The sequence below is a fragment of the Calidris pugnax genome, unplaced genomic scaffold (assembly GCF_001431845.1).
Source record: "Calidris pugnax isolate Ruff unplaced genomic scaffold, ASM143184v1 scaffold211, whole genome shotgun sequence".
Taxonomy (NCBI): Eukaryota; Metazoa; Chordata; class Aves; order Charadriiformes; family Scolopacidae; genus Calidris; species Calidris pugnax.
Genome location: NW_015091083.1, coordinates 4,668,815 through 4,812,993, shown reverse-complemented (window position 1 = coordinate 4,812,993; position 144,179 = coordinate 4,668,815). Strand labels below are relative to the sequence as shown.

Genomic DNA, 144,179 nt, shown 5'->3' with positions numbered 1-144,179 from the left:
CCCTTCATCTGATCTTAGCCTTCTACTATTCTTCTATTAATCCTTTCCCAGGAACTTCATCATAGCCATGGATTTATTTTTCTATAAAATTCACTTTATTCTTCTGTTGATCCTGTTGTCTCACTCACTTCCTGTCTCTACATTATACTTCCCAGTCTTTTGGTTTTCCGCCTTGCACTTGACCTCTGTATTGTGCATACAATTGATTTTGCTTTTATCATCTTTTCTTAGGTTTATTATGATGTTTACTAAATATTTTCACTTTTCCAGCTTGGTGTTTTCAAAAATCTTGCATTATGCAGCCTGGTATTTTCTCTGTCGAACTGGCCAAGCTTCTTAAGATTTTACTAAATTTGGCCCATCCAGTCAGAACAAAGACCTGACCTTGTGCCTTCTGTTAGGAGCCAGTTACTGGTTCATCTGAATGTAAGAGCTTACATAATTCATTTCATTAGTAGCCCATCAGTCTAGCTCTTTTCTAAAGTTTCTCTCACATCTATTCTGTTGGGTTGGTACGATGCTTGAAACCCTGCAATGTACTTAGCCTTAAAGTTTTCCTTGAAAGCACCACTCCTTCACAAATACTTAGCATTTGCAGGTGCTTTCAGTCACAAAGTCACAACTGGGCTCTACGGTACTTATACTGCCAATGACTGCCAGTAGTAATGAGAGAGAAAAGAGAGCCGAGATGATAAAAGCTTAGACAAACTTTCTGCACATAGAATAGGTAAACTACTTACTTCTTTTAAGGTCAACAACAAAAAAGTTGACAGTAAAGGGATGAAACTAGGAAGATGGATACAAGTCTTCAAAAACAAGTGGACTGGCATGACCCTGGCAACGTCAAGCTCCGTACAGTAGCTCTTTCTCTATCATCTTGGATATCACTTATTTTAATAACACGTTTACTGATGAAAGTAAAGCTAATGTAGCATGAAGAGAAGGATGGAATAGAAGGCATCTTATTTGTCAATACATCACCACTGTCACCTGGCTTTGGTAATGAGGTGCAATATGAATGGCAGTCTGATTTTCAAAAACACCATGCACGTTTTCATCTGGAAGTGGGAGAGATCAGAACTATTGGAAAAAAGCTGTCATTGTTGCTTTTTTTCTCCCCTAACTTTTATACTTGTGGTCAATAACTTTATCCCTCCGAGATGAGCTTTAGAATCTATTAGAATAAAAGATTTATGTAGTAACATATCCAATTCTCATTATTCTACCATTATATTTATGTTGTTGAGTGCTTTCCTTATAATACATCTCATGCTAATATATCTGCTTTCATTTTTTCAGAAAATATAAACTTTCCAATTGTAAAGAAGAGTTTGAAAATAGACCCTTCCCATAATAAGAGAAAACAGACATGGCAATATTTTGCTTCATGTCTTGAGAGAAAAGGGATTTGATTCATGATTTTTGAAAATCTGAGGTCAGGAACAATTTCCAGATTGGTTTACTAAACCATAAAGAAATAATAATAATAATCAAAATCTTACGACAAAAGTTATTCTGTTGCTGCTACTGAAGACAGATTTACCTCCATTTCCCAAGGATTACCAATTTAATAGTCTTTAATAACCTGCAATTGTCAGACAAGCATGTTTTATTCCTTCACTTCAACAATAGCCCAAAAGTGCCAAAAACATTTGCATTTATCTTCAGTCGGTGAAGTAGATGGCAAGACCAGAAGGAGTTTTATCTAACAATAGCTCTGGTGCCTTACAATTGTCTTAAATATTTCAACAAAGAGATACCTCAGTGTATTTCCCTGGCTACCAATGAGTTATCAAAGGTCAATAACTTCAGCTTTAACAACAGACTGATCTCTAAAGCTTTTCTTGCAGTTGAGAGATTAAGGCAGAGTCTTATAAACATATTTATGAAATAAGAGCAAGGGACTTCAGCCTGGCAGTTTGGAACATAACACCATTCTGTATCTATATTATTTTTGGGATTAGAAACCATTAATTCCTAAAATTGTGCTGTGGAGCATAAGTGGCAACAGCTGCAGCTATCTGTTTGCTGTCTTTCCACATGGGCTATTTTCTGTGCAAGATATGCATGAAGAACACAAATAAATGGGGTGCTACCTCTTTAGACAGAGCCTGGCAATTTTAAAATAAAAAACTCAAAAGCATGAACCATGTTTACCTTAAGATGATGAACTTAGGTGTTAATAAAAATGGCATCTTAAGGCAAGTCCTTACACACTTCCTGTTTCTGTAATCCATTCTTCTTGCCTGCACAAACTAATAAAATGCCTCTTCTTATTATGTCACTACTGTACATGAAACATTTCATGCATAAAATATTAATCCCAGACACAGGTCTTTGAGAGAATGATTGTACTGGCTAAAGAAAGAGAGAGGTTTCTGAATATAGCTCCAGTAATGCTTTCCAATCCCAAAGCGAAATGGCAACTATATTCAAGCCAATGGCTTTTCAATGGCACAAAAAAACCAAATCTTTGGACAATTTAATGATGTGGGCAAGCTGATAGAGAGATTCAAAAATGAGACACACGATGTATCCCATTCTTATTTGGCCTATAAAGACAAGAAAAAAAACAAACCAACCAAACCAAAATACCTCCATTACTTGGGTTTTCTTTGTCCTTTACTTTTCACAAAACTTAACTTTTTAAAGAACTTATTTCAAAGTGAATCTGGGAGAAGTAAAAGTTTTGATTCCTGTCCACTGGGTGGGGGGCCGAGGGAGGATTGAGAAGGGATAGGAGAAAACAAAGGGAAAAAAGAAAAAAATTAACCTGACTGAACTTAGCCTTTAAGCCTTTGTAAGACTTTTATTGTTGAGAGTTGTCACTGCTTATTTCACAAGTTCAGAATCCCACACTGTTAGTAAACCACTCCCTCAACTATGTAATAAAATATCTCCGTGCAGCTATTTTAATGTCTGATCTTCCATTCCCTCTCCATAGTATAATGGACTGAATGTGAACCGTGTCCCATGCCAGGGCCCTGCTGCCCCTTGCGATCAGATCAGGAACTCGTCTGAAGCACGCTACTTTTCTCCTGTGGTCCACATTTCTTTGACAACTGAAGCCACAACACAGGGAGGGGGTAAGATTTAGTTATTTCTTGCCGTGATACTGAGTCAGAACTTGGCTGAGGTTTTATAGGAGCGGGGTAATTCCAGCTCCTTCAATTTAGTCCTAACCTCAGATCTACTGTTTGAGAAAGAGACTCATGAAAGTTTTCTGCCCTCCACAGGAAACCCATCCTCCAGAGTTAATTACGCAGGGCTTCGTCCAGACCACTTCTAAATGTCTTCCCTACTGGAACCTCATTTTCTTTTCTCGCAAGAGTATTTTACAGTTTAAGAGGCCTGAAAACTCATATAAAGAAAGCTTTTCAAAGAAGTAGACCATCTGCTGCCAGTGGGATAGCTCACCTGAGTAAAGGGTTATAGCATTAAGCATAATAGAGTTCAACACCAGAAAAATGTTTTTCAATAGGTATAACTTTACTAGCCTGCAATCATTCCTGATAATCCCTTTTCGGAGCATGCCAGGCAATTTTTCTCTTTCCTCGTTGCCTACAGTCGCCAAATCCTTCTGGATATTTTACTCTTTCTTCTTTATAAGTGATTCTCCCCATCTTCCCCTTTCCATCTCTATTATTCTCTACTTATTGACCTCTGAGGTGATACACTACAGTCCCAGGATGGTTTGTGGTGTAGTAGTTGTGGTCTCACCTCTGGACTGTGAAGTGGTGCTTTGCACACACAGGCCACAAAAGACCACATAATAAATAGAAATTAAAGGCTGCTCTGCAATACAAACAAACTTATGTTGAGAAAAGGCATGTGCTGCTGGAACAAAAATGACCAATTGTGCATGTGATTTCTTTGGTATTGGGTGGGAACAATGTTCAATTATAGGCTTTTCTTACAAAATAAATTGGAACTTCAATGGGGGTATCAACTAATTATCCCCTAGGAAAAGGGGTTTAATTTGGTGTTAATAGGGCTAAAGGAATATTTAGCTCTGTCATTTTTGTATGAAATGGTGCTAGAAGCCCTTTGGTATCAAAATGCTAAAAAGTGCTTAAGCAGTATTCATGGTCCCATACAGTAACCTTGCTACCTTTTCCCACTTGGAATGATGTACAGAAAATTGCCAAAGCTTCACCACAGGATTAATTACAGACTCATCACGGAATTCTAAAACCACAATACTTAGTCAGCTAAGCGAGAGCAGCTCTCTAATAGATTTAATCAACTGCTGGGTAAACTCTCAGACTAGTAGAAGATGTGACGTAAAAAGAGAGATCAATGGATTTGAGTAGGCTACAATGCCATTCACACGGCTTTCTTCTTGAGAAAAAAGGAAAAAAATACACAACTGCAGATCTATTATGTGCATTCTTCCAGAATATTTTAAATAAAGTGTTCAAATAGAATTAAAAACTATGTATTTAAAAGTGACAGAAGTCATGCTTACTTTATATTAAAGATTGAAAATAAGTAGTTTCTTAACCTACTAAAGGTGATCTTCCTTGCCAGAAGGACTCCTACCAGGAAACGTAAGGATAGCTTATCTGAAGGTTTTGTATCTGTTAGATACTATAAATGTCATTCCCTACTGTTGGCACCAGGCTAACATTTAGCTCCCAGTACACAGAACAGGGAGTGCCCTTTCCTAAATTTGTTTAAATGTCTAAAGCTATTACCTTGGTCTCTCACACATGTACTTTACTTTATAGCAAACACAAACAAGTGCACTTGCACAGCCAAACTCTCTTAAAACCAATTAAAAATAAACAGCATCTGAACAAACTTGCTGTCTATTAGCAAGTAGTTCAGTGCTTTGATAATCGCATCACAGAAGGGGTATTCAACAGAAATTCAATCACTCCAAAAATCAGTAGTATCCCAAAGGCCAGGCAGATATAGACAAAGCTGTTCCTGGAGCACTGAAAGGTTAATTTTCTCCCCCTCTCAACACCCACTCCCCTCCCTCAAGAAAGGGAGATAGAACCAGGCCATTTTCCCCTCTAACATGCTAAAGCTTTCAAATAGCTCCCAGGCATTTTAGAAGCAGTTGTACAGTGTTTGCTTGCCACTTTCAATTAAACATGGTACAGCAGTCTGATGTCACTAGGATCTACTAATAGGAAGAGTTTATTTAAAAGAGTGTTCAAATTCCAAAGAAAGAACTGTTCACAGAGGTCTGCATTTTCTGGGTAAATATTGAAGCAGTTTATAGAGACAAGAAAAGTGAGAACAATATAAAACATTACCTCCCCAGCCTTTGAACTCCCCCAACAATTGGTGAATCCAGATAATTTACTACATATGGCCAAAATGACTGACTTCTGGGATTCTATAAAATTGCTGCTAATTTTGTGCATCTCCTTAGAGGCAGTAGCTATCTGTAGAAGCAAAACTGTTAGAAATGTTTGAGCCTGTAGTAGATTCAGACACCACTGCATTTAACCAAGTTCCTTTCTCCATATGCTTTGGTTAAATGGTAATTTTTCTGGTTGGTCACTCTTCCATTTTAACATTGTGTTTGCAACTGCTTCAACACACAAAAGCCTGAGAAGAACAAAACTTGAAAAAAACCACCTTGTTCCTGGGTCTCTCAGGAGGCAGAGTGAGCAGCTTCAAGATGGCAAAGAAGGTCAGAGGAAAAGCCAGTAAGAGAGGGACAGACAGACATTCAAGGGCTGATTGGGAAACAGAATGGAAGGAAAGAGATAGTAGAAAGCGAATGAAAGGGCTCAATAATGAGAAAGGAGCAAGTGGGGAAAAAGCTTCTCAAGAGTTTGTGTTTTTTAAACCAAGGGCGCTATTAATTCTTTCCATGAGATATCTGAAGTCCAGTTTTATACAAACACTTTTTAAAATACCTGAAGGTACTCACTAGACTCAAATAACAGTTACTTTACAGAGCTGTTCCTTTAACTAGGTATTTATCAAGTCTCTCCATAATGTTTGGTCCCAGCATCCCATACCTTGATCTATTGGACTCGACTCCTTTGACTGGCAAGATGTCTCAGGATTAACTGCACTGAACTTTGGAGGCCAAAAATTATTTTGAATTTTGCAAATGCACAAGGCGTAGAAAACATTTGCATGAAAAGTGATAAAATAAAGGCTAGTAATCGCATTTATATAAAAGGGAAAAAGAAATATTGCACTCGGTTGTACTCAAAAGGCATAGGATTATCACAACAAAGTCACATCTCCCCATGTACACAGTTTGTTTACTTTTTGTGTATAACTCGGAGACAGAAAGAAAGGGGAATCAATCTCACTTTTATTGATTGTGCCTGCTTCTAATCAGGCTGCCTGCCTGTTTTTCACACATGAAGATACAGCCATGTTTGAGTAACAAACAAAGCAGTGAAATGCTGCTTCTTTAAAATTAAGATTCCCCCTGACTTTTTTTAATGTCATGGAAGTTTTTCTATTGCTGCCAGGCTTTATACATCGTTGACTTACAAAATCTCAGTTTTGATATTAGATTGACTTGACAGTGTCTCACATAATGAGTAAAATTTAAAAAGCAGCAATAGATTATACTCTTGGCATGCACACCCAAGCTTGACTAGAAGTTGGAGAGAGAGACGTGCCTCCCTTCCACGTAACTGTGGCCTCTCGGGGTGTTTAACATGTGGCTTTACTCAGAAAAGCCAGTAAGTGCACACTACTCACTGCATGTAGCTACTGTCATTTCTGCTTCTCAGAGGTAAAAATCCAGTGTCTTTTGCACTGATTTCTTGGTGACTTGCACAGAGGAAACTAAAGCCTGCAGAACTTTTAGACCTGGTAAGGACCAGAAAATAACTCAGCTGGGTTCTCAGATGCAGGAGGACAGGCCTGCAGTGCCTGAAAGGGAGCCTATCTGATCAAAGACTTTGAGAAACCATAGAAAACCAGAATCCAAGAATACATTTACCAAGTGTTTAATCAAATGACTTTTTTTTTTTTAAAATAAAAATATTGTGGCCGCTGAGCCTCAAGCCTTTTTCAGGTAAAGTGCTCTCATTTCCTAGAAAATTGCTTCCTATTTCACAGACACTCAAGAATTATTTCTCAGTTCTTCCACTAATAGTTTCAAATCCCAAATTTTAAATATAATATTCCAATATTTCCCCAAATACATATTTGTCTAAATACCAAGAAATTACAATAATAGATATGTTATGTAAACCTAGAAGAAGAGAATTCTGTGTATGACAGGACTAAACAGACTCAGTTCAAAAAGAAAAAAAAAAGGAAAAAAGAAGAAAAATTAGGAAGTAGAAAGATTTATAACAGCTTTTCTAAAGGTATTCATGGCCAGGTGCAAGTCAGCAAGAAACTGTTTACTCCATTGCATGAACTATAGCTGCTTCAGGATTGCAGCCCCGTCCTGTTCTGCCTCCATGAAAAGGACAACCTCCGAGGACCCTTGCTGCTTCTGTACACAACCTGGATAATCTCAAAAAGCCAAGAGGAGCACGCACACACTTTACAACTGACTGCGTGGATCTCAGAACTCTGACTGCAATAGCCATTTTCTGACATTCCCTATATGCAAGTATGCAGTTTTTGAATAACCAAAATATTCTTTGAAAATTATTACTTTTTTGTTACTAACAAGTAGATATTTTTCCATGGTAGAAACAGCAAAGTAAGATTAAGCTTCCTACCTTGACTGTATTTTTCTTGGATGCCCACATGCCTTCCCAGTCAATCCATGAACCAATTCTGAATTAGGCAAGAAGAGTTGGAACGACTTTTTTTCATCCTTCTACAAAAACTCTACAGCAGGTATGCACAGCCCTGAGCAATTGCATCACAGAAAATGAAGCTCAGCTGTGAACCCAATATATGGAGCTGACTGGGCCATCACACACCCAAACTGAAATTCTAGTGAGAATCACAGCTGATGCAGTTTAACAGTGAAATAATTGAAAATATAAAAATGAAACACTTTACCAATTGCAAAGACAATGTTTCTGAAAGTTTTATTTCCCCAAAGCTTTTATATTTTGATTTTTATCCTGATGTGTCTTTTGTGAGATCCAAACTCAACTTTAGATCAATTTTGATTTCTAGATGCCTTCCTATGCTGAACAGAATTCAACAAAATTAAGCTCATATACAGAATAGTTTGTGTGAAAATGGCTTGTTTCCATCAGCTGCATCAGAATGTTTGCTCCAGCTTTTACTCTGAGTTTGTATTACTTTTTTTTGGATAACTCCCAAGCTTCCTTTTCTCCAAAGATTAACACACCTCCAGTGAAATGATAGTATCCCAAAGGAGATAAGTTAATTACCTGCAATTCTGCTTTTTTTTTTTTTTTTTTTTTTTTTTTAGATTTCATTAATGAGCTCCTTTTTTTTCACTTACAGCTTCTTCAAACTAAAATAAAAGTATTAAAGTGGGTAGTTCTAGTCTTGATGTTTTGCTTCCAGAACTGATTTGGTGGGGGGTGTAGTGCTTCATCTGCCTTTCTTTTAGTATTAATTGTAGATAATCTACTGCGAAAAACTCTCACAATTTATCACAGTTTCAGCCTGTGGCATTTCCCTTTAGCCCAAGGATAAATCTTTCTAACTCTGGCAAATGTCAGGAATGCTCCTGTGATACAGGTGATCCTACAATAATAAAAATCAACAGCTAAAAGCAGACTTTATTGTAGATATTCATTATGATACTTATAGCCTGTTATAAATTTTCATCTCGTTCCTCTTTAACAAAGGCTATATATTGCGCTACTCTATATCACTGTGACCAAAACCAGAAGACCGTCTTGAGTTATGATATGCTATATACATAATCATTTTTACAGTAAAGCTAAATGCAGAAGTTATCACTGAAATCATATCTAAAGTGGGTGCTAATATTTTTATATCATGACAAGGATTTGTACCACAGCAAAGACAAAAGAAAATGAAAGTCTTTAATCATACTTAGATCATTAAATGTCAGAATACAACAGTCAACTAACTAAATGTTTGTAAAAATACCTCAGCAGTCTGTAACACACCTTGCCTTTGCCAGAATCAGAGCCACCACCTTGACACTGTCCCGCTAGCCACCAGCAGCACTGTCTTCTCAGTTTCACAGGTTACTCACAATGATTTTGTTGAAGTCAAGCATGGCCAGTTTTCCAAAATATAGTTTGTCTCTTGTCTGGAAGGTGCTGAACAAATCTTCAGCACACATGGATATCAGGAGGTCACACAGCATACACAGTGCAAGACTAACAAATACAGAAAATTAACCCTTCTCACCTTCCCCATATCTTGGTGCATTTATTTTTGTCTTCTGGTACTCTGTTTGCTGGGAAGAGATACAATTTCTTTTCATTTTCCTGAAAATTTCATTAAAATAGCTGCTCTAATGTGTTTCTTTGAGTTTCCTGCCCCCCACAAACAAATGAAAAATATCCAAAGCTTTCCCTTGGAAAAAGAAAGTGCTATTCCCAAACATGTTTCTCAGGACAATCGCCAATCACGTCAAACATTCTCCTGAAACCCAAGCAAGAATTACTTGTTATTTTGTTTTCCATTTTACATTCCTCAGAAAGCACTGCCTTTTTCTCTGCATCAAGGAAACTCTTATTTACAGTTGCAGCTCTGTTGATTTCTCTCATGACAATGTCAAGCAGTTTATATATGAGAGAAGTAGCTGAGCCCACTACTTTGTCACCAAGAACACAGACTATGGAAACAAAGCTTTGCATAGAAAAGCTTTCTTTGATTTCTGTCATCTTTGAGCCAGTGCTTAACCATCATCACATTTTTAGATGTGTCACTGGATACTTCTGAAGTAAAGAAATCAACTGCGTTCTCCCAGTTGTTGTGTGTGCAATGTGTTGTCTCCAGTCTGGAAAGCCACCCTGCCAGAACAACTCCAAAGGGAGTATGCAAATCCTTTTTAGTAACACTATTCACCATAAAACATCAAAACCCTATCTGAATACATCTGGGAGATGAACAATAATTTTGTTCTGGTCAGGCTAATCTCTAGTCTTTAGTATAAAATCACAGCTACATGAGTGAGATGAGAAATAAGAGTATCAAGGAGCAAAATGCACTTGAATGAAAACTTCCAGAAGCGCCTATATTCTACCATTAAAATCACCATTAAGAGACACACAGATTACAGGGACATTTCTTTTTTTTTTCGATAACATTATTTATCAGGATGCCACAATAACAATGCTAATTTTAGAACCATAGGTTGTACACTTCTTATTTCACAGCAAAAAAAGGGCACAAGAACACTGACTTCAGAAATCTTTCCAGTTCTGGAGTACCACCAGAAATTAGACAAACTGAAGATTGCTTAAAAGAACTACCTTTTTTCAGGGTGGTCAAATATTTCAGGAAGAGTTCCTTTAGAAACAGTGTGATTAAAACTGCAAATGTATTTCAGGATGTCAAATAACTTAACTTGCCAATTAAGACAAATGGCCATTGCACAAAACACACTGAATCTTCTGAGAATTCAGACACAAGATTTACTTCGTAGCACATATGACTTAAGCACCCTTCCAGGTTTGGTTTGTCTTTTTCCCAGAGCTTCGAGTTTGATGTCACCAGCAGAGCATCCTGAAATGCTGTTTGCTTTACCAGTCACTTCAACACTACAAATTCCCACCAAAGATATGCTTTCTTACTGGTTATACCATTGTCCCACCCCCAAAAAATCTTAACACTGAGGGCACTTGGAACTTCTTCGCTCTGTTGACATCACACAATTTGCCTTCATGGAAGGTGTACACACATCTATTGTGTAGCGACAACACATTAGATCTTCTCTGCTCCCACAACAGGCTTGTTTTGGATAAAGCAATTAGACCATCATCGGTCCATTCTGAGCACTAAGCCGAAAGCCCCTCCTGTTGATTCTCTCAATATGCCAAGTAGATATGGACAAAAAGTACAGATGGACTCCTTTACCAGCACATACCCTCTACCACCTTAGGAAACGGCATCTTGTGGTTAGAAAAAGCCAGTTTCAGTTCCCAGGATGGGCACCTGCTCTCTGCATCACCTCAGGGAAGTCAGTTCTAAAAATGGCCAATGACTCTGAAGTGTCACACCTGGCATTTCTTCAGTGCAGTTTTCAGACACCATTCATTTCATTCAGAAATACAGGTAAAGTCTCTAGCCTCTGGCCAGGAGAACGGGGGGCAGCTGCTACAGAAGAGGAAAGGTAGAAAGACCTGGGTGCCTCTAGTCAGGCCCTCCAAAACCGGTAGCTGTTTTGAGGCCTTGAATCTCTTTGTCATTCTCCTCAATCTATAAAATGGAGACAAGAACGTTTCCCTCCTGCCCAGGGATTGTGGATAAATACATTCCTGTTTGTGAGGCACTTAGATAAGATAGCTAAGGGAGCTATGTAAGTTGATAGATTCCTTGATCTTAAGGAACTGTACTCTTGAAAGAAGCAGCTTGACTGAGTTATAAACGTCCATATTATTCACAATATGAAACTGCCAAAAGATAAAAAACATTCTAATGATATTTGAGAGCAGGAACTCCCCTTCCCCCCCATACTTTGAGGACTCTGTCCCTTTGGAGATGGTATGCCTTTCAGTGAGGAGGATTCCCTATTGTTTTCTTCCCTATTCTTTATAATGTAAATGTAACCTCATTTATTTATTTATTTAGTCTCCGAGGCCTCCTTTCATCTGGCAAGATGGCAGGGGGAGGGGGTGTGGAGGGAAGAGGAGATGAAGGAGGGGGCTATTTAATAATGTCCTATTAATCGCAGTGCACTATCAGCAGGCTTTAACCCTGTTCCAATTCTTTGATTGCTTTTTAGGGATTAGAGCAAACTTCATTGTCATCCATTGCATTGCAAATGGGTAAATTTGAGTGATATGTACACAAAATATAGATAGGCAGATAGTGCATCGATATATGCACAGAGTATATACATGCATTTATATAGCTTGTACACACACACACACTCACACACATAAAAATAAGCTACATCTCCCTGTAAGCCATACGAGAAAAATAAAATCAAGGCACGGAGAAACTGAAAAAAACCTACATGTATCATTCACCTGATTTCAATTGTGACTCCCTTTGAACCTCGGCCAAATCATTTTGTACATTAAAAATTGGTCAGGGATGATAAGATTCCATTTTCATGGTTGGTAATGCAGAACCGGTGAAAGAATACAATTACAGACCCCTGAGTAAACTCTGCGAATGTCAACTTGATGTAAATGATCAAGTGTCGACAAAGGGCTGGCGGGAGGGGGGGGCAGGCAGAGACGGAGGGGAAAGAGAGAAGGAGAGGGAGAGACAGAAAAAGAGGCTCCAACTTCTTCAGCAGCCTCTCACCCAGTGACATGCCAGCACCTTCCAGGGCCCAGCCCTTCGGGACCCAGCCTTTCTGAGCCAACACGGTCCCCCGAGTCTCCCACAGCTGCCACCGCCGTTGCCCTGGGCTGGGACCTCCGCAGCCCTGCCGGGGTTGTGACACGAGTGACCTGCCCCTGCTTCCAGCAGGCCAACAAAAGCAAGCAGCCAGAAACAAAGAATTCCTGCAGAACAATAATACGCCTCCCCATCAATCCTGTGCGAGCCCAACACCCAGGGTTTGCATGGAGGGGCTGTCAGACCCCGACCCCTGCAATGGAGCGGCTGTGACTGCAGGTGCGAAAGCCCCCGGTGTCACCCCCGAGCCCTCCCGGCTGCCTTCCCACATCACCCCGTGGTTGCCTGGGCCCCAGGCAGCCCTGCTTGCTCCTTTCCGCCTTCCCCCTGAGCACCACGTTGATGCCATAGCAACTTCTTCTCTTTTTATATCGAGCTGACATAGGAATCTGAGGAAGCAGAGGTGCTCATCGCTCATTACAGAGATCAATGGTTCAAAAGCTCCCAGAGCACAATCTGTATACTTCTTACACCTCGCGATTCCCCAAGGAAGCAGATAAATACTTGCTTTTACAGGCAGGTAAACTGAGGCACCTGAAGGGACTTAACTGTGTTCCCAAACTGAGTCTTGTCCTGATTCCAGTGGGGATAGGGCTAATTCTGCCCAGGCTCTGGCTTGGACACAGGTATTCCAGCACATGAGCCATGCCTGGTCTATAGCCAAGCTGGCCGGGGAGGGGGCAGAAGTCATGGCTTGGAGCAGGCTGGGGTGTCCCAGGTCTGGTTGGTGAGCAGTGGTACCGTAACCGTGTTTGTACGTTCCTCTATTGGTGTTATCATTGTTTTCCTGTTCCCTTAACAGCTGTTCTGTTAAACTGCCTTTGTCTCAACCCATGAGTTTTGCCTTTTTCTTCCAATTCTCCCCCACAGCTGTGGGGGTATGAGAGAGAAGCTGCGCGTTTCTTCATTGCTGTCTGAGGCCAAACCATGACAGTCTTGAGGACTGAGAGTTGGGCACCTGTTTCTTCCAGCTTAGTGCTGATCACTAGCCCACATTGCTTCTTGGTGATAAGGAGAGTCCATGTTCAGGCCATGGCCAAATCTTACCTGGTCCCACACTGCAGTGAGAACAAGACTGCAGTGAACTTCTGGGAGGGGATCACATATCCAAAATCTTTTCCCACCCATGAGCTGAAAACAGGAGCAATATTTCCATTTATTTTAGAATTATCACCTAGCTGATTAAAGCAGTTATCAACTTCAGTTGTTCTTTACATGTCATTTGTTTCACATTTCCAACGTTTTTCCTGTGTACACTGCATACATTATTGAAACATTATTTTATTTATCCATCCCCCTGTGACAGAAATAGGTTCTCTGAAAGCAAATCTTGCCCTAATCAGTTTTGTTTGTCTTGGTTTCTCTCCTTAATATTTCCACTGCTCTTGGGCTAGTGAACAAGTAACACTAGTTTGCTTTTGTGGAGAACAAAAAGCACTGTGGGCTGATAAAGACAGGGTGCTAAATTAAAGGTTATTCCAAAACACATCATTGGTGGCTAGGAAACAATAGGCTTGTAAAACTTTTAGCAAGCTGGGTGGGAAAAGAAGATAACACGCTGAAGTTAGACAGGCTAGGGATTGTCTAGACCCCAGTACCCCTGCTTCCCATTGAGCTCTAACCTCAGCACAAACTCAGCCCGGTTCACAACTACCTCCAGAATTGGCCATCAAGAATATGAGACAGTGAAATAAGCAAGCCCCAGGGTGCCAATATATGGGCTTAGGTTTATATCTTATATAAAAATGGCATAATAGTATTGTCCATTCCTAGCCTGTATTCAATTCTTTTTACACACTAATACATCAGTAAAACCCGATACCCTACTAAAGCACTGTTACAGAAGCACTGTTTTAGTTTTTTTTTCTCCTTTTGAGTGCTGTGCATGCCATCCTAATTATAAGTGCAATAAAATTAAGCAACGGTATGCACATGATATCCTGCTAAAAGCAAGTAGCATAATCAAGTTTGATGCAAACATGACGCAACTTGCTTAGTTGGTAAGGGGTTTAAACTCTAGCTAACTACCTGTACTTTAAAATTAGCTCTGCTCAAAATATCTTGAGCGATATTATTAAAGAGGCAAGTGGCGTTCAGAACGTTAGCAAGACTGTTCTGGTTTTGAAGCACAGTTTCAAATAAAATGAATTTTAAACAGTTCAAAACGTTGCAATTTCTCACCTGCACATATGGCTTATGACAAATTTGAATACTGAGTGTTATCTGAATCTTAAACTCTGAACCAGTGTACACAAATACAGTCGGGGGGGTTGGGCACTGCAGTTAAATCTTATTGCTTCTCAGACTAAAATAATTTGAACGGTTATTATTTTTCTGTTTCCCTCTTTTGGTTCTACATTCGTGGTTCCCCTAAATGACACAAAATTATATATTGAATTTTTCTTCCCATGTCACAAAAAAAAAATAAACTGGACTGAACCCATTAACCAGGAGAGTTAAGTCAATGCACATCATCCTTTTGACAAACTTTACTGTGTGTTGCCAGTCCTTGCAGATCGTTATAGAAATTTAAATATAGTTTACCTTTACTGAATGTAAGAAAGTGAAAGCATTTTTTCTCTGTCCTACTCATATAATGAGAAATATCTCAGTTAACATGGATTAAATCTACATGCCATTCTTATAAAGTTTAGCACGATCTATTTCAGCAAATGCAGAAATGACCATTTTTATCTAACATTGCTGAAGCAGTCTAGATTTGACATAAAAAAGCCGCAGCTCTAATATTAGATTTAAATAGTGCAAATTACAGCACATGTTAAATAACTATTCTCTTGTGTATTTATAGCTTTGGGTTCTGAACTTGCTGTCTTGCATATTTTTCACACAGTCATTTTAAAAAGTTTCAGTCCCTTCACTGATATTTTATTATTAATAATGATTAACATATAGTTATTGTTGTCACACTGAAGACGATTCTGTGATTCTGTGATGATTTACAAATATTGTTTTGTTAATAGAAGTGGCGGAAAGTTTTACTTTGCCTAAGTTTACCTACTGCTACAGAAGGAGGAAAATTATTCATGTACTCACCCTGCAGGGAAGGTGTGCACCTACTATTGCTAGGAGACTACCAAGTAAGACCAGTGAGAAACAGTTGCATACACAAGAGAAAGTAACATGCAGTTCCTCTGGGTTGAAGCTTTAAATATATGGCAATACCTGGGGAATACAAAATTTTGTTTCTTTGGGTAAAGCCTGCCTGCAAGGTCACTGTACTTGTGGGTACTCTGACTTTAGGAGGGGTATAATAAATTTGAGATTTACTACAGCAATGAAAAATCTTGGTTTTCTCCTCATCCACATTTCCATTTGAGAGGAGCTTTTAAAATCTAAATTAAGTAATTAATTAGCAATTGTAAAATAGTTTTAAAATTATCCTAAAGAAGTAGCATTGTTATAGTTATAGAAGTGCATTTATGCATCAAGTTTTCAGTAGTTTATTTCCATATCCTGGAGCACTAAATACATGATCTTGCACTCTTCATATTGTAGAACAAGTTTCTCTAGCTGGCTGTAACAGGGGAGCAACTTTTGTATGCAGACCTTCAGGTGAATACAGGAGCAATATAATAAAGACTGAACAGATGGGTTACACATTAGCAAGAGAAGGACTAAGGAGAATCTCCATCTTCTCTTGGATGTGGGGGGAAACAGAATGACCAAGCATGAAGAAAAGGGTGAGGTATTTAGTGCCTTCTTTGCCTCAGTCTTAAATAGTCAGAGCAGCTGTTCTCTGGATACCCAACTCCCCTGACCTGGAAGACAGGGACAGGGAGCAGAATGAAGCCCTCATAATCCAAGGGGAAATGGTTAGTGACCTGCTATACCACTTAGACACACAAAAGTCTACGGGGCCGGATGGGATTCACCTGGGGGTTCTGAGGTTGCTGGCGGAAGTGCTTGCAAAGCCACTTCTCATCACTCATCACCAGTCCTGGCTAACCAGGGAGGTCCCAGTTGACTGGAGGCTAGCAAACGTGACACCCATCTACAAGAAGGGCTGGAAGGAGGATCTGGGGGACTACAGGCAGGTCCTGCTTGACTAACCTAATCTGAATAAATTTGAGATTTACTACAGCAATGAAAAATCTTGGTTTTCTCCTCATCCACATTTCCATTTGAGAGGAGCTTTTAAAATCTAAATTAAGTAATTAATTAGCAATTGTAAAATAGTTTTAAAATTATCCTAAAGAAGTAGCATTGTTATAGTTATAGAAGTGCATTTATGCATCAAGTTTTCAGTAGTTTATTTCCATATCCTGGAGCACTAAATACATGATCTTGCACTCTTCATATTGTAGAACAAGTTTCTCTAGCTGGCTGTAACAGGGGAGCAACTTTTGTATGCAGACCTTCAGGTGAATACAGGAGCAATATAATAAAGACTGAACAGATGGGTTACACATTAGCAAGAGAAGGACTAAGGAGAATCTCCGTCTTCTCTTGGATGTGGGGGGAAACAGAATGACCAAGCATGAAGAAAAGGGTGAGGTATTTAGTGCCTTCTTTGCCTCAGTCTTTAATAGTCAGAGCAGCTGTTCTCTGGGAGGTATTTAGTGCCTTCTTTGCCTCAGTCTTAAATAGTCAGAGCAGCTGTTCTCTGGATACCCAACTCCCCTGACCTGGAAGACAGGGACAGGGAGCAGAATGAAGCCCTCATAATCCAAGGGGAAATGGTTAGTGACCTGCTATACCACTTAGACACACAAAAGTCTACGGGGCCGGATGGGATTCACCTGGGGGTTCTGAGGTTGCTGGCGGAAGTGCTTGCCAAGCCACTTCTCATCACTCATCACCAGTCCTGGCTAACCAGGGAGGTCCCAGTTGACTGGAGGCTAGCAAACGTGACACCCATCTACAAGAAGGGCTGGAAGGAGGATCTGGGGGACTACAGGCAGGTCCTGCTTGACTAACCTAATCTGCTTCTATGACAAGGTGACCCACTTAGTGGATGAGGGAAAGGCTGGGGATGTTTTCTACCGAGACTTTTAGTAAAGCTTTTGATACCATTTCCTGCAGCAGTCTCCTGGAGAAACTGGCTGCTCATGGCTTGGATGGGATGCAGGAGCTGGAGCAGGGTGGCTCTGCCTGGGGAGCCCTGCTCTTCGCTGCCTTGCAGCTGTGGCAGTTCTGGGCCACTGCTGTAGTCCTGGTCCTGCTATTCAGTTTCTGCTGCTGGCTCAGGGAAAGGAGCCACCAGGCAGCAGCAGCAAGGAGGGCACTTCCAGCTAACACAGTTCAATAGGTAAAGCAAGAGCTTTACGCCTAAGCAAAGCAAAATAAAGAATTCATTCACTACTCCCCCAGTCTGCCCACCAGACCTGCCTTTCTGGGGAGCGTTCTGTCTACCTGGGGCTTGGGTTACTATGAAACTTCCTAGCCTTGTACAGCCTTCAGATTATTATCATAGAATCAGAGCATCCTAGAATATCTCAAGTTGGAAGGGACCCATAAGGATCATTGAGTTCACCTGCAAGGTCACTGTACTTGTGGGTACTCTGACTTTAGGAGGGGTATAATAAATTTGAGATTTACTACAGCAATGAAAAATCTTGGTTTTCTCCTCATCCACATTTCCATTTGAGAGGAGCTTTTAAAATCTAAATTAAGTAATTAATTAGCAATTGTAAAATAGTTTTAAAATTATCCTAAAGAAGTAGCATTGTTATAGTTATAGAAGTGCATTTATGCATCAAGTTTTCAGTAGTTTATTTCCATATCCTGGAGCACTAAATACATGATCTTGCACTCTTCATATTGTAGAACAAGTTTCTCTAGCTGGCTGTAACAGGGGAGCAACTTTTGTATGCAGACCTTCAGGTGAATACAGGAGCAATATAATAAAGACTGAACAGATGGGTTACACATTAGCAAGAGAAGGACTAAGGAGAATCTCCATCTTCTCTTGGATGTGGGGGGAAACAGAATGACCAAGCATGAAGAAAAGGGTGAGGTATTTAGTGCCTTCTTTGCCTCAGTCTTAAATAGTCAGAGCAGCTGTTCTCTGGATACCCAACTCCCCTGACCTGGAAGACAGGGACAGGGAGCAGAATGAAGCCCTCATAATCCAAGGGGAAATGGTTAGTGACCTGCTATACCACTTAGACACACAAAAGTCTACGGGGCCGGATGGGATTCACCTGGGGGTTCTGAGGTTGCTGGCGGAAGTGCTTGCCAAGCCACTTCTCATCACTCATCACCAGTCCTGGCTAACCAGGGAGGTCCCAGTTGACTGGAGGCTAGCAAACGTGACACCCATCTACAAGAAGGGCTGGAAGGAGGATCTGGGGGACTACAGGCAGGTCCTGCTTGACTAACCTAATCTGCTTCTATGACAAGGTGACCCACTTAGTGGATGAGGGAAAGGCTGGGGATGTTTTCTACCGAGACTTTTAGTAAAGCTTTTGATACCATTTCCTGCAGCAGTCTCCTGGAGAAACTGGCTGCTCATGGCTTGGATGGGATGCAGGAGCTGGAGCAGGGTGGCTCTGCCTGGGGAGCCCTGCTCTTCGCTGCCTTGCAGCTGTGGCAGTTCTGGGCCACTGCTGTAGTCCTGGTCCTGCTATTCAGTTTCTGCTGCTGGCTCAGGGAAAGGAGCCACCAGGCAGCAGCAGCAAGGAGGGCACTTCCAGCTAACACAGTTCAATAGGTAAAGCAAGAGCTTTACGCCTAAGCAAAGCAAAATAAAGAATTCATTCACTACTCCCCCAGTCTGCCCACCAGACCTGCCTTTCTGGGGAGCGTTCTGTCTACCTGGGGCTTGGGTTACTATGAAACTTCCTAGCCTTGTACAGCCTTCAGATTATTATCATAGAATCAGAGCATCCTAGAATATCTCAAGTTGGAAGGGACCCATAAGGATCATTGAGTTCAACTCTCTGCTCCTCACAGGGCTATGTCAAGTTAAAATATATGACTAAGAGCATTGTCCAGATGCTCCTTGAACTCTGACAGGCTTGGAGCCATGAGCACTTTGCTGGGGAGCCTCTTCCAGTGACTGACCACCCTCTTTGTGAAGAACATTTTCCTAATGTCCAATCTTAACTTGAATTAACATCTTTAGAAATGTTTGGTTTGTTACAGCACCTGACTAATACATCTTATTTTGGACAAAATAATACTTGCTTACTTCCCTAAGTTCCAGAGCAATAAAGAAGGATCCATCACAAACTTAGTCATGCAATGACTGCTCTAAACAGGTGCTACATACCACAAATGCCAAGAATCCTTTTCTCTTTTTTAATGGACCGTATTCACTTTAAATATTAGAAAGACAGAAAGAACCCAAACAGAAGAGTTATCATCAATTCTAAGACGAGTAACACATGAGCAGAAAGCTGTGAACACTGTACTGAGGTCATCACACATTGCAGTCATCAGGGCTGCAACATTTTGACCTCCTGACCAAACTTCGGGAATCATTCCCAGAACAGAGACTTTACCTTCATTGTGCCTATATATTTACAATAATAAAAAGTGAACAAAAATATTGAGCAGATGCAGATGGAGGTCAACACAGACATAAGAAAAATACACGGAAATTTGTAATACCAAAGTGTAATAACAAAAATAATAATTGAATAATATTTGAAAAATATAAATGAATAATAATTGAAAAAACCTCAATGGCCAAAACCAAGACAAATTTAAGATACGTAATTTCAAAGTCAAGAAGAGAAGGCTTGATACAGGATAGAAACAATCACCATTTCCTATATTTTCTAATATAGGTTATCTTTTTCTCTTGGTATCTGCCTTACTTTAGGAATACAGAAAACAATTAATCCAATACTGCATTTTTTTTAAATACAGTGTGTATTCAAACTGAGAAAATGTATCAGCATTTTTTAGTTTTTTAATCCTCTGTTAAGATTACTACTGATGTTACATTATCTTAATTTTAAATTAAGCTAATGTGATTTTCTTAAAAAGCCCTTTTTAGTGTGATTCAGAACCAGCCAGAATGGACGAGAGTACAGATTTTCAGACTGATTTTAATATTAGCATCCCTGCAATCTTATTTGGTAAACATGCATGAGCTCTCTCAATAAAAGTATCTCCCAGTAACTTCTAAACGCAATGAAAGGGCAGTATTCTGTCAACTACTGAAAACGGACTTAAATTAATGATTAATAACTTACTATTTACAGCTTGCAATATTTTTGCTTATTCAAAACCATTGTATTATCTAATGTAAAGTCACGAATATTAAAGCCTTTCATGTTTATGGCAGATTTCTCTGAGTATCACATACTAATTCCAAAAAAGCTTTAAAGCAGAACTGAGAAATACAGAGCCCCCAGAGTGGAAAAGGGTGGGTGAGGCCCACAATTTCTTACAACACGACTTGCAAGGCAGAGATGAATACCTTTGAATTATCCAGTAATAACACAAAAGGTCAAAGTAACTAGGAGAAGCTGTTTTATTGAAAATTTTATTCATTTTGTATAAAGATGGAAGAAATCTTAACTGCTACAAAAATGCAACCAAATTAGTGGTGGACTTGGCAGTGCTAGGTTAATGGTTGGACTAAATGATCTTAAGGGTCCTTTCCAACCAAAACAATTCTATGATTCTGTGATCCCACTGATCTTTTTTTATTAACAATTCTGGAGTCAGAGTCAGTTTTAAGTGGGCAATCATTCTAAATCTTTTTATACATGAATGGTGTACAGATATTATTTTTTTTCTAGGCAAAATACCACTATTAAGAAAACCTAGTAGATGAGTAGCAGATGAGCTGCATGGAAGGATACACAGAGGCCCTTTCCCACTACCCACAAGCTAGCAGCCTTGGTGCCCCAGGGTTTGGCTTCACTCTAGTGTGAACCCCTCAAAAGCAGTGCAATTCTGAAGTGCAGTACAAAATTTGAAGGAAGAAAGACTAGCAGAACAGTTGCTGTCACCTCTCAAATAAAGAGAATATAATGTATTTGACTTCGTACAAAAAGGCTGGCTTATTTGGAACACCTACAGTGATCCACACAGTGAAACATTTGTAATAGTCAAACACAGAGGCTTAAGGTGTTGGGAAAGGAAATGGTCCATGAAAGAGTGGCCTACAGAGTTAAATCCCTAAACTAGGCTCACCTTGCAGCCAATTTTGAAAACATATTTCAGGTCAGGAAATACTAGGGAACGAGTTTAAGTGAATGTCAAACCTGCTAACCCTTCTCCACAGAGGAGAAAAAGTAATTCATGAAATCAGCAAAGGATTAAGGCAATTCAGGTACCTCTACACAGCTGAAGAAAAGCAGGTCAGAGTGTGCCCTTGAGTGCTGGATCCCTGGTAGTCTTCACTGCTTGATGATTATCTCACCTTTGGGCTTTGTTTTAGACCATCAGTTCACTTTCCAGGAAGCAGCCATGTCCTGGCTCTGAGGATAATCCCCCACATAGACCACTCCCAAAGTTTTAGACCATCAGTTCACTTTCCAGGAAGCAGACATGTCCTGGCTCTGAGGATAATCCCCCAACAGACCACTCCCAAAAGGTGGTATGTATAAGACTATCTCAAGTTTGGCTTTACCTGCCCTACAAAGTCCTCAGGAACCATTCCAGCAGGCTTCATGCCTCAAAATCCTCTCCATACTGGTTAGTCCTGCCATTCCTCCTCCTCCACAGGCAGAGACCTCTTCTTGCTAGCCCACTACTCTCTTCTGAAGATACTCAAGAGAAAATAAATCATAGCTGCTCTCACTAGGGCTGGAGGTCAGTCCATATGTAAGCGAGTGCCCCCTCTCCAGACCAGAATGTTCCAGGCCTTTCTGAGTCTTCCTCAGTAAAAAGACCTTGGTTAACCTCTACTGCAGCTGTTTTAACAACCAAGCACTGCAATTAACAATGAAAGTTCATTACTTCCAGCCTGTGAAACGGGACAAATACACAGTCCACATCAGAAAGTTTCTACTCTCCAACTGAAGAAGACAAACGAGGATGGCTTTAAATTGCTCTCTTATCTTAAAAGGCCATTGCTTCTAAGGCTATGTCTTCACTCAAGACTTAATTAAAACTTTCTCAATTTTAATTATTTTTCTTGAGTCGCCCATGCACGCCCAGTAGCAAAGCCATACTGTAGCGTTACACCCAAATTGATATATGCCCTCGTTCAACAGACAGGTGCTACTGTTTTCCTAAGAAATCAGCACAGGTATTAAAAGGGTGAGAGGATTTCCCAGTTAGGCTCCACACCTTCAGATCAATTTCATTTTTTGGGTTCAAAACAGCCTTCAGGTGTCAGTGCAAAACCAGTCTTTTCTGTATAGTTCATTGGCAAAAGATGAGCAAAGATATGGTTGGAAGGAACTCTGGTGGTGATTTGTTAGTGATTTTGATTAAATTTAGTGTAGTCACATGGTCGCTGTTGCATTTTTATCCATGGATAATTATGGAGTCTGCTCATTTTATGAGATGTATTTTTAAGAGTTTATCAGTGGCTTGGGATGAGTGCTCTTTTGTTTAGTGATGTATAAATTTGAATAATAATAAATAACAAAGTGAAGGAGAATGAAGGAAGGGAGGAGACTGAAGTCTGGGAAGATGCCTCGCTATGCATGTCTGCTGCATTTGATCACAGCATGGATGATACAGCAGTGGGCATTACAGAAAGCCCTAATATAAATCAGATTAGATAAATATTAATTGCCATGACTAACTGTGCACTTTACTGGGGTGTATTGATGTTTTCAGTCAAAGGCTCATGTTATTAGCGTACATTTAAGGATCAGTCACTTCCCTTTATGCAGTTCTAATGTTTTGTCGAGCAAACACCAGAAAACAAGAGTGTGACAGTGCAGCGTGACGCTGCGTTACAGCAACATAGGAGTTCACTTCAGCTCTCCTCAGTCCTGCACTGTGTTAGCTCCACACTCCCCATGGGGCACCCTCATGCTGTCCCATGGGGCACCCCAAGCTACAGCCACCCTCCAGACTGACACTTCCCAGCAGAGTGTATGGGGTGGCTCATTATTGCAGATATACCATATCATCTCAATAACATCACAGCAGCTGAACACTGGGCATCCTATCCCTGCTGCACTAATCATGGTTTTGAGGAACTTTATGACTTTTTTTGCATTACTGGTAGCATTACCGAGGCACTTGCAAAGTTTTGGACTCGCCTTCTTCAAAAAGACAGACAGGACTTCATCTCTTGCATATTAAAAAAAGTCATCATAAAAAAATTGTTCCTATTCAGAATCAAACAACTGCATTCGCCACCAAGTTAAATTAGGGGGGAATTTGAGGTCAACCATCATTAAAATAACATTGACTTGGACAATTTTGATGTATTAAAAACTTCTTACTCATACAAAAATTCAAAGCAAAAAAAAAAGGCATGTAAAAGTGAAAAAAGTCTAAATGGATTAGTTAACATTTAAGAAACCACAAAGAACCTCCCCTCTTCTGTCAAAATGTCATTAAACCAAGACATTCCCGTGGAAAGCTTGATTTTGACAAAGCTGCATTTTCCTCTGGTAAAATGGGTAAGTTTTCTCATAATTAATACAAATCAGCCACAAGGTGCTCTTGTTTAGGTTACTGTGGTACATTTGAGATAAGTTTTCTTTCTTTTGTGACAAAGTGTGAGGCAAAGTGTTTTGCAACTGTGCTGTAGTATGGCTCAGCACCATTGAACTGTGCGGCAAGGGGTGCCTACCTCAGGCGTCTGTTTGGGGTCCCTGTTTTGTACCAGAGGAGCACAAACTGCGTGCCCGTGCTGTCACCTGTGGGTAGTTTGGCTGTCGGGGCTCACGGCTGGTGTGGGGTGGGTGTACAGCTGCGGCCAGCTTCCACTTTTTTATGTATAAACACGCAACACGCCACCCCACTTTGTGGCTGCGCTGGATGGCTTTAATATATGTTATGACAACACTCTATTGTGCTCAGCGTGATTGCTGCTCGCTCCGTACTGTAGGGCTGAATTTAGCTGGGTGATTACGCTGTAATATCACTGTGCTTGCAGTTGCCCAGTTGTGCCAGGCGTGGAAGGATTCGTGGAAGGAGGTGGTGCCGGGGCTTTGTGCGTTGCGTTGTGTTGCGTTGCCAAGGCTGGGCGAGGGTAGAGTGGAGGGTTCCTCGCCCGCCTTACGGGGATGTGCAGAATTAATAGTATGTAATGCTGAGCTTGGTGGTGGGTTTGCATTAGTGCTGTGTGCTCTCTGCTGCTTGTTTGTGGGGTATTAATGTCAAAATCCTCCGTGATCTACTGCCGTGTGGTTGTGGCGTAGCCTCCGATAAAATCGTGGCTTGGTTTCTTAATAATGCAGAATTTTAAGAGACAACAAAACGTATAGGAATTGTTCTATATTAAAAATGCAGCATAATTGTATAATTACAGTATTTGCATCATGCTAAACAGATTGGCTGGGTTATTTCAGATTCTTTAAAGTCGGGATGGCATCAGGCCTACAGTATTTCTAAACTGTTTTGCCCGTCTGCAGTTGTATAATGAAACACCACAAATTTTACCCAGCAATACTTGTGCTTTCTAAGTGCTGCATTATGAGCATAAAATTACCAAATGTACTGAACACACTTACCAACACTGAACTAAAATCCCTTATCTCTCACCCACAAATTAAGTCTCCACAGATCCTTTTTTACAATGCTGAAGTAATAAATACATATATCTTTATTTCTACAACCATTTTAAGAAATTAGAAGGAAACCCACACAGTAGTTTAGCAGTTAATTTACAACAGTACAGCCTCTTGAGTAAGTAGGTAAAACAAACACACATCATTTATTTCCCTCATTTGAAATCCCTGCTCCCCGACACACAGACAGACAGACTCATACACACAGATCACGACAGCCCAAATTGGACATCAGAGAAGAAACTAGAACTTCTTTGCTATCATCCGTGATTGCCCTGAGGGTTGAGGAGTGGCCAATTTACAGCATGAATATAGTCTGGGGATACATGAATCATGAATCATGTTTGATGTATGGAAAGGCACAGTCATTCTGAAAGGCTGCAAATGCAGTCATCTGCTTTTTAAGTGAAAAAAAAAAATGCTTGCAAAACAACAACAACAAAAACAGAGAGATGAAATACCTGGGAAATATTATTTAAAAGACACCATCTTTGCTTTTTTTTTTTTTTTTTTAATTGGGTTGGAAGGGGTTACTTCATTATGCAGCAAATTAGAAAATTCATAATTTATCATTGCACCCAGTCGAAATGCCACCCAACTGAGTCGCACCCCTGTGAAAACCATCACATAGTAACAAACTGTCAAAGCCTGCTGCAGCCGACGGGCAAAATTAATATGCAAATGTATGCAAGAAATTAAAAAGCAGAATTACCCAGGCAAATGAGGTAGCTATACTTGAATTGTTAGAATTATGAATAATTACTGCGAATTTTCTGCTCCTAATATAACTTGTTTTTTGATAAACAAAGACTTAATTATCGAGATGCGCTGGAGAATTTCCGTGGCGCTCATTAATCTTGCAAAAAAAACAAGTCCCTGGTGCCCAAACCGTAATGAAGAGCGCGTGCCCTGAATCTTCAGAAAGATCAGAGGCACCAGGGTGCCAGGGCTGGAGAAAAAAAATGACAGTGCCAATGTCCCCTCCTGTACCCTGGAGTGTCATAACGTCTTCCACTAACTATCAAAGGGACTTATTTATGCCAGCAGCTGAGCTATAAGTCCAATTTACGATGCCTTAAGCAGTGGTGAAATGATCTGTTGATGTGCTATGGAAATGCCATCTTGCAGTAGCTCGATTTGGTCCCAGTGATACCAACACGATGAGGACCCTCCGCTCCTCTGCTAATGGATGCAGCATGACAGACCATAATACACAAGAGGGACAATCTTTTAGGACCAGTCTCAATGGTCCTCCATTAATCTTGGTTCTGCAGCGCTGTGGTGTCCATGGGAACAAGGGCATTATCATAAGCACTGGTTTTAAATGTTCCCATTAGGGATTGCAATACAGAGGAGAGATGCATGGGGTGAGAGGGTTAGGGGAGACAGTCCACTATTAGTTTACTTTTTTTTATGACCTGGATTCGAAACATAATGGGTGGCTCAGAGAATTCTCTTTTCCTAAATAACATAAAGAAAACAACAAAGGAGGAAGCAGCTAAGTGTACAGCACGGCGCGGTGCCGCGTGTTCGTCTTCTCTGTTTTTACAGCTAGAAAATCAGCTTGGCCCTGGTGGGCTGAGATAATTTACCATGAGAAAGCAAAGGGAAAATAACCCCAGGTACTCTCAGCACAGACCAAATCGAACCCGCTGTGAGCTTATTATTACTTAAAAACTGGCATCTAAGTGGAAATGACTGACTCTCTGTCATTATCCCTATTACCACCATGATAAACCCAAGCAGATGATAAGGCAAAATTACAAAACATCAGTTCTGGAGCTCGGAGGCTACTTCAGAAGCTCAAGGCAGACTGCGTTTTCAAATGCTTACTTCTCTGCATTCAAGTCCCCAAATTTCTTGATGCCTTGACAGAACCATTTCACTGCATAGGCAAATTGTCACCTTTTAAACCAGGGCATCTGTCATTTTTATACAAGGGTCTACCACTCAGTCACTCTCGCTCTTAATCCTCCAATTTCTCTACACACACAGAGCAGCTAGAGTACCGTAACGTTTGAAATTTCACTCTCACAGCCTGCATTACACTCCGAAAGGGGAAGGATGGGGCGACAACTGCCTCATAACTGACAGAAAGGACATCCTGCCTGACCGCTGGGCTTTATTTTTTTAATCAGCAGGAGGAGCAGCTTGCCTGGGGAGGAACGGCACTTCAGAGGGAGTAGAGGGGAGCGAACAGAGAGCACAAAAAAGCACTTCCAAGATCTTCCATCTTCCTTTCACCCTTCACGTTACCATGGCCAAGAGAAGTGCATTTCCCCCACATATCCCCTCTGTCTCCTTCCCCAATCTCTCCCTGCAGAGGGGTGATGAGCACCATCAGCACGGACTGCTGCGGACCCTTCTCCAGCAGCTTCTCCCTGGTGCAACAGAGCTGGAGGGGACCCAGAAAGCAAAGCGGTGACTAGGTCTGAGCGTGTTACATCTGGCTTAGCAGGCTGATAATTCACTTCACCGGCTGTCTGGAAAAAAGGGGGTTATTATAAAAGGAGCAGTAATTGTGTCTGACATGGTTGCCTACCTCCATGCTGCTCAGCGAGCAGGACGGCTGCTAAAGTTCCTACTGATATAAACTTTCCTTTTCCTCCTAGGGATGGGGGAGTTTAATTTTCCGGTCCTGCTATTGCCAAGGCAAGTTTCCTACAAAGTGTTCACCAGTGACACGCAGTGGTGTCACAGCCCTCTTAATGACTTTTACCACACTGGTCTGAGTCATGCGCCTGCTGGGGCATCTCCCCGTGTCCCACAACCCAGTGGTGTGGTGCTGCCAAAGCAGCTGCCTTCCCCCTCATTCCAGAGCATGGGACAGGCAGCATCACACACTTGCCGGCACTAAAACCTGTTTCTCAGCTAATGGCCACAGTGTCAGTCTAAACATTTTATGGTGATGAAACCTGAGGAGGGATGATCCCCTATGGAATGAGCTTGTGAAAAAGCCTCCAAGAAACACAATTTCTTCAAGACGGGTTTCTTGTTTTACAAGAACACTTCAGTACAAATCAGCAGGTCTTTCCTCCACCTCCTTCACGTGCATGCATTTAATCATTTATAACAGAAGGAAAAGATGAGGTTTGAAATTACATTTCTTTTTATCTCAGAGTTGGGAAAACCCCTACAAAAACTGCTGAGCTTGTTGGGAGAGCCAATTTAACTGTCCAATAAGTTAGGAAACAGCTTCAGGAAAGAAAAACAATTTGCACATAGTGGAGCACTTGTGACAATGTGAAAATCTCCCTTACTGCACAGTTCATCCAGCAGCTGCAGGGGAACGGAGCTGGAGTGTTGGTTGGCCAACAGCTACTAAGACAAGAAACACAATAAATCCTAGTTGAGACTAGGCCTAATAATATTTTGCATTTGCGATTATTTATTACTTTTAGCCAAATTTTGCACAACAGAAAATGACACGAGGAGAGGTTTCAGTAATTCACTCAAAGTCACTGTCACAACAATTTTTTGGCCCTTTACTAGAGGCTCAAGCCTCAGGCTGACTCTGTCCCACACATCAATCCAATAAATGGGGAAGAGATCCAAGTATGCAAGATGGAAATAATTATTATCTGTGGCCAAAGACTGCATGGTTAGATTTCTCACAACCAGTCTTTGCTCTTAGTAACTGGAATCAGGATATAAGCATATCCTCTGCAAAGGCCTGGGACACCAGTTGCAAAGAGAACTCCCCTCCTCTTTCCCATAATTACCACATTGAAGCAACACACCCAGAAAAAGATCTACATAGATATATGTGTGTGTAGTCATATAAGTATATATGAATATATGTATGTATGTTCCTGACAGAAATGGATACATAAGGGAGGGTGGACATGGAAGATAGAAGAGGGTTTCTCAAATTGCTTGGGTCAAGTTTGCAAGCTCTTGCAACGGCAATTGGCTGACAAATGAGATGAATTACTTTCCAGTAGAAGAGACTGAGATCATGAGAAGGTAAGCAAAGATTTCAGGATTTCAGGTCCATATGAACATGTTACTACTTGGGTTTATGCAACTCCACACCTCTCTCAAAGAAACGTAAATGTTTTCAATCGAGGTCAGCACGCTACCATGGCAGAGCAGCACACACACCATGTGCACCTTTCTGACACAACAGTTGTTCAGCTTGCTTGAGAAATCCCAAAGGAGACTAACAATTTACTGTATTTAAATAACAAATAGTTTTGGGGTAGAAGAGCTGTGCTTCTAGTTGTCAGCTTGAGGGTCTTTACAGTGTTGAAAAGGGGAAAAAAAAAGACTTAGATTATTCCTAGTGACCCACATACCGCAAAACATCTGCTGACAACATGGTTGGCTTCCTGCCCAAGTTCAACTATGAGCTGTCACCAGCTGATCATCTTTGCCCTCACCATAATCTAGAGAGTCCACAGCAACCAGAGGCAATAGTCAGGGATGCAAAAACCAATCTGACCAGTTGAATTATGCACAAACTTGCATAAACTTGCATAAACACACATACCTCTAACATAAACCTGACCTTAGAAAAAAAAAAGTGCTACCATTAAATATAAACCTTCAAATTAAGATTCTTCAGGTTAGAAGTAAGAACTCACTTGTGTTTAGCATGATTCTTTGTGTTTGCAAAACCTGCGTTGTTTAAAATTTTAGGTCTTAGAGATATGCATGCACAATATGATTAGACAAAGCACTGGAAACAAATAAAAAGCCCCAAAAAATACCTTTTGTACTGTCAAGTTCCACCATTGTATCAAGTACAGTATTATTCTGTTTGTAGAGACAGAAACAATATTTCTAGAAGCATTTGTGTTACGTCCCTCTTTTTACATCTGAAATGGTGTTACCTTGTCATGCAAACACATTGATGTAACTTGACTGTCAACCTCCCCTTTCATTGTTTGTGGTTATTACTTTTTTTGTTATTATTTTTATTCAAGTCAGTAATTACTCCCAACTTCCAAGTTTCTTGTGCTTTCTTTGTTCCTGCATTTAGGTACTTATTCTCCTTTTTAAATGCATCTGACTGCTTAGAACACAGCCATAATCATACCTGATATTGTTCAAATTAATAGTCACTCATTTGTGATCATAAGGTTTTTTTGCACCTTTTATTACAGATGTAAGACACCTTACCATGCAATTCAAAAAGGCATACAGCAGTCTCTCATTTTAGTGTTACCAACAGAGAGTACTTGTTATTCTGTTGGGCTTTTTATTAGTATCAGTATGATTATTGTTTCTGCTCAGTAAAGGCCAAAGGATGCTGTGATTCAAGGGGAGGAGAAGGTGCTCAGTCACCTCTCATTAGAGTCTCTTCTGGCCCAGCGGAAAGCCTTGAAGATTCCCCTGAAATTCCTGAACAGATAGTGCCTGTGCCTGGGTGAGGGCTTGTTACACACAAACTGTTTGGATGATTTAAAATACAAGTATATAGAAATGTAACAGAAAAATCTAACAGCAAGCGACAGAAAACATGATCCCTTAGGTGCTGTAGCTGGAGGCTTTGTGACAGATGATGCTGCAAAATGGCTTCAAGATGGGATATTTACAAAATTGCTTTATGAGAATTTTACACTACTAATCACAAGGCTCTAATAATAAGTCTTCCTCTATTAATTGAAATCTAAGTACTAGCTCACTTTTTCAGATATTGTCGTTGTTAAAGTGTGTTGGAAACTTCTAATATTCCTTTTCCATTTCCAAGCCTGACTTCATATCTGACAGTTTCAGGATTGCCTTAGCCCTTCTGAATATACTGGATACAGCACTCATAATTTGATTAATTCTAATAATTTTTAGTCATTATTACTTTTTAACATATATTGGTATTGCAGATTAAATATTATTTATAGCTTTAATTTGTGTCCTGTTTGGATTGTACAATCACAGGGTAACTTGGCTATCATTATTATCATATTGTTTTATACTGCTCCTAAAATTAAAATCCATTCTTGTCTTTAAATGTTTTATTGTACTTGTCTGTCTTGTTTTGCATTGCATAGTCCGTGATTAATTCTGTTAGCCAAGTGCATATGGCCTGCTTGGCTATCATCCATTATCTTCATCATTGTTGCCTCAAAATGAGCACTTTATTATTACCTTTTTCATCTTTCCAATTACCAGATGTGCTTTTGCATTCCCATACTTTTCCTACTAGACTGAGATCTACATTAGAGTAAAAGTCCCAGCTCATTAGTCATTGAAGATTAAGTGAATTTTCCCTGGCTAAATACAGACAATCTGAGGGTCAGTTCCAGTGTTAGAGGAGTAGGTAACTTTTGAAAAACAGAACCAAGAATGGCTACTTCTTCCTCTAGAAAGAAAGCTTCATTTATATCAAAAAATTGGTAGTTTAGTAGAGGATCAGATTTAGATAGAAGGAAAATTCCCTCTGCAAATCCTGTAACAACATTTGGTTCAAGTATATTTCTGCAGTCTCGAACGTCTTATCCAAGTTGAAGTTTTCCCTTATCCACCTATCCTATAGCTGTAGTTTCCTGGAATGGCACACGCACCATCACACCACCCGCACACACCCCACCCCCCCAGAAAAAAAAAAAAAAAGAAACAAATACATAAAGGGTTGTGAAAAGAATTGAGTTAAATGTCTACAAAGGGCTGGCAGCATCATCTCTCACTGTGAAAACCCTCTTGCTAGGTTTCCATCCTAATTTTTCAGGCTCAGGCAACATAGTCTGGTTCAGCGTGCCAACACCTGAACACTTCTCTGACTGCATTCGAACTCCTAACCACGCAGTGTTCACTTTGCCACAAGGTTAGCTGAGCTAAATGTGGCCTACTCAATGACAAACTAAGGAAAATATTTTTTTTTCTTCATTTCATTTGTATAATTCGAAGAAAAATAGCTATCTATCCACCTAACACCTCACTCCAGTATTATTTCTCTCAGTGTCTTCAATACAGATGGGTTAATTTTTTTGGTTGATATTTTTATAGTCCCATTATTAAACATTAAACAAAATTACTATAGAAACATTTCATATAATGCCACAAACTCTTCCTATGGTATAAATATTTCTAAATGTCCATGAATTCTTTCTATATAAGACCCTCTGATTAAAAAAAAAAAAAAGAAAGGGAATATCTCTCTCTATGTCAAAACTTGGTACTGTAAATCTGTTTCTAGGCAAGAACCTACTCATTGCCCCACAAAGCAATGATGGAATCAGACCTGTGCATAACCTGAGGATACATAAGGGAAATGTTATATGATAGTAAGGGAGGGAGCTGGCAGACAAAAACATGCTAGCTTCTGTTTTCTGACCTAAGTATGCTGCTTTGGGCATTTTAGAAAAATCTGTTAATAATCACTGTGAAGGAGGAAGAAAACATTACAACAGAAAAAAATCCCATGAAGGGGTGGGAGAATGTAAGCTGAAATGTTCAGAAGTGACTAAGGTGACAAGTTTCAAATCTCCCCCAATACTCTGATTTTCATGGGACTTGCCTCTATTTCCCGAAGTTTGGGTGCCTCAAAAATGGCAAGCAGAGTACCAAAAAAGGAGGTCCTCTCTTCTGGTTCACCTTTGAAAGTTGCATAGTCCAGGAAGGTCAGAGGAACTGCTGAAGTGTTGCCACTTAGAAGGAAACTCACAGGGCCCTTTAGTGCTCTGGCATTTAGCCCAAGCTTTTACTAGTATTTTGGGGGACTTAATTGTTCAAGTAACACTTTATAATTAGCCCTTCTTGTGCTGACCACAGCCTCTGAAAAAATAGATTCTTTAAATTGTCCCTTTTTGAGTATTTCAGAATTGAGGCTCCCTTCTTCCCCTAAAGAAAAAGGTTTGCTCCTCAGGCAAATTCTTGTCCTTGATCTCTCTAGATCTGATGTTTATACCTTTATGCCTCTCTATAGCCTCTTACTCCAGGCATAGTGACATTTACTTCAACAGAGCTCTGCCCAAGTGTTGTGCCGTAGTGACATACCCAGACTTGGTTCTTCTGTGCCTGCAGAAGTAAAAGATGTCCCATATGTATCGAGATGACAGTGCAATGTGTTGAGAACTTTTACATATGAAGAGTCTTAAGATACCAGATCAAAAGAAATTGCAGAAGTGATAAATGTCATTTATACACTGGCAGATTAATATCATGGCAGTGTCTAGATTTTCATCTAAACATCACCAGGAAAAGTTTGACAAGTCTGGGATAGCACGGCATGGCTATTTCTCTCATTTGGGCTGATATTTGCTTGATCTGCTCATATCTTACTAAGTTTGCTCTGAGCAGAAGAGCAACTCTGCATCTTCCCTCCTGGCAAAAGATACACAAAATACCTTTTTATCTCAATGAACAGTTTGCATTCTTCTGCAGAAGTCAGAAACTTGCTATTGCTAAAATATCCTCTCTATCTTTTAGTAATGTGGTTGTATTAGCACTGGCAGATTGCCTTTGGTACTCCTTTGTTCTGAAGTTTTAGTAACGAAGTGTCTGGATACAAAACTTTGTCATATTATGTTTTGAAGGTTTTGTAGCAGCAGAAAGTGGTGTGCGTCTATGAGCATTTATAATGGAGAAAAGCTAAGTGATAAAGTGCACCTTTAACATAATGACAGTAATTCAGTCTCAGACAGTGAATGCTATTATACCCTCTTTTAAAGACTAAAATCAGTCAATTGAAATGACAATTATGATAATCCTCAGGTAATGAAGATTATTTTGAAACAAAAATCTTTTTTGGTGTGTGTGCCTGTGAATGTGTGTGTATTTACTGTACCTAAGTACAATGTCGATGCTATGCTTGGCTGGAAATTTTATACAAATATACCAGTATTTTCTAACCATTTTGCTGATTTCCGTTGATATTTAGTGTAAATCGATTTCTTTAAAAAAAAAAAAAAAAAATCTAAGTCCCTAAAAATAAGCTTTATATATGTTTCATCGAAATACTCTGAGCATATGGCTTGTAAAAACAGGCAACCTTACAAAAGCAGTTAGCTTGATCAGTCTCAGAATACGACAGGATAATTCCTCCCCAAAGCACCCACTGCCTTTACCCTGTGTTTTGTCTTCACTTTATAAAGGAAGCTACTTTGGGCTTCCAACAAACCACATGGATAGTTAATAGTGAGCAACAGTTCCAGCAAACGTTATTCTAACTGGGAGTCAGTCTATGATAGGTGGCCTGTCAGTTACCCGAGTTGAAAGAGAATGTACTGATCATCTGAACTTAGTTCTTACATCAGCTAAGATTTTCAAAGTCTAAGGGAGGCAGGCAGCTAATCCTACAAAACTACAACCAAAGTTATAATTTTTCTTGGATTCCTTTGAAAGACTCGTTCTGTTTTAACAAATCAAGGCACTCACAAACGTTGTACAGCAGAAGTAAAATGCCACAAAAGCCACAACAAAGACATGCACATAACAGGGGGTTCAAATGAAAAGGAAGTTACGGAAAAGATTTGCTGGGGCAAAGGGGGTGCTAAAGCAGGTAATAAGTACCAGATGACCATAGGCAACTTGCTTCCACAGCCTGACATGAATGTTACATAGAGCTCCTGCCCTATGAAACAGTTCCAACCTAAAATCCAGTAAATATTACTATTAAGATTACAAAACAAGTTGGAGATGGACACTTTAATCGAACAAGGAAAGTGCTTGTTAGCAAAATGTAGCTCTGCATTTTGTATATTACTGGCTGCGTCAGTTGCTCTTAGTCTCATAACAATACTCCTTACCCTAAAAATGCTTTTTAGGAAAATTGATATGTAACTATTGCTAAATGTGTTTTTTTCAAGATTTTCTACCTTCTATTGCTCAGTTGATTTCAAAGCAGAGAACTAATGATGAGTCTCACAGAAAATCCCCAAGAGCTTCCCTTTGGCCAGGTGGCAGTTTACCTGCAGTGTTTAGCAATCCTCCAGGATGCACTCCTTCTTTGTTGAGGGATGGTGATTAGAATCAGGTGAATTTGTATTTTGGTTGCAGCGCAACCCTAAAAGTGGTAGCTCACAATAATAAAGCTGGTTATTTCTGGTTAATAAAGATGGTTATTTCTTCTTAGACCTGACCTAGTTCTAATAATTTGCCATTCAAAAGATGCAGAACTTAGATCTTTGCAGGAAGTTGTTACAATTCACTGTGAACAGTAGCCTAAAAGGGTTGCCGTATGCAGTCAAATACATTGGCACAGTAGGGAAATGTGATCTTTTCTAAGGCTATTATTCTAATCATTTCATCTAGTCCCTTGTCCAAATATAATATGCACTGGCACAAAGTTAATTTAATTTTTTTTAATCCCTGCAACAGTACAAAAACCCATGACAAAGCAGGGTGTCAAACATGTGCTTTTAGGAAGTCCTTCATTGCCTGTTAATTGTACAATGCAATTGTGTCAAAGTGGTCTAGATGACATTGCTCTGCTCACTGTTTTGTGGCGATGTTTAATAGCTGGAAGGCCAAATGCAATAGCTGGCATTCACTTTCAATATGTTTAAGTTACTGAGTATGGTTTCACATATACACATTTCAGTCATGAATAGCTGACTGTAGTGTTCTGCACACTCTTGTTTTTTGGTTTTTTAAACTGTCTTGCCCCTGATCCTGCCAGCAAACTTCAGCCTGGCTCTGCATGACTCCCTGATGCAGTGGTGAGGACTTCAGCTGCAAAGCTTACCAGGGTGCCTTCTCAGGCTTGTATCCATTGCAGCATCGGGTCTCCACAACTAGCTAATGAAATTGTTGGGCAGCTTTTAAAAGCAGTATCTCAATCTTACAGGCCACACTCTGCCATGGTCTTGTGTCAGCAATCACACAAGAGAACTCAACTGGCTGTCCTCCTCCTCCTCCCTCCAGTGTTCGTGAAGAAAAGGAACAAAGAGTTAGTCTTTTTGCTGCTCCAGAAAGCTGCATTGTACCTGAAGGTCTGACATAAGAGATCCACAGGAGCAGACTGAATCACTTCTCTTTTTTCTTTCCATCCTTAGCTGGTGACTAATATTAATGCTGAGAGCCCCAGAGACATACACGTGCTCAGCAGTTGCTTCAGTGGGAGTCAGGCACTGAAAGTTACCAGCAATCCGGGCCCATGTGCTCACCCAGCATTTTGTCTTCGAGGCTCCTTGCAAATGTTAATTAATCCTCACAACATTCCTGAGAGGTATCCCTACCCCATTGTCCTGAAGGGAAAACTGAGGGAGATAATTAGAGCCTTGTAATGAAGTAAAGTCTGATGACCTGGAGCCCAATCTGCTATCTGGGTCAACAGACAGATTATGTCCTTGGACTGCCTAATTGTAGGCACCTAATTGTATTAACACACAAAAGCAGCAATTCACGCCATGGCAAAGAAATGATCACACTCCCCCAGCAGTCCTTCCCTCTTGGAAAATTACGTCACCCCAGGGCTCTGACTCATGATCCCTGTCAAATTTAGCTGTGGCAACTAAAGAAACTGCTGCCTGTACTTCTGTCACAGCTAAATCTGAACACCTCTACTCTGGAATGAGACAGCAAATATTCTCCCTTTATAAGGACAAAATACAGCATTGCACGTTATCTCGGAAAAACACTGAAAGCCCAGGACCAAAAGTGGGTAACACCTTACCTTCAGCATGTGCAAGGAGATGGAACAAGTCACTGCCCATTCCTGCCTCAGTTTCTCTCTTTATATTTGCTGTTGATAAAGTACAAACTTTCCCTAATTCATATACTTAAATTTTGTCTTCAATATTATGAAGCAATTGCTAGGACAGGACTCTAATGAGCAGCTAACTGTTCAACTCTGTCCTGATTTGGTGGACTGAACACTGGCTGATCACAAAGAGCAGCTTTGATATGCTAGTCTTGAAGTCAGTAAATTCTTTGGGAAAAAAAGGAAACACCACTATCATGCTTAAGACTTACTACTGCTAGAGGTGATCTAAATGATTTCAACTGAGATAACTGGATTGTAATTTAGAGATTCTGTCAGAGTTTATTTCTTTGCTGATATCTTTGACTAAAAAAACCTGGTTTTTCAATAGAAAAGCTATAGTATTTCCATGGCAAATGTAGGCAAATTTAAATTTTGAGCAAAAAAAAATGCTCTGAAATTGAATTCAACAGAAATTTGTATTTTGATTTTTTTTAATCATTTTGTTGTGTGTAGAAAAATTGAAATTGCCTGAAGGACTAAAATTCACCAAATACTTCTTATCAATAACTAAATGCATTCATCTATAGGGAATATTGGTTTCATTATTATACATTTAATGCTGGAAAAAAATCTTTTCAGCCTCAAGTGTTTAGGATTTGGGTTTTTTAATTATTTCCCTCTCTCCCGCCCCCCCAAATTACTGCTGTCCCACAGGTTAATGCCTATTTTACTGACTTTGAAACAACGTTTAGGCACACTCCAAAGCAAAATATAAAAAAAACAACAAACCAACCAAAAAACCAAAAACCAAAACTCAGGTGCTACTACCTGTCTCATATGCTGAAACGCAAAGCAATTGCATTTCATCAGAAATACATGCTTTCCCTCCCTCTATTACAGGCACTCCTCAGTATAAAAATTCTATTTGAAACTTTAGACAAGCACTACATTTTGTAGTCCTGAGATTTAACAGAGTAACACGATGAATTTCAGAAGCATCAGCATAAACATGAGTGCAGATTGCTGGGGTTTGTATGCAGCTACATCCATCCTTCAAACTTTTTTTTTTAACCTACCTTGTGGCTAATGACCCCAGGTGGGAATATGAGAGTATTGCATTTAAAAAGCAGAAAACTTAGAGACAGAAGCCAAATGTAGGTTTTATGCTGTTCTATATGCTCTGAAGAGACAAACCAAAATCAGAAACTTAATCAGAACACCTTCAATTTATTTTGCTAGAGTTGGACTCAGCCAAACAACAATTGCTTTTTGATTTTCCATCACAGACGTCTGACAAAAGCAAAATACAGCATTGGACACCGACTTCTAAAACCCTGTAGAGACTGAGCGTTCTGCGATTGATCTGTGCTCTTTAAGAGAGGGCTTTGCTTCATTGTTCAGCTTGACACCACAGCCCTGAAGGAGAAGACTGGAGAGCGACCCACACTCACTGCTCTAGAAGCAGCTCTCATCCCAGGGGCCAGCAATCACACCAGCCTCAGGGGGCCCCAGAGCCCCTAAAGAATACCAGCTCCTGCCAGCAAGCTCAAGGCCAATGTCTGCTAATGGCCAGCTTCACCTGCTTTTCTCCTGCTAAACTTTGCCTACCCAAGAAATTGTGGTTTTCAGGTTGCCCTAGACCAGCTGGCTCTTAGGCATTTGGAAATAACTCCCTGATTGAGAATCACCATTAAAGACAGTAAATTGATATTGTATTAAAAATAGTAATAAAAGCCACTTACATAATTTTGCATTTTCATACACTTAAAGAATGTCAATTTATCGATAAAAATAACAGTACACTTGCATCCAGCAGACTGAGCCAATAATAATGATGTATTTTACAATGTATGAACTTTGCCATGTGCTGTAGAGGTATCAAGAAATCAATACAACTAAATTGACAAGCTTGTCAATGATTGAAATTAATTTCCATTTTTCTGGTACTCCACTAAACTGAATTCCATAGTGTCATATTAATTAACATCCCACTCAGATGGTCTGTATAGCTGAAAAACAACTAGGTAATCTCTGGGCGCACTCAGGGAAAGGGTTGTATTATAAACAGATTAAGACAGTGGAAGGCATTCATATGTAGTCATAAACTGTTTACTTACTAAGTTAAATGCAAAGACTCTTTGACATTATCAAGGTTACAATTTCCAAAAGACACCAGCCATGCTGTATTTTGAGCTGGACCCTCAGGACCCAGTGTTCCTGGCAAATGTGTACCATATCTACGGCATTCCAGAAGATCTGGTTCTGTCTGAGCAGGCCATAAGACCCAGTAACTCATTTAGAAAAAAACTGCCACACTGACTAAACCAGGTAGTTGCGTCTTGCGGAACTCAGAGAATCCTAAAAACAGGAACAAAACTTAAACAGGGTCACAGGGGAAAGGCCTTCATACTTTCTGACTATAAACTTGCAAAATGCTTGATTTAACATTAAACAGACCTAAGATGAAGTTCAGAGGGCTGGACTGAAAGGGATAAGGACTTGCAGCTATGATATTTAGCTATCTTGTCTTTCTAGTCTGGTTTTGGGGGAGTCAGTCAACTTAATTTGAAAGACCCTTTGGTTTTGCCTTGTTTTCCAATTTACATTCCAGACAGCAAGGAGTATGGTTTTTTCAGAGTAAATATTTTGTTATTTGCAATTATGTTTCTGCAGCTGAAATCAAGCAGCTGGATCAGAGAGATCCTCTGGGATGGGTGCTAAGGGCCATGTTTTTCAACTTGGTCTTTTGGGCCATGCCCTTAATTGGAACTTAGTGTCCCATTAATGCTTGTGCCTCCTGGGATTTATATGACCATTTCAGAATTGCAGTTTCTGCCTAATGTACGGTTGAACAACAAAGAGTCCTTGTAGTCATATCCCAAAGGTCCCCCTATTAAATATACAGCAGTTCTCAATTAACCTGATGTTTAAAAACCACAATGGCTCTAAAGGCTATCTGCTTAGGAAAGTCCCTGGTCTAAACTGATATCATTTAATTGTCCCCTAATGCAATTCTGTCCATATGCAAAGACCAGCTTGCATGTGACGCTAATAGTTGACTTTGTGCTCTGCTGTGACCAGGCTAACAGATTTCTGTACCCACAAGTATCAGTTTCAAGGCACTAGGATACTGAAATTAACCTTGATTGTATCTCAGAGCTCACAGTATCTGCAAGTTTAAAGAGTAAGCACAATGAGTTCCTACGAAGTTTAAACCACTGCAGGAATAATATTTCACAGCTCTTTCTGTGAGATCAGGAGGGTGGATATGAAAAAAAGAAAATTATAAATTCACTGATCTCATCACCAGTGTGGAAGGATGGTGCTGACATGTTTTCATGCTCAGGAAAGTTAATTCCACCACCTTCCTGAAACACCTGTGACAAGCCAAATCTTAAAAACGAAGACAAATTATTTAACAACAAAGTCAACTTGCCAAGGTAAAATTAGGTTTCAAGTAAAGAAACCTATGTGAGCTGTTATTATTTTTATATGCTCAAAGAGGGATTTCCTGATCTTCCTAATACATTTGCTCCAACCTCAGTTTCAAAAAGGGCTGGTGACATAGCCACAAAGAAGTGTACTTAGTTGCTGGTTCTCTGAATTTGCTCAAATGGGTAGAGAGAAAATACTTAAGGTCTGCACAGGACCAGATATATATTTGCATGTGTCTAGCAGAGGAAATTAAAAGCTTTCCCTTGTTACTTACCTGAATTTCTGAGTTTTAGGCTCCTAGCATGCTCCTGGAATGCCTCTCTTGCTGGCGGATTCTCCAGGCTGATTCTCCAATTTTTCGATTGGAAAAATGTATCAGTGGAAAGAAAAATCTTGTTCCCTGCAAGGAGCAGTACAGAGCAATGTTTACAATGTTACGGGAGGGGGAAAAAAACCCCATAAAGAAAAACCAAAGACAAGAAAGCAAACAACAGGCTGTCCATGCTTCACCCACAACCTCATCATCACTGGCACCTGGGATTTCTCTTTCTAACCACAGCTGAAAAACCTCCTCTGAGTTTTCAAAGATCAAAGCAAAATTTTTAAAACTGTGAAAGTTTTAGTAAAACCAAAACAAACAAGAAATCCCCCTGAAAATTATCCTGTGGGAATACAATTAGTTTTCAGAAAGAAGGTTTTTTGCAAAAGAAAAACAACAACTACCAAGTACTCTGTCAAGGGAGAGACAGGCCTTGTGGCCAGGGCACTTTAATAAGTCTCTGGAGATCCCAGTTCAGAGCCATAGAATTCTTGTGTGAGCCCAATGCCAGAAACACCAGCTGCTAGAAGAACATGAAGATGAAAGTCTTTGATTTCCTTAAAAATATAAATTTAGCTCTTGTTATTAAAGTATAAGTTTGAAGATGTATGCTAAGGGAAGCAGATACTGGGGAGTGAGAGGGAGCAGAAATGACACCCATTCTGAGCTGTGATCTGGTACATTTCTATGAATAGATTAACTCTAAATTCACTCCCCTAAATAATTCCTTCCAGCCAATGGCTTTGGAGTTCTGATTTATCATCCCAAAGCTTTAACAAATGATAAGGCTAATGTGAGGTCCTTTTCCATAAATAAGGTCCAGCTGAGCACAGAGAGGTATAATTTGTTATAGAGAAGGAAAAACCTAGACTGACCATAGGGAATGGGAAGTTACTCATCACTAATGGCTAGAAAGTGCCTCTTAATGAGAAGGAGAGTCCAGGTAAAGGTTATCAGAGAAATTTCCTGGGATATCTCCAGAATCTCAAGAACGCTTTGATCTGGCTTTTAAACTGTTCTTTGAGTCCCTATCCAAAAACAAACTAAATGAAAACAACAACAACGCTACTAATATTCAGGAGTTAAGAAAGAAGGGAAGGTATGTGGGATCACTGGTGGTGTCTCCCCAGGGGACATCAGGGAATGGGAGGAGTGTATTTCTGCTCTCTTCTCACTCCATTTGGTTCCACCACCCTCTTTTTTTCCCTTTTTTCCCTTTTAGCCCCTCCTTCTGCTACAACTCATCTAACATTTTTTATCTGTTTACAGCTTGCTGATCCAATCCATCAACCTGACAAGAAGATACCTACCTCTTTTTGCTGAAAACTTTTTATTTTTCTGATTTTTTTACTTATTGAATCTCCTTCCCATGTAATCAAAAGAGGTGAAGAGCAGAGGCATATAGTCAGGAGGGGGGAAGGGATCTCTAAGTGTCAGCCATGGTAAACTGTTAGTCTGGCCTACAATGACACGCAAAACTATGCCTAACAGCTTATTGAAAGGAGGTTGGCTTGCTCCCCCTCTTGGGTCAGTGGCTTTGCTGTCAGTATGAGTCAATTATAACTCAGCAGAGAAATAGCTACTACTTTTTTTTTACTTTTTTTTTTTGTTGTTGTTCTTTCCTGGTCTAGTTTTTGTAGATAAGTGAGTTAAATTGACTAAGTGAAGCACCCAACAGGAGTCAGACCCATCACAAAGTAAACAACAGATGTGCAAAGCTGGGACTGGCTAAGACTCAGGGTACAGGAGGGTGAAGCTCCACTCCTTGACAATGATGATCTATCTGGTACACTGGCTCAGATGGTCCTGGAAAAGTGCCTTGGGACACTGAGAAATGAAATGACTCAAAGTTAACTCCAGAGAAAATTTTGATGAAGTTATAGCTCACCATTACCAAAAGAAGGAGGTCCCACTAAGCAAAGTAATTTGCTGAATAAGCAGGAAACAAATGATGGGGAAAAATTATGTTTTTAACTGTCTTAAAGAGATGACAGCCCAACAAAGTACTCAATAATTGCCAAGTTAGTCCACAGGGAAGGACCAAAGGGCATAGTTCAGTATGAAAGGAATAGGGGACGAAAAAGGCAAAAGTTGTTGGTTGTGGTTTACAACTTCACCTGGCACCTTGCATGTTCACCCACCTCTTATCTGAATGCCTGCAGCATTTCCATTAACTTCTCTGTGAGGTAGCTAAGGTTACCCGTGTCTTGCAGATGGAGAATGGAAACAAAAGAGTGCTCAAATAATTCATATTAAGTCCCAGAGAAAAAAAGGGTCTGCTTGGAATCTGAACCCAAAATTTACCAAGTTCGCTGGCGTTAACAAAGAAGGACAAGTTCCTTCTGGTTCTGAAGACACCAATGAAGGAGAAAAATGATAGAACTTACATCAAAAATCCACCTTTACCACACTCCTCACACAGAAGCCTTGATTATTCGATATGTGCTGTCTTCCTTCACAATGTTTGTATTATTAAACAAAATTTGTATTGTTAAAGATTTTAAATAAAGCAACTTCAGTAAGTACACTGAGAAAGCAGCAAATGCACTTAAAGCAGAAAGCTGCCTTTATCATTATAATAATAGCATGGAAGAGCTTTATGAAAAAAAAAAATCAAGTGTACAAATTATCCGACATTCATTGCATGACATCCTGACAGCTATGTTAGTCCTGTTAAAAATATCCAGGAGGACGGCACATTGCAGATGGTACTTCATAATGTGTTCACTTAAAAACAGTCATTCTCTACCTCAGAGAGAGCGCAGCTTGATGAAGGCCATAGGACACTTGGTTCAGCCAGTAAAAGCTGCTTGATGAGGGCGTCTTTATTTAGTTAGTTAGTAACTTACTCATTCATTCATTTTATGCAAGAAAATTTGATGAAACTGGAAGGAAAAATCACAGCCTTGCACCTTCTTTGTGCAGAATCCAGAATCTGGTTCAAATAAATGTCTGCTTCTCTGAGAATTACAAGTGTGAAAAATGGGTTAAAATGCCCTAGACTTTCACCTCTGGAAACATGAGCTCAAATCTGGCTTCCTATAGGTTACCAGTGAAATGACTGACTATTTGTCAGTGCCACAAAGCCAATAAATTACTGGGCAACCTGATAGGATTGATTGCCAGAAGATGCCCAGGAGTGGAATATCCTGCCCGGGATGAGGTGTCTAAGGACAGCCCTACAAGTGACCTTCAGGAACAGTCCATCTCACAGCCCACCCTGCTCTCTCCCCCGTTCTGCTTTGCAACAGAAAAAACACATTTGCCTAGAATATCATACGGAAGAATATTTTAATAAATACCAAGTAGAGAAATATAATTTTCTTAGCAAACAAGATGTCAACTCGACAGTACAAATGTCATATTTACATTCATCTTATTAAGATTTATACCATTTAATGTTGGGCTTTAAGAATTACACTATAAACGGAATATAATTTTCATATAAAAGGGATGGTATATTTTTAAATCAAGCCTGTAGAAACTCACTCATCAGTGGTTTATGAAACTCGAGTACACTGATGCTTCAGTACTCAATTAATGTCAGGCAATATGGATTTCAATCTGGCTTGAAATATATTTAAACAAATGAAGTAGATACAAATGTTGGCTCTTTGGCCAGCCAGAGCTAAAAATCCATTTTCTACCCCATTTATAATAAGAAGTAATCTGAATGTAATTTATCTAAAGCACAATATGTTTCCCTAATTTTTACATGTAACCATTACTTATAGTTTAAGTAATAGTTCTATCCATGGATCTTAGTGCACTTAATTGAAAATGCGTGGTATTAAAATGTAAGAATCCATCCTTCAAAAATAAAAGCATTATGCTAAGGAATAATTGAAGTGGGGGAGCAGGGGGTAGGAAAAGGCAAAAGAATGGAAGCTTAACAAAAAATGCTTAAATGCAAACATTTCTTCCCCTTTATGTTATATTAGGATTGTGTTTGAATGAAATTAGTCTCTCTCAGCCCCATATTTCAGTTCAGATTACAAAATTCTCTCATCTGATTGTCACATTTTGCGCTGAAGTCAAATCCTTCTGCAGCAGAGTGACATGTCAAGGGTGACAGTGACAAATTGTCACTAAGTAAGGAATAACACATGACAGGGCGTTCGGCCATAATGAGATATATGCATGCCTCGAGAGCGTTTGCAGGCATGAGGCTGAAGGGCGATTGCTCCCAGCACTCATAATGTTGCTAGGTCTCATTAAGACTTTACATGCACTGGAATAGATTTCTAGTGATTAAAAGAAAAAAAAAAATTATGAATGAGTAAATCATGGCAGCAAGTTTTATTTTTATTCATACTTACGTAGAAGTTTGTATGGCTTATAAGGCTGGCGTGAAAAAGGAGAAAGGGTTTTTTATCCCTCTTTTAAATTTTTTATGCTACTGTCCATCACAGTAACCTACAAGTTCCATCCCCTCTAAATGAATAGCTTCAGTGAAATCTTTGGCCTAATGGACTTGATGGTGTTCCCTGACACGTATTCATTTGTAGCCATAAACTCTACATGGGCAAGGTGTTACTCTTCAAATATATAATGATTTTATTAATGTCCCTTTTTGTTGATGTGGGTTTAGAGGTAATACAGGGGCATGTCAAAGTTTACAGAAAGGTTTTTAACTTACCCTTTGTTATTGGATTTCTAATGACTTTTTAAACTTAGTGCCTCTTAATTAATTAAAAGTACAACCGCTTAACCCTGACAACACTATCATAACATAGGGACTTTTATGAAGAAGGTCAGGCCTGTGGTTAAAGGGACATAGGAAGTCATATCTTCAGCTCAGCCAGTGTCTCTCACCACCGGGGAAGGAAGAAGAGAAGATGTTGTTACGGAGTTTATTGTAGTCCTCATACTATAGATCTGGTTGACTCAGGATTCTGGGCAAGGCATAGGACAGTTGTTTGTGCAGAAAAAAACTTGAAGTCAGGTAAAGTGGGAAGTAACAAGAGCAAGTTGACCGGCCTTTCCATGCCTCAGTTTCCTTGATTTCTCTGTAGAGCACACAAAACTTTGGGGGCTAAGAATAGTCCCAATTCAGAGCACAAAGCTTGTTGGTATTAATTTCAATATATAAGAATTTTGCCACCATAAGGAATAGCAGTCAGTGACTTTCTCCCATTCAAGAGACAAAAACCCTTATAATTTTTGTCTAAAAGTGAAAGCCAAAGTCTCATTCTATTCTCTTTGCTACATGTACTGTCTCATTTTGCTTTAAAAAATGAAGAGGTACCAGCACCACTGTGGCTGCTAGTCAGATGTCCCAATATTTAGGAAACTGCAGTGATGTTCCCAGAAGATTTTAACATTGAAGAAAGGTAGCAGGACTCCGTCACATCTCTGAAAGAGGGGCAGGTCATGACACACAGTCAAAGGGAAGAAAGGATGAGTGCTTTGGAAGAAAGAGCAGAACAAAGCCTCAAAGTCCAGAAGCTGAGACTCTCTCCCTGCTTGGATGCCTGACATGAGAGCACCTGCTTGTTAAAGCAAACCTTAGTCACAAATTATTTCATTAGTCACAGTAATTTTCAGTATTTATATAGCATCTGTCATTTTAGAGCTTCACAGACCCTTCACAGAAAAAACTTTCCATTTTGCTCTCAGACGCATCTTCATAAGCTACTCAGACCAGTCCATGACAGAGCAGAAAAAAGGAAAACAGATCTGCCAGATGTAAGGAATCTCTCCAGCATGATATTCTTTGGGATATCCCAAATTTATTTCCCAAATCTCAATCCTAATAATGCATAAAATTAGAACTGATCTTGAAAGGCTTTTCATTTGGATTTGAAATAAAAAAGAATCAGTGGGTGCTACCACATTGCTAGGAATGGGGCAAATCAGAGACACTTTCTATTATAAAAAATAATTAGAGCCTATCAGACTGGCCTGAGGCCTCGGATTCAAACCCTTACTCCTGTAAATGACTCCCAGTGAAGTATTTTTCTTCCTGGCAAGGAGAGCAGTTTTGTGCCCTTACCTCTCATCCAGCAGGTCCCCAGCCATACATCCCAGCCTCTAAATGGTGGTGCCAACCACCAGCCTCAGCTCTCCCATTCAAACCATAAAGTCACAGGCCTCTTGGATCAGGGAACAGCCCCTATGGCTGGAGCTGACAACCTTGGATTCGTCGCTCTCCCGGCAATAAATGAGTTATGCAAGTACATAAATTTCAATTACTCACTGCTTTGGAAAGGGATTTCTGGATTGCATTATCTGCGGTTATATCCTTGGCAGTGGGGCCACCCAGGCATTTTTCAAACAAGAGCGACACCTGGGTTGTGGCATGCACTCGAATGGGCTAGTTTATGCTTGCAACCCTTAACTGTCCCACAGAAATATGTTTCACAGATGGGATGGTCGTTGAAACAAACTGGGAAGTGAACACAATGATGGCAGTTTTATGCATTGGCAACTTGTCTGTTTTAATTTTAGACTTTCTTGATGGCTCTGTTGGCCCTTGACAGCCATGGCCCCCAGATATTGCATAACAGGATTTTTTTATTTTTCAGTAGTACCATTTATCCTTATTATATCATAGCTTTCTAAAAAGCAACGCATTTGCTGCTGCTATTTGTGGAGAAAAATTATGACAATGAGCCTAATTGTCGATCTGCACCCATGAACTCTAATATGCTCTAGTATATTGGTTTTGTTATTTGCATTATGACTCTCCTGGTGCAAACATACAAGGGGCAGTCCACATTGAGTGGAACAGAGTACAGAGATGTGCCTCAAAGACACACAGAGACTCCCAAGCTTCAGGGTCTCCCACCCTCCTGACCTAAACACCTTGCACCCTGAGGAGACAATGTCTTCCTGTGGGAGCACATCAGCCTCTAGGGATTGTCCAGGTCTCTTGAGAAGTCACGTGAATGGCCAAGAGAAATGCTGTAAGCAGAAGAGGAAAATGGGGAGCATGCTCAAATTTGGTTATATAGAGATCTGGGGTCAAGTCATCTTGGGCCTAAAAATGCAGTGAAGGCAAGTTCAGGATCTCTCCAGAACTTTCCAGCTTCAAGTGTGTAGGACCTGGTGGATACCCAGAGAGAAACATTAACACTGGATGTAGGAGGCCAAGTGCTCATGAGGATTCAGTCATACATCCCAAAACCCAAGAATACCAATGAAAACCTCAGGGAGCTAAATGGACTCCTAAATGAAGCAACCTGGACTAGTGGGAGGTGACCCTTCCGATGGCAGGGGGGTTGGAACTCAATGATCTTTAAGGTGCCATCCAAACCCAAACCATTCAATGATTCTATGATCTCTAAAGAAGAAGGAAGCGAGCAGAGCCATGTTGTGCCTTGTCCATCACCTGTGCAGTACCTGCCAGATCTCACCAGTCACTCTGCCTGGTGTTTGCTAGCTCAGCACCACGAAGCAGGCAGCAAGGGGAGAAAGGAGCATAGCAAAGGACGCAGCAGTCTAGACAGTGCCACATTTGAGCTTCGAAGTTAAGCACTACTCATGGAGCTACGGCATTCCTTGTGACAGGAGGAAGCCTGCAGGCTTTTTACAACAATGGTTTCAGCCAGACCAAGTCCAGGGGACAGGAAAAACGCTATGAAGTGACTTTCCCACCACCTCCAGCCAAGCTTAAAAATCTGTTCAAATGGGAATTGAGTCCTGAGCCTTTAGATAGAAACCTCTTTGAGCTGAGAGTAAACCAGAAACCATTCTAGGGTTGTCTCTTTTTTTAGTTTGGATGTGTTACTAACACAGTATAACGCTACAGTCAGCTACACATCATCCCAACTGTAAAAATTAAAAAGAGCTGTTGAATGTCAAGTGATGAAGCACTAAGTGTCACAACTTCAAAAGTCCTGTTTTTCTGGCAATATTTACTTATTCACATGACACATTAACATATGTAATAAGTACATAAAAGAACAAATGTCATATGGAGAAAAGAAGTCAATGTGTACCCATAATACAGTGAACAGTATCAGAAAAACCTTAGGTTGTTTTAATTTCTTGACTCATATACCTGAAATACAATTCCTATGCTGCAATAGCACTTTATTCTTCTGTGATTGTACAGCACCTTGCACTGTCAGGGTTCACGACTATTGCTTCTCTTTTCTGCCTCAACACACCTAATAGAGAAGAGTTTCCTTTTCATGGAATTTCTTCTAGAAGAGTTTATAACAAAAAAAAAAAAAAAAAAAAAAAAAGAAAAAAAAGAAAGAGACCTATAAAGAAGAGCTGTTCTCTGGGAAGTTATTTTGAGCATCTTTAGCTCTAACTTTGCCAGCAAAGGTTCATCTCATCAGTCCTTAACTCATATAAGCAGTGCACGTTATTAAGCCATGAGGCTGCCACAGGATTATTATGCAAGATTATGACCAGATCTTGAAAGATCGTTTTGTCTCAGCTTTTCAACTGGCATACGCTTAACTGCTTTGCTCGTTTTCAAATTATGTGCAATGTCCATTGCATGTGTCATATGGCAAACATCAGCCAGTTCTGCAAAAGCTGTTTCTAAACATGTTTGGTTAGATTGTTTTTAAGGCGAGTTCATTTCCTCTGCCAAATTTAAAGAATAGACAGCCTGACATGTATGCAGCATTTCAGCTTCACGGTCAATGGTCTTCATTCATTATTTGGGTGTGAAAATAAAGTGTAAGAAATGAAATGCTGCTACAGTCTTCCTACATCTGATACTAGTAATCCGTTCCTCCAATGAGAATATTATGGTTTTGGTACATATGCAAAGAAAACAGAAACACAAAGGCAAGTGATGAAAATGTATGAGCCAGATAAAAAAAAAAAATTGCATTATATTTTAGGCCAGTACATCCTAGACCTAAACTCCTTTCTTCTCCAAAAGAATAAAGATTGTATTGCTATTCAGCTACTAAATTAGAACAGATACATGTTGCCATTTTAGACTTCTAAAGAGTGTGGAGATCTGTGGCTAAATAAATCTCCCAATTTTTAAACTAGCAGAACAGTAGCAAAGATGCTGACTATGTGCTATTCATTATATAAACTAATACATTTGACAGCTGAACTGAGACTCTCACTGTTACCTTCAAACTTGAACTTCGACTTGACTTAATCCCATATCAAATGATAACAGTTTACCATCTGTCCTTGGTCAGCCCAATGGAAGACTTCAAAGGATAGATTTAATAGCATATAGTTTGGCCTTGACATACAGACTGTATCTGTTCTTACTTAAAGAACAATAAAACCTTGTATTTCATTTCTTTTTTTTTTTTCCTTTTTTTTTTTTTTTTTCTTTTTTTTTTTTTCCTTTTTTTTTTTTTTTTTCTTTTTTTTTTTTTCCTTTTTTTTTTTTTTTAACAGATGGAGGGCTGGTGCCTTATTCCATTCTGTCACCCCATCTGGACGCCTTAAATGTGATACTAAGGGAATCATGGGGTGAGCCCACCAAAAGCTCAGTTCAAGTTGAGAAACAGTGAAAAAGGAAGGAAAATAGACTGATACCTATCTTGCGTCATGGCAAATTAAAGGCATTTAAGGCTGCCATAGGGGAATGTGGAGAAGAAATCAGCACTGACTTCTGAAATAACGATGGCAGAAGATAACAATGCAGCATTAGCATGCACTGCAAGCTCTGAAAGAAGTACAGATGCTTCATCAGTGACACCTAATTGAAAATAAACATTTTTGTCAGTCAGTTTATGTGGCACTTTGCACATTGCAAGTCTAAACATCACAGGAATCACTTTGTTCTTACTGTTCCTCCTGAGATCTCACCTGGCTGAGTTCACCACAGAAAAACCTTCTTTGGGGAATTCAGAGAATGTGTTTTACTCTCACTGCAAAATTGAATGGGCTTTCTGTTATAATAAAGAGTTCAAAAGTTTTTTTGTGAAACACCCCAATGCATTAATACAGCGATGGCATTTTTTAACTCGGACTAGTATATTCAGTTAACATTTTTTAAGGGATGAAGGACCACTGAAATAATTTAGTCTGAGCTACTATCTGTTTAACATAGGGCAAAGGATTGAACACAGTTATTCCTAAAGGAAAGTGTCTTTTCCTTACTATGAAGATGTAGTACTGTTGTGGTATAACAAGTATTACACCAGTGCATGCTGACTCCTTTGTCTGCAAATGCTCTGCAGAGACAACTAGAGATGAGGTCTTCTCTTTTTGTGTCTCTGAAGTAACTAGCATATTCAGCAGTGCTATAAAATAATCAATAGCAAATGGGTTTATTTTCAGTGATTATTCAGAGCTTTCTCTGGTCATTTACATATGTGGACTTCAAAATTCCCTTGAACTGCAGAAGAGTGAAGCATAAACTTATCAGTGATGGGGTACTTTCATTTAAATGTAATGCCCTTGATCCTATAAGCAAGACCTTCAGTCCCCTGTTATCTTTAACCTAATACTTTCAACCTAGTGAGTCATGATATTAAGAAACTTAGAGGAAGAAATGAAGGATGGCAGAATAACACAGAGACAAATGATTAACACATATTAGGAATTTATCCCTATCCCTTCCTGGTGTCTGTATCCCTCTGTAGGTATGAAAAGGCAATGTGATTCCCTTCACTCCTAGCAGAGTATGTTGGGTCAGTCACTGGACAAAAATGCATCATAATGTTGTCATTTCAATCAAAGCTTTGACAGACAATGCCAAGTCCAATGACTAAAGGTTTGTAAAAGTACGAACAGGTTTCTGCTCATTGAATCTCTGCACAAACCCCTCTAATCATATTTGAGCATATTATTTACCAGATAAATGAAAATCAAAGAAGGGAAAAAAATCAAATTGATCCAGACCAAATATATTTTTGTGCTTTCCGTGACAAAGATAAAACCCTTGCATTTTGTTTGGATTGAAACAAATCATTTTGATAACTTCTTTCTTTTCTTTTTTAAAAAAAAAAGGCAGAGAAAATGCAAGTCTAAATTGTTACAAAACTGCTGATGCCAACTTTCCCCATTTTCACCTCTGACTTTTATTCACAAATTGCAATGCTTAGGTAGATCACTTGGAACAGAACAGCCCTGTTTTCAGTCTCCCAGGACAGCACCCCAGCCCTGAAGCAATAAACCTATTTAAGGTATGAATCTCTCCTGTTGACACTGTTCCACTTTGGGAAATAAGCATTTCCTAGATCAAAGACTGAAACTTGAGTAGATACCTTAAACACAAGACTGCATAATTACTTTATATAAAATATATCTAGCTCGAAAGCTCCATGTAATCTCTGCTTCAAAATGCACTCTGGCTGGGGAGTTATGTACTCTTCTAACACATGGGAAGGGCTTGATTTAAATCCCTGTCGTCAGTTCCTCTGTGAGAGACCGCACGACAGCACTTCCACAGAGAGCTGCTCCAAGGAGCCAGTTTTTCAGGAAATAATAAATGAACATACATCTGTGTATGTGCTGCAACTTCTGTGCAGCTGAGGACAGGGAAAGGAGGGTTTGAACATGAAAAACCTTTGTCCTCTACCAGTACCTCAGTCACTTGGCATGAGGCAGGCCAGCCGGCACCTAAACACCCAAATCCCCAATCCCTGCCTGAACCATAAGGGAACAGCAGCTGCCAATGTCACATAGTGGAAATCTTCAGAAATGTGTTTGTCCATTGGTAAGGGGTGTTCCTACCTCGTTTCCTTTAATGGACGTTTCTCCCATTCACTAGCACGCTTTTACTGGTGTTCTCATGGATGGAACCGAAGCAGGCTGTCTTCTTTGAGATAAAACCTGCAAAGATGCTGAGATCAACACAAAGCTGTGGGGAAAGGAAGTGTTTTAAAGCTCTTTGCCAAAGATCTCGGTAGGTCTCAAAGACTCAGTTTGCAGCTCTTACATAGGAGTAAGGCTGGGGGATCCGTTTGAAGGCTCCAATAAGGTAACGAACCTGTTTTCTTAACGATCTGTCCTTCCTCATGTGCAGAGGGAAAGCAAGTCAAGTGTGTCCTTATACACTACTTTAGCAAAATGGATGTGCAGTACACACTTCATTACGACCGCCATGGGGATTAAAAGTAACTCGAGCAAATGGCCCCAACTCCTTGTAATTATCTTCTGAAGACACTCGAAGACAAAAGAAAAATAAACCCCCGAACTAGCTCAAGGACAGCAGAGTTTGCTGAGGGACCAGTGAGCAGTAACACAGGCCGTGGGCTCAGTGGTTGCACTCCTGAGCCTGGCTCTCCCACACAGTGTCCCCAGACCAGTGGGTCCCATGAGACATGGACCACACAGAGGTCCTCAAAGAAGGAGCCGTTCCATGGATATGTGCAGGACAAGGATGAAAGGCATCTGGCTTTGTGTCTGGGCAATGCTGCCCTCCTATGGCACGTTGCTCAGCCCACTCACTTCTACGCTGACACCTCGTGGTCTCAAATGCTTCAACGGGCCCCAAACCCCACAGAAAAGGCAAAAGGAAGGAGTATGTGATGATCAACCGGTTAGTCTTTCTGTCTCAGGGCCTCTGAAAAGTATTCCCAGGTGACTGATCCAGCTGGCAAAGCCCCACACTCTGTCTAGGCCCCTGGACTTGGCCACAGCCCTGCCCTTCCCTGTGTAGCTCATTCCCCTGTGAAGCCTTTCAGAGGTAATGCAACAGAGAAGCAAGAAGCTGAGAAGTTTAACTGAGAGCACAAATAGTCTTTTGAAAACATACTTTCAAATCATGACCAGCACAGATCTGTAAGGAGCCCTGACTAGAATCTTACTGCACCATGCAGGGGGACCACAGCCCAGCCTGGGTCCTTAGGCCAACCCAGTACAAAGGGAAGAGCAAGACCTAACTTGCTTAAAGATTACTTTTCTTTTGAAAGCAGTCTTTAGCTCCTTTCTTACCTACTTCCTAGCAAAGTTCCTCTTCTTTGTTGCCACAAAGTGGCTGCAAGTGGCCGTGAGGTGGTCTCTGCAGACCCTGCTCGCAGCGTATCTCCACAGCTTTGTGGGGACTCCCTTCAGTACAGGCTCTGGGTTTTTCTTTGCTTACTTTGGGGGTAACCACTTTGGGGTTTTCTCAGCTTACTGAACCGCCTTTCCATTACACCACCAGCCTCCACCCAAGTCAGTCAAGATCTGTTGTTTATCAGTGGGATCTGGCTCTAAGTCCTGATTATGTGCGAAGATTTGTTAAATTAATACACCACTTGGCTTATCCGAAAAATGGCACAAAAGGCTAAAGGTCAGCAAGTAGTTCGGCAACAGTAGAGATCCCCACACCTGAAACTACTTTATGTGGACAAAGGCCTATGGCTACATTTTTGTGAATGTGGAGAAGGATGCTTGAACTGGGTACACCTCATGGGTTTACAAGTAGCTGCAGAAGACAAATGTATAAGCCAAAAGAAATTATTAACTGAAGAGAATTAGCATTGCAGGTAAAATGGAAATCCATGGACTCTGCTCAGATCCAGGCAGTGCCCTGGATTGTAACCACATATTTTGTGCACTTACTAAAGCTGGCTGCATTAAGGCACTCAGACGCATGGAGCCACTTCTAGCTATCAGGGAATACTCTTCTGCTTCTCCCTCAGTTCCCCCAAATACCTATGAAATCATTTCTCCAGCACAGAAATAGATCTGTCTTAAGCCATGCCAAGATGCTTCCCATATTCAGAGCTCTGCAGTTCTGAGGCCAACCTGTAGCTTTTATATAATAAAAATGTAACTGACTCTGTGTTTACCACATGCCTTCTCAGATGCTTCTCACATCTGGATTGTTTCCAGTGTACATATATAGTTTATATATGTTTATAACTTTATAAAGTTTTAAAAGCTTTGGCAGTCTCTCCGCCAGAGCTGTGATGTAGGTCTACTGTGTGTTTATGGGCATGAGTATCAAAATACTGGGAAGTTTCAAGCGCCTTTATGGACTTGCAGGTGGAGCTAGGCAGAAGCTGTAATCCAAGGGAAGAGGATTTCTTCTGTGTGTAAAAACCAAAGTTTTCCTACAGCAACAAATTCATGATTGACCCTCACTGTAAATACTGAAATCCCAGGCAGCACACTCCTCCCAGGGACCTGCAGAGCCACACAGCTGTCTGAATGGACACACAGGCTGTCATCTCTCAGTGCCTCCCCAGGTCTCCTAAGCCCCCTCTGCCACCCACACTGCTTTGCACACAATGACAAGCCTGAGCTTTAAGTCTGTCCCACCCTCCAGCATGCCTCGTGTGCCATGGTCACGGCCTTCTTTTGTCAGGCAGGAGGGCTCTTTACATGACTTAACCAGGGCCTTGCTGAGCCTGAATTGCAGCAGACCCCACTGGGGAGTGGAAGAAGGGAACGTCAGCAAGTGCCCTCTACTCTCAGATGCAGAATTTATCTTTAGTCTCAGGCTTTAGTCTCACATCTCACCCCCAAACTTCCCTGGGCTCCTCCTCAGTGGGTCCAGCTGCTCTCACCCTTGCTCTGTCCTTGAGCAAAGCAATACTCAGTGATACACTCCACTCTGTGAATAAGTGAATATCTGGCAATTGGATCTTAGAAGTCCATTTCTGAAAAAACCTCACCTTTTGTGACTGTACAGTAGCCACTATATGGGCTACCATGTACAGTAATATCATGGCCCTACTGGTTTTACCTCCCCTCTATGGCATGCTCTTGAAACCTGGTAAGTAGCTTTTGACGATGGGCCATAGCTGTCTTCAAGCAGGCAATCCAACAAGCAGTGGAGATTTTGCATGTATAGCTATTAAAACACAAGGAAACTTGAAGGGTCGGCATCTTTCCTTGCTGCTGTAGCAAGCAGTGAGAAGATAAAGACAAAACCCATTTCTGTAATGAGGTAATTACACTTAATAAAAAGAGCATGGGATGTCTACTCAGAGAGGCTGTATTCAACACTGATGGATCTAGGAGTGCTGGACATTGTAGTCTGCATTCCTTACAATACCTGAGCATCTGTTTCAAACCATTTCTTGACAATCTAATTTCCCCCTTGAAATTTCAGAAGATGTAGGCACCAGTTTTGTCTCCCCTCACTACCCTCAGAAAGCAAAGCACGGCCATTTTTATTAGCATTACAAAACACCTGCCATTTAAACCAAACTTGTATAAACAACAGAAGACTTTTACTGCTTTATATATTATGCTGAGCATTGCTATTTCCCTTTTTGAGAAAACACTCACTGTGAATATATACACTGAATTCATCCCACAAACGGATGAACTGATTGCAATCATAGGATTATTAGAAAACCGACAAATTGTAAGTAATTCTTTCAAAAGCTAAATATATCAATGATATGCTACCAGCTCCCTATAAAATAATAGCTACCGTTTTGAAAAGACCAGATCCTCAAAATGCAAAGAAAATATATGCCAGTTCACTCTCCCTGCTTGCATGAAGTGGAAGGTTTCAGGAATGTAATGGGAGAGATGGTGCTAATTGTTGCAAATACTTAAACAATGAGAATTTGGTTTTGCATATGGCTCTTCATCTATAAAGTGCAAAGAACTTCTTAGAAGCAGACTCTGAGTTTTCCCTGTTTCTTAAAGAGAGGTAAGAAATGCTCCAAAATGAATCCACTCTCAGCATCAGGAACAGACACCGAACCCAGCATTATGCTGATTCACAGCACCCTACTGTAAGCATTAGGAAGTCTCCCTCAGATAAAGAGGCAGAAATGTGCTGACTTCTGCCCTCCATAACACCAGCAGAGTCCCAGTATTATAATTAAGGTGATGACAAAACCTAGTCAGTCAACCGTCTCGTGTCTGCCCAGGTAATTATATTTTAACTGTTGAAGAGCTTTGGGAAATTGGCAGCCACATGAATGGTTCGTTGGTGCAGCACATGCATTTGCCATCTTAGGATGATTAATGTAATTCCCAGCCCAGGAGAGGTCAGATGATGAGTTCAGTGCAACCCCTGGTATTTAAAAGCAACTGACCAAGAGAAACAATTGAGGACATAATGCACACTACTCTTCATTTGTGACAGATAAATAGAGTTTAGAGAAAAACCTGTGTAACTTCCACTACAGATGGCTTCTTAGATTTGGCTGAAAGGACTGAGGCTGTTTTACTCCATAAGACCTCCATAGGACATTAACATTTTACATAAATAATTGAGCTGGACAGTGAATCAAGAACAAATGCTTTTCAGGACTTGTATGAAGAACCAGGAGAGGAAGTAACATGTGCTGGCTGGGGACTTTATATGCAGTTTAGCACCTGACTTAGCACGTGATGCTGAGCAAGCTGAACAGTGTTTCTGGTCCCCTGTTTCCCTGTCTTTAAAAGGAAGAGGGTACCTTGTTCTTAGATATAAGCTTCTCCTACTGAGGCTGTAAGTCTCAGTGTTTGTAGAATAGCTTGGGATCTTCGTAAGAAAGATGTACGAAATCATTATTGATCCCAAATGTTTTGTATATTCTGTTGCTGCACTCAATAAAACAATCAAATATAGAACATGTTTCTGCAAAGCCAGCATGTAGAAAATTCTCTATTGTCTCTTTCTACTTTATCAAACAGCTCATGGAAATCTTTAGAGTCCCTTGTCAATACTATTTAAAACATCAAGACTGATTTTACACTCCACATTCTTTGTATTTTCTCTCTCTCTCAAACACGTAGTATACTTGTGGGAAGAATGCCTTTCTTCATAATTACGACACACAAAGCTTCAGACATGCACATTTCAGGTGAAGGCCTAAAATTTTGAAAGCTCTTGTTATCCTTCCTTCCAACACAAAGAGACTTTCGTGGGGACCACTGCTTTTGTGTGAAAGGTTGCGTATTTTGTTTCCCTTCAACGTCACAGTGAAAGATAAGGTCATGACCACCTCATAGACTTACTGGTAATCCATTTCATAAACAATCAAATCTATTCTATAAGCAAAGCTTTATCATAATACAAGAACCTATACAGGTTGTCCTGGGAGCAAGCTGGTTCCAGCTTCTCCCTTCCAATCATTCAGCTTCCACTGCATGTCTCTCATAGCCATAGGGCTAACGTGTGCACCTTGACAGCCCTGGAAATTATTCTAAATCAGTTCATCATATTCAAACCCAACATTTCTTCTGATTACAAAGTTAATAGCTTGAAATGGATATTCTAGAATTAACCCTGTGACCTGCTTAATTGGGGACAAGAAGAGCAGCAAAGTGTGGCACAAGCACCAGGCTGAGAGCAACAACGCTTAGTGATGCTGGAGGCTCCACTACTAGAAACAGTGCTGGAAAACTGAGGTCATTGTAGGTTTTTCATTTCTTCTTTTGGCCTGCAAAAGTTTACTTTCCATAATTGATTTTCACATGCTACTTATTACCTGTATTTCTCAATAGGAAAATATCAGTGGTGAGGTACAATGATGTAGCTGGATCAGATACTTGGCTAATTCTCCACTGTTTGAAGGCAAAAGGGAATTTCAGAGAAAGGAGCGTAGGACTCTTGGGAAAGGACAGGTATTCAGAGCTGCCCAACAACTACTTTTGGCCAGTGCCTGAATGATTTACATCCAGCCCAGTAAGAGGTGATGTTAAGGTATTAAGAGCTTAGGTAAACAGGGGCTTTAAAGTTTCCTTCTGAAAACAAACAAACAAACAAAAAAAAAACAAAACAAAACGCAATCCCCTGTTTTAACAAAAGGGTTGTACATTCAGCACGGTAAGCAAGCTCACCTCAGGCTCAAAAGAGCAGCAATATCAGCACAGCAAAGGGGGCAGAAACACAAAACTAGGGAGCAGAGAAGGAAACAGGACTGCGCTACTGACCCCATGTCCCTATTGAGTGGCTTAGCTGTAATGTGAATCTACTCTCTGACTGATATCCAGCCTATCTATAGATACGTGCGAGACAGGAATCAACCGAATGAGTCTCATTCTCCAAGTATAAGAGTTGACAGGTCTGAATGTGGGTTTTAAATGCCTGAACAAGGAAGGAAAGAGATTCTGGTGATGAAAACTTTTAGCAGAACAAAAAAATTCCAACTAGAATCCACACTGTGCAAAGCATTAAGGATGTCTTTTTATCTTTGGAAATTATTTTACAGTTAACTGAATAACATCACTGAAAATAAAGCTTCTTTTTATTCTCTCTCCTTGGATTTTCAATGGGAAGGATTTAAAGAACTATATTTGATCCATTAGGTTGAGGAACTCACAGTACTGTACATTGTTTTAGTGTACTAAATTTAGTTGACTTCTGTCTCTTTCAATTACCCTTCTAAAAAGGACAGGTGAAAAATAATGTCTCTCTTTATATCATTTGGTTTGCTGTTGATTAATTCTTCTCTTCTAGTGCTTGCTTATGTTTTGTAGGGTAGGGAGGACAGCACAGCTTAAGGGGGGAAAAAAGCCTTAATAAAAAGCTGTTTTTCTGAATTTGAGTTTGGAGAGTCTTCCCTTTCATACTTATATCTCATCAATAAAATGTCAGGATTGTTGATAAGGATACAAAAGACAGATCGAGAATGGACTGAATCTTAACTTTGGTAAAATAGGTCAACTGTAAGAAATCCTGAACGTAAAAATAAATTTCTACGCATGTTACCCTCATCGTTAATGTGAAGCAAAACCAAGTACAAGTTACACATAATTAATCTACTGACGTCCATTTTTGCCACAGCAAAGAACTGCAGAGGAATAGCATGCCCTGATTCTTAAAAGAACTGTGCTCTGCATCAGAGGTTCTCTTAGACATTTCAGAAATAGTTCAATTCCATTTGGTGTCACTTATGTGTATGCCCTCCGTAAGCTATGTACAACTCTTAACATCCCTCAACCTCTCAAAAGGAGGTAGAAAGTAGGCATGAATTCTGGGGCAGGCCTTGAACTCAGCTTCTTCTTTGCAAAGGATACAACAGTAAGAGGCAAAGGGTTTCTGACTGTGATGTCCTCCTACCATCAAATGGTAATCAAATACTTTGATGAGAAGGAAGCAAGAAGATGAATGTATTTTAGTGATCCGTTTAAATTTCCAAAATAGTTATTGCTGAACTTCACTGCTCCCAAAAACCTTGTTCTGAAAACAGAAAGAAGCAGCAATGATTTGCCCTGAGTTTCTGCAGAGTCTGAATGATCAAAGATATATCGAAGTTTTATTCCCCCACCTCGTTTCAGTGTTCAGATTGGGCTGATACTCCACAAAGACCAAAAAAAACCCAGGTTTCTGGAGAGAAAGGAAGTGTTCCATTCAGAAATTCACTAATTCTTCCCAACTTTCTTATTTCAAACATTTGAAAGGTCTGCCTTACAACATTTGATAGTGTTTCATTAATTACCAGGATTAATCTACCACTAAAATCTAATGCAGATAATTCGGCAGTGATCATGTACATTTCACTGATTCCTCCAGAGAAGCATGAAGCAAGAAATCCAGATCTTGTAATAAGACCTGGAAGGACTTACGACAGGACTGAAAAACTTTCTACTGCATTCTACACCAGTGCTGGTGACAGTGAAGTGCATAGTGGACTAGAATCAAAGGCAGATGTGATGATTCACAAGCCTACACAGAATAGTTGGGACTTGTGACTTCCTGGAGACAAGTATCTGTGGAGCGGATATCCTGAAATCACTCTTTCTCATCCATCCACCATGTTCCCTACCCTTTCTCTTGATGAATGTCTTCTTCAGACATTGGGATGACACCAGGCACTGGGGAAGAACAGATCACATCTGCACCATAGCCGGTACAAACATAAGTAACTGGCAATGCCTATAAACTCTGCTATAAGGTGTGTAGCATGCAAGTCTGATAGTGTTTTGTGGGCTGATGGCTTAAATAACTTGCCAGCAGATTATATACTAGAAACGTGTCACTGCTTGTGATACAACAGCAGGTATGTTCTTGCCCATAACTGGAATGTACCTATTAGGGCAGGGTCTGAAATTTACTAGCTCAGACAAAGATATCTTCTTTAGGTTGTGACAAAGACAACAAAAGAATGGAAATATCTTAGTAGACATTAATTTTTTTCTTTATAAACAATCTATTTAATGAATGTTGTTTCTCAGTTAAAGCTCTACTTTATGAAGAGGTTTATTAGGACAGAAAAAGATGCAAGACCCTTTGCCACCAGAGATTCAGATCCCTATTTGGTTGATGTTATATAGATTTATCAAATGTTGGTCATATAATATCTCCTAGCACTTCTTTAAAGAAGTCTTGCAGTTCAAAATAAAACTCACAGTTTTAAGACCTTGGGCGCTGTCTATTGCTTGCTGCTGACCTACATGGGCCATCCATGCATTTGGGCAGGTTTCCACAGTAAACAAGCTCTCAGTGGAATGTGATTTGATATACAAAAATCTTTGTCCATCTTCCAATCTAGATACTTGAGAACTCATTGGATAATTAGGGGCTTATAATCTACACTGTCTTTCCCATGGGGACCATTAATACATTAAGAAACTCAAACACTTCCAAGAAGCCATATCAAGACCATATGTCTACACAGAAAAGTATCATGCCTGCAAAGTAAAGGAATACTGTCATGGTTGAACATCATACATCTGGACAAAATTATTTCCCAGAAGAAATAATGTCTTTGGTACAATCTTTTCATTCTGAGTTCGATAGTCTTTCAGAGAAACTACTAGGACTGTGGAAGGCAACACCATGATACAAAAACACGGTGAACTATAGGCTTCTCTGATGAGTCTTCAGATGTGTCTTTGGGGAGAAGTAGAGGGAAAAGGGATGGAAGGGGAAAACCAATGTCTGTAGATCCTGTAAAGATCTGAGGAGATGCTACAGTGGAAGAGAGGACTAAAAGGAGAGAAATTATGGGATAATGGAGAGTAAAGCCTTCTCCACTATTTGTGTGCCCTTGAAGGCTCCCTGTAATATCACAGCTCCTGCCAAGCTGTGAAACCCAGCTGATCCAGTGGGTCCCCCAGTACCCATGCAGGACTCACACTTCTAGTCCCAGGGCTTTGAACATTGCGTGCATGACTCTGATTAGAACAGTGCATCAAACAGCAATTAATGTTGCCTGCACTTAAGACCCAAGGTGAATGGTTGTTTTGCTGTTTCCAGGCAGATACGATCAAGAGGAAGCAGCAAGGCAACTGCTGTTGTAGGAACTACCCACACCCTCTTCAATGGTCAGCAAGAAGCAGAGAGCCTGTCCAGAGCAGCAATCCTAGTTCTTTGGCTATAAACACAACCGTCTGTTCTGCCCTGGCCTGCTCCAATGCCCGCCAGTGCCCTCCTTGTTTTCAGTGCTCCTCAGGGCAACGTAAATTTCAGTAAGGCTAATAATTTGCCTAATGAAGCTAAATAATTATTCTAATAAAGCTAAACTACTTGTTGGAATAGCCCAAAAATTCCCGTGGAAGGCAGAAGGAAGAACCATATTGACATGAAGTAAGCAAAGTAACTAACAAAAGAAAAGTCATTTTACCATAGGAACTCAACCCCTCACATTCTAGTTCACCAGGTGCTATGCAGATGGATAGGAAGACAACCACCTCTTGAAAGAGCTTAAAACAAAGCCAACATGCAAAAACTGCAAAGAACACAGCAAAAACACAAACACATTTCAATACATTTGTTTCTCACTCCTGCGGCTCCTCATTACCTCAGTCACAGTACCTAGTTAATCAAGGAATGTCAAGTTCAAGCACAAGTTCTCTGAGTTAGCTTAACAGCTATTGTGTTGTAGTGTGCAATTTCACTTATGAATTACTCACCCCTTGTTAGGGCCCCTCTTGCGATTTTGTTTCTATCATTACTCTTAAAGGATAATTCAGCAGTGTCCTACAGCCAAGAAGATCATTATCATTCTTGCAGGCAAGGGTGATACCTTTAGAGGAACATAAACTTGATTTTCAGAGATACTGAATCCCTACAGCTCTTGCTGGCTTCAAATGATATTTTGGGCACTGCCACCTCAGAAAAGTCAGGCTTTCCATATAAACAATTGGAATTCACCCCCAAACCAGAATGGTTTCCACACAGAGAAGAAAGTATTCTGGTCAGATTTAGAGAAAATCTTGTGCTGTGCTTATACCAGAAAATGGATGAAGAGTTTCAAAATGTCAAAGGAGGGCTTTGACTTGAGGAAAGGAAACAATCAATCAGTGAGAGAGGTCACTGCCACACATAGAACCAGCTAATATATGAAGGAAACAGAGGCAAAAAATGTTGCCAATTTCTAAACGAGTATATCAAGTGACACCTGGTCTGGATAAGTGACGAGTTTGAAATTCTACCTCCTTCCAGGTTTGACAACGCTGATTAAAATAACTCTAAAGCTTATAAATTACTGATGATCAGTTCTGTCAGTGACAGAAGGAACTAGTTCTTAAACCACGTCCAGATATTTAAAGCACCATATTGTCTTCTAAATACAGTGCTGTTTACTGTAAACCTTCTACTATGGCTACCGCCAAGCATTATTAGAAGCGAGTCAGGGATTGCACATTTGCTAGTGCAGATCCACCCTCACCATTCCAAAGGAAACAGCTCCATAATGACAGATTAGTGAGAATGTAAGAATAAAGGCATTTTTATGTTTTATAGATATATCTGTTTTCGGAAAGGAATTCAGTTTATTAGTGCAATTATTTTTGTTCAGGTTGAGCAGCAGATAGACAAAATTAGCTGGAGGGCTACTTACTTTCAAGTAGATCCAGTGTTCCACTCCTCTCCTGGCAGACAGGGAAAGGAAAGTACCTTCAGGTTTTCAAGGCACAGATCGTGTATTTCTTGTGGTATGAAGTAATTTCTTTTAACATTCAGCTGTGCAATTCGCCAATTCCCAGAACTGCATGTTATAGTTTGCATTCTGAACAAAGCTAAGTACCTTCCCTTCCAGGGCTCTTTTGTCTTCTAAATGCATCCTCCTTGGTTGTATTTCATGTTATTGTGTTCTCGCTGCTTCTGTATAAATGAACATATTAATCCTTAATTTTCTAGGTTTCTTGCTCCATTTGCCAAGGAAGAATGTTTCTTCTCCCAGAAGCTGCAGATGCAGATTACCACTGTGCCAGCTTCTTCCTGTCTGGAGTGGTCTGGCAAAAGGAATTAGTTCAGGGAAGTTCATAAAAATGTATATTTTCTTTTCACTTCTACTCCACAGCTGTCTCTTTGTGTTCTCATCACTTTTCTTTCAAGTATACTTATGAAAAACCCATCACAGCAGCTAAGGTCTACAGGGTTGGAAGGCTGACCTTCCAAGACAAGGGGTAGATATGTGGGAGGCAATATTTCTCCCATCAAATGACAGTTCCTCCACAACTCTTTTACCCTTTGGGGTATCCTGAGAAAATGCAAAACCTCGATTTTGGCTTCTTGCAGCATTCACGTTGGCGAAGAAGCAACTTTCAGGATCCACTTGTCAGCAGCTTAGGCAGCTGTGGAACTTGAGGTCCATTTGAAAATGCTTCAGGTGTTTGTATGCAGTAGACCTAAATGCAAGGGTGTTAAAATCTGGCACGGGGGCCTATGTGGGCAGGATATGCTCCAGTCCGGAAGAAGACAGGTTTTGGCTGCGATAAAACACAGACCACTAGAAAGAAGTACAAGTGCAATATTGCTGGTGACTTCATGTCTAAAAGCATGGCACGTCAGTGTATAAAAACCTAGTCTGCAGCATTTTTCTGAGCTGTCTGGCTTACTCTGCGTCCAGGCAAAGCTCAGTTCACAGAGACAGTATATTCCCTTTTCTATATATGCCTTCAGGAGAAAAAAAATCCAAACTGTTGCTACAGAGGTATCGTCTGCAGAGCTAAAGAAAGCCTAAAATGAAGCAAAGAATTCATGGAATCACCTTTCTAAATCTTCAGCGGCTGAAACTTGTAAATACCAGGAAAGAAAACCAAAATGCAAGTGAGTTAGCCTGCACCTGCATAAAGCTATCCATGAGTTCCCAATCAGAGCTCTAGGAACTGCCAAAATTGTTGATCCCACCACACCTGCTTCCTCCTTGCCTGTGAAAAAGGACACGATGAAAATCAATCCTCAGACAGACAAAGCAGATTCCTTTAGCCTTTGAGCACTGCACCATTGCAAAGAGCCCAGCACCTCCAAAACAGCGCGGGTGGTGAGGGAACTGGCACTTACAGCCACAGAGCTGCTCCAGACAGTTTGATGTTGCAGAGCAGCTACAAACGATGGGATCCAACGCATGTTCAGTGAGCACCAGCTCTATGTCTTGTTTAACAATGGAACTGGTGCACTATGGAAACTCCAATTTAGATGTTAGCATACCGTGTATGCTGGTAAAAGCATGTATACACTGGTTACGCAGACATAATCTGGGGTTTGCCTCACACCTCCTACAGTGAAGCTTCTGATACTTATCTATCATCACCCAGACAGGGTACTGCAAACCATCCTTGAAACAACACATCAGCAACTGGTAGACTATTAAAACTGTAGCAGTATTAATATCTGTCGTCTTCACAACAGTAAAGATGCTGGTTTTTAAAAGCAGAAAAGTCTGAAAAAGCCATTATTTGTCACAGGATGATCCAAAGGCTGTTAATCTCCTGTCTACACCTTAAGAAAGAAAAAAAGGAGAAAAATCTAATTTAAACAAGCACTACTAGGGATAAAAAAATTCAGGCTGATGCTACGTTAAATTACTTGGGAGGCTGAGGTATCCAGCCATGGTCTTCAGTAAAAAAGAAAATTATAGGGTCTATCAATTAGAGAAGCGGTGCTCTGAGCCGATGTGCTGGCATGCTTACAGTTTTTTTAATGTCTGGCAGGATGTTTTACAAACTAAACTCAGCAAGATGACAATTCCACCAGAAGGTGCTTCAGATGGTTTTGCTAATAATTTTGATCAGCTGAAATTGAGAAAAACATCACTTTGTTTATTTGGCTTTTCCAGAACCTGTCAAATCTGAGCAGAACCATTAATTGCCCCCTCCCGCATCTCCCCCCTCTCTCTCCCACCTTCTTCCAAAAAAGACACACTTCAATTTTATTTCTTTCAGCATAATCAGCCTTTGTTCCCAAAACAAACTTTGGTCATTCTTTGTGCACTTCCTTTGCTAGAAGGAAGTGCCATTTCTTGGGAATATTCATTGGAGGCTGGTACTGCTACTGCTGCAAACATGTAAGTGCTAACCACCATATATTGGCTTTTGTTTTAATAGCCTTTTAACCAACTTTGTTAATGGACTGAATGCAATTTAGATATGGAACTTGGCTAAAATGTAGCTTCAATTGGCTATTAAAATTTAAGAGCCAACTAAGATAGCTAATTACAAAAAAGCTCCAGTGATAATGCTAAGCAGAATTAGTAATAGCAAATGACAGTCTGTCTAGTCTTATTCCCAAAGGGAAAGAAACTCTTAACTGAGAAGTCAACCAGACAACGTGCAGAAAACCTAATTGCATTACTGGTATTATGGCATCCCAAATCTGGCAGCTCACTGGGACAAAACAGTGAGCAAAGTCTGTCAAACTACTCAGGAAAGCAACTGACCCCCTTCGTAATGCTTCCTGCAACAGACACGGCGAATTAGGTTATTATTTTGTATGAATTTATTGGAAAATACTCCTGTAAAAAATTATCAAATCCGCATAATCTAAAAAATATCTCATACCCATCCTGAATTTGATTCTCTCTCCAGATATTTTAGATTAGGGGGAAAAAAAAAATATAAACACTCTGTCTGCAAAATGTTCAAGCACTAAAAGAAGCATTCTGTGCTTCATTATCGATATCCTCATTACACCATCAACTGAAGTGCCGACTAGTTCTCCTGTGAAGATTTATCATGTATGGTGGCCACTTTGAAACATAGGTAGCGGAGTCTTTAACATTCCCTACTCAAGTGTCTCCCTGCTGTGCCTGTAAATGTCAGTCCAGTTTTTTCACGGCTGTGCGCACAGATTAGAAACAGCAGGAGAGCTTGGGAGTATGACTACAATACCAGTAAGGACACTTGTCTTCATGGCACTGCTCAAGTGATTCTTGGAATGCAGGACCCTGCTGTTTTCTAATATTTACACACAACTGGAGTCATCAAGAGCAGTAAATGCAGTCTAAAGGCAGCTTGCTTCTTTTGTGTTAGGGGCTTTACTTTCAAATGGGGATGTCAACAAAATCCTGCTGCAACCTCCGCCTCCTCTAAAGCGGTGTATTTCCCCTTCCCTGTTTCTCAAAACAGTGAAAACACACACGTGGGAGCACAGACTGTATGTGATACATAGGGAACACTGCGGGCATTATCCCAGCCCTCTGCTTGGCTCATCCCGACCGTCCCACGCTCTAAACACCATCGCAGCTTACAGGGAGCCAGAGACATTCTTGCCTGTGAGGTCTGTAGTTTTGCAGTCTCCTGTGAGCAGAGACAAGCCCTGATACAACATTCACCTAGAACGGAAAGCAGCCTTTTTTCTTCACAGAACACTTGGCCAGTACAAACTTTTTCCAGGACATTTTTGGGGTGGGAAGAGGTAGGAGTGACTTACAAAATCTGCACCTCGAAACATTCTTCTCAAATATATGGAAATGTCCGTGTCTGCCTTTGGTAGTGTCAAAAGAAAACACACTCCTTGAAAATGTGGAAAAAAAACTTGGAAAGTAAAGAAAGGAAGTTTACCAGTAAATAAGTGACTAAAAAAATTAAAATGTCAAATAACTAAAGTACAAAAGAATGACATTAACTTTGAGTATGCAAGACAAGCAAGAGAACACAATATTCTTTCCTGACAATAGTTCTTCAGAATAGTGTAACATACTTTTTGAACAAAATGATTAAACGAAGTCATTAAAATGATAGTCTGATTCGAGGAGTTTTAAATACGAGAGAGGCTGTAGCAGTCCTATTTTTACATCTGAAACAAAGAGAATGCTATGCTTAAAGTCGACAGCCACACTTTGCTAATACTCAGGAAAATGAGTCTGTAAAGCAGTCAGAATAGAAATAAGAACGAACTAGGTCTTTTAAATATGTTATTCCAGTTTTATTTCAAAACAATGGATTTCCTTGTTTTCAAAACATAGCTCCATCATTCATTCAACAATTTATACTACAGCATATTTATTTCAGTGAGTAGCTACTCAGACATTACCCAAGCAAGCAGAGCACTGGTCATCCACACAAACGCACTACCCACTGGCTCATACGGATTCCTTTTGGTTTGCCAAACTTCAGAAAGCACTCTCCCTGATAAGAATGATGTTCATGCCCTCATTATATGCATTTTTGCAGTACGTAAAGGAAAAGTACACTGAAACAAAACACTGCAGTTTTTGACTTACAACTCTGAAGAAAAGACTCAAAGCCAAGCAAGGAAGTACTTTTAAGAAATGCTACATGCTTCTTAATTATTAAAAAAAAATATTTTGTTATGAAAGAAAAGCACACACGAATCAAGCTTTCACTGGAACTAGACACTTTACAGTTGTTCATAATTATAACTTTACTAGCCTTTTCACTAACATAAAAAGAAAGCCTGATGAGGGGAGCAGGGGGTGGTGGTGTTAAGAATGGGCATTGATTTTTGGTTGTTTTTTTTTCTTTGCCCTGGGCCCAATATCTGAAATTCTGGTCTCTTCCTTTCCAGAGAAACTCTGAGTAATTGGAAAAATGATACGAACACAAATATTATGAAAAAAAATTAACTAAAATTCACTGCCTGTCTTTCAAAGAAGTGTTTAAACACATTTTATAACAAACTAGAATGGTAGGATGGGAATTTTGCCTTATGGTCTCCTTAATTCAAACACTTGAGAAATATTTAAAGGATGTCTCTAATGTTTCAGACTTCATCTCAGTGTACATCTAAATGACCTCCAATAAGACTTTACTCAAAATTAGAAGAAATTAGATGCAACACCGCTGTTCCTTACAAAATATCCAGAACAAAACTAAGGCTTTATTTCTACATTATAAAGCAGAAAAAAGTACTTTCTTTTAGTCTGCCTTTAAGACATTAATTTTTGTATATAAAGAATAAAAATGCATCCTCACTTCAAAGTTGGCAAAATTTTGCATAAGTATTAAAGTATACATAAATTATACGAGTATTTTAATAAAACACTTATTCTTCAAAAAAGGGTACAAACAGCAGTTCATGTTTTTACAGGATTCATCATTTAAAAAGGAAAGAAGAAAATTCCAGTGCTACAGTAACTGAAAAAAATACCCAGAGATGAGCTGAAGAGCAAGCTCATTTGTTGCTCCATCTATTATTTACTTTTGGACTCTCTTTCTGGTTGCTGTGCCTTTCTTGGACTTTGGTGAGGTCATCGTCCGGGTTCTGGAAGCTACCGCGTCTGCAATTCAAACAAAAAAAAGGACAAGAATGTCTGTAAAATAAAATAATAGAAATTTATCACAAGAAAATATATTTAATCTTTAAAAGGACTGATCAACTTAACTCATTCATTTAGTTATGAGTGGGGGGACAGAGGACACACGACATGGACTCAGAAATATTTACTACAATTTCTGGGCACTGATTTTCTCATGAAAAACACAATGTACAACTTCACTTGTCAAACAGAAGCATTACAGAGAGTTGAGCTAACATAATACCTCGCCTCTACCAAAAGATGAAGCATCAGATCCTCTTCAAATCCTAAATCCCTCCTCCCTCCCCATGCACCAACTTTCAGTTCTATGATTCCTCCCAGTTTTAAGCCATTTTTTGTGCTCTTTGGACCTTGTGCTAAACTGATCCAGCTCCATAACCTGGCAAAAAACCTTTTTTTTTTTTTTTGGTCTAGTATTCTCATAGTTCAGCAAGTTGCAGCATCTTCGAGTATTCTGAATGGAGCTTATACCAGGGGAGGTGGAAGGCACACAGATAGGAAAGAGGAAGGTTTTTGTTTGGCAGTGTCAAGCTGTTAAATCAGCTCAGCTGTCCGTGCACTTTACCTACACATTTCAAGGTATTATTTGACAATATTTTATTAACAAAGGTAACGAACAGTGCCATCTAAATAAGATTCCTAACAAACCTGGCAGGCAGGTTGTTCAAAGGGACCATACTTAAACACAATAATAAAAAACTCCCAGCACTTTGATTCTTTCCTGCCCACTAGCAGGGAAAAGGGTAAAAAACACCCACCGCAGCTCATTTGCGTCAATCACATTCAACTGTAGTCACTTCGAGAAAAAATATTACACATAATAAAAATTGCTACCATTTTCACAAATGCAATAACAATGAAATGTTTTTTATCTCCTGATCACAGTATTTGTTTTTCAGTTTTTGTTTTTAATCCTGACTTCCTCTTTGAACTCAGTATGCCTAGGTATTTTAAGTTCTTGCTTGAAAAACTATATATAACTCTGCTGTTCCTGTCAACTTCTTAATCTGCATTACCGACAAAGAAAAAATTGAGTTTTGTGTAAGTCCTTAAGAACGAAGCTGCTTGCATAAGACAACGGCCTTTGAGCAGTGTGAGTCACTGATCGTTCAAGCCCAATGAGTAAATTTGGGGAAAAGCAAGGAGGCAAAGAACAGTCTACCCAGAACCAAAACTGCACCAAGAAAAACAACAAACTATTGCAAACAGTTTTGCTTTCATGGTTGTTTAAATTTGCATACTTAATTTGCTCTTAAAACGTTGATTTGAAATTAAAAATACCAAAATTAACTTTGAAGAATTTTTTCATTCTTGAAAATGAAACTGAGAATGAAAAAAAATATTCTTGTTCCCTTTTTGTCCACCAGCATTTGCTGCTTCAGCATAAAACTACAAATAGATTTTGTCAGGCAATACATCTTTAATTAATAAATCACTTAACAAAACCCCACAAACAATGGACAGCTCTGGTGATAGTCTCTTATTGAGCAAAGCAGCTTTATCAATGAAGTATCTGTCCTGGCTAAACACCACCACCTCCTCAACTGCTATGTACAAATCAGACCTATTCTGGTACCTTTACAAGAAGTGGTAGCTAAAAGCTATACAAGCAGGAATCATAAACTAAAGTAGTAACTTTACTCTGTAAATTGTTCCTTCTCCCAGCTAAATTATGGTTTATCTGCAATAATTAGTTTATACTTTTCAAAGCCACTAAATATTTCAGCTACTATAACTGGGAATTCTAGCAACAGACATGTCTTCTGAGTTTGCAAATTAAGTAGTCTTAGTGGTACGTGGGTCAAGTTATCCTATTAGTTGCACAAACTGTACTGGTTTTCCTCTCTATCCCTTCTGAAATTTTTCCCTGAAATCTTTGTCTTGAAAGTGACAATAACCGGATCTTCTTCCCTTTCATTAATCTTCACCATTTTTGACTGTGATTTTTCTTCTCATACAATCCTAGACTGTACAATCAAATGCTGCCAAGACAGGTCAAATTCTTGTTGTATTATCAGAAAGACCGTCAATATGAAAATGAAAGAAGAAATACTACAGGTGCTTGTTTATAGAGAAAAAATAAATGGGTAATCAGATTTTCACGTTTGTATTTCAGGAATGTAGAATTTCATGGTCGTCACAAACAATACAAGTAGCTGAATGTTACTAACTCCTCATTCTGTAAGAGTTTACCTATTTCTAGTTGCCCAGGCTGGAACACCAAACAGAAGAATAAAGCTACCCTGTCTCTGACTTTTCCTTTACCTTTATTGCATTAATGACTTCTGCATGATCATAGAGAATCTCCAAGTGAATCATAACAAAAAGGAAAAAAATCCTTGTCACGGTTCTTTTACTCATAATTTCAAACTTAAGCAGCAGGCATATTCTCTTAAACTATCTGATTGTGTTAATCATGTTAAACTCAGAACAACTGCTTTCAACCCATGTTTAGTTTCAAAATTTATGGGTATTTCAGAACTGAAGATCTTCTGTACCAAAAAGCTTTGCATTTTCAAAATTAGTTATCCTGATCACGTATATTGCCCCCTCCCCACAAACTTCTCTTGTGGCAGAAATGTCAGTCCTGTTTCTGACATCAGGAGAAGCCCTGTGTGGGCAGCACCAAATGGGGACACAAAGCAAGCTATTGCAAGCAAAGGGGAGGGTTTTTATAAAGCAGATTAAACTGAACTACGTTGAAACAGCAAGTTAAATAATGAAGAATTATATAGGCAAAAATAAACCAGATGGTGTCACTGCACAGCTTGTTTTGAGACTGGAACAAAGTTCAGCAGAGGCATAGAGAGTCCCACAGGCTCTAGAGGAATTACTAGACAAGTTGACTGTGATATCTGATTCTCTCCATGTAATCAGTATCATAAAGCAACTTTACAAAAGAAACCCAGCACAATACTGTGTATAGTTTTGGGCTCTATCCTTCAAGAAAGTCCTGAGAAAAATAAAAAAAAAAAAAAAATCAGGAGTGGTGATCATGGTTTCTAGCTCTCTAACGAAAGAAAATATAAAAAACTGAAATTAACTAGTTTATCTGAAGGACGAAAAAAATTAGAAGATATGTGATGGTGCAGCCTTTTGTACTCATCAAATGTTCAAAAGGTTGCTGCATAACATGAGAGCAATTTTCATGTCCACAGTAGATAGGACAATTAATAAACTTAAAGGAAATTTGTATTAAGTATAGAAATATCAAAAGAAAATACTCTGCCTTATCAAACCCCTTTTAGAAGTAAGGATAGCTAAGTATTACAAGTGGTGCTGACCAGGGATGTTTTAGAATCTTAATCATAGAGGTTTTAAAAGAAAAAATTGGCATGTATCAGGATTAACAGATATAAATAGACAAGCCTGTGCTTAGGCCGGTGTATGGGGCAGATCACCTCCTGATATCCCTTCTCACCCTGTCTTCCGATTCTACATGCACCATTTTAGAAACACACATAAGTCTTTTCGAGTTTCTTTGGTAAAAATAAGCAGACACCAAAGTCCCAAATTTCTCACTGTTTCCCACTTAATTGCCTGCTTTGATGGGAATGGGGACAGTGGGATATTCTGAGCATGAAAACACAGATAACCAGCAGATGAAATCAGGGATGATTTAGGTGTTAATGGTGACTTGCAAGTTACGTCATACAGTAGAGTACTGGAAAACAGACCTACATACAGATTTTATACTCTTGGCAAACATCAGGTAAGTGAAGAATATCTAGCAGCAGGCATGCTGCAGGACAGCAACTGCATCACTTGTGTATGCTGAATTTACACCTGACAAAGGCTGAGCACATGCCAGTCTGTATGATATCCAAAGAGTTCCAGCAATTCTAGTCTATGCAAGCTCTTCAACTAGACTTGTAGTAATCATCATTAAACACTGCAGCTAACATCTTCTGCCCTCAAAAGAAGCACATGCAGTCAAGTATGTTAATCAAACAGAGCAACAAAACACAGTAATTTAATGTGTGTGTGCATGATGCATAACCCCCCGCCCCCGCACACGCTTTGCTATATGTTTACCACTTTAAGAAACAAAGGTCAATAAATCTGGAGTGCCGGACCATGTGGTGGAGAGTTCTCAAGTGGTTTCTCTCAGACTAGTCTCCACATAGATAGAGACAACGTCATCTCTGTACAGAGACCCAGTGTACCCACAGCAGGACACTCTTACGACAGAATTGACATTTCTTTACTAATGGCAACTTCATGCCACACATTCTGAATTGCCACAGTTAAGCTGGGAAGTGATGAAGTAGGAACGAGAGGGCCAATGACCAAACAAAACCCTCCATAGTCAACTAGATATGATCTTGCATATGCCACTATATCACATCTTAGTGCAATGAATTAATCCAAGAATATGTTTTCTTACTAATTTAATAACTAATTGTGGACTTGTAATTTCCAAAGAGACAAATTTAGGACTGTTGGTTCTTCAAAATTCTTCCACAGCCACAGTGTCACTTTTGTCTTTGATCACATCAAATAACAAAGTCATTTTAGTGGACGACTCCCTAGGAGACTTTTTTTTCCTTCAACTGCCTCTTAAAAGGCTTCTACAACCATCAAACTGAAAAGTGGACACAAGAGAATGGAACCCTTCCAATTGTTTTTTACATATGGAAGGAATAAGGAAAAAAAACAGCGCTGGAAGCGGAAAGACTCCAGCTACAAACACAAATGGGGAGTGAAGCCAGGCTGTGCAGCATTTAATGAGAGTTAAGCATCACACTTGTCTACCATTCTCAAATCAGCTTGGGCAGTTTGAACATGGTGCCAAGGAAGAGCTACTTTTCTTTCGAGAGGATGAAATAAGGAAGAGTACGTAGCCCTCTGACAAGCCCTTTCCCAACTCTGCCATGGAACCCTGCACAGTTGATAAAACCTTGTAATGTAACACTTCTCAACCAAGAACTTTTCCGTACTTTGAAAGCTGTTGAAGCAACCGCAAGAGCAACAAGTAGTTTTGGTTAGTTGGCTTGTTCTCTTTCCTCTGCAGTTCTTCTCTCTATAAAAATTCAGAAATATGAAGAATGGAAATATGGACTTGAATTCCAGGAAAGATATGCTCACAGGGTGGGAATGAGAAAGAAGAAAGAAAATTTGTAAAGTTGTGGATGGGGTTTGGCTTTAGGTACTCTGTTCTTCCGAGTCCTCTGTTTCCTTTAACAAATGAAGTCAATACTTTTCTGTATAATAATATGGAAAAACATCAGGACACAAGAATTTATTATCTGATAACTTTACGCCTGTGTATTTCCCAAAGATGACATCAAATCTAAGAGTGTTCTTTTAAAAATTTTAGTATAAAATTGTTCCAGATAAAACTGAAACTGATTTACTTAGATTTGTAAAAATTGCTTTACTGAAGACATTCCAAACCACAATTGCATATACACACTTAAATCAGTAGTGACATGCAGCATGTGTTTAGAAATAGCTCTCCTCTCCTGCACACAGCGATTTGCAGGAGGAATAAAGTTTAATTCAAATATATTACTTGTAATCTTGAAAAAGGTTAGTTCCCTGTAAAAATCTGAGTCACTGAAGTACAGGGGTTTTTTCTTTCCTGTAGAAAAAATTGACTTACAAATTTTGTACCTGAGTTTGAATTGCAGCACTTGTTCAGTGCACTGCAATACATCTTCAGGTCACAGAAGAACAAAAAAGCTGACATCACTTTTATTCTTAAATGATTTTGTTCTACAGGTAAAGTCATTACACAAAACCCTACATCATGGAAAATCTTCCTCAGAAGGTTTTTTGTATTGTGTCAACTTAATATCTTTCAGTAGCAGCAAACACAAGAAAGTCCCAAGAAGTATAAAAAGGAACTTAAATGTATTTACATTTTAAATGCATTTAAGTGCTAGAACTGTTCTGAAGAAATTGTACAGAAATAAGCTTAAAATATAAAGGAAAACTAAGTAGAAAACTGTGTTCCAAGCAGACACAGGAGTAAACAGGAACACTCCCATACTTTACATCTTGGACATTCATTTTGTCTCTTTATTATTATAAGCGGCACGTGTTCAAGGTTCTTCTCAGTCAATGTCACCTGCAAATTGTCAAGGAAAACCATTATTCAGGAAGAACTACAAAGATATATTTATTTAATATTTTATTTCATTTTAACCTTCCTAACCATAATATTTAAGGATATTTATACTTAGAAATCACCTCCTAGCACACCTCTTCCAATTTAAATAGCTTTTGAAGATCCTCAAACAATTTTGGGGTAGGCCATAAAAAGACGGATCACTTCATGTCATCTTTGAATAAACTTAATGCAAAATACAGAAGCGAATTTGTCAGTATTTCTGACAACTGAGAGCTGTATTTCTCAGTTCTGAAAACCTGAATCTTCCTGATAATTTCTAGATACAACATAGCAGCACATACTTTAACTTCTAAAACCAGATCACGTTAAGTCTCATATTTTTAACTTGCAACATTCCTGAGACAGGGAAAGGAAGATTAAGAATGGCAGAGAAAGGGACAGATCTTTCGGTGACCAGCCACAGATACACTGTTTTATGACTAGTACCTGCTTACTCCTGGAGTCTGTTACAGATAAGAGCCAACACCAAATCCATCACAAGAAGGAAAGGATGAATAACAATTACAACTATTGTACAGTACAGGTTTTGCTGCAAATGTTTGTATTAGGATATAAAATTAAGAGTCAGAAATCACCTATAATGTGGGCATTGGTGTGGAGTAGTAACAAGTGGCACCATAAACAAGCTCAAAAATACCGTATGATTTGCTCTCCCCTAATGCTTGAAGGCAACCCCAGTAATTTTCTAAATATAAAACTAAGCCTAAGTGTAGATTCATTCCAACATTAAGTAATAAATCTTGCTTGAATAAAGAAAAAAAAAACGACTTCTAAGACAATAACGCAGATACTGATTTATGCAAAGCCATGCAATGTAAATAAACATAAAGCTAAGTACCTATTAATTGAGAAATACTATTAAACCTCCATTTTGAAATGCCTTCTAACCAATCCATCAGTACGACTGTTTCCATATCGGAGCTGTTCACGTAGTTCTTTATTTATACTGCAGGAGTAACCAAAGACCCACTAAGGTTTCACCATGCTAGATGCTATCCAGCAATACAAACGTGCCCAATTCCTACCCCTAGCAGTCCTATCAAAAAAGTACATGAAAAAAACCCAAAACAGTACTTTCATTGTCACATCTACTTTAGCATTTCTCTCTATACTGTTCCAATTAAAAAAAAACAAATTTTTTTAAAAAAAAAAAGGTGTAAAAAAATTCTATTCTAAAAAAAGTTTGTATTTCTATAACCCAATCTTCATCAACCCTAAGATTAAAGAAAACTGCCAGTGGTAGAGGTTTTATCTCTATTGGTAGCTTTGAACCTAGGATTATCTACAAATTCTGAAACTCTTATTTTTCCAGCATTTATGCCATTTTCACCAAAGTTCCCCATAGCGCCTCCCTATTCCATACAAACTGACTAAAAATAAGCATATTGGTCCTATTAATATTATACAGTACACGCCTGCAGAAGTGTGGATACGTACAGTGTATGCCAAAATTTGGTATTCTGCTTTAACAGTATCATCACTTACAAGCCTGTCTATTTTACTATCATACATGAAAGGCAGCTAATACCGAAAATGGAGCTGTAACAGTGTGAAAAAAACACTTTTCACTTAAATAGAAATCATCTCCTCTGATAGCAGTTTTCCTGGTGGAGAGACATTGACTAATATAATACTTCAGCATCATCCATATTAAAACCTCTTAAAATTCCAGCTTTCAGGAAAGCATATGGGGTACAGTTATATTTCAATAAAAGACGATTTAAGAATTCCACAAAATTTTGTGCATCTTATTTTGGAAGCACAACACAGCTTGTTTCTTGAGGGCTTTCTGAAATTCTGTTTTTCAAAAGACAAGTCTAACACTCTTATTTGACAGCTCCAGAAACACTGATGGCTGACGCGATTGAAAGAGATGGCCTTTACTGAACTCACCTGAAGCAGCCACTCTTATGCTGGGAACAACCAAGGAGAGCAGACCCAAGAAGTAAGAATTTTAAGATGCCCGTGCTTTCCCAGTGCATTCATTCTTCCTCCACCGCCAAGCCCTGGGGGCTCCCCAGCCTCAGCAGCAGCAGATTTGGCTACTGGCAGAGCCCCTGTGGCAACTGAGCACCCTGGTGTACTCAAACTGCTGCACAGCTCATCAGAAGCTTTTTGGGATGACTTATCTTAGACTGGATTAGCCAAACTGCACAGTCAGATGGGGTTAATGCTGATCAGCTGAATAGCAAAAGGCTGCATGGATCTTCTTGCCACTGTTTTATATCCAAATACTCATAAGACGTTGTTTGAATACCTGAAGAGTAGCCCCTGTCTGGCCATATTTACGCCATGTAGAAACCAATAAAATAGCATTTTAAGAACTTTTGAAACGTTCCTGTATGACTAAACTTCAGTTTCTACATTAAGAGATATAAAGAAATATAAAGATATAAAGCACCAAATTTGTAAGATTATGAAACAGCTGCCCTTTCCTTCAACAAAGATTTATGAATCATGTGATAATTGGTAAAGTTATTAATTCCAAATTTGGAGACAACAAAACGAGTAAGTACATGTATCACTTTTCACTTGAAGTTGTTTGATATACTGCCCCCACTTGGTATTCATTAAATTGGGTAGTATAAAGAAGTGAAATTAGAAGCATTTCACCTGTAACTCCGTTGACTTAGCAAGATGCGGTTTAAATTTAAGCTTATGTCCATCACTCATTTTAACCACTAGACACTGAAAATATATATAGCCTCCCAAATAGCTTTGCTTAGGTTGATGCTACCACTGGGATTGCAATGCCTCAAGTTCCTTTTTCACCTCTATCCATGAGAATTTCAATCTACAATCCCAAGAAAAATAAAAAATAAAATGAAAGTATATTCTGCTCATGGTTATCAAATCACAACCAAAAAATAGTCAGCTGTATTAAATATTTTGTTAGAAAGTCTTAAATAAAATCTAAAGTGTTAAAACTATGAATAAACATCAGTATCATATCAGATAACTGTATTCCCTTGAAAGAAAGTACAATCTAATTAACACTTTCTCAGCCCCTAACAGATAAGAAAATTCATAATAAATTGAAGTCAACAATTCAAAAGGTAAAAGAGAAATAATTACTGATTGCAATGGTCAAAATTCTATAATGTGAACAGCTGAAAATGAACAGAGCAGTGTTACCTTCTGGGATAACATTTGGGGCCTACAAGAAAGCTGGGGAGGGACTTTTTACAAGGGCATGTAGTGATAGGATGAGGGGCAACAGCTTCAAACTGGAAGAGGGGAGATTCAGATAAGGTATCAGGAAGAAATTCTTTACAATGAGGGTGATGAGACACTGGAACAGGTTGGCAGAGAAGCTGTGGCTGCCCCATCCCTGGAGGTGTTCAAGGCCAGGCTGGATGGGGCTTTGAGCAACCTGGTCTGGTGGGAGGTGTCCCTGCCCATGGCAGGGGGGTTGGAACTGGATGATCTTTAAGGTCACTTCCAACCCAAACCATCTATGAACATTAGCTTAATTACTGCTATTTATCTCACACTGTTTGAGTAAATATACTAGGATAAATCCATAGTTTACCAATAATATTACAGTGTTTGAAATGTTACATTTTCCCTTCCTGCCATACTCCATCAAAACTTTTTTTAAACAAGAGGATTTGTTTTAAGGTAGACTCCAGCGCTACTGTTATATTATTTTCAAACGACTTCACCAGGGACAACATCTGGTCTTTTCTTAAAAGTCTCAATCAAAAATTCTTTAGGAAAAATATCTTTGCAATTACTTGAATTCAGTTCATATGAAGGAGTTAGGAGATTAGATCCAGGAAACAGTTTGACTAGACACTCACCAATAAGCTTACCCTATACAGATCTACTGAAGATTTCTGATCTTGGACTTAAAATAATCCTACTTTACCTACCTGTTCATGACTTTTTTCAGACAACACTGAAACTATGCCAAATTATCTGAAATGTAGCATCAGCACTTTCTGTCCTTATAGCTGATCCTTTTCTCAACTTTAAAATACACTCGGTTTTGGAAGCTGCTGCTGTTAGTGCCTGACTTTAACACACTGTGATGAAGAAGCCCTGAGGAGTCAGCATATTCTGACAGTGAATTGGACAATACAGGAGGACAAAAATGAGAATGGAAGAGAGAATAAATGACGGCAAAAAAACAGGGTGCAACCACCATTTTTTATCACCTAGCATTTCTACCGGCTTTAGGCAGCATAAAATTGGAGAGTATACGTTTCTTACACAAAAACTTTAAATGTTTTGATTTAATCATTATTAATCTAAAAAGAAATTATGAAAGATAAAAAGCATTTGAACTCCTAAAGGTGAATGGATGTATTGGGTATATGTGGCCATGTAGCAGGGTTTTGGTAAACTGGGGTCAGCTAAAGGGGTGGCCTCTTTGGTAAGAGGCCAGGTACTGTCCTGTGCCTGACGGCCCATTCCAGCTGGATCCAAACCAAACCCACTATGGGCCAAAGTTGAGCCCAACTTGTTTGTGGAACCTCCATAAAAACATTTAAAAGAAGGCAAAAACCACTGGACAGGCAGGGTGGTGGTACGCTTGTTTCCCTGAAGGACTGCAGCCCAAGAGAGAGAGCCCACACTGGAGCAGGGGAAGCATGAGGAGGAAGGGGAAAATGCTATGTACTGACCACAACACACTTCTACTCCATGATCCTGGACCACTCAGGGAATGGGGCAGAAGAGTCTAGAAGTAAGGAAGTTGAACTTGGGAGAAGGGGAAGGAAAGATTTTGGTTTAACGTTTACCTTTGTCACTACCCAGATTTATTTTAATTGCCAATAAATTAAATTAGTTGTCCCTAAGGTGAGTCTGTTTTGTCTGCAACAGTAAGTGCTAAGCAATTTCCCCACCTTCATATCAACCCATGAGTCTTCCTATCCTGTTTTCTCCTTCTGTCCCACTGAGGAGGGGAGCAAGTGGCTGGGTGGGAGCGTGGCCCTTAGCCAGGGTTAACCTACCACACCAGTACATGTGACTGGGAAAACCATCTTTTTAACTTACTAGAAGTAGCACGTTTCTTTTTTTCTGGACTTCCTGTATCTTCCATATCTGCTTCAGTGCTCTCATTGGTGGCAGCTGCTGCCTTTCCTTTTTTCTGGAGAAAAAAAAAAAAAAAGGGGGAACTGAACTCAAGAGGAGAAAAGACCACACAAAGTAGAAAATATACTCACAAGGTATTCCCCAATTCTAAGCATTATTTCTTCCCACATTATAAAACATCTCCAATTGTAGAAAAAAAAATACTCATATATTAATGCAAGAATACTAGGCAATAGACAATGTAAAAGTTCAGTTCCCTTATCTGCAGATCACATTAGAAGTTGAAATTTTAATGTATGAAAACAGAACTTTTTATGATCAAACCCTATTTTTTTTATTTACATTGAATAACTGTTACAAAAGGAGCAATCTGAAAAATCTTAAACAACACAGAAAAACATTTTACCCAAAGTTGATGTTAATTGCTTTTTAAAAAGCAATTACACCTCATTAAATTCAAGTTTATCTGGATCCTTGCTTCTTAAGGCTTTCTTTGCACAGCTTAAAAGTAGCTAACACCCACTGCCAGTACATTATTATTTTTTTCTAATAGCAACTATGGGTTCTGTTCCAAAGAGTGGTACTTGGGAAATCTGAACTCCATTCAAGGCACATTATCTTAAAACCTCTAAATGGATAGAAATGTTATTATCTGTGTATTACAATTAATCCTACTATTGCAAAGTATTCTTAAGGTGGTTATGGAAAGATTATTTTTTTAAAGCCATGTGATTTTTGCAAAGGATGAGTTGACCTGTATCTGTATCAGACACAGACGATAACTTTGATGAACACTGGAAGAGTTTACCTTTCCCTTTTAATTTTTTTTTTTAATTGTGTGAAACCAGAGCTTTACTAATACAGCTTTAAAAGTGGCTACAACTTCACATGGCTCATAAGAGAAGGGGAGAGTGCATTACATCTTTCCTTTCCAAAGTGTTGCTTCATGATTACCATCTAAACCCTGCTGGGCTGAACAGATTGGTTCGATAATTACATACAATAACTGCAGTGGGCAGGTAACCCTCAGCTGGCACAGGGCAGCTCCCCTGTGAGAACTTCCATATGCAAACTGCACTGATGGAGTGCATTAGGTACATCTTTCCTGCCGGTGCACAGGCCTGATTACCGCCAGCCAAGACTCCAAGGTTAGCATGTCAGCAGATTTGTGATGCATTAGGCAGGAATAAACACAGACACTTTTGTTCATTCCGACCAAAATTAAGGAGGACTATTTCAGCACTGTACTGCTTTTATATGAGAGATAATGCATTCCTCCCAATTGTACTAGAAAACATTTTAAATGCTCATCAGAAAAACAGATATCCAATACACGCCACACAAAAGCAAAATACATTTATCTTGTTTCCAAGCTTATTTAATAAAAAGTCGTTTCTTAATCTTGATGCAGGTGAATTACATAGCAGTAGAAATCAGGCAGCATTCATCTGACAAAAGCAACACCTGCGCATCTGAAACTGAACGTTAGAAGGAACCACAAATCACTACGGTCCATATTTTTCCAGTTTAGTTGACTCCCAATATTTCCCAGCAACTCTTCATCACTAAACAAAAGTAACATGTGGTCCTTACCCTAAATAATTTAGTGAAGAGCTCCAGATATTTCCTTCAACACATGGTACTGTTAGCTTCTTGTTTTGCTAAAACTATTACAAAATACCACACACAGAAACCAACATGCATCTACTATACAGAAAACAAAACAAAATCCTCCAGCAGAACTGTGGACTGTGTTTAATTTACTTATACATCTGGGGAAACTTGAGTCATGACACAGAAAATAAAATGTTAACTTTTAATATAGCAGACATCTGTGAGTTTTAGCTAGATACCAGTACTGGAGAGTGACTGAGATTCCAGAACAACCATGCTTATATACAACATATAATGCACATCATGGCTCAATTAGCTCTTCGAGCTGAAAGCACTGGAGAATCCTGCATTCTAAGAATTTATTTGCACAGAAGATAGAAATACTGTCTCCTAACTATGAAACAGCTTATCTTCAGAACAGCAAATAACACCGTCTTAAGAAAGTATTATGGTAGATTGCCCTAAAGGAACTGAATAGTAGGTATCTTAAGACCTGTTGTGGTTAAAAGATCAGTACAGCCAAAATGCCATAAATACTTGATATTAGAAGTCACCATCTTCTCAAGGGTGGATGCCAGATTGCATTTTTCTTTTCTAAATCAGACGCTAAGTACGCCAAAATAAATTCAGAACCTACTATAAGACAGTGGCTTTTCGGAGGCAAGATGCTACTGATCAATGGGAAATATCTTTATGGAAAACCATTTCTAACAGAGTTTGGAATTTGGAGCTTATCTTTAAAACAGTCATCAAGTTGAGAGTCACCATCTTCTCAAGGGTGGATGCCAGATTGCATTTTTCTTTTCTAAATCAGACGCTAAGTACGCCAAAATAAATTCAGAACCTACTAGAAGACAGTGGCTTTTCGGAGGCAAGATGCTACTGATCAATGGGAAATATCTTTATGGAAAACCATTTCTAACAGAGTTTGGAATTTGGAGCTTATCTTTAAAACAGTCATCAAGTTGAGCTTCCTATCACAGCTGAAAGTACATAAAAGTTTAATTAGCATTCTGTGTTCTTCTTTTCTTCCTCTGTGTATCTAAGTGTCCAGCTGTTCTCAACTAGAATTATTCTCCTAGCCTTTCATTAATGGCTGATACCCGAAGAAGAACAACCTAGCAGGATGAATTCCCAAACATATATTCTGGGAAGGGAGATGCCCTGCTGAAGACCCTCTTTCCATTCATTCTTGCACTTAAAGAAGTGCAAGATATGCCCTCGGAAGGAGGACTGACAATCTACTGTTACACCCTCGCGTCTTCTTTTCTTCCTCTGTGTATCTAAGTGTCCAGCTGTTCTCAACTAGAATTATTCTCCTAGCCTTTCATTAATGGCTGATACCCGAAGAAGAACAACCTAGCAGGATGAATTCCCAAACATATATTCTGGGAAGGGAGATGCCCTGCTGAAGACCCTCTTTCCATTCATTCTTGCACTTAAAGAAGTGCAAGATATGCCCTCGGAAGGAGGACTGACAATCTACTGTTACACCCTCGCGTCCACCACAGCTTTTACAAGGCCTAGAAAATCCAACGCGGAAGAATCATCTGTGCTGGTATGTGGTCAAAAGCAAGCAGGTTATGTCAACCAGATTTGAAGCAATCAATCTTATTCTGTCTGGACACTCCAGCAGTAGCTGGCATGAAGTCCACTGCAATATGAAGCGGGCAGCTGAAAGCACTTATTCAAACAGGCCAGTAACAGTCCTTGTTTTATATAAGTGCTTAAACATACTTGTGACAACTGAGCAAGCTGACCATGCATATGGTTCCTCAAAGTGAAAAAAAAAAAAAAAAGAAAAAAAGCTTTAAAAAAAGCAAGAGACCCAATGTGAAAACTAATTCCTAAGAGACATTAGTAGGTAAGAACCTATGGAAAAGTATTATCCCACCCTTCAGGAATGGTCTGGACTGATATTGTCTAAAGAAACAAGATTTGTGAAGTTTTATTCCATTGGAAATGTGCACCAGCCATCTCTGCTGGACAAGGACGTTAAAGGTCACAGATGTTGGCTCTGCAGCAGGCCAACTTACTCAGCAAAGAAACCAGCCAACCATTAAAAACAGACATTTTTTTTTTCCCAAAACACAGGTCTCCAGCCATGTCGATCCACAGGGGGAACAGAAGAACTTATGCTAATGAACACTCCTTTTGGACAGATCTTTACACTCAGTTCAGCAGAAAATATTAGTATAGAGACTGTGGTTGTAAAATTTTCGCCAAAGTAGTATTTACTGGGCAACATGAAGTAAGAAAAGGTGGATGTATATCCTCAGAAGACTTCAAAATCCTACAGCTTTTTTTCTTTCATGCTTTTTGCCCATCTTTAACAAAGTGCTGATCATGTCAGTAAGCAGGCAGAATTCTTGTACTATTATGCTGTATTATAATTCTCAGTTCCCTGGTTCATGCTAAAGGAATCAATAAACTGCCCACCTGTTATTAACAAATGCAAGTAAACAAGTAATAAATGCAGTTTGAAGCAAGGGATAATATTTATTGTTCCATTATTTGACCATTTTTTATTGTTATTATAAACCGTTTTAACATACGCTTTCCCTGAGGCTTAAAAAGTCCTTACGCTGTATTCAAATGGAAGTCCAAACCTAGAGTTTAAGGCTTCTTAAATACAAGGAATAAAATACCTCTAAGCCTGCCACTATAGTTAAGCCTCATAAATAACATATTAGATCACAGTGAATTCAATATGTGAATTCCAGAATCAAATACTTGGCATAAAGATGTATATTACAACTAAGCTTTGAACTAGTCATGGGAAGGAAACTGATATGAAACAGAAGCTAGACTTATTTTCCCTTACATGTATTTTGACCCATCTGTAGTTTTACCAATTTAAGGAAAACAAGTTAACTGAATGTTCACCTGTTCAAATGTCATTACAACTACATATAGACATTCTGTTATGCAAGGTATTATCTATTATGAAAGTACAACTATGAACACAATTCTGTATTAAGCTTTAATAACAATTAGTGAAGTTAAATTAGACAAATAATGCATAAGAGTAGGACTTAATCAAACAAACATTTCACTATTTGCTTATTTCCTACTGGATGCAATTATATCATCTACTTCCAATACCACTTTAACTCTTACTTAAGCTCAAAAAATGCATTAAAAACTAACATAAATTTTTAGAGTAAAACCTTTTGCTTGGGGTTTGTTTGCAAGTCTCCATTCTCTGACAAGCCAAAGTCAAGTACTCCATCATCTTTCTGCCCAATGGCCTTAAGACCTTGCAGAAGTATTTCTCGGAAATGCTGATAAACAGGTTTCTCTTCATAGCTCAGTAGCTTCACCTTTTCCATATATTTGGCTATTTCATCTAAAGAAATGGTACCTCCAATTAATTTCTATTTGAAAACATTTTAATCATTCACTTTTACCACAAAAGAGTCAGGAATTATGCATGCACTACTTATGCTATTTTTTTTAAATGGTTATTTATAAACTCATAATTATGACTTTACTACAACACATTTTAGAAAAAAATTATACCAAGGTTCATTACCCAGTGATGACAGCATCACTGTTTTTTTACACGTTCATTGCAATAAAGAAAACAGTCAGTTATAAAAAATGTAATAGACCAATCTTCACCAGTGAATGGTTGTTTACATACTATTTCTTATGTCTATATTTTAAAATGTTCAAAAAGAAATTCCATGTTATCTCAGAATTTCACCAGTTCAAGACTGAAACATACATTAAAAAAACCACCATGAAATAACTGACCACTGAAAAAACAGACAAGTCACACTTGACAGAAAAAACTCTCTTCTGATCACCAGAAGTAGGTGGAAATAACTAAATATTTAAGTTTAAGATCCCAAGAAAATGTATTTCTAATAGAGTCAGATTTAAAAGAAAAAAAATCCGCTTAGCAAATCACCAATGCCAAATAGAAATAACCACCACTTCTAGCTTGTGTTACTTTGTATTTTGAATCTCTGGAGTTCAGTTGCGCAAAACCAATTTACACATCTCATGTTTGCAAATACTTAATATTGTCTTTATTCAGAAGCAACAGAGTGTCTGCAGTTCATATAACTGCAGCCAAAACAAAGAGTCTCAACTTCTCTTAATCAGCAAGCTAATTCATGCCACTTTGTGGCTGATAAAAGTAAGAAGAAAAATATGTACAAATTTAAGTAAACAAGGAAGACTTAAAGAAGCAACACATCAGAGTAGAATGCCTGAGACACACCTCTCAGCAAAAAAAGCTGCTGACAGTCTGATAACTCCTCACCTTTTGAAGCAACTGAACTGATCTGTTTTTATTTGAATACAGAGTAGCACAGCCTTCCCATCTATGCACTCAACACGTAAATATGAATTTCAGGGCTTCTAGTCATTGTCTAAAGTTGTCTGCAATTTGGTGATGGCCCCCAAACAGACTGATGAATTTTATTATTTTAGAGAAAAGGGACACTAAACCAAGTTATTAGAGAATGTTTGCCACGTGGTACAAACCAAAGTATTTTAATTTAAAATAGTTCCCCTTACCTGGTTTATTTTTCCCGGGAAAGCATTTGTCCATCAAAATTGAAATATTGTCTCTACATCTGAAAAATAAAATTATTCAAAAATTACTGTTTCTTTCAAAGCTTGAATCTTGCCCCGTTTCTGATAAACTTCCTAAGTACCCAGCTTGGGCCACTGTCAGAGACAGGAAACACTACAAGATCAACCTTTCATATGGCTTAGTACAGCCATCTTTAGGAGCGTCGTACATTTGAGAACCTGAGGAATGCCAGACAATCTGAAATACAGTTTTGTTCAGCAGTTTTTGATTCTTATGAAAGCAAGCAAGTAGAAGACTGAAAGAAAAGAACTGGTCCATTTTAAACCCTCCCATACCAATGCTCTCTCACCTCCTCCTCCTAGAGGACTCTTTTTCTTAGCTGATATTATTCACAGCAGATCCCCTGCCAAAATAATAACTGGGGGAAAGGAGGCTTTTGCTAACGTTGATGGAGGCCAAAGTGTTAAAAGTAGATATAAGGAAGACAGATAACGAATACTTGGTAATAAGACAATGAGACAGAAACTGCTGTGCTGTTACAGCTTTCTTCATATTAAATATTTGACAAGAGAGGGTTGAGAGGGGGTGGGGGGAAGACAAAGGAATATAACAGGGAGAAGGACAAAAAATAACTAAAAAATGCCACATTAGTAGTCCTCTAGTTGGAATGATGCTCAAAGACATTTAAGATCCATCTTTTGCTCTCATCTCTGCCGTTCAGAGCACGGTGTTATAAAAGCTACTCACACTCCAGGCTTCTCTTTCTGTAAAGCAGGACTAACGGTTACCTGCATACTGGTAAGAGTGCTTTTTGGCTTAACCATGGCAGTATTCTGAAGTGACAATACTGTGGTGGATAAATAAGCATCTCACATATGCAAAAGAAGACTGTAGTGTAGCACAAGTAAAGTTGAGTTACAAGCTAAGGATATATTAGACACGACGAAAGGAAACTGAGGGGTATACAAACCAGGAGTCTACTTGCCAAAAGGAAACATACTGAATGTACAAAGCGTTTCTACACTAAGACATTTTCACTCCCCTCTTCAATTTCAAAAGGGAAAGAACACAAGTAGTTTCTCACCTGATTTTTGAGTCTCTGACAGAATTTGGATCTTTCAAATTATCCTCCCATGGTAGATGGCCACTAAGCCAATGAATCATACAGTAACCCAAGATCTCCAGATCACCACGTCTCGATGGGGCTAAATACAAATGCACACATAAAAAAAGATCTGTAAGAGCAGCTAATAAAAGCACACACAGTTTAGCAACAGTTAAAATTTGTAAATATGTTAAGACAAAAGAAAGCTAATGCTAACAACGTAACCCTACTGTATCTGTTATTTATTTCAGCGTGAAAGCAAGGAAGGAAAAATATTGTTCCTACATCTGGAAGGCTAACTTCATTTTCAAGTCCTTTATCAATCTCTTTCTTCTACTCAAGGACATGACATGCTGCAGTTATTCCAATTTGGGAAGCTTTTTAAGTACTCAGATTGTGGAAAACATAGAGCAAGTTAGTGAAGTGATTGACTTTCTGTTCAAAACACTTTTTACTTCCCTTCTATAAAAAGGTAATAGTGCTGAAACCCCACCTCCCAAAAAAAATATCACACCATGCTGAAATATTTTGTGGCCTAAAAACTGAACAGAGGACAATAACAGATCAGATCCCTAAGCCTTGCAAAAAAAAAACAACCCACCCCAAAAATCCCAGCTACCTACATGTACATTCACCACAGACTACACTTTAAATGGGCAAATCAAATAATCTTTGTCCATGTTCAGTTTTAAGCATAGGTGCAACAGTTTACCCTGAAGTAAATAATTTTCAACAACTAATATTTTTGCAGGACACACTTTTATGCTAATAAAACCAAATTTAAGAATGAAAGTAAATTCACTATAAAATCTGAATGTTTAATCAGACATAGACTCCTCAAGTTCAGCTTTTTCTCACTTCTTGCCCTTTGATGTTCAGTGACTACAGCCATAATTATGAAACAATATTTCATAATTAAATGTTGTTTACAAATCTTCTAAATATTAAGTTATAAACAAGATAAAGAATATTTTGCATCTTCACCAAATGTAAAGGAATAGCATTCACATTGATAACAGGAACTATTTATCTCCTGAAAATAGGCCCTGTTTTTCTATCAAGATCTCATAAGCACTATTCCATTTCTACTCAGTGAATACAAAGCAATACAGTAAACATCTTAACAGTTTTTATAAATTAAGGTTCTCAATTTAAGAAAGTTACATTAAAAATACAGTAAATTAATATCAAAGTAAAAGTTAGTAAATTGTAAAAAAATAAAAATGCCAGCATAATCCATAGAGAAGAAAAAATATATTTTTATATAGATTCAGAAACCTGATTGTTTACAAAACTCAACGCAGCAAATAAAGTCTTCTGTATTTATAAAAAGGATGCACAAATGCCTATTTACATCCTTACCCACACCCTTGTGTGCATCAATACTGGTATATTCAATAGTTCCATCATGACACCTTTTAGGATCTTCTTTATATACTTTGTGAACTCCTTCAGGACAGTATCGGTAGGCAAGTCCGTAATCCACCAAGTACACCTAGTATTTTCCAAAAGAATAAATACAAAAAAATACGCCAAAAAAAATATGTAACTCCTGACCATTCTCATAACTTCTTAAAAAGTACTAAAAACGGTGAGGTTTTTGACTTTAAATAATCTTTTCTCAGTGCTTTATTGAGATTACTACACATGATTTGAAAACATGTCAGATAGGCTTTGTTATTTTCCATATAGCAGTCTGATCTGGAAGTAATTTCTTGCTGATGCAGAGGACAAGTACAGTAAAACAGTTAGTTACTACCAGTAAGATTAAATGGAAAAAAAAAATTAAAAGAAAAAAGTTCATAGAATTACAGATACACTTACTGTCCTACCCTCTTTAAAGTCTGCTGCCCCATTTGAACATTACAAGGGACTATGACTTCTCACTAACGCCACAGTTACTTTAAGAGAACTGAGATTATTTTACTTATTTTATGAGCTAAAACATTTGGGCAAGATGACATACATAATTCTGAAACTCTAATATGCAGTTTGAATAGTAAAGAGAGTTAAAAATGCAGAAAAATGAAAGACTTCCATAAATCAAGTGGAACAATCAACACTTTAAAAACCAATTTTTCCAAGTAACAGAACACTTATCTGATGGATTTCTTGAACAAAGGAATAAGGTAACAATGCAGACAGGCAAACATAATTTACCACTGTACTATATAATTTTAAGCTTCCACCTGCAAACACCTATTTGTGAATCACTTTTTTTTAATCTTGAGAATTTCTCTAGAATATTATTTAGGCCAAATAGTCAATTTGATAACTGTCCAGCAAAATGCATGAAAAAAATCGTAGAATATTAACTAGATACAAATGTCAAGCAGAAATAATGTTACCATATACATTCTTAAAAATGAGCTTCTGCTAGATTTCACAGGTTCAAAGCACTTGTGTTGTCAAATAGGAGGTTTAAAACATGAGGAATAAAATGCATCAGAAATACCTGATTAGGGTTCTTGTAACTCATAAGAAGGTTTGATGCCTTGATGTCTCCATGCACATATTCATGCTCATGGACGTATTCCAGAATATCAAGCTAACAAAACAAAATGCAGTCATATAAATGCAGTACCCAGCTCCACCCAGCAGAGGACCTGTACTCAGCACAAAAGTGGGATTTAACCGAAAGACTTACATGGGGAAAGCAGGTTGTAAAAATATATTTTTTAAACTTACTATTCTCAAGCCTAATTGTAGTACAGTTTTATGGGGAAATAGCTTTGCATTCTCTTCAAACATTTTCTGAAGATCTCTGCCAAATCGGTCCATTATCATAAATCGGTAACTAAATTCAAGGAAAAAAACAAAACAAAACAAGAAAACCAGGAAACTTACTGAATTGTACTTAGCAAAGTAGTTTATCTATGTGCTAATTGTACAAATTACTGACTGAAAACATTTCTCTCAAAAGATAAACTGCAGATACAAGGAAAACAAGTATGTGTGAAATACTTTTTTTTATTATTGGACATTAATTCTTAACTTTTTTACATCAGCTAGTCAAAAGTTTGTCCATCTAAAGAACTGTTTATTCCTGGCTATTTATGCAAGTATAACAAGTACCCTGACATACTATAAGCTGCCAGAGAATACTAAACCTCCTTTGCAGCACAGCTGTTTAGAGAAAGCCCACAAGGAATCAAGTACTGTTATATTAACAGACATAACATTCAAGTAACAAAACCCCTTCATGACATAGAACAATACTAGAAACTATACCTAGACTGAAGACAAATTTAACTAGCTATTTTAGCTAGTGAGCTAGATTTTAGATCAAAGTAAAAAAAAAAAAATCCCTAGGGAAAATAAAATAGATTTAGAGGGAGCACTAATTCCTTTGCATGTGTGAGTGAAAATACTCTTTAAGTGCACATCGCACCAGAAAAAAAACTTTAAAGGTAGTCATATTATTCAAGGATTTATACATTAGAAGTCAACTTTATTTTAATTTAAATATGACACGCTGCTAAACCACATACGTATAGCATCGCTCTGTTACAATACATTAGAAGTCAACTTTATTTTAATTTAAATATGACACGCTGCTAAACCACATACATATAGCATCGCTGTGTTACAGCAACACTGAAGACAAATGAAAACTAATTTGCAAAGAATACAGTAGACACTGAGTAAAAAACTGAGAGAAATGTACCTATTCAGTAAACACACACTGTTATAAACATGAAACTCCATAGCAGAAATTAAGATAGGTGGAAAATACATCTTATAAAGTAATCAATTAAAGGGGACAGTGGATAGGTGGAAAATACATCTTATAAAGTAATGAGGTTAAAGGGGACAGCAGTTATGGATGACATAAATCCCAGTATATGTCAACAAAAGAATATTCACCTGTTTCCATTTTTTGTATGTAAGCCGGAACCCCAATATCTCGGTACACCTAAGTATTTCAGTTTATGAGACTTAGTCCAACTCTGAACTGAAAATACAAATAAAGGTAAGTTAATGAATTTGCACCAGTAGAGACTTGCATAAAAAGGGAGTATTCACATTACTAACAGTTTCTGCATACGTGTGAGCTGCTTATTTAATGGAAACTTGTATGCAAAGTACACTGGAAATTTAATGACGCATCCACTGTAGAGACAGAGATGCAACTGACGTTTCAGTTTAGACAATACCATCAACACAACTATAAACAACATCTTACCTAATACCCTAGTTTTACTATATATCTGAATCAGATTTCAATAATTCAAAAAAAATTTTTTAAATTACCTAAACAGATTCCCTTAAAGTTTGACCTTACCCCTGTAGGCTCTATTTTCCTAAATGCTTGTAATTCATTAAAAACATTTTAATAGACTGCTTACTTTCATCTGGCTTAGCAGCTCGCATGTAGAACTTTAACTCAGTAAAAAGAGGTCCATTCTGGCTGGGTTCCTTTAAGACAATTTGAAATTAGTTAAAAACTGCTCTGTTAGTATCTAATAATTATTAAAAGCTCAAAAACCGTAACATCCACCCTATAAAAACATATTTTCCCTCAAATGCTCTACCCAGTGCTGATAAACACAAAGAAAGATTGGCTTTAAAAAATTATTTTTATTATAAATTTCATAACATTATGGGTGTCAAATAATACTTTCCCATAACTAAAGATTAAAGAATCACAAATTAACTGAAAAGTATAGAAATATTACGAATAATTGGCAGCAAAAGTTTAGCAAAGAACATTAAACAACAGTCACTATCTCAGATTTTCCAGATTATAGCTGGATGATGGAAAAATCTTAACAAAAGTTAAATTCTTGCTGAACTTAAGGTATTTTGTTCTCTTCATACATTAGTTGATTAAGGTAAAAATTACAAAGGATTTCACAATTTCTCTTTTAAACTAAATTATAAGAACTACACCTATCCTGACCTCAGAGTCTATCTTTTATTTAAGCTAACAGAAGGTATTTCAGTTCTATTTTCTAGGGACAAATCTATGGTAACCACATATTACAAGTAAACTGCAAGAGAGAAATTGGTTTGAAAACAGCAAAGCTTTGAAATACTGCAAAAATTGCAAATGGGCAAGTACCCTGACTGCATTTCCAGAACTTAGCACAGAAAAAAAAAAGTGATTTAAACTCTTGCAATTTCTGATTGATTTTGAGATAAGCTTAAGCAATTTATTTTAGTCTAGTTACTCATATATGTCCAAATTCATTTTACCATAGTGAAAATACCCATTTTGGAATATCCTATGCCTTAAAAAAAACTAACAAAAACAAATACATATGATCACTTGCAAAGAAACCCAGAAAGAATATGATTGCATAATATTAGCAAAAGTTCCAAGATATGTAACATCAATCTTTAATATTTTTAATTGTAACTTTTAAATGCAGATGCAGTGACCCAGAAAATTGCTAAAGGCCAGACTGTACCACTCAGTTAACAGAGGTTTCCTGTCGTCTGACATTAAGGAAGCAATGTAAAGGGATCAAACACACAGATGAACGTGGGGTTTGTGTGCATCTGACGTATTGGCTCAGAGGCAGAGCAGGAGGAGCGGTGAGAATGAGAGCAGACACCAGCTTGGGCACCACTCCTGGGCCTGGACACTTGATTACACAGCTACTGCCTATCTCCACCTCCCCTTCTCCAGCAGCATTGCCCTGATAAACGAGGAGCCAAGACAATGGTTTTCAGGCCCCTCCTTGTGGAACCAATATTCGGACTTAAGCCATGAACCAGCCAAAAAAAAAAAAACCCAACTAGACCAACTGATCAGTGCACATAAACTTTAGTACATGTATATTTACTTTCAGTTAGTTTATTTATCCATTATGGACAACAAATTAGATTATCTATACAGAGGAGAAGGGTTAAATAGCTCAATTCTTATACTGCAGTTATCTCGAACAAACATTACTTAACCTATTCACTTGTTCCTGTGTAGCATGATCCATTAATACTCTAACTTAATTAGAATATAAATTATACATGTTATTTTGATTCAATTTACATCAGTTTGAAAAATGTTATTGTCTTACTAAAACATAGCAAAAACTGTAGGTGTTAAAAATTCTTAAAATATTTATCTTTACATAAATTATTCCACCAAAAACTATGTCTCAGTGTTGAAAAAAAGATGTATATTTCTCAAGATGGAGCAAATGCTGAATATCTGGTATCTTTTCATACTTGAGGGGATGGATAAATGATTTAACCACAAAACAGATCTTCATATTGACTATGAAGCTGTTTCCCCATAATAACAGTAACTCTACATGCAGATAAATAAATGCATACGCTATGTTAAAAAAGCTCTTGTAATGATGTCCAATATTTGCCATACTAGTCATCCTATAATGTGCTAAAACCAGAAAGACTTCAAACACAAATTTCTACAACTTTATGCCTAGGGTCATTCTAAACACATGATTTGCAAAACCGAAATTAAAGTCTAATTAGAAAAGATATCATAATGAAAGAGATTATGGAGTACGTGTCGAAACCCAACAAATTTCTTCAAGTAGTATTTTAAGAATTCTGATCTTTTTCAGTCAGCAATTTAATGAAGTGTTATTAAACTCTGTATCCACTCCTGAACAATGACATCTGAAAGGTCCACATGTTAAAAAGCATTTCCTTTTTAACTAAAAACTGTGATTCATTTCATACTGCTCAGACATCAATACTATGAGGATATGTCAAAGACTAAGCCAATTTCCATCCTGCTTTAATAGCTTAATTTGAAGAACATTACTATAGAAGCACATATTTTGTTAAACACTAATAATTGTTCAAAGCTGTTAACCACTTTGCTTCAGCTGATGGATCAACTAGAATTCACCCAGGCATCAGAAAATAGGCCCTTATCTGTGGTTGCGTTATACTAGACTGTAGAGGCATAATATGTTATGGGTCATTTGTGAGGGCAGCACGAAGACTGGGGCTACTCTTTATTGCCATAAAGACAAAATTACAAAAGAAATTAAAAGCAAGTAGTCATCTGGGAGATTAGCAATGGAGGTATTTACAAACTGCTGCAACAAAGTGAGCCTACCATAAAAGCAACCCAGAAGTTATGGCAACTCTTCTGATATTCAGAGCCCAAAGTGGAAGAGAAGCAGATGGACAGGTTTCAAACTCAGGGGAAGAGGAGGACAGCAATTACTCACAGCATAAAATAATGCATATCTGATGATTTGCCAAGCAAGTCAAACTGGATTCTTCCATGAAAGTTAAATGGAGCTCCACTTCCTGATCAGTCCAAACTCATCAGGAGCCAGTAATTAGGAGCCATTGCCTTTTGTAGGCAAGCCACTGCTGGCAACTGGAACGTCTATCATCTACCTCTAAGAGGCCACAGCTCCTGCATAACGGACACCCCCTGCCCACGATGGCGCAGCTTGGTCGTACAAAAGCAGGTTGCCACCATGCAGCAGCTGCAGGCTGGGACCCCTTCTCTGTGTGGAATTCCTGCCCACAAACACCCAAGGCAGCAGCAGTCTGCTGATGTTCAGCGTGTGACTGTTTGGCATTTCCATCGTCAGCAACGCTCTTTTCAGAAGTGGCAACGTTTCGGAAAGAGGGTCGTCACCAACAATATCTTGGGGTGCCTGAAGAGTATCAAAACCAGTACTCTAGAGTTTCCCTATAGTCAGCAGATATAAATATCAAGATTAAAGGCACACGCTAACTAAAATGTATTTTATTCTAAATTAACTTGATCTTTTACTTTCAGGAACAAATGTTAAAAGTATAAATACATTTACATAAGTGGCCATCTATTGCAGTAAAGCATTTCTCAGTATCACCACGTAGTTTAACAAAATAAAAGATTAAAGCATTGCAGTTCTGAACTGTGCTGGAGAAATAACTTTTTACAATGTGAAGTTCTTGTACAGTTTTCTGTTATTTGCTTTTGTCACAGGAGCAGAAGTACCACCATGGTAATGAATGGTCTGGATCTACCAGGGATATTCCTATGCTCCCAGTTTATTTTTACTAAGAATTTATCAGGGAATCATACATAATGATAGGATCTATACAAAATAATACAGCAAGATTTAAGAAAAAATACTGTATACCTAAGGAAGAGGACATTACAGCCAAATCAAGTTAAATAAATCTTTTTTATTTTATGATTAAAAACATAAAAAACATTCAACTATTAAAACCAATTTGCTGATTTGCTACAATGGGCTAAAAATGAGCTATCAACAATGTTTTTTCTTCTCCCTAATCATTAGGTTAAAAAAATTCTATGTTAATGCCATTTTAATTCAGTAGAAATTAGAATACGTATGTGTTTTATGATAAAACATTTAAAGGACTTTATATCTGTGGGGACGTCAGGAATCAAAGTTTTGCTGTTTGTACTCCCAAGCCATCTGTCAGCTTACCAACATCCAGTGGTGAGCAGCAGTTCACACAGACTCACTGTTGAATCACAGAAATTCTCCAAAAGCTAGCCAGATTTCATTCATTTGGTGATATTTGGGCTGCTTACAGGAAGCAGCAAATGAAACAGAAACTCATCTATTTCATGAACCTTTATGAACTTCACTGATGTTCCACCCTCAGACATGAGTCCCAATTCTCTGCAGTGTTCCTGCACACCACACTTATTTTAAACAGCACTATGCAACTGCATTATTTTTAGTCAGAATATTTTTTAAATTACACATGGTATTCTAGAACAAACATTTTCAAGTTGTGAAGTAAAGATTCAAATGCTCTCTTACCACTTTTGCAACATAAGGTGCATCACTGCCAACCGACTTTGAAGAATTAACATCAGCTGTTAAAAAGGAAGTGTTTATTAGTAGTAGGAGAGGGAACTATCACAAAACATACACTTATTTACTATGCAGCATGGACAAACAAACAACAAAGCCATTAAGTACTGATGTGAACATATATCAGTACCTTTGACTTTGGTACGAGAACTACTCTATATGGCAAGACTACTCTACACAGACATGGTCTTGCATTGCCCCTTCTGTTTGAGGAGTACAGGCAGTTTACTAAATAAAGGAGGTCCTTTTTATAATTCCACAACTTTTGCCTACTCAATAGCATTTATTTTGTTTTCTAGGACTGCGATGAACATACACAGTTGCAGACATAAAGATGATAAACATTCTCTCTACTCTTTTGCCATGTCACATAACCAAAACTGACTTTCTGTTCCTACTAAGCTGTTGCTATTTGTGACAGCAGATACAGGTATGAAGGGCATCAAGTCAGGCAAGCTGGAAGTACAGGAACAGTCAGAGGCACAGCTTTGTGCAAATGATGGGGAAGCAAACAGACAGCAAGCTTTGGCTTGAACAAAGCAGGAATTCTTAACACGAAGGACTACACAATTTGAGTGAGCTGGAACTCAAGTCTCAGTAAATTTAGTAGCTCATTGAGCAAGGCTGAGTAAGTACTACAGAGCTTCTTTGGCAAGAAGCCACCCCACTGGTCCTGTTTTTCTTCTTAATCCACTTATGCTGCAGCCTGTTCACTTTGAAAGCAGGACGGCTTATTAATTATTTTTTTTTTCAACTCAGTATGAATTCCGTGCAACTTTTTCCACCAAGAGGAAAAAGACCATAAATGCATACAAAAGAAAATCTTATTATCATGATCACATTAACTTTCATACCTTCAAAATTGTTTGGAACATGACTAGGGGCAATCAAGGTTTTTAATTCCCTGAGGTATTCTCAAGATCTCTCTTATCCATTCATCTGTTCAAATAACTAAGCACAGACCACTATCCACTAAAAGTCTTCCTTGGATTCAATAAACAACATTGCAAAACAAGATTAGTGCTGAGGCTTTAAACTGTGAATACAAGATTTCAGCTTGTTTTGAGCATTGATTACATAAAAAAAGCATATGACACACCTCAGAAGTTCATGAGGCAATGAAAAAGTCCAAAGCAGCACCAAAGTGAAAACCAGCCAAAATACTGGCTAATCAGTAGCCTCCATAGAATATGCTTAGACACTTTCAGTTCAGAATGTGTGACATAAGGACACCCATGCAAAAAATCCCTTCTTTCAGCCAGACCAAAAAATCAAATTTAAATAAATGCTAAGCTATACATTCACTGCTAAAAAGTAATAAAGATTTTGGTTTATAAAAGTGAATGAACTACCACCCGAATCTCAAAGAACCACAGTTCCTACAATGACAATTTGTCCACTCTTGTCATTTTTTTCCAAGACCATGAACCAAGCTAAGGTTCTAGTGAAAAATACCACTTGAAGACACTGCATTTCTAACTTAGGGTCAATTTTTCATTGCTTTGAATAAGGATAAACACCTCATTCTTCATTCTGAAGCATTATCAAAGATAATTACACTTACCAAGGTATAGGCGTCCAAACCCTCCTTGCCCTATAGGGGCACCTAATTTCCACTCTTTTCTTGATGTATCTGCTAGAACCTCCCCCACAGCAAACACTTCAGCAAGTTTCCTTTTTGCAGGGGCTCTTTTTCTAGCAGTCTTATTATATGGCATTTTTCCTAGAGGGAGAGAGAGGAAGGGAAGGAAAAATAATAACAAAAAAGCACATGCTTACATGCTTACCAGATATATTTTACGTAGAAATCTGTTAGAAGAATGAAAAAGTATGGACTGTTTAAGTTTTAATTTGTTACTACAAAGATACTCTAAAAGAAATGCAGTAGTTTCACTGCCTGAATTCTAAGTAAAAGACAACTCATTTTTCCAGGCATCATAAAAAAATTTGAGAGCAAAAATCTTAAAAAAAAAAAAAAAAACCCAACAAAAAAACCCACAAACCTATCAGGAGACTTAGTATGCTAGAAAAAAAATCAGAATCTATTGTACTTAATCAATCACAACCAATCATAGGTCTAAACGTAGAAAAAAGTAAACTAATGAAATAAAGCTCATTAGTTTTCCTGAAGAACATATAAAAAACAGTTAAGCCATTCAATTAATTATTTTTACCTCTAATATACCTGCAAGCAACAAAAATGAAAGTCTGCTTGTTGTTCACAGAGCAGCATTTAGTGGATCATGAACAAACTAGTACATAACTGCCTATTTTGAGATCCTAAATGTAAAAGTACTGCCGTTGCCTTCTCCCACCCTCAGGTCTCAGGTAAGCAATGTTTCCAGAAATAACGTTAACAGCCGACTGGAACCAAACACGTGCATCTTTGTGCAGAACAGGTCTCATTTTGAGCAAATAAACGTTTTGAGTTTTTAGGAGAGCCAGATTTTGATTCAATAAGAACTCACTGAATATGCAGCCATGATATGGCAAAGAGTGCACGAGATCTCTTTACATGAAACGCCTTCATGACATCTTCTACAAGGAACTGATCTTTCCCTCTACCCTATGAAGATACGAGGCATACAAATAGAGCCACAGTTATTTTCTAAAAGATACCATTCTGACTGGTAGGATTTTATTACTAGTATTTTATTTTGCTTGGGGAAGCAGAAGGAATATTAATACACAACTCAGGATGTTTCTGGATGGCAAAGTATCTTTTTTCCTAGTCTAGATACTCAACACAATAACCCTAAAGCCAAATGCACTTACATCAGTCTTCCCCTTTTCATTTTCATGTTCCTCTAGGACTTTTTTTTAATTTCCCAAATAGAAAACTACATAACTATGACAGCTGTTCCAAAGTGCTCCTCCCTCTACAAGCTTCTTTTCTGACTGGGTAGTATCTTCATGAAATTTTCTTCCCCAAGTAATGTCTGTCACTCAACTAACATCTGGAGAGAGAAGCCCATACCCTCTTCTCTACATTTCTCCCATTAATAAAAGCAAGAATAACTGTCAAGTTTCCTGAAAATGTTATTCTGTATACTAATACTCAAGTCTGCAGCTATGACTGACTAAATCCCTAGGAGTAGAACGTGACAATGGATGGAACACTCCATGGCGATGGGATGTGCCCAAAGAGCTCACTGAACAGGAAAGAGACTGGCAGGTGGCCTTTGTTTTTATGTAAACAGCTAAACAACAGTTGAGTGGAGCTCAAAATTGTTAAGTGAAACAAACAGTGATGTAAATGTCTCCCCAGGTTAGCCAGGCCAGTGTGATGGGAGTGAATAGGAGGCTCAGCCCAACATAAGAGTATAAAAACTAAACAACTAGCAAAAGAATTCTGAAGAGAGCAATGGGTTTGAACTGGTTTCATCCCAGGTATTCCTTCCCAGTGGCTGGGGACACCAGCAGCATGACAGTAAGTACATTATAGAGACCAATAATGGGAATCACATTGGTATTGTGAGTGAGCTGCGCATTGCAATTGCTATACGTTGCAAAGTGTAATTTACATTTGTATTGTTTTCAGTATATTTTATATCACTCCTAAATCAGGAATCCCATATAACATCAACTGTCTTCAAATATGTAAATTAGATATGACATATTATGCCCCCCATAAGTGGAAGAGCTGAAAGAACCTGGTCAGAGAGTATCGGACTCTGCCAGCAAGCTGTCTGCAGCCACCACAGTCATTCAATATAGGAATAAACACAGAAGAGAAGGATTCCATGCCAAAGATAAGTTCTGCTTTTTCAGGTTTCTTACTAATCTGAGAAGTACCTTTGTGTCATAGAACCACTTCTGAATGTGTTCTGCAGTTAAACAAATAACTTCAACGAAACAGTATTAAGAAATACCAGTCTCTTCCTGTGATGCAGTTACTTATCAATACCTACATTGCACAAGCTTCCTCACTACCACAAACCAGGATGTTTTAATTCTGCATTTCTTTCACACATTTCCACTTACTTCTATACAGTAACATTCTTCCCTATAATCAAGATAAAATTTAAGTGTAAAATGCCAAAACTGTAAGATTAACTTTACCCACATCTTTTTCCATACCCTGTCTTCAAGAAACTCCTCTCTTTACACCTCTTCATCTTTTTTTTTTTTTTTATTATTATCTTCAAGGACTGTTCTTCAAGTAAGGTTCTTTCTCCAGATTTTCTCCAAGAGAAAAATGGGACTTCCAAGCACCAAATCCAAGTCCAGCTGTCTCAGCTAAGACCACACCAATGAGAACATAATGGTGTCAAAGCACCAGAAGGAACGTAGAGTAGTGGGAATGGCTACCTGTTGATATCACTTACAAGAGCAGGCCAAAAAGATCACAGCAGACCTTTAAGTAGCTTCTCAGGACACCCTGATCAGGAAAATAACTGAAACAAAGGACAGACTGAAACCGTAAGTAGCAGCAATGGGAAAATAAACCAGAAGCCTGGAGCCCCAAGACTGACTCAGATAAGGAGAAAAAGAAAGTGCAAAAATCGGCAGTGTTACTAATGACTCAGATGTGGGACAAAATTACACTCACTGTCATCCAAGGGGTACAAACACGTATGCAAAACTAGCATACCATCCTCAAGCTAAGAACAATGTTAAGAGACATGAAGAGGGCTTGAAGGACTGCATCTCTTGACCTCTAAGTTACTACAAATAATTCCAGTGAGACTGGGACACATGCACTTAGGTGCCCAAATGCTGGACAGGCTGCTCTCCAGTAAAAGAAAAATGTGTAGTCTCTTTTTCAATAAAGCTAGAAAGCCAATGATATAAAACTATTGATACACTTCACATCTTTGACATTCACAGTGAGTGTCTTGATATTAGCCTCGCTTAAAAGGGAATTAAGTTTACTTAAAATAGCTCTTCAGGAGTGTTAAAGAAGGAGCTGGTGTTTCCATCTTTCACCCTCCCTCCTTTTTTTTGTTTAACATGGTCAATAATTGTATGCCTGAAGGTATTTAGTCGAAAAAAAGATATTAATGACAACTTCCCTTTATCCATAAAAGCAAAAATTCAAAACGGACATAAGTTTGAACGTCCCCAGCTGGGAACCCTGCCCTTAACAAATACACTAGATACACATACATGGTTTCTTGGCTGTCTATATTCATATCCATCTGTTAAGATGGCACTGTGCCTACTTACAAGTTGGTCAAACTATCAGTAGGCCATAGGTGCCAAACACTGATCGCTTTCAATGGGCAGCATGCACAATACTAAGCACTCACTCTTTTACAAAAAAGCTGTTATCCATGGAAATATTTAAGCAATGGCTGCACATGCTTTCACATTTATTTGGATAAATCCATTCAAGGACCTTCTATTGCTTGAAGCTAAAAACACTTGGAGACAGCAAAAAATTTCTACATGAAAATATAGAACCAGGGGAAAAAAAGAGCAAAATAATGAAAAAAGATAATGACATTTTAGTGCGAATTCTATCATTTTGTGCACTTTTCAACTTGCGATACATGCAAAACATGGGTTTGTCAGGAAACTTATGAACAAGCAAACACGATGCAGAGCTGCATGCTGTACATTGCACAACTGGAACAAAGTCATCTACTTCTCCCTAAAATCAACTTCTAAAATTCACATATGCACACAAAAAAATAAAATTAAAAAAAAAAAAAAAATCACCTTTAATTTGCCTGCATCTCAACTACCTGTCTCCATCAGCAAGTGGAAATATTTTCTATCCCACAGGTATTGTGAAGATTAATTCATTAGTGCCTGCAACCACGCTGAAGTCCTTGGAAACAGAGTGCCATCCAAGTCAAGTACTGTACTATCATTCAAGTATCAGGCAGACCTGACCCTACTTAGCTAAGGTATCTGACAAGAACAATTTTCAAGGTGCATGATTGTAAACAGCAGCATTTCATGTGGCTACAATATGCTCAAAACAAAGATTTTGCTGCTAACAAGTATGAATAACAGAAGTCTATTTGTCTAAACTCTCTCCAAAAGCCTCTTAGTACTACAAAGGCTATTTCTCCTCCTTCTCCTGTATAAAACATCTTGGAAGAAACTGAATACACTGTACTTGAGATATGCAGACAATTTTGCATCGGTAGCACTATTAGTGGTGTTATCTTTACAAATGTTGTCTGCAATGGTTGCTACTCTAGCGATACTTGAACTCTTGGAATAAATATGAATAGCCACTTCTCAACTTGTTTTGGCAACCATTCTCAATAAAACTCTGAAATTAATACAAATCAAATTTATTTTGCAGAAAGTATTTCTGCTGTGTGCTAAGTCAGACTGTTTTCTTCCTGATCCTCCTCTTTTATTCTCTGGAAATTGTCATTTTTACGGTTATTTATCTCAGTAGGACCTATTTTCATTCTCAACACGGACAAGGCATGCTGGTGACCTGCGCTGCTCTTCATGAATAGGTAGTCCCAGCAAGACCTGAAATCTATGCATCATTAATACTGATCATCAGTCATATCAAGACATGTAAGTCTGCTTGCAAAGAAGGAAATAAAGACAAGCAATAAACAAAAAGAAGTTTTTCTCAAGCACTGGGAGGGAAAGAATATGATAGTTTAAAACTTCTGAATACTGTAGAACTGTTTCATAGGAGTGACCACCAAAAAAAAAAGTATCATAAGTATCAGTGACTTGTAATAACAAGTGACATAAATGGTGAATAAAGACTTTCTTGCAGAAGTTGGACATTCTGTGACCAGTCTATCATTGTGTTACATTGTTGACTACTGCTATAATCTCATTTCCTGGCGATTAAGATACCTAGCAATTAATGGTACTTTGGAAGAAGAGGAGCTAGAGTTCTTTCCCCAAGAAATAAGAAAAAGTCTTTTTAGACAAAATGAATAAATGTACATTCGAGGACCACAATTAATGAGAAGCAATTAATCACAATAGCACCATACTGGGCAAACGGAACCTTTTTTTTTTTTCCCTTCATTTGTTTAACAAGCACACTGTTTTGTGACAGACTTTTATAGAATGCAGCTTCTTCAGAGACAGGAAATAGTCATTTACAAGAGGAATTACTGCATTGCTAACTAATTTTCAATTGCTTTCTCAAGAATATATTTTCATCTTCTGAACAGTATTAAAGATTCTCCTGAAAATCCTGAGCATTTCTGAGATAGTTACTGCAACAAAAAACACATTGAGCTTTATAAGGTGCCAAATTATCTGTGACTCCAAATCACCTCACCACCAAACCAACAGCAAGTACCTATGCATGCGAGACACTTAAAGGTTTTACAATAGTTTGGCATACTGTATAAAAATCATCAGCTCTGAAATTCATTAGGAATCCTACCTCATTTGAAAATTATCCCCAAGAATTAAGTGGACAGCTTATTCCTATAGAGGAAAGCATAAGTCTTTTGACACAGGAGTAGCTACAGAAAGCTTCACAATGTTATATTTTTGCTAATGATAAAAAAGGTCTATAGAATCCCTATTATTTAATAAAAGTCTTAAACACAAATTGAAAACCAAAGAAACCAGGCAGAAAGAAACTGCAATCACATAAGTCATAAACAAGGAAGGCAAATGGCGAGAATTAGGAAGTGAAGAAAAACCACAACCACTGACAAGACAGAAACCAGCTTGGCCCAGTTCTGTCACAACAGGCCTGTCCTGATCCTAAAATTGGTGATTTTTATTTGTGATTTGTAGGTTTGTACTAAAAAAAACCCCTAAAAATACTATGTTTAGTTTAAAGGAAAACTCAGGAATGCCTCCCAACCAAGGTGCTATTTTGTTTGTTAGCCACACTGGAATGTTCCTGAAAGTGACAAACCTCTAAGTGGCACTGAGTATAGCTTTGACTCCACCTCGCTTTACCGCGAAAAAAACACCCAACAAAACTCACGAAGGAAAGCAACTTAGGCAGCTGCCACTAAAGGCAGCTTTAGAGGAAGCAGAGAAGCGGGGGTGCAGCGGAACCCAAGGGTGAAAATGCACTTTTACCCACTTGCCCCCATTCTCTCCCCTCCGGCCTTCCCTACCGCCGACGGGAGACGAGAGGCACAGGCCCCTAGAAAAACCCGGCCGGAGCCGCCGGACAGGCCGAAACAGCTCCCCACAATTCTCCTCCTAATTAAAAAAAACCAAACAAATAAATAAAAATTACACCCCCAAAAGCAGACGCCAGCTTCAAATACCTCTTCCGTACTCAGGCCCAGCCGCCGCTCCTTCCGCCCCGTCCGAAATTCCCGCACTCCAAGCGGCCCTGAGGCGCCCCGCCCGCCCCGGAGCTCACCTCCAAGCATCGCCCGCACCCATTGGTCCGCTGCGCAGCAGAAGGCCAGCCCCAGCCGTGACTTTGGGGCGCGGTGGCTGCTGGGAAGTGTAGTCCGTGACCGCCGCAGGCGGCCGCCTGCGGCGGTCACGACTACACTTCCCAGCAGCCACCGCGCCCTCCATGGGCCAAGAGCTGAAGCAATTTGAAGGGGGGCTGCGCCAAATATCGGTGGTTTAAGCCAAAAATAAGTTTGTCAGGTTGATGCCATGCGATGATAACCCCTGTCCGGGAAACAGGGCAAAACAGGCCACCAGGTGTCCGGAGGATGACCTAAAGCAGCAGTTCTCCATCTTGTTTGAGTGATGTCCAGGCCAAAAAAATGACCCCTCCTGCGCCAGAACCTGCACTTGCCCATTAACTCATTACACACCATTGCACACCTCATGGTTTTACCTGCTTGCCCCTTACGATTTTACCTTCTGTGGTCTCTCACGGTGCGATGGAGCTTCTCCCCACTCTGAAGCAGCTTTCTCTCTACGCTTTGAAAAAGCCTGCATTTATTTAGTCCTGACTTGCTTTAGTTTTTTTAACAGCTTCTGTGATACTTAAATTGCTTTGAGTGTACAGGAACATTTGGCAAAACTACTAATAATGGCAAAGGTTTATGTAAAAGAACCCATGCCTGGATTCTGACTCTTTCCTCTTCTGATTCTCTTTCCTCCCCATCCCAATCTCTTTTTCTTCAGGTGCAAGTCAAATCATACAACATTGGTTCATCTGGCAGGTCTGATCCATTTGTTATCCCATGTCACTACATCTCCTGTTGTCGTCAGGTACAAATGCGTGCACACCCCACTTCCCTCTGCCAAGCTGTGAAGTGGGAGACAGGCATGGCAGATTTTGTGTGCAGGTCTGGAGTCCTCAATATAAGAAGGACATGGACCTGATGGAGAGGGTCCAGAGGAGGGCCACAAGGATGATCAGGGGGAGGGAGCGCCTCTGCTACGAGGACAGGCTGAGGGAGCTGGGGTTGTTCAGCCTGGAGAAGAGGAGGCTCCGGGGTGACCTAATAGCAGCCTTCCAGTACCTGAAGGGAGCCTACAGGAAGGCTGGGGAGAACCTGTTTAGAAAGGCCTGTCGTGACAGGACGAGGGGCAATGGCTTTAAGCTGGAGGGGAACAGATTTAGATTGGAGATTAGGAGGGGGTTCTTCACTGTGACGGTGGGGGAGCACTGGAACAGGTTGCCCAGGGAGGTGGTTGAGGCCCCATCCCTGGAGATATTCAAGGAGATGCTTGATGAGGCCCTGGGCAACCTGGTCTAGTTGGGGGTGTCCCTGCTGACTGCGGGGAGGTCGGACTAGATGACCCTTGGAGGTCCCTTCCAGCCTGGGAAATTCTATGATTCTATGATTCTAAAACAGGGATCTTGGAGATGAGGCAGGAAAATAAAAGGATAATGGGTTTGTGTTGTTAATTTGCTGGGGGTTTAAAACCTTTAAAAAAAAGCGTTATGTTCTCATGGCTAGCATCTTCACATGCTGCAATTTTAGAGATAGTTAATAGCTTAAAACAACTATCATTCCATAGTACATTTATCATGACAGTACATGTATAGGAGATTTCCTTGAAAACTTGGGCTACGCTAGGAATAATAGATATGCATACTGGAAATCCTGGGTACTTATACAGATGTTCAAGAATCTGATGTGTTCTGAATGTTCTAGGGTATTACTGCTCATAAGGAAGAGCAAAAGATTGTTTGAAAGAAATGGAGCACATTACCACACATGATAGCATTTCATTTGAAGTACCTTCATCTCTAATATTGGATTACTGGGATCATGAAAACATTTTAAGATGGTGATACAGAAAATAAAATGAAAAATTTAATAGATACTCCATTCATTCCTTTAGTGAAAAGCTGTTCCTCAGGCTGTCAGTCTGAAAGCAGTCTTAATAATAACACCATGGAGATCTAAAGTAAATTCTGCTATCAAATCTAAAAGTTTGGCAAAAAATATTATTTTTCTTGCATGAAGAGAGAAGCCCACACCTTATTCTGCCTCTGATTTTTCTCTTTTGAGCCAAAATAATCAGTTCTATTTTAAGCAAAAGGTACAATTTCAATATACCCATCCTACTTCTTATTAAGAAAAGCATAAGATTCTGCCTATGAAGTATCGCAGCAGAGACTTTCATGTATTTTGTTTCCATACACTAAAGGGTTGGGTTTTTGTTTAGCCTGTCTGGATGCATTTGCTTTAATACTGCTACAGCTGTATATATTCTTCCAAGTATTAACCAAATCCAAAGTGGCCACAGCTTTTCTCAGATGTTCCCTGCAAACTGTCAATTGTTTGACTAGGTCTCAGAAAAGCAAGTATTGACCAAACAATCAAAAGCATAGGATGGGTTTCTTATTATCATCCTTCACTGTAAAAGCATTCCTGGAATGTGCTGACTAAAACTTTCAAATATTTCAGATTTGTTAATTGTGTTTGATTCATCTCCAGAGAAAGGACTTTATATCTTTTCCTTAAAAGTTCTCTAATCTTAAATGAAATGGGAAATCAATCTCTGTGTGAGCTACAGATACAGCTGTTAAGAAGAGTTCAAATGCTACTTTTAAATAGTAGTAAATATGCAATATATACTGTGCTGTAGTATATAAGCAGTTACATAGTTTCAGTTTAGCAATGGGGATAAGAAGTATGACATTTTGAATATGGCTTGACAAGAACGCTTGAAGAGATAGTGATCAAACTACAGTATGTGTTCTTCTAAACCATCTCATAAAATAACCTAGATTAACCTTGAAAGTTTTCAGAAGACTGGTGAATCTCTAGAGTAACTGAAGAATAGCCATTTCACAAATGGCTATTCTTTCAGGAGAGCTACATGTACTCATCAATTCCAGAAGACACGTAAGTTACATCCTCATTACTAGGAGATTATTAAGGATGTTCCTCAAAAGACTCAAAATAGCACAAAGAACATTTGAATCCTCCTACCTCACAAAAAAAAAAAAAAAAAAGTTAAATGTTCCCAATCATTTAGCTTCACAATTTCATTCTACAGTAAGAAAACTGAGGCATAGATCATTAAAATATTTGCTTAAGGTCTTCAGGGATTATTAGGGAAGGTGAGAAATGTAGCCCAAATCTTTTAAGCGGGTTCAGTTCTTTCACAGAAGGCTGTGTAAAATGTGACATAGGAATGCAAAAAAAACCCAACAAATAAGAGATTACCACATGTCTGCAGGTAGTGAGAGAGTGTGTTCTCCCTTGGTTAGGCACATTTCTGCTTTAGCATAGAATTCAGGTGATTCATGGACTAAAGGTCTGCAAGGTATCAGAAGGAAACCAAACACATCCTGAGCTACATCAAAAGCAGTGTGGCCAGCAGGCTGCGGGAGGTGACTCTGTCTCTCTGCTCCACTCTTCTGAGACCCCACCTGCTATGAGAGTGGTGAGGCACTGGAACATCCCAGAGAAGGTGTGGATGCCCCATCCCTGGAAGTGTTCAAGGCCAGTTTGGATGAGGCTTTGAGCAACCAAGTCTAGTGGAAGGTGCCCCTGCTCATGGCAGTAGGGGTGGAATTAGGTGATCTTTAAGGTCGCTTCCAACTGTAACCTTTCTATGATTCTGTGATACTGGAGAACAAAAGATGCTTTTCCACCTTTAGATGCAAGTAAGCAAGCAACAATCTAGAAATGTAAAAATAATACAACATTTCCTTTAAGTTTTGTTCTTGAAACTTATAGCCATAATATCTCACAAGATTGTTGTTCACTTCTATATAAGAGGATTAAATGACCTTTGGAATTAAAAAGTTTGGATTTAAATGAAGCAGTGGTATTTATACATGGTGCTTTTCATATTTCCACTCTTCCAAATATTGTAGAATTAAATGTCTGTCTCAGAACTCCAGCTTGTATTTCCTGTCTGCAGTCTTTTTTATTTTTCTACTTTGCAAAATAAGCCCTTATACATTTCACAAACATCTTGCCATACTACCCACAATGCTTTAAAAAAAAAATAAAAAAAACCAAATAAATTGACAATTCTAAAATGAATGGGGAGACTGTGCCACCACAAATGGTTTTCATAAAAGAGTACATATGCACTGCACTCAGCCATCCTAACTGGGGTTTGAGGACCACAGACAGGAGTAGAGATTAGAGATTACTGTTCCTAAAAATCACCATGGTATCTGATTCAAATTACAGTCCTCTTGAATTGCTACACCAAAAAAGTTTTGCTAAAAACTTTGATGGTCAGAGGCCATAAACAGTTTGAGAAGGAACAGTGGTACAATCACGTTCCAAGAAGCAGTTCTTGACTCAGTAGCCCTGTGTTGCCATCCGCCCACAGTCTACCTGCTGTGGTGTACAACGAATTACACTTCCCATCATATTTCTGTGTTCTCCTGCAGTGTGAGTATACTGACACTAGGGAAAAAATGTAGTTACTGCAAACTTTCTGTTTTTCCTCTCATTCACATTTCACACTATTTTCTTCAGTGGAAAGAAGTGTATAATTTAAGTGAAGGCTGTGGGTTTTTTCCTCTAATGTACTTTTATTAAATTTTTAAAAGATAATCACTATTCTCTAAGAATAGCGGTATGGTGCTCCGGAGTTGTCTTTGTTCATCCATTAATATACATTCTAAGAGTATTTAAGATGATCTGCCTGGTAACTTCAGAGTTTGTGCGTATTTTAGGAGACCAGTGAAACATCCTACTGTGTCTGCATGCTCTTCAAAAGTAGCTAGGAACAAAATTGGTTTTGCCACGCGTTTAAGATCTTTTCAGGTGTCTTTATAACAAAAGTAATTTTATAACAAAACTTATTAGCAATAGCTAATTTTTGTTCTAATGACTCTTTTTTGTATTTGATTAGGTAGGAATTTGAATTTTTGTTTATTAATTCCTTCAGAATGCAGTGAATAAGAAACCAGAGAGAATCAACTATCATTTTGAATATTCAATCCATTTGATGAGACAGTTTTATTGCTCAATAAAGTTATTATGCATCTGTCTAGCAGATTACACATGAGATAAGGCTGTCACCTAAGTTCTCCTCACCAAAAGAAGGTCCAATATTGTTTCATAATAGGATCATGTTCTTAAAGAACTTCATAAAAATCACTTCAGCAAATAAATGTTTACTCATTTTTACAAATGAAGAATCAGACATAGAGATGCTGAGTGAAATTTGCTTACCTAGATGTGCTGAAGGAAATTTCTAATAAATGTCAAAGTCAGACCCCAGTTTCTTGACTCCTTTTTCTATATTATGAATTACAAAACCATTATTAATTGTACTGTTCAAAATGTTAAATTCAAAATTAGGATGCTGAGGCAGGAAAGTTCTTTGTAAATCTTGCAGTTCTTTGAAAATATCCTCTGTATTCATTCCCCAAGTTAAGCAGTTAAATAGTTAGATGAAGGAACAGAATATGGGGAAGAAGAGGTCCAAACTCTACAGAGTAGCCAATAATTTAATGGAAAGGGGATGGAGTATTAGAAGAATTAATGAAAATAGCATGGAAGAAAAGCTAGAGAGAGCTATAGATCCATTGGAAGTTTCACTTTTTCTGGAAGTTTTGTGATGCTAACAGACATGATTTGAAGCTGTTAAAGGGAATCATTTTAAATAACTTGAAGCTTCTAAGACTAGAGTTTCTTTGAAGTGCATTAAATTAATCCAAATTAAAGGACTTTCATGAGTTTCTAAAGGGTTTGTATGTTTTCTTTGGTCAAGGTCCAAACTCTCATGCATGGGCAGTTTTTTCTACTTAAAAATAAATGACTAGACTGTCTTGAGTGTGAAGTTCACCCATCTTAGTTAGAAGCTATATTTATAGGTATGCATACGTTTTATCTGGGGAGCACTCTATATCCTATGCTGTAGATACATTCACATGCACATAAACAGTACATGGAGTCTAACTATAACGATACAAAGAACTTCTGTTTATCATCAAACATTTCATATATCCCATTACATGTGAAAGAATTATTATCTGTCCTGTTGCAGTGCAATGCTTTTTCCTATAATGTAATTTTACTCTGCAAATTTATTTTGGTATTAAAAGGTTCCACTTTATAATGTCTATGGTTCAATCAGTGATCTAAAAGGCACTTAAATGCTTTGAACAAGATACATAAAACGCTTTTATTGCAAAAGCTTTGCTCTATCTACCAATTTCACCATTGATCTCTTTCCATGTAAGGCAGTTCTGGAAGCTGCCCATGCTGTATAAAATCACATGGTGGCTTTTGATCTCCAGCTGGTGATTAAAGCACATTATGGAGGTTTGAAATTTTCTTGTGGTCATTAGCATACCTCCAAACACTTCTCTGCTAAATAGTAGTGGTGTTCTCACTGCATGCTATTCAAATAAGAAACCAGGAATCTATAAACTTATTTACTGTCTTTTGTAGCTCACAGGATACAGATGTCTTGAATGAGGTGACCTTACCCTTAGCAATACACTTACTGATCAAATAGTGATTTCTTAAGGTGATTAGACTCTACCAAAATGCAAGGAAGAACGAGGTTATATCCTTTTAAACCCCCTTTTGATACAAACAGGAAGAGCTCTGCGCTTTGCAAGATCTTGTATAGTTACTCCCTACCTACAATTCCGTATTTCCCACTGTCACCAATGTCACCGTTTCTTCCAAGGTCACCAGGCTGTCGTAGGTTTTCCACAGCAGATTTTTAAACAATGCAGCATTAACTCTGTTGCTTGTAAATAGCAAAAAAAAGGCATCTTTCCTCCCACTTTATGGAAGTGTATTTATGTGATGGGAAAAATAAAGAATCACCATGTATTTGCTACTTTCTTTAGCAATCTCTTTGAGGTTTCCTTTCACAGCAGATAGATGAAGATGTCAGCTTTATATATTTATATTTCATTTTATTATATTACGCTGCATTTCATTTATGTATTTTTAGCATCTATATCATGCTAGCAAGCAAAGTTTACTGAATGTTACCCAGATACAGAGCAAAACATAACATTTGCTGAAAGAGATTACAGCCAGTAAATACCAAATAAATTCCAAAGCTTTCTGTTAATTGTTCTACCCTGTCCCCTCAATCCCAAAAATAGAACAAATGTAGGTAACCTGGTTTTTGACAAGTCAGCGGCTACAGGATTTTAAAAGTGAATAAAATCTGGGTCAGGGGAAGAGTATTGGCCTGGAATGGATGTTCCAGTTACAAGGGAGACATTTGAGAAGGACAGTAAAACTTGTGGACAAGATGGGCAGGCAGAATATCAAGGTTAGCAGATATCATCAGACTAGTGAAGAAGCACAGTTTTGAGTCTGTTTTATTGTGTAGCAAAGCACCTCGATTTATTTGAATCTAGGAGGTAACAGAATCACAGAATCAAAGAATGATAGAGTTGGAAGGGACCTCTGGAGATCATCTAGTCCAACCCCCCTGCCAGAGCAGGTTCATCTAGAGCAGGTTGCACAGGAACTTGTCCAGGCAGGTTTTGAATGTCTCCAGATTAGGAGACTCTACCACCTCTCTGGGCAGCCTGTTCCAGGGCTCTGCCACCCTCAAAGTAAAGAAGTTCCTCCTCATGTTTAGATGGAACTTTCTACATTCAAGTTTGTGCCCATTTCCTCTTGTCCTATCACTGGACACCACCGAAAAAAGACTGGTCCCATCCTCTCGACAGTCACTCTTTAAGTATTTATAAATATTGATCAGATCCCCCCTCAGTCTTCTCTTTCCCAGACTAAAAAGACCCAAATCCCTCAGCCTTTCCTCATAAGAGAGATGTTCTAGTCCCCTTATCATCATTTTAGCTCTTTGCTATACCATTTCCAGCAGTTCCCTGTCCTTCTTGAACTGGGGAGCCCAGAACTGGACACAGTACTCCAGATGGGGCCTCACCAGAGCAGAGTAGAGGGGGAGGATGACCTCCCTGGATCTGCTGGCCACACTTCTCGATACACTCCAGGATGTCATTGGCTCAAGGTCATCCTGTTGTCCACCAGGACTCCCAGGTCTTTTTCCACAGAGCCACTCGCCAGCAGGTCAGCCCGTATCCTGTACTGGTGCATGGGGTTATTATTCCCCAGGTGCAGCACCCTACACTTGCCCTTGACCTGAACTTCATCAGGTTTCTCTCCTCCCAAGAGATTCCCATCTCTGCTTTTATCCAGCAGTTTGACTAATACTTGGAGGAAGAGGACAACGGATAGAGAAATCTACAAATTTATCATGTAGGTAACATTTTTCTTATATTTACAAGCAACACCCCAAAATACCTAAGATCTCTTATAAGATTGGACACAGCCGTTTCTATCCAAGGAGCTTATTGTTCAGAAAAAACCCACAACCTAATGAAAAGTAACACACATTACATTCTTTTTCATGTCAAAGGTTAATCCCTGTTCATATAAATAGGTATTTGGTGAATTGTCTCATACAAACTTTCTTTGAGGAAGTAGAAGCAGTAGAATTCATTGACTGTTTCCTCGGGAGAAGATATCATGCAATGAAAATTAAAAATAAACCATTGAATTTCATTATAATCCACACTTTTCTGTCTCCTGGCAAGCTTTATCATACAAAACTAGCTGTCTGGAGAAGAAAAAATACTTAATGCTTCTTTTCTGTATTCAAGCATAGCATGGAATCCTTCCCTTCATGCTGCTGTACCTCTTAGTTTTGTGGTGTTCATGACGATGCTAATCTACATAAAATTTACATGACATGTAACAAAATATATGATTTGCATAAGAACTGGTTTTCACCAAGTCCCAAAGGGCACTAAGGAACTGTAAAAAAGTGCTACCACTAGGTGTCTCATTGGTTTCAATATACTCCAACCTAAGACCAAGAAATGCTCAACAAAATTTAACAAAAATACAGTTAATTACCACTGACATTCCCTCCTTCATTACACCAGCACACCCTGAATTTAATCACATGCATTATTGTAATCAAGCTGTCAATCAGATTTTGAAATATTTCATTTTTTGACATAATTACAGCAGAATCCCTACAGCCCGTCTAGAACATGGATATGGCAAGATTGATATTGTGTTACAAAATGTGATCTGACAAAAAAAAATTGATGCTTCTGTGCAAAAATTAAAGAAACACTGAACTGCTAATGCATTTACCCTGCAAATATGTTGCATCAGGTAGAATGTCAAGAGTTAATATAACTGTCTGCCCATTCACTGAATAATATGCTCATTCTTGTCATGCTGTAAACGCTTAAATGTTGTCCGTGTCATTTTTATTTTTGTTTAAAAATCTATAGCTTTAATTTGCTTAATTGGAACCAACTGTATGGAGGACTTTTTTGCTTGTAGGCTTACAGCAAAAGATTTAGAGAAACAATCAGCAGAGAAATGGGATGCCAAGGAGAGAGTTGGGCTCCTGTTGAAACTCCTCTGAGACAATCCCATCTTTGGAAAGCCATGAAACTAGTGGGCTGTTTGATTAGCGTTTGCAAACAGCTCATGATGGGACATCCATGGTACACATTGGTATCTTTTAAAAAAATTCATGTCTCTGCTCTTTAGTGTATGATGGGGAGCGTATTTTTTATATTAACACTTCAAAATATTTGAGATGCTTGTAGAGGTGAAAGGCTCTTTAGATGGAAACCCAATTACAGGGGGTTCCCCTGAACACATGTAATACAAACTTCAGCCTGCCTCAGGTGAGTGTTAATCAGATACGAGCTCTCTCAATTTTGGGATTCCAGTTTGTCTTTTAACCAAGAAGGTAATTTTTACCATCTGATGACTGTTTCATGGCCTCTGTGAATGAGTTTGCAGCCCCCAGCCTGATTTTATGTAGACAGATGTCCCCCTTCACAAAAACAACTGTCACAATTGGCAATAGTTGTCACATGTGCTGGCAGCAGCACGGGCTCAGGATGAATGGACGGGAGGCAGGAGAGTGTCCTCCTTGCTACAAGGAGGCAGGTGAAGATGGGATGTTTGCACTGCCACTGGCTGTGCTGCATTTTCAGCATGCAATATCGTTAATTCAGGCATCTGTTACGTGACCAGTGCCCTTTGCTTTAAAAGCCACTTGTTTGGATATATCTAGACAGGTATTCCACTGGAATAACTTGATCTAATTGTGCATGCATAACTTAAGACAATCTCTTGTCCGACAGCAAATTAATAATTAATGTCTTCCTTTCCAATGGCGGGTGAGGGAAAACTGCAAACACATTTTTCACTGGAGAGATATGCAAGGCTTTTAAGTTACAGAAACACACATGTAGCTTCACACACAATCCCAACACTTTTCCACCCTCAACCTGAGGAGACACACTATAACTGTGCTCCTTCTCTCCGTCTTCATCCTGTCCTCGGGGTCTCATTTGCTTATTTTCCATATCGCTGGTACTGGCCCTGTTATTCAGAGAACTACTGTTTTACTTGAGTATTATCTCAGCTCCTAAGACCTCTGCTTATAAGATCTGTTTTTTCTACTTTAGTTGCCGTATTTTCATGCAGACATCTGTTGAAAGCATTGAATTAATTAATGTAGTAGTAGCAACTAAGAAAACGTGATTAATCAGCTTTGTCCTCTGCCACAGGGAACTTAGCAGGGCACTGAGAGAAAACTTACAGAATCTGATGGGTTCTCTGTTTTATGATTTGTTCTTGGGGAACAGGGTAAACTTTTTCCTTTTCCTTTCATGCCACCACCTCCTACTTTCCCTTCACAGACTTGAATCCAGCTCCATATACACGTGCAAAAGACGACCTTGCATATCTCGTCGTGGAGGCGATGAGTTCTACATTCCCTGCAGACTGGCTGCTTTTTGACAGAACATGCCAAGCTCTGTCCCTTCCCAGTTGCCTATAGCTCGTATTCAATGGAAACATGCTAGGAGGAAAGTGTTTACCATCTATTGTTGAAACAGCTAATTTTTTCAGTAAAAACATGGCTTTGAAGATATTTAAATGGTAGTAAACATGCTTCAATGATATAAATAAAGAAGCAAGTTCAGCAGTTTTTATGACACCATATACTGACAGTATTCTAAACTGTCCACTAAACATTTTTCATTCTCCATGGGATATCAACATACTGACTGCAATATTTCTACCTGTGTTCTTTTACTTGCTAATAATCAAATTGCAGCCATCAACCTTTTCATTTAGAGCTACTTGCTCCAAAAAGTAAGCACAGCCATTTGAAACAATTTTGTAGCTATCTCAGATGGAATGTAAGTTTTAAATTGTTGCATTGTAAGACTGCCACCTCGTAAACATATTGTAATGTATATTGGTCTATTTTGGTGAACAGCTGAATAATAATGTACTTTAAAAACAGTTTGAAATGCATCTTCTAAGATATAAAGCAGGGAGGATGACTAATATGAGAATATGGCATTTCACAGCAAACCTAATGAAAGCTTGTGGAAACTACAGTATCTCATCACCACACTGGCTGCGTTGGCTGCAATACAGTCAATAGTATATTGACTTCTAGAAAGGCTGTAAGTACAAAGCATTCCATCTCTCCTGATGAAAGTAACTGAGCTGGGCCAAAACTGATGGGTAAAAGAGTAAATCTTCCAGTTTCATGAATTTTGTATAACTTATTCTTGAATATTTCTTAGAATTGTGTCCTGTCTCCTTGACCAATGTAAACTTTGCTTTTCCTTCATTTTCAAAGAGTCTTTTGAGAACGATCATTAAAGTAATAGCATATTTTTAATACATAATTTATCTGCAGAGCCCCAAAATAGAGCCTGCTTTGCCTGCGTTTCTAGTTCAGAAAACTCAAGAGGGTACAACAACTTTTAGAAGGATTAGATTGCCTGATCAGGTGTTTTACACTTTCTATTAAGTAATTTCTTTAAAGAAGTGTTTGCTGTTTACTTGGATGTACATTGTTTGTGCGTGAGGCAGCCTTCTCAGCAGAGGGACGGGTCTGCCTGGCTCAGGCATGAAATAATCGGTCCTGTTTGCTCGACCCTGCTCGCAGAGACAGCTGAACTAGCTCAAAGCACACACGCTGTCTCTCTCTCCTGCTCCTATAGACTGTTATTCGTTCTGGGATGAAAAGCTCCTTCCCTGTACTCAGCGATCGCTGCATGCCTATTCAACAGAGATGCTACGTTGCCTCTAATTCTTAATCAAGGCACCACGGCACGGTACTCAGCACAGAGGACCAGCAACCACACTCCAGGCCCCCCAAAATCAACACAAAGCAAAAAACCACAACCCAATATCAAAAGGTATCCTATATAACCAGCTAAAGATACACTTTCCTCCACTTCAGTACTGGTATCTTTGAGCTGCAGTGTGGATTAAGCTCAAGATGCAATTGTTTAGATGCCACTTTATGTGGCATATGAAAGAGGGAAAAGCTACGTGTGGGAATGCTCAGAATGAGGTGCAAGAAAATTTTCTCTTATAAAAAGAATCAAAAGAGGAATTCAGATGCATGGAGGTTTGTCATTTCTGTATGCAGTTGGTCAAATAAGATACATAACCCTTTCCTGCAAATGGTGTTTGTCACATCTCTAGATTGCCAGAGCTTCTGTTACAAATATTAAATCTATTATATCATCCTAGAATGATAAAAGTGCATGAAAAGAAGTATGTACACATAGATGCGTACCTTCCTGGGGATATCCTGAACAACATTTGTATCTGGTCTTTCAAACAAGGCAGAAGTTGTGAACAATTAATTCACCTAACAGGTATGCTATACTTTGGTAGAAATATTTGAATTTTTATTAGTTATCAAGATCCCAATTTGTTAGCATCTGAAAATTTTCTTTCAAAACACCATTTTTAGATGATTTTTTTTTCAAATTAACAACACAGCATAACAAAAATCTACCTGTCTTCTCTAATGTGGTTATTTTCTCCAAGGCAATGTGAGCCTGGAGTGAATACGAATCATTAAAGGTGTGATATAATAGTGTTTTATTCAACTTTTTGATTCATTGTGAATTTCTATCGCACATCAATAATAAGCTGCAAAAACAACACTAATAAACACAACAGAAAATGAAAATAGTCTTGCTTCCTACTGTATAGCAACAGAAGAACTAACACCAAAAAAATCAAAACCATCATGAAAAATACACTGACAGAAGCAGTCTCAAAACCCATAGAAGACGTTCCAAGAAAGAACCAGAAGGGACATTTGCCTAGGAATAAAGGAAGCCTGGGGACTTAACAGATGAGTGACGGAGACGACAGCAGGTAGGAGTGGGCAGCTGAGGGGTTTGGTCTGGTGGCAGGGAGAAAAGAATTGCACCTGGTGTTTCTGGGCACAAAAGTTGTTGGGAAGCAGGTAAAGCAGACAGAGGGCAGAGCCCAGACAGAACAGGGCAAGGAGAACCGAGTTGGAGTTACCAGAGAGAAGACCTGGCCAACTGGAAAGCCTTTTCAAATCGGCACTGATTAGAAAAGGACAAGCAGGGGGAGGAGGAGGAGGAGGAAAAAGAAGACCCAGAGGTCCTCCACTACTCTAGTAAGCAAGCATTTTCCAGCTGAGGAAGGAGGGAAACTGAAGCAGACAAGGCAGCAGGTAGAAGATACTTGCCAGCTTCAAGTTCCCAGCCAAGTTTGTTCAGCCTGGCCACACATGCTGCACTTGGCAACTGCCAAGTTGACCATTTGCAATGGTTCAGAATTTTGCTTGTTCCCTTTTCACTGCATGAAATGATCCTGGGACACTTGCACCCAATATGTGGTTTGGAAGGTTATACGATGAAAATGCGTATCTGGGGAAAAAGTGAATTGTACAAGTAAAATAAGGTACGTACTGAAAAGAAGCTTTTTGCCTGCTACCGTGCAGCTCTGTCAACGCACTTCAGGCTTGACTTGCAATACCCTGTATAAAATTTCAGTGCCGCCTCTTTTCAGAGCAGTGACTCAGTCATGCTGAACTATGCCACCCCTGTGGCAGAACACAGTCTATTGTATCTGTTTTATAACCTTTATGACTCAGAATCCAACACAGAAATCAACACAAAACAGAGCAACTCCAAAAGCATATTATAATGCAGATGATTTGATGTATCACCATTCAGTGAGCAGGTAGAAATTTCAGGCTGGCACACATAACTACATCTTAAATAAAAAGTCGCATTATTAACAGGCTGCATCATGTTTTTCCATGGTCCAAGGTCCATGAGGGAGGACAAGAGAGGGTGAAGCTTGGTTTCTTTTTACTGTCACCGTTCCTATCCAAAACACATAGGACTGGGCACCTGAGGGACCTGAAGCATGGATAGCTTTCCTTTCTAATCCTATGCTGAATTTGAACTATTGACCTGTGTCAAGGCTGGTAAGAAACCAGTGGTTGCCAACTTAGGTAAGCGACTGCAAATAGTTTTGTTGTTGCAATACAGTTCCTACTGGCAAACAGGGTGCAGACAACAGTCCTGCCGGTTTTGGCATCATCATTGCAGGCTGAGGAGCAGCAAAGGGTTAGATCTTATCTAAGCAGGGAACTATTCTGAAGCATCGACCTACTTTCTGGTTTAATTTCATGCAGAGACACATGCTTCAGCACACACCTGCCTTGGTCCTGGTCTGTTTAAGCCAATGCTAAGGAGAAGTCACAACAACACGTAACTGTTTCTTAACAAGTCCATGAGCAGGCAAATTTTGAGTTGGCAATGACCAAGTGTTTCCCTACTGTTCTTAATTCTGTAGTATTAAGAAGTAAACTCGGCTGCCCAAAGCCATTTGTGCTCTCCACAGAGAAGAATTTATTTCCATCTTTTACAGGAGGCTTTGAAAGTGGTGTTCCAGTATTGTAGCCAGAGAAAACTTTGTGGTTCTCAGTAACATGACCATCATGGCCGCTCTGATCCTCATACATAGAGCCAAGTATGTGATGAAACTTCCTCAAGGAGGATCTGAACAAGCTGAATTTAACTTTTACTGCTAACAGAGATTTCTTTTATGACACATTGAGCCATCCAGTGGCACAGGCTGAAACAAACTGCTTCATGTACTTGTTAATACATTTCTCCAGTCTCTTTCCTTCTATGAGATATATATCAGCAGGGGGGGGGGGCCATCCAGTGGCACAGGCTGAAACAAACTGCTTCATGTACTTGTTAATACATTTCTCCAGTCTCTTTCCTTCTATGAGATATATATATCAGCAGGGGGGGAAAAAAAAGACAGTAAAACACCTATTTAGGTATTATTGCAAAGAGAAGTGAAGGTGCTGAACATTTCTAATCACTTAAGGTCAGATAGAAGCAGTCTCGCGACACTGATTTAATAGAGAGGGGTGGGGGGGAAAGAAAGAAAACAATAGAAAATTCAAAAAAGTCAAAGTTTCAAATTCAGTCTTTAGGCTATGCATCTGCCCTTAACTCACCCCTTTGCACACGCGTGCTTTTCTACATGCAGTGGTTAACATCAGATCTCAGTCTTTGGCCCCCTGCAAATTCTTGCCCTAACAGTTTGAGTTAATTTATCCCAGATCACCTCACTTTTGTGAACACTACAGTCTTATGACTGCAAACAATACTTTAATATTTGCAATACGAAGAGATAAGAATCTATGCAAAGAAGCAGAGATCCAACCATTGAGGGCTTAAATGACCCAAAATTTAGGTATAGCGTGAGTGGGTTTTTTTGTTTAAAAGATTGTGAGCAAATTAAACGCTGAATAATGGTGCTATAGCAATAGCGGGTAGAGCTTGGCTTAGCATGGGCAAAGAAAAAAGATCATTAACAAATAAAATAGGGAGCACCTCAGGGGACACGCCTACAGACAGTCTGTCACCCACTGGTTTTAACATTTCATTTCAAAATTTAATTAGATACCAATTTCTCAATGCCTAAATAAAATCAGCCCCTTTGCATAGCATCAACATGCATCAGCTTTCACTGAGAAATTTGAGGCTGTTGCAACATTCCTCTTCCTAAATTTTGAGGGGAAAGAATAACAACAGAAGACTAGCCAGAAATTACATTCCTGGTTCCAGCAACCCAACAAACCATCTAAAAAAAGTAAACAATGTTAATACCAATATTTAACTCATCACTGATGCACTGGGAGCAATAGTAAGGCTTTATAAAAAGTAAATGCGAAGCAACAATATTTTGCACTAGCCTGGCAAAGGGCAGGGCTGAAAGTCTCTGCTCTCCCTGGTTAATAAGGAAATGCTTCATTGATCACAAAAGCAATGACAGTCTTCTATCATTCTAGTAAAATTTCTCTAAAAGAAGATAAAGCCGTAGTTACAGAACAGCATGTCCACCATGAACAACAAGCATTGCTTGTCTACCCTTTCATATAAAGGAGTATCAGGGCACAACTGGCGTTACCCAAAAGACATGTTGCATTATTTGTTGTGAGGAAACATTATTCAAGTCTTCCCAAGTCATCTTATTTTTTTTACAAATGGAAGGTAAATTTAATTTTAGAATAATGAAAAGGAGCCATTCTCTCTCATGGTAAAACATAGTGATAAGAAATTTTAGAGAAAACTTTTACCAAAGCAAGCTGATTTTGAGTAACATTAGGGTCAACTTTGACCAAAGTTTGTAGGTTATCTACAAATAGCAGGAAACCGTTGTAAGCACTACATACAACACTGTATACTCTGAACTCATAAGTCAATAAGAAACATTGTACACTTCATGGGACTCCCTACAGATGCAGTATTGTCAGACAGATCATTGCAGAATCCAAGTATAAATAGCTAATTTAGGGTGTGATAAAGAATGAAAAGTGCAAAAGAAAAGCCGATAGTTGTGTTTTGGGGGTAAACTAAGCTCTAATCGATGTTTCCCTTTCTAAAGTAACCGCAGCAAGTCAATTTAATGTCCAGGTGATGGAGCAGGTGTACTCCATATCACAATATGTAGTCCTGATGTCTGTTTTTTCTTACCAAGGCAACCAGGGTTTGGAGAGACCAGTGACATAGGGCATGTCAGGGTTTGAAGAGCCATTACAGCTGAGTTTTTATCTACCAAAAAAATAAACATAACTACAGCTTTCTGAAGTAATTGTTAGCTGCTCAGAAATATGAACTGTTGCGCAAATGTGTGCGTTACCTTCGTTACTGGTATCAGTGCATTTTTCACCATGGGTTTATTGGGCCGGCACTTTCTATACTTCGCAAATAATTCACCACAGTTGTAGTGGGCTTAGCTGTGTTCTGCAGGTGGTGGGCAGGATGAGACTGTAAACCATCTGTCCATTCATCGATCTTAGACACATATCCCCCTATTTCAATTATACTCAGAAATCATATCATTAGACAACTGACAAAATCACCTCTTTTTTTTTTTTATAGCTGGGAAATGAAATGAGGCCCTGGCTCCTCCGTCAGGTTGGTGCTGTGCCTGTCTGCAGTGCCTGTTCCTTTTGTGATAGTGCCCCACTCACTGACAATTTTCCTTCATCCTCTACAGTATCTCTCCCTACCCCTGGCTCCCTACCTACCCCTCTGTGTGGGGCGTACACAGAGCGAGACAGTTTATAGAGCGGTGTGGTTTGCTCTCTTCGTGTAAATTCAGATTATTTAGGTTATTCGGCATATATGGTATTCAGAAATACCTTAATGTAAATGAATGGATCCAGTCTCCGAGTTTCATAGCTGCATTTCACATTTTAGTGTAATCCAACCGTTACCCATAGTATTGCAGTCAACTACACCAAAAGAGCATGGAGTGTGCTGGGGTAATGTTAACTGTGGGCTGTGTCAATCTAAAGTGAAACATTGGGGGGTTTCATGTTCCCTCCAGCATGGGAAAGGACAATTTGCAAAAGGTTATTGAGTATTTGCTCATGTCAAAGAGCAGATGCTAGTGCCAGCAGTGGGAAAAGTGGCTGCAGGGAAGAAGTTCAAGGGCTCCCTAGGGCTGCAGACTCTGAGACTGGAGCTGAGGCACCTACTGCAAGGGCTGGTGGAGAGGTGTTGGGCTGCTGGGACAAGCAGAGGAGTTGGCCTCCTGTGCCTCTACAAGAGAGAGCTTCTAAGGGCTGAGATAAGAATCACCAATATTCCCTACTTTCAAAAGCAGTAAGACCTGGGCAAAAGGAGATTCTTTTCAGTAATGCTTAATGGCAAGTACACATGCGTACAAAGAATTGCAGAATTTGGACATGGAGCTGTACATGTTTGGACAAGGACTCACTGGGAAGGCGTCTGGTCCGCAGGCAGCTGGCTGTGCAGTCAGAACAGTAGCAGTCAACTGAAAAGCTGCATCTCCTCCAATTAGTAATGCCCAATATGATCCTCCTTCCCAAGTAGATTGACAATGCTTGTTGTGTTTCTGTCTTTTCCATAGACACCATCAACTTCTTAAGGCAAGGAATGTGGCCATCTTATTTGCTAGGAACCTTGCAAACAGAGAAACAATTAAACCGTAGAGGATAGGCAATAGGCTCCGACCCACAGCCCTGTTAATTACTTAATATGATATCATGTTTGACAGATTATCTCTGCTATGGTAAGAGGCTGTCTTTGCATGGGCACTTAGCCCAGGAGCAAATACAAGCTGATTTGGCTTCACAGAGCCCACTGCACAGTGCAGGGGGCATCGAACCCTCAAGAGAGGTTGTTTCCAAACAAAGTTGCTGGCTGTACTGTCAACCAGAGGAAAGTTTCTAACAAGAATTTTCAGTGGATAAAAGGGTCTGCACGTTTCCAAATGGGCTGTGGGCAGAGATAGCTCACTTAAGCTCTGTGACAGCAATTGCTCTTGAAGCATCAAACTGATTTCTGAATGGTGAGACACCCCGTGGGTGCAAAGCCCATGACTAGCAGCACCAGGACCTCATTTTACTTAACCAGTGCACCCTGCTAATGCACAGTAAATGTCACCTGGCCCCAGACTATTACTACATTTCCTTGATGTTTTCCTTCATCGTTGCCCAGACCCCTCACTGTATGGATGCAGAAGTTGAGGCAAGTTCGCGCAGCGCAAAACACCTTTGTTTCGGCTCAAAGCAGCATAAAAGCATGATGTTAGCAGAGATGCCAACCAAGTGACTCCTGGGCCGCCAGCGCATCCGGAGCTGCTGGCACCGGTGGGGGGAGAAGGCAGCGTGGCTCAGCGCGAACCACCCACATCTGCACACACACAACAGAAAATACACTTAAAAAGCAGTATGCAGAGGGATGGTGCCCACCTCGGCTCTGCTGCAGCCTGGCCGAGCGGCTGCTCCCGGTGTGGCTGTGGGGACAGGCGGGGAGGCAGCACCCAGGCAGCACACAGCCCCCGCGGGAGCCGGGTGGGCTGGAATCTGCTGCAAACACTTCATCCTCCTGCCGGGAGCCCGCTGCATCCACCCTGGAGGCTTGGGGCTGAAGGGAAATTACATTAAACTCTCTCTCTTCCGAGCGAAGGGGAACGCGAGGCCAAACTTTTGCGCTGGAAACGGGCTGTCGGGCAAAGCCCCTGTGCTTGGGGCTGTTTAATGCAGAGGCACAGATAGGCAAAGTCACACTCACCTGGGGGTCACGCAGCGGCAACACCGACACTCCATCTGCTTACCCTGAAAGCCAACACAGTGTTAAAAAAGCAGGCAGGATGCTCAGACCAGATTGGACTTTAGACAGGAAATTATCTTTTCAAATTTTGGTTGAGAGATAAGAAGCTTTTAAAACTAAAGAAATGAATGATGTATGCAAAGCTGTACTTGAAATGATTCTGGTGTTGCAAATTGCCATGCTCTTACTGTGGAGCTGATGAAAATAAATGAAGCTCTGCGTTGCTGGGCTTTTTCCTCCCCCTTCTAATAAATGAAATGAAAAAGCCCCATTATTGTGCCACCTGCTTCAAATTCCTAATTGTGGTAACTGAATTCTGAAATTGTTTGTTAGCTGTGTAATATCACAGGCATTAAAAATACTGAGAGGCTATTAAGTTCTTTAAAACACAGCACCGGATAAAAAGGTGCAGCTATCTTCAGATTTTATTTCCATGAAATAACTTTTCCAGTGGAGAAATGTGTTAAAATCCTGCAAGTGCATCCTGAAAAAATCCCTGTTAATTTAACAGTTAGAGAAGCTGCAAAGTAAAGACCCAGGAGAGATCCACTGGCATATTTAAATATTTTTAAAAGAGAGCAGTACGCTACTCCGTTCATATTTTTCTAGCACAGAAAAACAAAAATTTCAGAAGACAATAGAAATCACATGAAATTCAAATGTAATATTTCTGCTGAACAGGTAGGTGTGTGCATATATGTGTCTCTGGAGTGCCTATAACCATGGAATCTTGCTGTATATGCCTGAACTATTGCCGCATGTGTGCATAATGCATTTCATTTAATTCCTAAATTTCAGTTTCTCATTTTAATGATGTTCCAACTTAGATATCTACATAGATTTATTTTACAAATTTTAAAAAAACCAACCAGTAATTATCAAGACAAGCTAAAAAGAGTTGTTCTTGAAATATTTTGTCATTACAAATATTTTTTCTGGATATCTAAATCTCATTGTCTTGTTCATTTTAATGAGACAGGACTGGAATAATTTAAACAGATCTGCAAAAAGTTATCCTACGCATGTCCTAGACAGTCTTTTATTTCTCAAATACATATATAGATACATACTTAAATATATATATATTTGAAAATTAGTAGTCAAGATGCAACCATTTCTTTTCGATTAACTCCTAGTATGAAAAAACCCAGCACAGAAATGAATAAAGGGTTAAAATAACAATCTCAGAATTCAAGTCAGCTGTGACAATATTCAGCACATTGAACTGCTGAAATCTACGTGGAATTAGACATCCCTTTGCCCATCGAACCAAATTAACCAGTTTGTTATTACCTTGCATAAGCAGCATTTTAGAGGAGAGGGGACAGGAGGAAAAGGGGCATTTCTCATCACACTTATTGCGAGGCAGCTCTCTCAAAAACTCGCCCACTTGCCGCCTTCCCCACTTCCCAGCTCTGGAGGCAGAAGTTACCAAGCAGCCTCAGAACAAATCCTAGTAACAACAATTTTTTCTCAGCTTTACACTGGCACACAAAGGTGTCCTGTTGCCGGCAAAATCTGGCTTCATCGGACAAGAGGATATTCCAAGCAGAAGTGCAAACGCTGCAATCTGAGTATTTTTAAAAGGACACAACAGAGCAAGGAAAAGGGAACAACCAAAGAGCTTTGTTGATAAAAGGGAGAGTTTATCAAAAAAGTTAACTCTCAATTGATTAGAACAGAAAGATAATAATTGCAAATGGAATTTAGCAGGTGTTATTTAAATAACTTTTTAAAAAGGTTGCAAACAACGAGCAAATGCAGATCTTGTAGGGCTCAAGAGGAAATGAAAAGTTACACATTGCCAGCTAATTTATTTGATTATTTTACCTCCTTTGTCGTATACAGATTGACAAACTCAAAGTTCTGTTTTGATTGATATTTAAAATGATGATTAATTTGCACGTACATATTTTAGCTCTTGACTTGCTTGCAAACTAGTTATTACGGTTGCTGATTTGCTGATGTGCTGGTTGCACTTCACAAAGAGCCTGAACCAAGGTCCTGGCTACACAAGTGTGTGCTGTGTGCTTGGCCACCTAGGCCATGTGCTGTGATTTCCACCCCACGCTTGGGTTACGACCACAAAGAACTTCCAAAACTGACCACACAAAGATCCACACACTTCAGCTCACCGGAGCTGAAGATTTCCCTCTGTATATACCTCTAGAGATATGGCAATATATTCATTTCTGAGACACATTTTCAAAGAAAATTTTGGTGATAAAGCTTGTGTAAAAAATGTATAGAAGAGGGCAAAAATGCGAGTGATCATAGCATTGTGGCTCCTACACAAACAAATGTTTGTGAGTATTTCTGTAAAACTAACCACGTCTTGTTTGTAATACACTGCATGACATTAGAAAGAGAATATTTAAAAATACAGGCTCACATCTGCAGAAAGAGCAGCGCTAATTATGAGAAAACACAGAAAATGGACATAAAATGCAGTAATATATGCAGAGGGTTTTTTTAACTCCTCTAAAAGTAAAAGGAATGAAAAACTGGTAAAAGGGGAATAAACCAAGCATTAAATATAAACATGCGTGACTATCTATCTAGAGTATCTTATTTAGATTTTTCAGCTATTTATTGTCTGTTAATTTCCTGTGTTCCTGTTTTTCTATTGAAGCATCAAACACCAAAGCACAAACCTTCACACTGGCTCTGCATGTTTAATAAACACATACACACACACTTTCTATATGCTTAGGTAGCTGCCTAGACGCTAAGAGTATGTGTTTATATATCCTGAAATACCTCCGTTTTGTAGAGAGCGACTAACACAAACCAGTAGTCTTTTTAATCATCTCATGTAAAAGCCAAACTTTTCCTAACATGATTCCTTCTCAGTCTTTTGTAATGAACTTCACCAGAAAGCTGTAGGTAGCAAGTTTCATCTGTATATCTAAGGCTCAATATGATTTTTTGTATTAAAAATACAGGGAAAAAGCAGGGGAAATATTTTGAAAGTCAATTAAAATTTTGTGTACGTTTTCATTTTTTAATGATAAATTAAGTTACTAATTTTGTCCGTGCTCTTTGTAGACACTGCAGGTTTAATTGCTAATTGTTAACTGCGAATGAATACATTTGCATATTAATTAGCTCCCAATTTACATTTTTAATTTGCTTCCTTCAAAAGGTGCAAGATAAAAGGTCGTGTTATTTTAAATAATTTATGCTTTATTGCATGAAATACGCTAATATGAAATGTGCCTACTAATTTTAACCCCTTTTCTAAGAAGCAAAGTGAAGAACATTAAAAAGAAAGACAAATCTGGGGGTGTTTTGAAAAACAACATTATGCCATGTTGTTCTTCAGCATTAGAACTTGCTTTTTTTTCCTGAAGCCCGATCTGGTTGAAAATTAATGCATTCTTTCCTTCACCATCAGTTTAAAAAGTGATAGTATATTTGAAGAACAAAACAGCTGCCCAAGGGGGATTGATTGTTGTTGTTTCCTGCAGAGGATTAACAAAAAAGGGTCTCTCTCTCTCCCACTACCCCTCCCTCCCCGTCCCTCACCCCAAAATATTTTTTTTCACAAGGAAATGAAACCCGAATACAGCACAAGGATAATTTGCCCAAAGCATCTTTTTACAAGGAAAAACCCCATGTTTTTAAATGTCCATATGTACTTACAGATCAGGCTTTTGATTGTAATAGTCAACAGGGATAATCAAACAGGAAAAGGATGCCCCACCTTCCATTATCACAACAAGATAAGCTTAAGGAAGGAAAGTCTGTCTGTTTGTTTATTTTATGTGACCTCGAGGATCTTCTTAGAGGGGAGTTTCAACATGCTGTTCTATACATATCAATACAAATATGGCTAGGCAAAGATGTTATTACAAGTGATCCTACTGTTTCGTAAGGAAGTGTCAAATATAATCCTAAAAACACAGAGGCACAGATCTGATCACATATTATCACTGATTACATAAATATCTTCTTTTATTTTGATTTCTTTTTATTTGCTACAGCAAATTCACTCTGAAGAGGGCTGTGCTTAGTAAGGCTTTTGTTGCCATAATTGTTGTACAAGTACAAAAGAATACTGTTATTTGTATAATGCAACAGAAATGATATATATACTTAGCATGAGAAATAATCTTTCTAGTTAGGAAAAAACAGAGGTATATAACCTGGACACTGTAAGGTCTTCAACATGAGGACCAGTCCCTGAAAAGAAGTTATGTGTTGTCCTTTCTCCTGTATCATTTTTAAAAAAGACTGATAAATATGACCAATATATTAATGAGTGATAAATAGCATTAGGAAATATAAGTTTTAGGAACAAAATTCACAGCATAATGGTAAATATGTTTCCTCCAGCATCCTAGTCTGAATCCCTTTTCCTTTCCAGATTAAAAAGTCTTCCAATCATATTCAGTAAAGTAGCTTTGATTAGATTTCCAGCAGCATATCAACTGCTTTAGAGAATTTTAAACAGAACTTGTAGTTTTGGTTGCTTGACAAGGATAAAAAAATCTCCTTAGTTCTACCACACACAAAACACTGGTAGAAATAACAGCAATGAAGTATTATTCCCTCTAGATGTGTCAGCTGCATAATCAGATCTTCAACTGTATTAGTACAATTCTTGAATTTGTGGCTCTCTGTTTCCTTACATCTACATCTAGCATAAGAAAAGCACTGCCAATTTGTCCATTTAGAACAATCAAGATAACTATAAAGCAGTCTCAATATTTTTCATTTCAAACGACACTGACATTACAGAAAAAAACCAAGACCATCAAAAAACATGAGCTTCTAGCAATCATAATCTCCTAAAGAAGGTAAGATTCTAATAACAAATTAGAGATGGCTGGAAAGAAATTGATGAGGAGGGGGGAAAAGGAAGAAAAGAAGGGGAAAAAAAGGAAGACGGGAGAGCTGGGTTAACTCATATCAGTTACTTGGATACAGCTGATACTGACTTTTCATAAAGTACATGAAGCATGCAGGGGAGTTAGGAGCACTGTGATTTCAGAAAATCTCAGAGAACATCTTCCTTTTATGTGTCTTGTTCTTATCATATCAGTATGATTGATGCTTCAGTGCATTGTACATAACACAATGCTTCCAAAAATCAGGGATTAACTGTAATTCTTTTAGATTTGTTCTTCGTATTTGATCATAGGTGCAAAAAAACCCAAAACTCTGAAATGCACCAAAATGAGCAAAAATATAACTGCAGAAAAACAGAACAGTGCTCTTTACCACTGTTTACTTTTGAAGTTTTCCTAAACAAGCACTGAAATTTAGCAGTCAACTTGAGTTAATAAAGCTACTTGAAAACAGCATAAATCATGCAGCCATAGATTTGTGCATGCAAGGATAATCTATGACATCCATCCTGCTTTTGCTTAGAGTAGCAGTCAAAACATTTTTGCTTCTTGCAGGTCATGCTGATCTGTACTATAATTTGAATTCTCAAGCTGTTGTCCATGCATCATTCCCAACAACTTTCCAAAACAGAAAAGAATTTCCACTTCTTTAATTAAAAGATGGAGCTACGGTGTGCGTGTGGCTGGGTTCTGACTCACTGTCAGGGAGAGACTTGAGCTTGAGGGTCAGATGCTCAGCTGAGGTAAACTGATAAAGCTCAGTTGGAATTAATCGGGCTATCCCGGTTTACCTAACTGAGGGTACAGTCATTTCTAGCACCAAGCACTGCCAACTGTTTTCATATACACCTGAAGTGCCTGAATGTCATTATTACTAATTGATGTCTATACAGCACCTTTAATGCAGACGGGTATAATGTGCTTTATGGATTTTTGTGCCAGATTCTACCCACAGGAACACTAGACTAAATCAGGAGAAATGCCACCCCACACCCCCCCCAAAAAAAAATAAAGCATGGTAGAGAGAAAGAACAGCACATCTTGAAACAGAAAGTGCATCTGGCTGTTAGCTGAGTGATTGTTTGCACAACACTAAATGCAAACGCAACCAGTTCTGGGCTAGAACAAGGCAGCAGTTCAACAGTACCCATGTACAACTAAACAAGTTGTGCATGGTAATAATTCCTTGATTTTAGTTATGACAAACAGTAATTAGCTTGTGGTTATGTAAATACATTCTCATCCAGGTAACATTTTTCATTGCTTGTATCACAGACAGGAGCTCTGCAGCTAAGAAACATGCACAATTAGAAAAAAAAAAAAGTGTAGCTTATAAATGATGATAAAGAGCTTCTAAGATTTACTGTGTCACAAATAACAAGGCAGTGTTTCTCTCAGTTTCCAGCTACCCGTATAGCTAATCAAGCAATAATTGATCTCTAACAAAGCCACAAGGCAGGTTGCAATATGATCAGAGTGAGACTTTCCACTGAGGAGGGCTCTTCTGTCGTGAGACAGAGGTTCTTCATCTTAACCAAAAGCCCTTGTTTCCATTTCCCACGCAATTCACCCAGAGCACAGTTGCTGTATGATCGAAGAGGTGCGTAGCTGACACTCCTGAAACGGTACTCCTTCATGTAGAGGAGCATTAATTAAGGGATTTACAAATCAAAGGCAGTGCCTGAGCTGGTGCTGACAGTGGTGGTGGGAGGAGAACAGCAGTACCGAGCCTTGCTACATGCTCCGTGGTTGCACTGGTGAAGAGCTGGGCCACTGTATTCTGCAAAGCCACCATCTCCATGTTGCTACTTTGTTTAGCTTACATATAATGATGCACAGTAATGCACTTGGGATGTGACAAATGTTAATTTCAGCAACTGTATCGTAATTCATGGTGGAAGAGTTGCAGCGTTTTGGCAAGCCCTGGATGGAAGACAGAGTTCTGAGTTTATCTATGAGGCACGTGTGCAATGAATTTATTCACTGTGGGCACCAGCAGCAGCACAGTCCTGCTAACAAAGTCCAGCAAAGTATGCAGTACAGCAGTCCAGGAATAGCTCAGAGCTGTAATCTGCAGAGTCCACACAAGCATCTGGCCTTCCCAGTCCAGCCCCCTGCATGGAGGGGCTGGAGAACCCTCCCAGCACTCGCCCAGCCTAGACACCTGCGCAATCAGGTCAGCAGCACTTTGTGACCAGCTTGTCAGAAGCTGAAGAGATGGAGCAAAGCGAGGACTGAGATTTGACATTTGTACTATGACTGGAAGACAGAGATAGAGGAGTGACAAACATGCAACAGTCAAGGAAAGCTTGAGACAGGAGCAGAGAAGGAGCTGCAAGAGATACGCTGAAATTAGTTCAAAGCTGATTATTTTCATTGCTATTTTATTTTTGTGAGGAATTCAATGAAATGGAGCCTTACATTTTAGAATAGGCTCCTCATGCTGTGACAGTAATGGCTGTCAGGGTATGCAGCTGACTGCTTTCAAGCTATCAGACCTCAGTAGCATCTGAGACTAGTTTAAAAGGCCCATCATAGTGTGTAGATGCGAGACACTAAGTGTGATGTATGTGTGTCACTTCTGAAATGGTGGACTAGCCCTGAGAAATTGTTTAGTAACAGTGGCTTGTGCCAAAGAGTCACTGATCAGTAAAGGATTGTTTTCTCTGATGAACTATCGCTTGCTCCGGTGTCCCTATGTACCACATTGGCAAGTTTACCTCCATATCAAATAGCCTTTCCAAATACTTCCCAGGACTTGTAAACAGTGTTACACCAAACAAAATGCTCAGTGCTAGTGAAAGGAGGAAGCCTGATTCTCCTTATGCTGGGTTGAGCCTCAGGACTAAAGCAACAACACAAAACAATTTGTCTGGTTTGTAAACTGAGAACATTTTCCATGTGACTGAATGGAACAGGAAGCACATGTTGAGAGCCCCCAAGTACCATTTCCGCAGAAGGATTCTGTTCACTGCAATGAGACCTTTAAAAATATCTGAGATGTGAAAAGATATTTGAGAAATTTTCATGAAGAATTTTTAGTACCCTCTGCTGTAATAACCAGAAGGTGTTTAATAAACATGATATGCAGCAGTTGCTAAGCAGAATCTGATTTATGTACAGTAGCAGTTAGAAGCAACTACACATCAGGGTTGTACACTTCATTTGACTGTGAATTCTGATTTTCTGATGGAAGCAATTCTGCTGAACTTTATTTATAATCAGCTTACAACATGGGTAGCAGTATTATAAATGCTTCTCAAATTACATAGCAAATCTTGTTGTCTTCTTTGGCAAATAAGAAACCTACATCATGAGCTTTAATTGTAATACAGGTCACTGTCAAGGGTAAAACACTTTCCAAACCCTTCTGATAGTTGAAATCATACAGAATTTAAAAACAGAATGCAGGATAACTCAGTGTACCTGAGATGGTATTGCATCTGCTCCATATGTACATTTCAAAATAAATTGTTCCTGATTTCCCCCCCCTCCCCCCCCCATTAAATTATTAAAACTCAGTGGATTCCTGTATGGATTACATCAGTGTAAGTGAAGAAGTGGGAGCCAGAAGCCCTGGTCTCTGCTCCACCAGTGTAAACTGAGCACAATTCCCACACCAACTTAAACCCGTTAGCTGTGTATCAAGGTAATAGAGATCAGAGCCTGACCCAGAAACAGAGCAAGGCAGAGAAGAAAACCACTTTCATTTAGTGGTGTTCAGGAATCAAACACACATTCTGTCTGTATGCAGAACAAAAATGAGGATGTAAGCTGTGCCTCATGTGGCATTAATCGATTACAGTGCTCTATCCTTATCTTCATTATAAGTCAGGAAAAAAATCAATGGAATAATGTTTACTCGCACCAGATGAAAATCTTGCCAAAGAGAAAGCAGAAGGTATACAGGGAGGTATCCAAATCTTTCTTCCCTTCCCCTTCATCAGTAAATTAGAAATTTCAAATTAAAAGATTAGTAGTGCCAGCAAGTGGATAACGACATTTGTACCACTGAAGTCAAATAGACAAAGAGATCCTGCTTCAGGATCTGGTGAAAACATTTCTGGGCATGAATCTGTCCACCACATTGGAAGTAAAGAAGAAACAGAACCCTTTCAAGGAATAAGCTTCATTTTTATCTGAATTAATCCGATCTTATAAAATGGTTATCATAATAACATTAAATATACATACATGCATTTTTACCCATCTTGACAGACTGAAAATTCTCTTTAGTTTCTTCCCCTTCATAGGATCTCCCAGATTTTCTAACTAGGCCAATCCTGTAAGCCATTTGATGCACAGACCCTAATGTCCCCAACTCTCCCATTGAGAGACTGTTTAAAGAGCAGCAGAGCACATGCACACAACTACTTCTCGGGGTCACAGCAGCATATGAACAGCAATCAAAATTAAGGGCCAAGCAGAACAAGAGTGAATGAAAAGGATTCTTGACTAGGGTGAGGTAGGGTTGGATTTTAGGTTCTTAGACAAGCGTTCTGTTCTCCTCCTTATATGCCCAAATTTAGATGCTCCCTTTTTTTTTGTGGTGTCATGCAGGATCCAGGGAAATTTCTTATAATGCAGTGAGAAGAATAAGCATGTTGTCAATCCAGGACACACATCCACAGCCATGGGATAAAAGCATGCCAGTCTAAACCCAGCCAGACCCGACTCTGGCACATGAATAAGGTACCACACAGCCCTCTTTTCCCAAGGCTACCTGAGCTCTACCAGCGTTGTCTCACTCCACAGGGGTCAGAGGAAGAGTCTTACCCCACATTTTGCTGGATCAGAGGGTGTTTATTGCTAGAGAAAATTTCTCCCCCTGTGCAAATCTGCAGAGGGACCATCAATGAAGACCCTCCTCCATACACGATGTGCTGCCTTTTCACCTGTAGAAAGTACAGTCCTCCCTGTTGGTGTTCCACACCAAGGCAGACCCTGCACTGCAGGACATAGTGGTCGTGCATAATAATAACCTTCAAAGCCCACTTTGTTTACAGTGTTAATGTGTTATGTCAAGCTAAGTTCTCACCCTTTTTCCTGCCGGCCTGGCCTATGAGTTTTGTGTTTCCCTCTCTCAATCAATAATGGCTTAAGTAGCAAATAGAGCTCCCATCCCCTAGCACTAACAGACTCTCATGTAGTCAGGAAGCATCAAGATGAACCCTCAGTTACCACTGTGCACCCTGTTTAATGTATGCATTTTTATGGCCTCTGATGTATATGGTTCCATTACTGTCTATGAATACAGAGTACTGGAGCTAGTTAATGTATTATTTATTTTATTACCCCTTTGTATAAGCTGGTATTTGTAATTTGGAATTTTATATATTTTGGTTCTGTAATGGTTTCATAATGTGTACACAGCTCAATAATTAAAAAAATATATCTTACCACCTCACCTCCAGAGCCAAGTTTGTTTACGCTGCAAACTGCACACCCCGACCAGCACAGATCCCCAGCCGTCTGCTGGCCCCGAGGGCCTCACTGGTCCCGCTGCTGGGACATGGCCCCCACCGGCACCCTGAGAAACCCAGGCCAGCTTTCTTCTTCCTCTCTGGGACAAAAGGCAAATTTTCTAGATTTTTAGACCTAACGTGTGGCTGGCTGGCACGTCCCCTTCATTTCCAAGGATGGAGCCCCTGAGTGCTAATGCTGCTGGTCTGGCCAGTGCTGGGCCCCTCACGGGGTTTCATCCGAGCGGCAGCAGAAGTGTTTTCTCTCTCACTGACAAAGCAATGTTCTGCCAGTACGACCTGTCATGAAGCACATTGGGCAACAGGAGGGATTGAGGGAAGAGGGAGTTTCTCTCAGGCAATCAGCAGGTCCTACATCCAGCTCCAGCCGGACACCCAGTCCTGAGCTGGGTGTCCTGCAGCACAGCCAGTCCTCCTGCTGCCTGGGGAAGATGAGCTTGTCCCTCCTCCAAATGGCCCGAAGCTCACCTGCAAAAATTTACAGCTGTATCCTCTCAGGTATCAGAGCTGGGCCACACAACTGTTGATGGATTTGATTTAGTACTTTTTGCCTGGTTCAAACATTCATGCTAAAGCTATGACCTGTCCAAATACATAAGAATCATAGAATTGTTTAGGTTGGAAAAGAACTTTAAGATCAAGTCCAACCACTAACCTAGCACTGCCAGGTCCACCACTAACCCATGTCCCTGAGCACCTACACATCTTTTAAATACCTCCAGGGATGGTGACTCAACCACTTCCCTGGGCAGCCTGTTCCAATACTTGACAGCCCTTTCAGTGAATAAATTTTTCCGAATATCCAATCTAAACCTCCCCTTGTGCAACTTGAGGCCATTTTCTCTTGTCCTATCACCTGTTACTTGGGAGAAGAAACCAGTCCCCACCTCACTCCAACCTCCTTTCAGGTAGTTGTGGAGAGCAATAAGGCCTCCCCCTCAGCCTCCTTTTCTCCAGGCCTCAGCTCCCTCAGCCGCTCCTCATAAGACTTGTGCTCTAGACCCTTCATCAGCTTTGTTGCCCTTCTCTGGACTCTCTCCAGAATCTCAATGTCTTTCCTGAAGTGAGGGGCCCAAAACTGAACACGGTACTTGAGGTACAGCCACAGCAGGGCCAAGTACAGGGGAACGATCACTTCCCTAGTCTGGTTAGCCACACTATTTCTGATATATAACAAGCATAATACACTATTAAATTCTGTCTTACTCTTCATAGATGCCAGCCAAACCACATGGCACCTGCACAGAGACCCTTTGGTTTCAGTCCCAGGTCTGTAAAATGCCCTTCTGCCGCCACAAGGGATTTGTGCCAGTTCTTTGGCTGAAGGAGGTCCTGCTCTTAAACCAGATTGTCCACTGGCTAGGTACATAATGTTGAGGGTTATTTGATTGTGGTTCTCTGCAGCAGCACAAGCACTTGTTGGTTTTGGCTGAAAAGGCACCAGTAATTCAATGTCCACAGAGGACAGTGTTTTACTGCTGCAGGGAGCAATGTGAAGGCACTGACTGCCAGAAGCAGCTTTCCTCTCCCCAGCTCCATGGCTGGAGGCAGAGCTAGGAGAGCGCACAAGTGAGTGCCAGAGGAAGGGGAGAAAGATACTGAAAGCCTTTGTTTGGTTAGTGCCAAACCCAGACCAGAGTTTGCTCTGTTTGTTTCACCCCATGTAGCCTGAAACAATATGATGCAATGGGCAAACCACCGAATAAAAGTATTAACAAACAGACTTGCTGGCAGCATCAGATCCAGGCAGTATGATAGAGGTCCTCGCACACAGCCAAGGCCACCTTGCTGGAAGCCACCTCACCCCAACATGAGCACCTAACACAGACCCTTTGCATGCAGAGATGGGGAGCAGAGGGGGGATCTGGTGGGCACGAAGCACAACAAAAGCCAGAGGAAGTCCTGTGGGCAAGTGATGTGACATGGGAGAGGCTGACATGGAGAAGCATTATCTGTACCAGTGTTCAGCACACAAAGGAGTGCTAAATCCCCCTTTTTTCTCTCCATTGGGCAAAATTAGAAAAATTAACAAAACTGATACTGAAGGAAAAAATCCAAACATGACTATGCAGATCTTTGGGAGAAAGAAAGAAAGAAGATGGGGTGAGGAGAGGTTCAGGTTATGTGGCACCAAATCAGGGAAAGTCAAATGAGTCCATACCTCCAAACCCACTAACAAGAAATGCCAACACTTGGTAGAAAGAGTCAGATATCAGAAAAGTTAATACTCTGCTTTGACTATCAGCATTTGTATTGAAAACATTTATGTTAGAGTAGTAGTCAGCTGGAAAGAGGGCTGGATGAACTTGTGATGAAACCACTGAGTAGAAGATACAGGTTCGGTTTCTGCCTCTCCTGTAACCTTCTTGTGTGACCCTTGCCACGTTCTCTCTGCCTCAACATCCCACTTACTCAGATGTCAAGTACCACACAGCAGAGATTGCCTTATTGTGTGGGTTTACAGCCTGCCTGGGAGAGCCTACTCCACTATCAGGTGGGGCCAGCAGGCACAACAACTTAAAGAACTATTGCCAGCCATAAATTGTGTTAAACCGGCTTTTACCTCACACAACTGAGTTGATATAAATAACCAGTGCTAGCAAAAGGTGATAGAGAGCACCAGACTATTTCAGAAAGAGAGAAGCTTTCTGTTTAATTTAACCAAGTACACACACACAAACTAGACAGTTTTTCAAAAATGAGGATGCAGATGAGAGATTCAAGGACAGTTCTAACTTGCCCTCTGTCAATTTACAAGAGAATTTATTCCAGACTATTCATACATGAATATTTAGCATGGCAACAATTACATCCAATGACACCCATGAGATACATAGTACTGAAGACCCTCTCCGAGGAACATGCACAATGCTTGATGTAAAATTTTTAACTGGACTGAACATTTGAAATGTGAGAATTATATTTCTTTAGATCTTGCAATAATAATTCTTTTAATTATTATATTAATTTCTTATATATTGCTGCCATGTTTTATAAATGAGAGGTATGATTGATTCACACGAGCAGAAATGGATACGTGACAGGAAGTAAAGGGGAGAGACAGTGGCTGCTGAGGCATGTTAAAATAGCCTGTGGTCAATCTTATTCTTAATGCAAAGACCTTGTTTTTGTTGTATGAAGGAAAAAGGAGGGGGAAGGGAGAGAGACTGTTAGGAAGAATCACTCAGGGCTTAAATAGCACAGACTTAAGGACATAGAAAAAAGAAGGTGGCTTCAAGTCCTCAAATAAGATTTAACCACAAAGCCACAAAATAGTGAACATAAGGTCTATTTATGACTAGGTAGAATGTTTTTCTGTATGGATAATTTATTTATTTTCAATATGAAGCTCTCTTTCATGCCCTATTACAAGCCCTTGCTGTGGAGCACATTATTAGTTGGGAAAAAAAAACAAACAACACAGAAATAAAGGCGATGAATATTCATACTAAACATTCCAGATACAAACCTCTGACAAATCCAGTAAAATGGCAGCCAGGGAATACTGAGGTCACAGCATATACAACTACATTTGTGATGACTTGCCTTGCAAACCTACTTAATTCAGGGTCTAGATTAAACTGGACACCATTCAAAAGAGCATGTTTACCCAGGACTGAGACAATAAAAAGATGTCCTTTGCTCATCATGGGATGTTCTTCCTAAGCAGGCAGTGCAGTGTCTGTAATCTTTAATTCGCATTGTTGCTGGCTCCATTGCAGAAACAAATGCAATAGGCAAAGCCCACACCACCACCTGGAATCAGCTCTCTGGTTAAAGTAGGACATGTCTCACTTCCAACAGCTTTCTAGTAACCACTAGAAGTGCCTCTCAGAGTCTGGATGACCACTCGTCTCTCCTGCATTGTGCCAAGTACAATTTCTTTTTGCCAGGAACAGAGTGGATTTTAGCAGCTATGCTGAGTCTACCGACAGTGAAAGAGGGAGCTCAGCAGGTTAGTCTTCTGCTGGCACGTAATACTCAGTAAAAGACACTTCTGATAGTCTACTACGTAGTTTCCCCAAAACACAGAAATGCACAAAATAATCCTTGTCTTCGAACAATTACATGTATTAAAGCTTCTTAATGAAGTTTACAGCCTTCTGAGAATGTGTTTTTGATGGGAGTGACAAGTTGTTTTACCTTAGAAAGTGGCCCTGGAACTCATTCACAAGGCATGGGAGCGTATCTGCATCTGTGGCCCATGCAACACAATCTCCAGAGAAATCCACTCAAAACTCCACCCGCCAGTTGCATGGTTGGACTTGATAGTATAAACCCCAGACACCATGGGACTGTCTTCTAGGCAAAAAGTATTAAGTTGCAGCACATTACTCACTGAGTTAGAAAAGAACAAACATTGAATAATTACAAATTTAAAAGGAAAATTCTGTGGGACTGGGATAAGGAGATAAATCATTAAGGGATTAGATACTACTGAACAGAGTAATGCAATGAGGTCAAGAAATGAAACTAAGCCTTTGGCTCATCAGTATTCCCCTAAAAAACAAAGGCACTGCTCTCTGAAATTAATTTAGTCCCTGTCACCCCTTAGCCATTGTAGGAAAAATCAGGTATTTGCCTCCTTACACCCATTCCTAAAACAGCTTGTTTGACAGAAACTCTGCATTTGTCTCCTGTCCATCTGAGCACTATGAGACTGATGGCACCATTTACCCAACATATTCAGTAAAAGTTTCTTCAGGCGTTTGAACCAGTTGCTTGTTTTCCCACTAATAGTCCTGTTGGTGACTTCTCTTTGCAAGAGGATTGTTTCTTACTTTTCAGCAAAGATCTCAACTGTGATGGATATTTGAATATGTGAATGTCTCCAGAAGACTGTTTATTATTTACATAGTTGAGCCAGGGTAACAGAGATAAACATGAATATTTTGGGATTAGACTTGACTCCTGCCTCTAGTATAGGCCTCCCCCAGAACCTTACAACATGTCCTGTAGTACATAAGCCTTAAATCTGTCAAAAATAATACAGCAATAACCAGGACCAGACACAGTCTTAGTTTTTACTGGGAGAACATGAGACAAGGGAATGCCTGATGCTGATTTGGACTCATCAACACCACCATCCCTTCCCAGTAAAGCTGATAACACTGTGGTGTTAGGTCATGATACAGGCACAGAAAAGGACAAAAACTTTAAGTAATTCCTGCCCGAATGAGAGTTTTACAATTCTGACCACTTTCTGACTAAGTGCCATTTTAAATAGTTATTATAGCCATTAATCCAAGATAGAAAAAAATACAAAATATTAAATTTAATATGTAGTTTTTCCCTCTGTTGAACAAGATTCATCTCAAACGAGAGCCTATTAAGGCTTGCAGCTTTCTTAGAGGTGTTGTGTAGACTAACCATGTGCAGTATGGCTGGTGCCATGCTGAAGGAAAGAGGTAGCATGATGAACCACATTGAAGCCACCTAACTTTGACAGAGGAGCCTAAGCTAAGGCTGCTACTTCTGGCTAACTCCAAATAGTCAAATGAGGGGGGAAGAGACCATCCCAGAAGGTAATTAATCCCTTGAGGTCTCAGCCACCCTCTAGAAGTGTGTGTCTGTCCACTTGGTTACTTAGGGTGCTTTTGACAATGAGGCTCTTTATGTATGTACCTCAGAGACATATGAATTCACAGAACAACTCAGGGCTTTGTGCCTTACAGAGAGAGGTCAATGCAGAGAAATGAGATTTACTTGAACTGTTTTGTCACTGTATTGGCAGAATTTTCATTTAAGCAATCTTAAATTTAAGTAAACTGAAGTTTCACTGGGCACTTGAGTTACAATTCCACAAAGTTTAACGCTGCTTGAATATATATATTTTTTTTCTATTATGGCATACAGAAGCTTTCTGATTTTGTTGCATAACCCTGACCCTGTGACACCATTTTCAGGTTTTATCTCTCTACTCAGCATTTCCTCCCCTCATCGAGCATTATCACTCTTGATTCATCACCCTCAGTGGCAGCTCACTCTGTTCAGTACAATTCCTCGTCTTGTACACTTTCTATTGCTTTTTTTCTTACTAAAACTTCTCTGTTTATTTCCAACTCTAAGTAAATGTGAAATAACTTGAGTTATTCTGAATAAATAAATAATGAAGGATATAGTCTTTTAAAAATCTAATAAAACCTTCTTAATCTCTTCATATTTTACTGTAAGTAAATGGAGATTATTTTAATTTTTGGAGCTGGAGTCTGAGAAGAAAATCATTTTGTGTTGTGCTGACAATCATCTTTCTCAATCATGCTTGAAATACTGATTTCCTTGACTATAAGCTATAAGCCACAGATTTAGATCCTATTGAATTCAAGTAGAGTATAGAGGAGCGGCTGAGGGAACCACTTGGTACAGTGTCTTTCGTGACTTATCCCAGGTCACCCTCTTCCAAGCACAACCGTGATCCTGCAACCACTTAGGCAGGCTCCTTAGTCTGCACGAAGGCTCACTAAAGACCTGATTTTGACTGAAGAATTTTCCTGTGCAATGCCTTTTGTAAGATTGGGGCCATTGTGAAGCCTGGCAACTCCTATTCCCTCTTTGTGCTTCAAAATTTCCCATATTGATGTTATCAGATAGACAACAGTTTCTCAAGTGTAGCTGTTACGTGTTGAAATCCATGCCCCCCGTCACTCACATAATAAATTCACATGAAGAATATTATTTTTAAAAAAATCAACTTCTATTACACGGTCTTGAAAGTATTTTTGACAATCCATAAAATAACAACACTGTGGGGAAAAGAAAGTTCATAAACCAGTGCAGGGATTCAAGGAAAGTGTCAAAAAGCAATACACAGCATAGTTGAATTCAGAGGTTTGCAGATGTCCCTGAGAATGCAAAAGTTTGCATCCAAATGTTTTTAAAAATCTAACATATTGACAGGAACAGCTATTTAAAGAAGCACATCTGCCTTTTTCTCTTCCTTTTCTTAAGAAACCTTTCAACTCAGGAGCATCACACAAAAGTTCTTCTGAATCTTCTGAATGAATTTTAAAAATAATCCAGGGACATCCAAATAGCTGATATGGAATCCAAAAGGTAGAAGGATCATTCGCCTTTGGCTCACCTCTCTCAGAAGGCCCCTTATTTTCCATCTCACTTCCCAGCAAATCTGCATCCCCAGTCACTCCAGCCCAGCACCATCCCAGCTTCATCCCTGGCATGAAGGTCCTAACTGGCCGCTATAACTGGCCACATTCACCCTTATCTCAGCTTTAAAAAAGAAAACCCTCCAAAAACATATCATCTGCTTTCTCTAGGTCAGGTGGACATTTGGAGGTTTGCTGATGATTTTTCCAGCATTTTCCCACCCACTGTGAAAACACAATTGCAAGTGAACAAGAGGTACCAACCAGCTCATACTGAAACCCGTGATTCATGCAAATAATGTCCTTCCAGAAGTCCGTGGGCTTTAAAAGCACACGTGCAGTGATTAAATAGAGCCATGCTGTGAGCGGCTGGCATTGTAAATAGAGAATTTATGGCCTTTCTAGTTATGATTTTTCTATCAAGCCTTCAGCAATGTTTACTCATTCTTTCCTTGCATCTTTCAGTCTGGATTTATTTCAATGGCTGAAAAAGGCTGGGGAAAATTAAAAACTGGGACACTGCTAGACAGCCTCTCAGAAGCCTACAGGTTGGAAAGCAAGGTGTAAAGGCAGTGGGTGGAAGCATTTTTGCATGAGAGGAGAGCTGGCTAAAGCAGCTTAGGATGTCAGAGATGGGCATGCATCCGCTGCTATGAGCGGCAATTCTAATAGCAAAAAAGGAGGCAGAGCTATGAACAGAGTGCTGCTAACTGATTTCCTTGCCCTGTCCTTTCTGTTAGGCAGGTAGAAAAATTAATTCTTGCAGATATATTTGATGTTGAATCTGCTTATCTACAGGGGTTTTTTTCAAGCAGGGGCCCTGGCAATCATCAGCCCCTTTGGCTTGGAGGGGCAGCAAGCACTGACGTACCAAATGCTGAGGGCTGTTGAGGTTGACACGTGCTGCTCTTACAGGCTCGGACGTGTCCCCTCTGCCTCCCTGCTGGCCAGAGACCTGCAGGCTGATGCCTGCATCAGGCCCTGTATCACTCATTACACACCACCCCACCGAAAGCTGGGAGCTTGGAGACCCTACCAGGATGTTAGGCTACTTTGTCAGCACTTGAGGTTTTTATCTTCTGTGTACAGCACATCAGTAACCAACCACCATGTGGCACCTTCAGCTTCATCCTGATCTCCTAGCAACTGCCCAAATCTCAGTGCATTAAATCCTTTGCTTGCCCAGCCCTTTCCTCTCTGCTTCCTCCATACTATTCCACAATGCCATAAGGAACTCTTCTTGCTTTTCACCATCACCAATTTTGCTCCCATTTCTCTCACGTTTGTGTAGGGAAGGGAGGGAGGAAGGGACAAAAGGGAAGAACGGCCAAGTGAAATCGTCACAGAGCACCTTTTATCAGTGGAAGTTCTGCACTTCTTCAGATGCTCCTCAACCCAGAGACCCTCTGCAGTTCTGCTCCTGGGAGGCAGAGACCCTAGCCAGGTAAACTCAGCACTACTGCTATGTCACTCCCAGCTGGACAGGCTCCAGTCACTGTGACTGTCCGATCCTGCACTTGAATTTTAATTTTTGAAGTCACAAAAGTCACCAAGTTATCTGGTATGAGGTTATACAGCAGCCTTGAGCAGAGACTTGGAGCCTTGAGTAACTAGAGATCTCCCAGAGCATAGCACGGCCTCTCAAAACCTATTTTGGCTTCCAGCCCCCAAGACAATACCCTCATGCCACCAGGGTTGCAGACAAGGTTAGCATTAACAACAATCGCTTTCAAAACTCTTCGAGGTGCTCAGCTCCCACTTGATTACCCTCAGCAGGTACCCAGGCACCAAATATCTTAAAACATTACCCCAATCATTCAGAGCATCTACTCAGACAAGAAAGATTTCTGAGCACCTCAAAGATCCCAATGATTGATACTGCAAAAATCATAGTAAAAACAAAACATCAAAATGTGTACCACACGTACATTGCAAATATTGGCCAGCACTAGATCAATGCAAATATCTTTTTTCCTTAAACTTGCTGAGACAAATTCATCCTTTTAATGGAACTATCATGATTTACACCAACTCATGTTCTGTCCCTTTATGCTCTTCTTTTCTTATTTTCAGAACAGCAGGGAAAATTTCGCTATTATAAAAAAAACCCACAGATGCTGTTATTAATTTCCTGTAAGTTTTGGAGACTAACAGTTGTGTTTGCTTCTCTTTTGCTCTCTCACTCTCTCTCCCAAGAACAATCAGAATAATAGAAAAATATACAATGTTGTTATGATTACATCTTTTTTCATGCCTTGGTCTAATTTTTCTTACACTTTTGTTTATACCTTTCTGGAAGTAGGAATTCTTCTTTGAGCAAGGATCCTTACAAAGAGAAATTATAGTCATCTTACACCTAATGCATCGCTGAAGAAGAAAAAGGATTTATTATCCTTCAAGTATCTTTTCATGAAGAATTTATCCCAGCAGGTGGACTCAATCTATGTGGGGTAGGTAAGCGTAAAATTTGATCCACAGATTTTTAGAGCTACTGTAAAATAGCCCTTTATGTTGGTACCTTTACTAATAAGTGTTTCGGTTTAAACTGAAAGAGATTAAATTGAAGTTCCTCTACTTCTTGATGAAGTGCACTTTGGCAAATGAGGGTTATAACTATTCTGTGGCTGGAACAGCTTATTTCCTTACACAAAACTGTAATAAATTTGAAAATGTTTGTTCTTTTTGTATTTCCCTTTCTTCCTCCATCCCTTCATCTTCCCTTTCCTTCCTCTGAAGTTCTGCCCTGCCCCAGTGTGCACACGCACTCTATTAGCTTCACATTTTTTAGATTATTATCTATGAGCAGAAATAGCTTAAATCTTTGCAATACTGGTCAAGGATAACATTCATACTCCTGACAAGAGACTCTCTCAGCTCTAATCTACTTCAATTCTAATTGCTGAATTATTAAAGCCAGAGACCTTTCTGTGCTCTGTCAGTACTTACCTTACCGCTGAAACACCAGTAGTGATGGTGGAGCTGCTGCCAGCTTTGAGCTTGCACCATGCCTGTCTTGGAATGGTTTGGGAAAGATTAGCAATTTCAGATGAGCATGAAGAGACTCCCTTTGCGTGTTTGGACCAGTTAGGGGAAAAATTCTTTGTCTTCCATACAGCGTGTCTACTATGAAGGAATAGCACCTGCAGAATATTAAG

The 144,179-nt window shown here is 39.3% G+C and overlaps 1 protein-coding gene across 2 annotated transcripts; it reads right to left on the bottom strand.

The window, feature by feature from the left end:
* Positions 1-67,225: 67,225 nt before the first annotated feature.
* VRK1 (vaccinia related kinase 1) lies at positions 67,226-122,340 on the bottom strand. Of its 2 annotated transcripts, none has more exons than XM_014957398.1 (13): positions 122,228-122,340; positions 97,387-97,545; positions 95,769-95,824; positions 91,395-91,464; positions 90,913-91,000; positions 89,734-89,842; positions 89,501-89,593; positions 88,408-88,540; positions 87,025-87,145; positions 85,922-85,980; positions 84,562-84,740; positions 79,739-79,832; positions 67,226-68,562 (listed from the first exon to the last, which is right to left on the bottom strand). In XM_014957398.1, exons 2-13 carry the CDS (start codon positions 97,538-97,540, stop codon positions 68,480-68,482), a joined length of 1,239 nt encoding a protein of 412 aa, XP_014812884.1. In that variant the 5' UTR covers positions 97,541-97,545; positions 122,228-122,340; the 3' UTR covers positions 67,226-68,479. The 2 variants fall into 2 exon arrangements, with proteins under 2 accessions (XP_014812884.1, XP_014812885.1); XM_014957399.1 differs by lacking the exon at positions 122,228-122,340 and adding an exon at positions 104,000-104,092.
* Between the last annotated feature and the right edge of the window lie 21,839 nt (positions 122,341-144,179).

What these genes read in the sequence shown, in the direction of transcription:
- VRK1 (XM_014957398.1), bottom strand. Translation starts at nt 97,540, where the DNA reads ATGCCATATAATAAGACTGCTAGAAAAAGAGCCCCTGCAAAAAGGAAA. An exon ending in GTCAGAGACTCAAAAATCAG is followed by an intron (nt 85,981 to 87,024) that starts GTGAGAAACTAC and finishes TTTATTTTTCAG; the next exon opens with ATGTAGAGACAATATTTCAA. An exon ending in AAAGAAACGTGCTACTTCTA is followed by an intron (nt 68,563 to 79,738) that starts GTAAGTTAAAAA and finishes TTTGAATTGCAG; the next exon opens with ACGCGGTAGCTTCCAGAACC.